Below are 144,179 nucleotides of genomic sequence, written 5' to 3' on the forward strand. Positions count from 1 at the left end.
TGGTCTTGTCTTGACTCTGTTTAGCCCCCTGGTCTTGTCTTGACTCTGTTTAGCCCCCCTCCTCTGGTCTTGTCTTGACTCTGTTTAGCCCCCCTGGTCTTGTCTTGACTCTGTTTAGCCCCCCTCTGGTCTCATCTTGACTCTGTTTAGCCCCCCACCTCTGGTCTTGTCTTGACTCTGTTTAGCCACCCCCTCTGTTCTCGTCTTGACCCTGTTTAGCCCCCTCTGGTCTTGTCTTGACTCTGTTTAGCCCCCCTGGTCTCGTCTTGACTCTGTTTAGCCCCCCTCCGGTCCCGGTCTTGACTCGGTTAACCCCCCTCCGGTCCCGGTCTTGACTCGGTTTAGACCCCCCTGGTCCCGGTCTTCACTCTGTTTAGCCCCCCTCCGGTCCCGGTCTTGACTCGGTTAACCCCCTCCGGTCCCGGTCTTGACTCGTTTAGACCCCCCTCCGGTCCCGGTCTTGACTCGGTTAACCCCCACCGGTCCCGGCCTTGACTCGGTTTAGACCCCCCTGGTCCCGGTCTTGACTCTGTTTAGCCCCCTCTGGTCCCGGTCTTGACTCGGTTAACCCCCCACCGGTCCCGGTCTTGACTCTGTTTAGCCCCCCTCCGGTCCCGGTCTTGACTCTCTTTAGCCCCCTGGTCTCGGTCTTGACTCTGTTTAGCCCCCTGGTCTCGGTCTTGACTCTGTTTACCCCCCCCGGTCCCGGTCTTGACTCTGTTTAGCCCCCTGGTCTCGGTCTTGACTCTGTTTAGCCCCCCTGGTCTCGGTCTTGACTCTGTTTACCCCCCTCCGGTCCCGGTCTTGACTCTCTTTAGCCCCCCTGGTCTCGGTCTTGACTCTCTTTAGCCCCCTGGTCTCGGTCTTGACTCTGTTTAGCCCCCTGGTCTCGCTCTTGACTCTGACTCAGTTTGTTCCGGTCTTGGTCTTAAATCGGTGTCGCTTTAAGTTGTCACTGAAATGTTGTGCATACCCATCAGTGCCACCATCGTGTGTGTGTGTGTGTGTGTGTGTGTGTGTGTGTGTGTGTGTGTGTGTGTGTGTGTGTGTGTGTGTGTGTGTGTGTGTGTGTGTGTGTGTGTGTGTGTGTGTGTGTGTGTGTGTGTGTGTGTGTGTGTGTGTGTGTGTCTTTGTTAGTGTGTGTCGAGCATTAATTATATTTTCAGAAAATCACTCAGATTTTCTCTCGTAGGTGTTTGTATAATTCATTTCTCTTCTCTAAAAATGTTTATTTGGCCGTGTTCCATTGGACTGATGTTGACACTATTCTCCATTGCAGCTTTTTTGGAAAAACAATCTATTGGTGTAGTGGAGCAAGAATGAAACGGAGACTCTTACACCAGAGAGAGAGCAGAACAGCCATTTTGGAAAGAGTAGAAGTGCTTGTGAGTTATCGTTTTGCTACCATGTTGTGCGTGATAACTACACACAGGTCTGGGATCCTAGGCCATTCTGTTTGGTCCTGTTTTCCGGGTCCTTCTGACCTCTCTTGCACTGCACTATGCTATGGTTCCAGTCAAAACTGGGAAAATCAGTATTGATTCACATTAAGTAGTGTCCTCATGAGACACAGCCATGCGGATGTTCAATGTTTTCAGATGTGAAGGATTTACCGTGTGTGAAGGGAAGAGAAAAGAAAAGCTGTGAAAACTACACAACAAATATTGCTGTGAGTTCCACATCCAAATTGAGACGTCTCCACAGGGAGTTGGTCCCGGTAGAGTTTCTACTCACATCTCAGCGCGTATTCATGCTTTTAAAGACATCAGCATCCCACTGTCTATAATGTTGCCTTGACTGACAGGTGTCGGTGTCTGATATAGCTTTGTCTAGATACTGGAGCCTAGCTACTGGAGACAAAATACTGGAGACTAGATAATGGTCGCTAGATTCTGGTGGCTAGACACTGGTGGCTCGCTACTGGAAACTAAATACTGGCGGCTAGGTATCAGTGGATAGATACTTGTGGCTAGATACTGATGTATAAGGTATTGGTGGCTAGATACTGGAGGATAGATACTTGTGGCTAGATACTGATGTATAAGGTATTGGTGGCTAGATACTGGAAACTAAATACTGGCGGCTAGGTATCAGTGGATAGATACTTGTGGCTAGATACTGATGTATAAGGTATTGGTGGCTAGATACTGGAAACTAAATACTGGCGGCTAGGTATCAGTGGATAGATACTGGTGGCTATATACAGGAGGCAAGATACTGGTGGCTAGTTACTGGTGGCAAGGTCTTGGTGGCTAGAAACTGGAGGCTAGATTCTGGTGACTTGATACTGGATACAAGAAAATGGAGACTAAAAACTGGAGACTAGATACTGGAGGATAGGTACTGGTGGCTAGATACTGGTGGCTACGTATCGGTGGCTAGATACTGTTGGGTAAATACTGGAGACTAGACACTGGTGGAAGGATACCAGAGACTAGATACTGGAGAGGAGATACTGCAGACTAGATACTGTTGGCTAGGTATCGGTGGCTAGACACTGGAGACTAGAAACTGGTGGCTACATATTGGTGGCTGGATACTGGTGACTAGTTACTGGAGGCCAGATACTGGTGGCCAGATACTGGTGGCTAGATGCTGGAGGACAGGTGCTTGAGACTAGATACTTGAGGCTAGATACTGGTGGCGAGATACTGGAGACTAGAAACTGGTGGCTACATATTGGTGGCTGGATACTGGTGACTAGTTACTGGAGGCCAGATACTGGTGGCTAGATACTGGAGACTAGACACTGGCATCTAGATGCTGGAAACTAGAAAGTAGTGTCTAGATACTGGTGGCTAGGTATCGGTGGATACATATTGGTGTCTAGATACTGGTGGCTACATAATGGAGGATAGATAGTGGTGGCTAGATATTGGAGACTAGAAGCTGTCTATACACTTGAGACGAGATCCTGGAGACTAGATACGGGCGGCTTGATACTGGTGGCGAGGTATCAGTGGCTAGATACTGGAGACTAAACACTGGAGGCTCGATGCTAGTAGCTAGATACTGGAGGCTGGATACTGGTGGCTAGATACTGGTGGCTAGATACTGGTGGCTAGCTATCGGTGGCTAAATATGGGAGACTAGAAACTGGTGGCAAAGTATCGGTGGCTAGCTACTGGAGTCTAGATACTGGAGACTAAACATTGGAGACTAGATACTGGTCGCTAGATTCTGGTGGCTAGACACTGGTGGCTAGATACTGGTGGCTAGATACTGGTGGCTAGATACTGGTGGCTAGATACCGGAGACTAGATACTGGTGGCTAGATACAGGAGACTAGATACTGGTGGCTAGATACTGGTGGCTAGATACCGGAGACTAGATACTGGTGGCTAGATACAGGAGACTAGATACTGGTGGCTAGATACTGGTGGCTAGATACTGGTGGCTAGATACTGGTGGCTAGATACCGGAGACTAGATACTGGTGGCTAGATACAGGAGACTAGATACTGGTGGCTAGATTCCGGAGACTAGATACTGGTGGCTAGATACAGGAGACTAGATACTGGTGGTGAGATACCGGAGACTAGATACTGGTGGCTAGATTCTGGTGGCTAGATACTGGTGGCTAGATTCCGGAGACTAGATACTGGTGGCTAGATACAGGAGACTAGATACTGGTGGCTAGATACAGGAGACTAGATACTGGTGGCTAGATTCTGGTGGCTAGATACAGGAGACTAGATACTGGTGGTGAGATACCGGAGACTAGATACTGGTGGCTAGATTCTGGTGGCTAGATACTGGTGGCTAGATACAGGAGACTAGATACTGGTGGCTAGACACTGGTGGCTAGATACTGGTGGCTAGATACTGGTGGCTAGATACTGGTGGCTAGATACTGGTGGCTAGATACTGGTGGTGAGATACCGGAGACTAGATACTGGTGGCTAGATTCTGGTGACTAGATACTGGTCGCTAGATTCTGGTGGCTAGACACTGGTGGCTAGATACTGGTGGCTAGATACTGGTGGCTAGATACTGGTGGCTAGATACTGGTGGTGAGATACCGGAGACTAGATACTGGTGGCTAGATTCTGGTGGCTAGATTCTGGTGACTAGATACTGGTCGCTAGATACTGGTGACTAGATACTGGTGGTGAGATACCGGAGACTAGATACTGGTGGCTAGATACTGGTGGTGAGATACCGGTGACTAGATACTGGTGGCTAGATACTGGTGGTGAGATACCGGTGACTAGATACCGGAGACTAGATACTGGTCGCTAGATTCTGGTGGCTAGACACTGGTGGCTAGATACCGGTGACTAGATACTGGTGGCTAGATACTGGTGGCTAGATACTGGTGGCTAGATACCGGAGACTAGATACTGGTGGCTAGATACCGGAGACTAGATACTGGTGGCTAGACACTGGTGGCTAGATACTGGTGGCTAGATACTGGTGGCTAGATACCGGAGACTAGATACTGGTGGCTAGATACCGGAGACTAGATACTGGTCGCTAGATTCTGGTGGCTAGACACTGGTGGCTAGATACTGGTGGCTAGATACTGGTGGTGAGATACCGGAGACTAGATACTGGTGGCTAGATACCGGAGACTAGATACTGGTGGCTAGATACAGGAGACTAGATACTGGTGGCTAGATACTGGTGGCTAGATACAGGAGACTAGATACTGGTGGCTAGATACTGGTGGCTAGATACTGGTGGCTAGATACTGGTGGCTAGATACTGGTGGCTAGATACTGGTGGCTAGATACTGGTGGCTAGATACTGGTGGCTAGATACAGGAGACTAGATACTGGTGGTGAGATACCGGAGACTAGATACTGGTGGCTAGATTCTGGTGGCTAGATACTGGTGGCTAGATACAGGAGACTAGATACTGGTGGCTAGATACCGGAGACTAGATACTGGTGGCTAGACACTGGTGGCTAGATACTGGTGGCTAGATACTGGTGGTGAGATACCGGAGACTAGATACTGGTGGCTAGATTCTGGTGGCTAGATACTGGTGGCTAGATACAGGAGACTAGATACTGGTGGCTACGTTTCGGTGGCTAGACACTGGTGGCTAGATACTGGTGTATAGATACTGGTGACTAGATACTGGTGACTAGATACTGGTGGCTAGATACTGGTGACTAGATACTGGTGGCTAGATACTGGTGGCTAGATGCTGGTGGCTAGATACTGATGGCTAGATACTGGTGGTGAGATACCGGAGACTAGATACTGGTGGCTAGATTCTGGTGGCTAGATACTGGTGGCTAGATACTGGTGGCTAGATACTGGTGGTGAGATACCGGAGACTAGATACTGGTGGCTAGATACTGGTGGCTAGATACTGGTCGCTAGATTCTGGTGGCTAGATACTGGTGGTGAGATACCGGAGACTAGATACTGGTGGCTAGATTCTGGTGGCTAGATACCGGAGACTAGATACTGGTGGCTACGTTTCGGTGGCTAGACACTGGTGGCTAGATACTGGTGGATAGATACTGGTGACTAGATACTGGTGGCTAGATACTGGTGGCTAGATACTGGTGACTAGATACTGGTGGCTAGATACTGGTGACTAGATACTGGTGGCTAGATACTGGTGGCTAGATACCGGTGACTAGATACTGGTGACTAGATACTGGTGACTAGATACTGGTGGTGAGATACTGGTGACTAGATACTGGTGGCTAGATACTGGTGACTAGATACTGGTGGCTAGATACTGGTGGCTAGATACCGGTGACTAGATACTGGTGACTAGATACTGGTGACTAGATACTGGTGACTAGACACTGGTGGTCTAGATACTGGTGGCTAGATACTGGTGGTGAGATACCGGAGACTAGATACTGGTGGCTAGATACTGGTGACTAGATACTGGTGGCTAGATACTGGTGACTAGATACTGGTGGTGAGATACCGGTGACTAGATACTGGTGACTAGATACTGGTGACTAGATACTGGTGGCTAGATACTGGTGACTAGATACTGGTGACTAGATACTGGTGGCTAGATACTGGTGGTGAGATACCGGAGACTAGATACTGGTGGCTAGATTCTGGTGGCTAGATACTGGTGGCTAGATACTGGTGGTGAGATACCGGAGACTAGATACTGGTGGCTAGATACTGGTGGCTAGATACTGGTCGCTAGATTCTGGTGGCTAGATACTGGTGGTGAGATACCGGAGACTAGATACTGGTGGCTAGACACTGGTGGCTAGATACTGGTGGCTAGATACTGGTGACTAGATACTGGTGGCTAGATACTGGTGGCTAGATACTGGTGACTAGATACTGGTGGCTACGTTTCGGTGGCTAGATACCGGAGACTAGATACTGGTGGCTAGATACTGGTGGCTAGATTCTGGTGGCTAGATACCGGAGACTAGATACTGGTGGCTACGTTTCGGTGGCTAGACACTGGTGGCTAGATACTGGTGGATAGATACTGGTGACTAGATACTGGTGGCTAGATACTGGTGGCTAGATACTGGTGACTAGATACTGGTGGCTAGATACTGGTGACTAGATACCGGAGACTAGATACTGGTGGCTACGTTTCGGTGGCTAGACACTGGTGGCTAGATACTGGTGGATAGATACTGGTGACTAGATACTGGTGGCTAGATACTGGTGGCTAGATACTGGTGACTAGATACTGGTGGCTAGATACTGGTGACTAGATACTGGTGGCTAGATACTGGTGGCTAGATACCGGTGACTAGATACTGGTGACTAGATACTGGTGACTAGATACTGGTGGTGAGATACTGGTGACTAGATACTGGTGGCTAGATACTGGTGACTAGATACTGGTGGCTAGATACTGGTGGCTAGATACCGGTGACTAGATACTGGTGACTAGATACTGGTGGCTAGATACTGGTGGCTAGATACTGGTGACTAGATACTGGTGGCTAGATACTGGTGACTAGATACTGGTGGCTAGATACTGGTGGCTAGATACTGGTGGCTAGATACTGGTGACTAGATACTGGTGACTAGATACTGGTGGCTAGATACTGGTGACTAGATACTGGTGGCTAGATACTGGTGGCTAGATACTGGTGGCTAGATACTGGTGACTAGATACTGGTGACTAGATACTGGTGACTAGATACTGGTGGTGAGATACCGGTGACTAGATACTGGTGACTAGATACTGGTGACTAGATACTGGTGGCTAGATACTGGTGACTAGATACTGGTGGCTAGATACTGGTGACTAGATACTGGTGACTAGATACTGGTGACTAGATACTGGTGACTAGATACTGGTGACTAGATACTGGTGGCTAGATACCGGTGACTAGATACTGGTGACTAGATACTGGTGACTAGATACTGGTGGCTAGATACTGGTGACTAGATACTGGTGACTAGATACTGGTGGCTAGATACTGGTGACTAGATACTGGTGGCTAGATACTGGTGACTAGATACTGGTGACTAGATACTGGTGACTAGATACTGGTGACTAGATACTGGTGACTAGATACTGGTGGTGAGATACCGGTGACTAGATACTGGTGACTAGATACTGGTGACTAGATACTGGTGACTAGATACTGGTGACTAGATACTGGTGACTAGATACTGGTGACTAGATACTGGTGGCTAGATACCGGTGACTAGATACTGGTGACTAGATACTGGTGGCTAGATACTGGTGGCTAGATACTGGTGACTAGATACTGGTGACTAGATACTGGTGACTAGATACTGGTGACTAGATACCGGTGACTAGATACTGGTGACTAGATACTGGTGGCTAGATACTGGTGGCTAGATACTGGTGACTAGATACTGGTGACTAGATACTGGTGACTAGATACTGGTGACTAGATACTGGTGACTAGATACTGGTGACTAGATACTGGTGACTAGATACTGGTGGCTAGATACCGGTGACTAGATACTGGTGACTAGATACTGGTGACTAGATACTGGTGGCTAGATACTGGTGACTAGATACTGGTGACTAGATACTGGTGGCTAGATACTGGTGACTAGATACTGGTGGCTAGATACTGGTGACTAGATACTGGTGACTAGATACTGGTGGCTAGATACTGGTGACTAGATACTGGTGGCTAGAAACTGTCTGTATACTGGTGGCTAGATACTGGTGGCTAGATACTGTCTGAGATTCTGGTGGCTAGAAACTGTCTGTATACTGGTGGCTAGATACTGTCTAGATACTGGTGTCAAGATACTGGTGGCAAGATACTGGTGGCTAGATACTGTCTAGATACTGGTGGCTAGATACTGTCTAGATTCTGGTGGCTAGATACTGTCTAGATACTGTTGGCTAGATACTGTCTGTTTACTGGTGGCTAGATACTGTCTAGATACTGGTGGCTAGATACTGGCTAGATACTGGTGGCAAGATACTGTCTGTTTACTGGTGGCTAGATACTGTCTGGATACTGGTGGCGAGATACTGTCTGTTTACTGGTGGCTAGATACTGTCTAGATACTGTTGGCTAGATACTGTCTAGATACTGGTGGCTAGAAACTGTCTGGATACTGGTGGCTAGATACTGTCTGGATACTGGTGGCGAGATACTGTCTGTATACTGGTGGCTAGATACTGTCTAGATACTGTTGGCTAGATACTGTCTAGATACTGGTGGCTAGAAACTGTCTGGATACTGGTGGCTAGATACTGTCTGGATACTGGTGGCGAGATACTGTCTAGACACTGATGGCTAGAAACTGTCTGTATACTGGTGGCTAGATACTGTCTAGATACTGGTGTCAAGATACTGGTGGCAAGATACTGGTGGCTAGATACTGTCTAGATACTGGTGGCTAGATACTGTCTAGATACTGGTGGCTAGATACTGTCTAGATACTGTTGGCTAGATACTGTCTGTTTACTGGTGGCTAGATACTGTCTAGATACTGGTGGCTAGATACTGGCTAGATACTGGTGGCAAGATACTGTCTGTTTACTGGTGGCTAGATACTGTCTGGATACTGGTGGCGAGATACTGTCTGTTTACTGGTTGGCTAGATACTGTCTAGATACTGTTGGCTAGATACTGTCTAGATACTGGTGGCTAGAAACTGTCTGGATACTGGTGGCTAGATACTGTCTGGATACTGGTGGCGAGATACTGTCTGTATACTGGTGGCTAGATACTGTCTAGATACTGTTGGCTAGATACTGTCTAGATACTGGTGGCTAGAAACTGTCTGGATACTGGTGGCTAGATACTGTCTGGATACTGGTGGCGAGATACTGTCTGTATACTGGTGGCTAGATACTGTCTGGATACTGGTGGCTAGATACTGTCTAGATACTGGTGGCTAGAAACTGTCTGGATACTGGTGGCTAGATACTGTCTGGATACTGGTGGCGAGATACTGTCTGTATACTGGTGGCTAGATACTGTCTGGATACTGGTGGCTAGATACTGTCTAGATACTGTCTAGATACTGGTGGCTAGATACTATCTAGATACTGGAGGATAGACACTGTCTAGATACTGGAGGATAGATACTGTCTAGATACTGGTGGCGAGATACTGTCTGTATACTGGTGGCTAGATACTGTCTGGATACTGAGCTGTGGTATATCGCAGTGTAGAGCTGTGGTGTAACACAGTGTAGAGCTGTGGTGTAACACATTGTAGAGCTGTGGTATAAAGTAGTGTAGAGCTGTGGTATAACGTAGTGTAGAGCTGTGGTATAATGTAGTGTAGAGCTGTGGTATAACGTAGTGTAGAGCTGTGGTATAATGTAGTGTAGAGCTGTGGTATAACGTAGTGTAGAGCTGTGGTATAATGTAGTGTAGAGCTGTGGTATATCACAGTGTAGAGCTGTGGTGTAACACATTGTAGAGCTGTGGTATAAAGTAGTGTAGAGCTGTGGTATAACGTAGTGTAGAGCTGTGGTATAACGTAGTGTAGAGCTGTGGTATAACGCAGTGTAGAGCTGTGGTATAACGTAGTGTAGAGCTGTGGTATATCACAGTGTACAGCTGTGGTATAACGTAGTGTAGAGCTGTGGTATAACGTAGTGTAGAGCTGTGGTATAACGTAGTGTAGAACTGTGGTATAATGTAGTGTAGAGCTGTGGTATATCGTAGTGTAGAGCTGTGGTATATCGCAGTGTAGAGCTGTGGTATAACGCAGTGTAGAACTGTGGTATAATGTAGTGTAGAGCTGTGGTATATCGTAGTGTAGAGCTGTGGTATAACGTAGCGTAGAGCTGTGGTATATCGCAGTGTAGAGCTGTGGTATAACATAGTGTAGAGCTGTGGTATATCGCAGTGTAGAGCTGTGGTATAATGCAGTGTAGAGCTGTGGTGTAAAACACAGTAGAGCTGTGGTATAACGTAGTGTAGAGCTGTGGTATAACACAGTGTAGAGCTGTGGTATAACGTAGTGTAGAGCTGTGGTATAACGTAGTGTAGAGCTGTGGTATAAAACAGTGTAGAGCTGTGGTATATCGCAGTGTAGAGCTGTGGTATAATGTAGTGTAGAGCTGTGGTATATCGTAGTGTAGAGCTGTGGTATATCGCAGTGTAGAGCTGTGGTGTAACACAGTGTAGACCTGTGGTGTAACACATTGTAGAGCTGTGGTGTAACACAGTGTAGAGCTGTGGTATAACGCAGTGTAGAGCTGTGGTATAACCTAGTGTAGAGCTGTGGTATAACGTAGTATAGAGCTGTGGTATAACGTAGTGTAGAGCTGTGGTATAACGTAGTGTAGAGCTGTGGTATAACATAGTGTAGAGCTGTGGTATAATGTAGTGTAGAGCTGTAGTATAACGTAGTGTAGAGCTGTGGTATTATCCAGTGTAGAGCTGTGGTATAATGCAGTGTAGAGCTGTGGTATAACGCAGTGTAGAGCTGTGGTGTAACGCAGTGTAGAGCTGTGGTATAACGCAGTGTAGCGCTGTGGAATAATGAAGTGTAGATCTGTGGTATAATGTATTGTAGCGCTGTGGAATAATGTATTGTAGAGCTGTGGTATAATGTATTGTAGCGCTGTGGAATAATGTATTGTAGAGCTGTGGTATAAGGTATTGTAGCGCTGTGGAATAATGTATTGTAGAGCTGTGGTATAAGGTATTGTAGCGCTGTGGAATAATGAAGTGTAGATCTGTGGTATAATGTATTGTAGAGCCGTGATATAACGCAGTGTAGAGCTGTGATTTAACGCAGTGTAGAGATGTGTTTTAATGTAGTGTAGACATGAGAAACACAACACGACAAGACACTCCAGACAGAAATAGTCTCTCTCTCTTTTTCCTCTGTTTCTCCGCTCCCCAGAAGCCTCTTTGATGGACCATTTTGAGTCCTTAATAGCAACCACAAATCCCTGGCTGCTTCAGCTTCCACAAGAGACTAGAACAATTTAGCAGAATCCATCTGAAAGATTAGCTTAGCACTGAGACAAACACAGAATCCATCTAAAAGATTAGCTTAGTACTGAGACAAACACAGAATCCATCTGAAAGATTAGCTTAGCACAGAGAGAAACACAGAATGCAGCTGAAAGATTAGCTTAGCACAGAGAGAAACACAGAATCCATCTGAAAGATTAGTTTAGCACTGAGATAAACACAGAATCCATCTGAAAGATTAGCTTAGCACAGAGAGAAACACAGAATGCAGCTGAAAGATTAGCTTAGCACAGAGAGAAACACAGAATCCATCTGAAAGATTAGTTTAGCACTGAGACAAACACAGAATCCATCTGAAAGATTAGCTTAGCACTGAGACAAACACAGAATGCATCTGAAAGATTAGCTTAGTACTGAGACAAACACAGAATCCATCTGAAAGATTAGCTTAGCACAGAGAGAAACACAGAATGCAGCTGAAAGATTAGCTTAGCACAGAGAGAAACACAGAATGCAGCTGAAAGATTAGCTTAGCACTGAGACAAACACAGAATCCATCTGAAAGATTAGCTTAGTACTGAGACAAACACAGAATCCATCTGAAAGATTAGCTTAGCACAGAGAGAAACACAGAATGCAGCTGAAAGATTAGCTTAGCACAGAGAGAAACACAGAATCCATCTGAAAGATTAGTTTAGCACTGAGATAAACACAGAATCCATCTGAAAGATTAGCTTAGCACAGAGAGAAACACAGAATGCAGCTGAAAGATTAGTTTAGCACTGAGACAAACACAGAATCCATCTGAAAGATTAGCTTAGCACTGAGACAAACACAGAATGCATCTGAAAGATTAGCTTAGCACTGAGACAAACACAGAATGCATCTGAAAGATTAGCTTAGCACAGAGAGAAACACAGAATGCATCTGAAAGATTAGCTTAGCACTGAGATAAACACAGAATGCATCTGAAAGATTAGCTTAGCACAGAGAGAAACACAGAATGCATCTGAGAGATTAGCTTAGCACAGAGAGAAACACAGAATCCATCTGATAGATTAGCTTAGCACAGAGAGAAACACAGAATGCATCTGATAGATTAGCTTAGCACAGAGAGAAACACAGAATCCATCTGATAGATTAGCTTAGCACAGAGAGAAACACAGAATCCGTCTGAAAGATTAGCTTAGCACTGAGATAAACACAGAATGCATCTGAAAGATTAGCTTAGCACTGAGACAAACACAGAATCCGTCTGAAAGATTAGCTTAGCACTGAGACAAACACGGACCATAAGGAAAAGTCTTGAGCTGAATGTTAGTTATTAAAGGAGAGGATTGTTCTTCTATTCTTAATTTAGAACTGTTGTACTGTTTAAGTTGGTTTTAAATCAGTGCTTTGTCAACATCAACCATGTCAGGGTTTTTTCTGCATAGAAAGCGGTCCGCCTTAGTCTTTTTTCGGGCCGTCTATGGGATGAAAAACATTTTCAACTTAAACGAATCAAACTACTAAAACCAGATAAAGTATGTAGAACAGTTAATTGAGCTATACATTTTTCAGTACGATCATCTTTGAGCTCTAACAATCACCAAACATAAAAGCTAGAGAGTCAAGGAGAATCTACAATGTAAAAAATGATGCATTCAGTATTTTTGTCATGGCATGGAGCCCCCATTGATTTTGTTATGTTTGAGTCAGTCAGATAGGCACATTTTTCTGTTAGTCTCATGGCAAAATGTGTAGAATTACAAGAAAACAGCTACACTTAAATGTTCGGTCGGTGCCCGTGGCCACGCCCATGGCCACGCCCCCCCCCCCCAAACAATGCCTAAGTCCCATTTTGTTCCAGAAAAAAACCTTGTCATCTAGTGTTGAAGGAGCTGAATATAAATGATGCATTGCTTTCTTCCGCTCCGCAGCGACAGAGGGCCTTTCAATCATGCATGAGACAGAGAAGAGGAGAGGATGAATGGTGAGAGAGAGAGAGAGAGAGAGAGAGAGAGAGAGAGAGAGAGAGAGAGAGAGAGAGGAGAGGATGAATGATGAGAGAGAGAGAGAGAGAGAGAGAGAGAGAGAGAGAGAGAGGAGAGAGAGAGAGAGAGAGAGAGAGAGAGAGAGAGAGAGAGAGAGAGAGAATGAGAGAGGATGAATGATGAGAGAGAGAGAGAGAGAGAGAGGAGAGATGAGAGAGAGAGAGAGAGAGAGAGAGAGAGAGAGAATGAGAGAGAGAGAGAGAGAGAGATGAATGATGAGAGAGAGAGAGAGAGAGAGAGAGAGAGAGAGAGAGAGAGAGAGAGAGAGAGAGAGAGAGAGAGAGAGAGGGAGAGAGAGAGAGAGAGACAGAGAAGAGGAGAGGATGAATGATGAGAGAGAGAGAGAGAGAGAGAGAGAGAGAGAGAGAGAGAGAGAGAGAGATGAGAGAGAGAGGAGAGGATGAATGATGAGAGAGAGAGGATGAGAGAGAGAGAGAGAGAGAGAGAGAGAGAGAGAGAAGAGAGAGAGGATTAATGATGAGAGAGAGAGAGAGAGAGAGAGAGAGAGAGAGAGAGAGAGAGAGAGAGAGAGAGAGAGAGAGAGAGAGAGAGAGAGAGAGAGAGGAGAGGATGAATGAGAGAGAGAGAGAGAGAGAGAGAGAGAGAGAGAGAGACGCTGTGGCCCGTGACTTTGTGATCTTCGTCGTCTGTTTCCTCTTTTATCTCGTGGGAGATGAGAGAGATTCACTATCACACAACCCACTGCCTTATCACAAACATGAAGACTAGGAATAAATAGACAGTGTTATACTGCCAACCGCTACAGAGCGAAGTTTTATATTCCCCAGGACAGAACATGCTAAAGAAGTCCCTCGCGTCAATCTGAAATATGGAAGAGAATAATAGTATTCTCTGCCTTCAAGTCTCCTTTATATAGATAAGACTATAACATTTGTACAACACTCTCCTAATGGGCTATTTTCCTGAGATACAGAAATATAGAGCTCTTTACAGCCTGTCCAATCTAATCTAACCCATTCACTAAATGCCACACAATGTTGTAACGTTGTCATTCTTGTGCGAAATCGTAGTCCTAATTGGTTGACTACACACACACACACACGCACGCACGCACGCACACACACACACACACACACACACACACACTTTGGCCTCGTCCTAGTCTGCTTGCCCTTCAGCAGTATCCTCAGCGAACACTTCAAACAGCTACTTAGTGAGGTATCGGATTTCTCTCCAATTTACCAGTCAGATCCTCTCTGAATTGTTCAAGTGTCCCAGTCGGAGGAGAAAGTTCAAAATTTAAAAGGCTAATGGAAAAACAAGTGGACAACAACCCGAAAGAAGTTAGTAAACAAAATACTGATAATAATCAACAACATCAACACTTAAAATCAGATATATACAACCAAGAACGGAACTCTGTTTTGCATTGGGGGCTGGGGGGGTCAGGGTTAATGGGTTCCGTGGGAGTCTGGGGGCATGCCGCCTCGTGACATTTCTTTTTTACGAAATCGATGTGAAATTGTTGTTTCTGGTGAATTTTGAAGCGAAAATACATCCAAATATTTCCTGATGATTTGGTCAAAATTCGACAACTGAAATTCTATTAATTTCTGTATTACTTTAAAATGTTGTTCTTAACAGTTCAGAAAGTTCACACTGGAAAACGACTGCGAGAAAGTCAGTTCTGGGATGCGTTCAGTTTGATTGAACGTTTGCTATGTTGCGTAACGGTTTGTACTGAATGACACGTTTCTCTCCAAAAAGTTCATCAACAGACTGTGGCCTATTTTGTTTCATTTGGTGGCCTGGTGGGTTTGGGTTTCATTTGGTGGGTGTGGTGGGTGTGGGTTTGGTGGGTGTGGTGGGTTTGGTGGGTGTGGTGGGTTTGGGTTTGATGGGTGTGGTGGGTGTGGTGCGTGTGGTGGGTGGTGGGTGGGGGTGTGGTGGGTGGGGGTTTGGTGGGTGTGGTGGGTGTGGTGGGTTTGGTGGGTTTGGGTGTGGTGGGTTTGGTGGTGGGGGTGTGGTGGGTTTGGTGGGTGTGGTGGGTTTGGTGGGTGTGGTGGGTGTGGTGGGTTTGATGGGTGGGTGGGTGTGGTGGGTGTGGTGGGTGTGGTGGGTGTGGTGGGTGTGGTGGGTGTGGTGCGTGTGGTGGGTTTGGTGGGTGTGGTGGGTGTGGTGGGTGTGGTGGGTGTGGCTTAATTAAAGCAACGATTATTTAAAGGGCAGCGGTGCATTTTCAACCCACAACTCCTGACCAAATTCACATAGAAATTTAATTTATAGATCTGTTATTCTCATTGAAAGCAATTTTAAGAAGCGGTGAAACTGTTCTATGTGCACTATTTCTAGGCTTCCCTTTCATGAGTTTAGCTTTTGCTTCTTTTGCATTTGGTTTTGTACACCCGCTTCAAACTGCTGAAAATAATATATGGCTACGGAAAATATTATTCACAGTGGTGCAGTGATTCTCTACACTTGCTTGTTTTGTCACATAAACTGAAAATAAGTGAACTATTAAAACTATCAACCAGGAAATCTTTATTTGAACATTTTTTCGTACTGAACGCAGCCCTGGTGACTATTCTTCTCCAAAACCTATTAACATTTAATTATGGTGACACCATTCAAATATAATTGACCCCTCCAAAAAATGTACGAAACGACATATTTGTCCATATTATCAGGTATGCTATTAGCAATTGAGCACTATCACCTGTAGCCCAACTGATGCATATAGTGGCTATAAATAAATAGGCTGAAGCATGGGGTTGTTGTGTTTGCGCTTATCATTAACTAGATCACTGCTTCTGATCATGGGGGAACATCCTAGTGGTGACTGTTTAACAGTCTGATAGTCTGGACATAGAAGCTGTTTCTCAGTCTCTCAGTCCCAGCTTTGATACACCTGTATTGTGAGGTATTACAGATCGGGAACAACAAAAGGATGAGTTCCTGTATGTTTCAACAATCACACCATGAATTGTTAATCATGAAACAAACTCCTTTCTTTTTCCAGTAGATGCAATGACAGGAAGAATGGACTGAATGGACAGGGACAATATATTTGGAGAGAGACATGATTCTGCGAAACATAGTATCTCTGTAAGGAGATCCTCGCCCTGAGCTCGTCTACTTTATTGTCCAGAGACTGAACATTACCGAGTAATGTACTCGGAAGCGGTGGAATATCTGACCCCACTTCTTTATCGTCTCCAGCTCCAACGTTTCGGTTCAACCCCCGGGATGAATACGTATCGTATTAAAAACGTATCGGGAAGAAAAATAAATAAATAAAGTTCAGAGAAGTCTAATTTCTGCTTTAATTTTTGATGAGTTTCTACCGATCTAATATCCAAATGTTATTTACAGCTGCGGGTAATAATATAAGCAACGTTTTACAAGAAAGTTGTAGAAGAAATAACGACAATGTTGTCTTGGAGCTAGAAACAGGGTGACCGTGATCTGTTTGCGTCATCTCTTCTTTCGGGAAGATGGTTCTAGAAGTATTCTTAGGATCATTACTAGGTTGCTTAAAACATCCTCCCACAATTTTGGCCTTCAAATTTATTATTTTTTTCAATACATAATTTAGGAGGATAGTTCGCTGCTTCTAGTCAGCGTCTATGAGACAGGCAGGCTGCTTCTGACTGGGGAGAGAAACAGGCATGAGTGTTCAGAAACAACCCTTCTCTATTTCTGTAGCCTACTAGAAACCAGCTGTTTCAACGTTTATAATACGACCAAAGTTTGTCTGTTAACTCTCAAAATATTGCCCATGATACCCGTTACCAATTATCACTCGTTCTGTGAACACGTGAGGTGTCTCATTCCTTCGCATTAGAAACTCTCGATTTAAAGAATATCCCTTTCTATATAAATCTGAATTGTGCTCATGAATTTGCCATGTTAAATGTGACTGTTTGTTCTTTATTTGTTACAAGTTAGCTCACAGAGGGAAATGGGTTTGTTAAGAAGAGCGAGGAGAGAGAGAGAGAAGCCAGTGCTCTGTTCTCCTTACAAGCTCAACTTTTTTTTCCTTTTCACAAACCACAGCCTCTAAGGACGAGGCCAAACCAAAAACATAATTTGTGGTGGGTGGGATCCAATCATAAAATGTGGGAATTGAATAGTGCTGTTTAGTGTAAACCAGTAGCTACGATAGGAAAATCATGTCCATTAAAATCATCATGGTTTATAATTGAGGGGGTCAAATTGGCATGTTTCTAGTACTGCGTCTGAATACAACACTTCAACACTGAAATTAATTCAGGAGTTTAGTCACTCGTTGCCCCAGAAATGAATAGATTTCCATATTTCTCCTCCCACAATGTAACGATTCTCGTCCTCGTCTGATGAGGAATATGATTGGATCAAAATGAAGCGTGGTACGTGTAATCTGAACACAAAATAACAAAGGTGAAACAACTACCACAAACACAGGTGGGAAAAGAGGCTGCCTAAGTATGGTTCTCATATCAGAGACAACGATCGACAGCTGCCTCTGATTGGGAACCATACCAGGCCAAACACAGAAATACAACACACAGAACAAAACATAGAATGCCCACCCCAACTCACGCCCTGACCAAGCTAAATCAGAGACATGAAACAGGAACTAAGGTCAGGACGTGACACACAACCGTTTATTAGTAGAAACTCTCATTACAGGGATGCATTAGAGAGATGATGTTACCAACATATTATCTCCCAAACGTGTCAAATCAAATGTTATTTGTCGAATACACATGGTTAGCAGATGTTAATGCGAGTGTAGCGAAATGCTTGTGCTTCTAGTTCCGACCGTGCAGTAATATCGAACAAGTAATCTAGCTAACAATGTCAGGTGTTGAAGATGCTGTAAATGGAATTCTTGAAACTTTTTAACAATCACTTTGGCACTAATTTCAGAACCTTGTGGTCATTTCTCAAAACTCTAGACACAATCAATCACTTGTAACACAGGCTGTCCAATGTTCAAAACATTGCATTGTGCATTCATATCTTTAAAGAAACCTTGCACTTGCAGAATCATTGGTTCAAATAACTCATTTATCATGAAATACCATAGGAACATTCACTGCAGTGTTCCCCACCTGGTTTACTGTAAAACATCACTGCAGTGTTCCTCACCTGGCTTACTGTAAAACATCACTGCAGTGTTCCTCACCTGGCTTACTGTAAAACATCACTGCAGTGTTCCTCATCTGGCTTACTGTAAAACATCACTGCAGTGTTCCTCACCTGGCTTACTGTAAAACATCACTGCAGTGTTCCTCATCTGGCTTACTGTAAAACATCAGCTGCAGTGTTCCTCACCTGGCTTACTGTAAAACATCACTGCAGTGTTCCTCACCTGGCTTACTGTAAAACATCACTGCAGTGTTCCTCACCTGGCTTACTGTAAAACATCACTGCAGTGTTCCTCAGCTGGCTTACTGTAAAACATCACTGCAGTGTTCCTCACCTGGCTTACTGTAAAACATCACTGCAGTGCTCCTCACTTGGCTTACTGTAAAACATCACTGCAGTGCTCCTCACTTGGCTTACTGTAAAACATCACTGCAGTGTTCCTCACCTGGCTTACTGTAAAACATCACTGCAGTGTTCCTCACCTGGCTTACTGTAAAACATCACTGCAGTGTTCCTCACCTGGCTTACTGTAAAACATCACTGCAGTGTTCCTCACCTGGCTTACTGTATAACATCACTGCAGTGTTCCTCACCTGGATTACTGTAAACCATCACTGCAGTGTTCCTCACCTGGATTACTGTAAAACATCACTGCAGTGTTCCTCACCTGGCTTACTGTAAAACATCACTGCAGTGTTCCTCACCTGGCTTACTGTAAAACATCACTGCAGTGTTCCTCACCTGGCCTACTGTAAAACATCACTGCAGTGTTCCTCACCTGGCTTACTGTAAAACATCACTGCAGTGTTCCTCACCTGGCTTACTGTAAAACATCACTGCAGTGTTCCTCACCTGGCTTACTGTAAAACATCACTGCAGTGTTCCTCACCTGGCTTACTGTAAAACATCACTGCAGTGTTCCTCACCTGGCTTACTGTAAAACATCACTATGTTCCCTCACCTGGCTTACTGTAAAACTTCACTGCAGTGTTCTCATGGCTTACAAAACATCACTGCAGTGTTTTCACCTGGCTTACTGTAAACATCACTGCAGTGTTCCTCACCTGGCTTACTGTAAAACATCACTGCAGTGTTCCTCACCTGGTCTGTAAAACATCACTGCAGTGTTCCTCACCTGGCTTACTGTAAAACATCACTGCAGTGTTCCTCACCTGGCTTACTGTAAAACATCACTGCATTGTTCCTCACCTGGCTTACTGTAAAACATCACTGCAGTGTTCCTCACCTGGCTTACTGGAAAACATCACTGCAGTGTTCCTCACCTGGCTTACTGTAAAACATCACTGCAGTGTTCCTCACCTGGCTTACTGTAAAACATCACTGCATTGTTCCTCACCTGGCTTACTGTAAAACATCACTGCAGTGTTCCTCACCTGGCTTACTGTAAACATCACTGCAGTGTTCCTCACCTGGCTTACTGTAAAACATCACTGCAGTGTTCCTCACCTGGCTTACTGTAAAACATCACTGCAGTGTTCCTCACCTGGCCTACTGTAAAACATCACTGCAGTGTTCCTCACCTGGCTTACTGTAAAACATCACTGCAGTGTTCCTCACCTGGCTTACTGTAAAACATCACTGCAGTGTTCCTCACCTGGCTTACTGTAAAACATCACTGCAGTGTTCCTCACCTGGCTTACTGTAAAACATCACTGCAGTGTTCCTCACCTGGCTTACTGTAAAACATCACTGCAGTGTTCCACACCTGGCTTACTGTAAAACTTCACTGCAGTGTTCCTCACCTGGCTTACTGTAAAACATCACTGCAGTGTTCCTCACCTGGCTTACTGTAAAACATCACTGCAGTGTTCCTCACCTGGCTTACTGTAAAACATCACTGCAGTGTTCCTCACCTGGCTTACTGTAAAACATCACTGCAGTGTTCCTCACCTGGCTTACTGTAAAACATCACTGCAGTGTTCCTCACCTGGCTTACTGTAAAACATCACTGCATTGTTCCTCACCTGGCTTACTGTAAAACATCACTGCAGTGTTCCTCACCTGGCTTACTGTAAAACATCACTGCAGTGTTCCTCACCTGGCTTACTGTAAAACATCACTGCAGTGTTCCTCACCTGGCTTACTGTAAAACATCACTGCAGTGTTCCTCACCTGGCTTACTGTAAAACATCACTGCATTGTTCCTCACCTGGCTTACTGTAAAACATCACTGCAGTGTTCCTCACCTGGCTTACTGTAAAACATCATCCTTGTCTTGTGGATTTGGCCACAGGTTCTCATCCACATCACAATGGATGTTTTCATTGGCCAAACATCTTGGGAAGAATCTTCGGCAGGGGGAATCCAGGCCTGACACTGGTCTGCCGTGATGTCATTGCAAGCGTCATCCATGGCCTGGAGAAGGGTGGCTTGTTCGTGAGGGCGTCTACCTTCCACCTCCATGTGGAGAAAAATTCCTCCATCGGGTTTCAGGAAAGGAGAGTATGGGGGTAAGTACATGGTGGTAAATTGTGGATGGGCCTGAAACCATGCTTGCATGCGTAATCTATGCAACTTTGACCGTGGTATGATTGTTGATGACACACATGGTGATTCCAGCATCTCAGAAACAGCTGCCCTCCTGGGATTTGTACGCATTACAGTCTCTAGTGTTGACAGAGAATGGTGGGATAAACAAAAACACATTCAGTGAGCGGCAGTTCTGTGGGCAGAAACACCTTGTTAATGAGAGAGGTCAGAGGAGATTGTCCAGACTCATTCAAGCTAACAGAAAGGCAACAAATGCTCAACTAACAGCTGTTTAAAACAGTGGTGTGCAGAAGGGCATCTCTTAACGTACAACACCGTGAATAATTCAGGCTGTTGTGGAGGCAGAAGGGCATCTCTTAACGTACAACACCGTGAATAATTCAGGCTGTTGTGGAGGCAGAAGGGCATCTCTTAACGTACAACACCGTGAATAACTCAGGCTGTTGTGGAGGCAGAAGGGCATCTCTTAACGTACAACACCGTGAATAATTCAGGCTGTTGTGGAGGCAGAAGGGCATCTCTTAACGTACAACACCGTGAATAACCCAGGCTGTTGTGGAGGCAGAAGGGCATCTCTTAACGTACAACACCGTGAATAACTCAGGCTGTTGTGGAGGCAAAAGGGCTTCTCTTAACGTACAACACCGTGAATAACCCAGGCTGTTGTGGAGGCAGAAGGGCATCTCTTAACGTACAACACCGTGAATAACTCAGGCTGTTGTGGAGGCAGAAGGGCTTCTCTTAACGTACAACACCGTGAATAACTCAGGCTGTTGTGGAGGCAGAAGGGCATCTCTTAACTGTTGTGGTCCACACACACACACACTAACACACACACACACACACTAACACACTAACACACTAACACACACTAACACACTAACACACACTAACACACTAACACACACTAACACACACTAACACACTAACACACACTAACACACTAACACACTAACACACTAACACACACTAACACACACTAACACACACTAACACACTAACACACACTAACACACACTAACACACACTAACACACACTAACACACACACTAACACACACTAACACACACTAACACACACACACACACACACACTAACACACACTAACACACACTAACACACACTAACACACACTAACACACACACACACACACACACACACACACACACACACACACACACACACACACACACACACACACACACACACACACACACACACACACACACACACACACACACACAAAACAGGTCTCAGTGTCTTCCCAGCAAACCTTGAACATTCCCAGAACATAAGCTACGATTCCCATTAGGTTGGTTTTATCTAACAGTAGGATGATAACACACCATTTTATTTAATAAGTATTATTATTTTCTTTAAATTGTTATGAAAGAAAAACAGTCCTTGGAATGTTCTCCTAATATTCAATAAAATATTGTTGACAAGTCACCACAGAACGTTCCCCAAACGTTTCTCATTATGTTTCCAGGTAATCTAATAACACAATGTGCCAGTAATGTTTTCCTAGCAAACTAAAATTGGTTCTTTGAAAGTTCCCAGAACATTTGTTAGGTTGAGGCAAAGGTTCTCTCAACACCAAAACTACACAGTCGTGCTGATGATTATACAATGTTTGTTAAAAAAACAAACATTTCCCTGACCTTTCCCAGAATGTTCCCAGAACACATTGCGTCTGTCCTTTACAGGTTCCCAGAATGTTCCCAGAACACATTGCTTCTGTCCTTTACAGGTTCCCAGAATGTTCCCAGAACACATTGCGTCTGTCCTTTACAGGTCCCCAGAATGTTCCCAGAACACATTGCTTCTGTCCTTTACAGGTTCAATGTTCCCATAACACATTGCTTCTGTCCTTTACAGGTTCCCAGAATGTTCCCAGAACACATTGCTTCTGTCCTTTACAGGTTCAATGTTCCCAGAACACATTGCTTCTTTCCTTTACAGGTTCAATGTTCCCAGAACACATTGCTTCTGTCCTTTACAGGTTCAATGTTCCCAGAACACATTGCTTCTGTCCTTTACAGGTTCCCAGAATGTTCCCAGAACACATTGCTTCTGTCCTTTACAGGTCCCCAGAATGTTCCCAGAACACATTGCTTCTGTCCTTTACAGGTTCCCAGAACACATTGCTTCTGTCCTTTACAGGTCCCCAGAATGTTCCCAGAACACATTGCTTCTGTCCTTTACAGGTCCCCAGAATGTTCCCAGAACACATTGCGTCTGTCCTTTACAGGTCCCCAGAATGTTCCCAGAACACATTGCGTCTGTCCTTTACAGGTTCAATGTTCCCAGAACACATTGCGTCTGTCCTTTACAGGTCCCCAGAATGTTCCCAGAACACATTGCGTCTGTCCTTTACAGGTCCCCAGAATGTTCCCAGAACACATTGCGTCTGTCCTTTACAGGTCCCCAGAATGTTCCCAGAACACATTGCTTCTGTCCTTTACAGGTCCCCAGAATGTTCCCAGAACACATTGCGTCTGTCCTTTACAGGTTCCCAGAATGTTCCCAGAACACATTGCGTCTGTCCTTTACAGGTCCCCAGAATGTTCCCAGAACACATTGCGTCTGTCCTTTACAGGTCCACAGAATGTTCCCAGAACACATTGCGTCTGTCCTTTACAGGTCCACAGAATGTTCCCAGAACACAATGTTTCATTTAAGGTGTAAAAATATATTCACCTGATGTTGCAAAAGTACAATTTTGTTGTTCTTAAAAGGTTCCTCAAACATTCATGTAAGTTGTCGGAATATTCTGGGGATATGACGAGAGATATGTCCCCAGAACACTAAACCTGTCCAGTTGTGCTGACATTCAGATCATGTTTGTAATCAGGGTACACAAACAATTCATTTGACGATGAAAGGAAGCTCTATCCAACTAAAAGCACATTTCAAAAAGATTTTCAACATTTCATGAAGAAAGAAAATCATTGAAGTACACAGCATGTGAAGAGGAACATTTGAATAACTCCTGATTGACCATATTACCCTGGATTAAACAACGCAGCTTCCCAAGGTGTCAGCTTCCCCCAAGGTGTCAGCTTCCCAAGGTGTCAGCTTCCCAAGGTGTCAGCTTCCCAAGGTGTCAGCTTCCCCCAAGATGTCAGCTTCCCAAGGTGTCAGCTTCCCAAGGTGTCAGCTTCCCAAGATGTCAGCTTCCCAAGATGTCAGCTTCCCAAGATGTCAGCTTCCCAAGATGTCAGCTTCCCCCAAGATGTCAGCTTCCCAAGATGTCAGCTTCCCAAGATGTCAGCTTCCCCCAAGGTGTCAGCTTCCCAAGATGTCAGCTTCCCAAGATGTCAGCTTCCCAAGGTGTCAGCTTCCCAAGATGTCAGCTTCCCAAGATGTCAGCTTCCCCCAAGATGTCAGCTTCCCAAGATGTCAGCTTCCCAAGATGTCAGCTTCCCAAGATGTCAGCTTCCCAAGATGTCAGCTTCCCAAGATGTCAGCTTCCCAAGATGTCAGCTTCCCAAGATATCAGCTTCCCCCAAGATGTCAGCTTCCCAAGATGTCAGCTTCCCAAGATGTCAGCTTCCCAAGGTGTCAGCTTCCCAAGATGTCAGCTTCCCAAGATGTCAGCTTCCCAAGGTGTCAGCTTCCCAAGATGTCAGCTTCCCAAGATGTCAGCTTCCCAAGATGTCAGCTTCCCAAGATGTCAGCTTCCAAAAGATGTCAGCTTCCCAAGGTGTCAGCTTCCCAAGATGTCAGCTTCCCCCAAGATGTCAGCTTCCCAAGGTGTCAGCTTCCCAAGATGTCAGCTTCCCCCAAGATGTCAGCTTCCCAAGGTGTCAGCTTCCCAAGATGTCAGCTTCCCCCAAGATGTCAGCTTCCCAAGGTGTCAGCTTCCCAAGGTGTCAGCTTCCCCCAAGATGTCAGCTTCCCCCAAGATGTCAGCTTCCCAAGGTGTCAGCTTCCCCAAGATGTCAGCTTCCCAAGGTGTCACCTTCCCAAGATGTCAGCTTCCCAAGATGTCAGCTTCCCCAAGATGTCAGCATCCCAAGGTGTCAGCTTCCCAAGGTGTCAGCTTCCCCCAAGGTGTCAGCTTCCCAAGGTGTCAGCTTCCCAAGGTGTCAGCTTCCCCCAAGATGTCAGCTTCCCAAGGTGTCAGCTTCCCAAGATGTCAGCTTCCCAAGGTGTCAGCTTCCCAAGGTGTCAGCTTCCCAAGATGTCAGCTTCCCAAGATGTCAGCTTCCCCCAAGATGTCAGCTTCCCAAGATGTCAGCTTCCCAAGGTGTCAGCTTCCCAAGGTGTCAGCTTCCCAAGGTGTCAGCTTCCCAAGATGTCAGCTTCCCAAGGTGTCAGCTTCCCAAGGTGTCAGCTTCCCAAGGTGTCAGCTTCCCAAGATGTCAGCTTCCCAAGGTGTCAGCTTCCCAAGGTGTCAGCTTCCCAAGGTGTCAGCTTCCCCAAGGTGTCAGCTTCCCAAGGTGTCAGCTTCCCAAGATGTCAGCTTCCCAAGATGTCAGCTTCCCAAGATGTCAGCTTCCCAAGATGTCAGCTTCCCAAGATGTCAGCTTCCCAAGATGTCAGCTTCCCCCAAGGTGTCAGCTTCCCAAGGTGTCAGCTTCCCAAGATGTCAGCTTCCCAAGGTGTCAGCTTCCCAAGATGTCAGCTTCCCAAGATGTCAGCTTCCCAAGATGTCAGCTTCCCAAGGTGTCAGCTTCCCAAGATGTCAGCTTCCCAAGATGTCAGCTTCCCAAGGTGTCAGCTTCCCAAGATGTCAGCTTCCCAAGATGTCAGCTTCCCAAGATGTCAGCTTCCCAAGATGTCAGCTTCCCAAGATGTCAGCTTCCCAAGATGTCAGCTTCCCATACATACTCTTTGTTTCTGTGAAATTGAGCCTCAGTATCATTTTCTAAAAGAGAGAATGTCTTTGTTTTGTCCAGATTTATTAATCCAATGCAGAATGTAAACACACTAATTAGTCCGACTTTGAGACGCCAGAAATGGCCTCTCCGTTGTCTTATTTTTTCATCACCTAAAAACCAAATGTGGTCCTAGATCAGATGGAGAGGGAGAGGTCGTGGGAGAGGGAGAGGGAGATGTCGTGGGAGAGGGAGAGGGAGAGGGAAAGGGAGAGGGAGAGGGAGATGGAGAGGGAGAGGGAGAGGGAGAGGGAGAGGGAGAGGGAGAGGGAGAGGTCGTGGGAGAGGTAGAGGGAGAGGTCGTGGGAGAGGTAGAGGTCGTGGGAGAGGGAGAGGTCGTGGGAGAGGTAGAGGGAGAGGGAGAGGGAGAGGGAGAGGGAGAGGTCGTGGGAGAGGTAGAGGTAGTGGGAGAGGGAGAGGGAGAGGGAGAGGGAGAGGTAGAGGTCGTGGGAGAGGTAGAGGGAGAGGTCGTGGGAGAGGTAGAGGGAGAGGGAGAGGTAGAGGGAGAGGGAGAGGTAGAGGGAGAGGGAGAGGGAGAGGTCGTGGGAGAGGGAGAGGGAGAGGTCGTGGGAGAGGTAGAGGGAGAGGTCGTGGGAGAGGGAGAGGGAAAGGGAGAGGGAGAGGGAGAGGTCGTGGGAGAGGGAGAGGGAGAGGTCGTGGGAGAGGTAGAGGTCGTGGGAGAGGTAGAGGGAGAGGTCGTGGGAGAGGGAGAGGTCGTGGGAGAGGGAGAGGGAGAGGTCGTGGGAGAGGGAGAGGGAGAGGTCGTGGGAGAGGGAGATGGAGAGGGAGAGGTTGTGGGAGAGGGAGAGGGAGAGGAGGGGGAGATGGCGAGGGGAGAGGGAGATGGAGAGGGAGAGGAGAGGGAGAGGTCGTGGGAGAGGGAGAGGGAGAGGTCGTGGGAGAGGGAGAGGGAGATGGAGAGGGAGCTGTCGTGGGAGAGGGAGGAGGGAGTGGGAGAGGGAGAGGAGAGGAAGAGGCAGAGGGAGAGGAAGAGGGAGAGAGAGGGGGGGGAGAGGGGAGGGGAGGGAGGAGAGGGAGAGGGAGAGGGAGAGGGAGAGGGAGAGGGAGGGGTCGGTGGGAGAGGGAGAGGGAGTGGGAGAGGGAGAGGGAGATGGAGATGGAGATGGAGAGGTCGTGGGAGAGGGAGAGGGAGAGGGAGAGGGAGAGGAGAGGAGAGAGGTCGTGGGAGAGGGAGAGGAGGGGGAGATGGAGAGGTCGTGGGAGAGGGAGATGGAGAGGGAGAGGGAGAGGGAGAGGGAGGGAGAGGGAGAGGTCGTGGGAGAGGGAGAGGGAGAGGAGAGGAGAGGAGAGGAGAGGAGAGGAGAGGAGAGGAGAGGAGAGGAGAGGAGAGGAGAGGAGAGGGAGAGGTCGTGGGAGAGGGGGAAGGGAGAGGGAGGAGAGAGGAGAGGAGAGGAGAGGAGAGGAGAGGAGAGGAGAGGAGAGGAGAGGAGAGGGAGAGGAGAGGAGAGGAGAGGAGAGGAGAGGAGAGGAAAGGAGAGGAGAGGAGAGGAGAGGTCGTGGGAGAGGAGGGGAGATGGAGAGGGAGAGGTCGTGGGAGATGGAGAGGGAGAGGTCGTGGGAGAGGGAGAGTTAAAGTTCGTGGAGAGGGAGAGGGAGAGGAGTATGTATGCGTTGTGGAAGAAGACTGAGAGGAAGATCAAGAGCTGTAGTCTCACATGAGATGAGGGCTACTATAATTGTTAATTCATGATCTATCAATGAGAGAGTCTGAGCAACGTTCAACAGTGGCATCTATTTCCGGGCAAAAACACCAGGTAAGATGTGCAAGAGGCATCTGACTGAACTGCACATTACAGAAGTCAATTGAGCCTCCAAACCTACTTGTGTGTAATTGTTCTTGTATTTCTGCTTAGGACCCAACGGTTACCTCCTACATGTGGGAGAGGTAGGATTTTCACTGCTGTACAGAAAACTGCAATCACTATTATGGTCATCAGAAATAATGGCATAAAACTCACAGAGATTCAGGACAGAGTGTCGGCAACATTACATTTGGAAATATTCACAATGTAACCAGAACAACTATCCTCTTCTCTTCTCTCTCTCTCCTCTTCTCTTCTCTCTCTCTCCTCTTCTCTCTCTCTCTCTCCTCTTCTCTCTCTCTCTCTCTCCTCTTCTCTCTCTCTCTCTCTCCTCTTCTCTTTCTTCTCGCTCTCTCTCATCTTCTCTCTCTCTCTCCTCTTCTCTCTCTCTCCTCTTCTCTCTCCTCTTCTCTCTCTGCTCCTCTTCTCTCTCTTTCTCTCCTCTTCTCTCTCTCCTCTTCTCTCTCTTCTCGCTCTCTCTCTCTTCTCTCTCTCTCCTCTTCCCTCTCTCTCTCTCCTCTTCTCTCTCTCTCCTATTCTCTCTCTCTCTATCTCCTCTTCTCTCTCTCTCTCTCCTCTTCTCTCTCTCCTCTTCTCTCTCTCTCTCTCCTCTTCTCTCTCTCTCTCTCTCTCTCTCTCCTCTTCTCTCTCTCTCTCTATCTCCTCTTCTCTCTCTCTCTCTCCTCTTCTCTCTCTCCTCTTCTCTCTCTCTCTATCTCCTCTTCTCTCTCTCTCTCTCCTCTTCTCTCTCTCTCTCTCTTCTCTCTCTCTCTCCTCTTCTCTCTCTCTCCTCTTCTCTGTCTTCTCGCTCTCTCTTCTCTTCTCTCTCTTCTCTTCTCTCTCTCTCTCCTCTTCTCTCTCTCTCTCTCCTCTTCTCTCTCTCTCTATTCTCTCTCTCTCCTCTTTTTCTCTCTCTCCTCTTCTTCTCTCTCTCTCCTCTTCTCTCTCTCTCCTCTTCTCTCTCCTCTTCTCAATGCAATTCAATTCAATTCAATTCAAGGGCTTTATTGGCATGGGAAACATGTGTTAACATTGCCAAAGCAAGTGAGGTAGACAACATACAAAGTGAAAATATAAAGTGAAAAACAACAAAAATTAACAGTAAACATTACACATACAGAAGTTTCAAAACAGTAAAGACATTACAAATGTCATATTATATATATATATACAGTGCAATGTACAAATAGTTAAAGGACACAAGATAAAATAAATAAGCATAAGCTTCTCTCTCTCTCCTCCTCTCTCTCCTCTTCTCTGTCTTCTCGCTCTCTCTCCTCTTCTCTTTCTTCTCTCTCTCTCCTCTTCTCTCTCTCTCTCTCCTCTTCTCTGTCTTCTCGCTCTCTCTCCTCTTCTCTTTCTTCTCTCTCTCTCCTCTTCTCTCTCTCTCCTCTTCTCTCTCTCTCTCTCCTCTTCTCTGTCTTCTCGCTCTCTCTCCTCTTCTCTTTCTTCTCTCTCTCTCTCCTCTTCTCTGTCTTCTCGCTCTCTCTCCTCTTCTCTGTCTTCTCGCTCTCTCTCCTCTTTCTTCTTCTCTCTCTCTCTCTCTCTCTCTCTATCTCCTCTTCTCTCTCTCTCTCTCCTCTTCTCTCTCCTCTTCTATGTCTTCTCGCTCTCTCTCCTCTTTCTTCTCTCTCTCTCTCTCTCTATCTCCTCTTCTCTCTCTCTCTCTCCTCTTCTCTCTCTCTCTCTCCTCTTCTCTCTCTCCTCTTCTCTCTCTCTCTCTCTCCTCTTCTCTGTCTTCTCTCTCTCTCTCTCTTCTCTTTCTTCTCGCTCTCTCTCATCTTCTCTTCTCTCTCTCTCCGCTTCTCTCTCTCTCTCTCTCTATGTCCTCTTCTCTCTCTCTCTCTCCTCTTCTCTCTCTTCTCGCTCTCTCTCCTCTTCTCTTTCTTCTCTCTCTCTCTATGTCCTCTTCTCTCTCTCTCTCTCCTCTTCTCTCTCTCTCTCTCCTCTTCTCTCTCTCTCCTCTTCTCTCTCTCTCTCTCCTCTTCTCTGTCTTCTCGCTCTCTCTCCTCTTCTCTCTCTTCTCTTCTCTCTCCTCTTCTCTCTCTCTCCTCTTCTCTCTCTCCTCTTCTCTCTCTTCTCTTCTCTCTCTCTCCTCTTCTCTCTCTTCTCTTCTCTTCTCTCTCCTCTTCTCTCTCTCTCCTCTTCTCTCTCTCCTCTTCTCTCTCTTCTCTTCTCTCTCTCTCCTCTTCTCTCTCTCTCTCCTCTTCTCTCTCTCTCTCCTCTTCTCTCTCTCTCTCTCATTTTGCAGCAGATGGGAACAATGGCATTATGATTTAAAGACTGGGTTTTATCACCAACCTTGTTGTCTAACTCTCACACACACACACACACACACACACACACACACACACACACACACACACACACACACACACACACACACACACACACACACACACACACACACACACACACACACACACACACACACACACACACACACACACACACACACACACACACACACACACACACACACACACACACATTAGACCAGTTGTCAAATGCTGTAACACAAGGCTATGCCCAGACACGGTCCCGGGGCAAAGACACACACATTAGAGCTTGACTAAAACTAGTCAGTCTGTCATTATCCTTTTGTTGTTACATGTTGTTACATGGAGATCTGTATAGATGTGTCTACTGTCCTATGGGGGGGGGGGGGGGGATGGGTGGCCTGGGACAAAGACATGAAGATGTATTTGAAAAGGCCTGAAGGACCCCTTCTCCGCGTATATTAATTAGCCACCTCCTCATAAATAAACCATCCATGTTATTCAAATGACCCGAGAAGAGGGTTACAGACCGCTCTGCCAGGTCGCTCTGCCAAGTCATTGGTTGTGGCAGCAGGGTCCACCAGGAGTCCTCCTCTATACACCTCCAGGCCTCTTTATGCAGCACGAGACGGGGCGGGGAGGATGGGGCCAGGTGGAGGTGGAGGTTAGAAAGGTGACCGATGGCCCAGATCCCCAGTGCACCAGACAGAACTGGAGGAGATGAGAGTAGAGAGGGTTGGGCACTGCTGCTGTTATGACAGGAATAATGTTGAAGGTTTCAGTGGTACTGCCTGACTACAATGTTTAACACAAGGCACAAAAACATACAGGACAGTAGATTGACCTCTGCATCTCTCTCTCTCTCTGTCCCTCTGCATCTCTCTCTCTCTCTGTCCCTCTGCATCTCTCTCTCTCTCTGTCTCTCTCTCTCTCTGTCCCTCTGCATCTCTCTCTCTCTCTGTCCCTCTGCATCTCTCTCTCTCTCTGTCTCTCTGCATCTATCTCTCTCTCTGTCCCTCTGCATCTCTCTCTCTCTCTGTCTCTCTGCATCTCTCTCTCTCTCTCTCTGTCTCTCTCTCTCTCTGTCCCTCTGCATCTATCTCTCTCTCTCTCTGTCCCTCTGCATCTCTCTCTCTCTCTGTCTCTCTGCATCTATCTCTCTCTCTGTCCCTCTGCATCTCTCTCTCTCTCTGTCCCTCTGCATCTCTCTCTCTCTCTGTCCCTCTGCATCTCTCTCTCTCTGTCCCTCTGCATCTCTCTCTCTCTCTGTCTCTCTGCATCTATCTCTCTCTCTGTCCCTCTGCATCTCTCTCTGTCCCTCTGCATCAGTCTCTCTCTCTGTCAGTCAAACAGACAACATCAGTCTCTCTCTCTGTCAGTCAAACAGACAAACAGACGACATCAGTCTCTCTCTGTCAGTCAAACAGACGACATCAGTCTCTCTCTGTCAGTCAAACAGACAAACAGACGACATCAGTCTCTCTCTCTATCAGTCAAACAGTCAAACAGACGACATCAGTCTCTCTCTGTCAGTCAAACAGACGACATCAGTCTCTCTCTCTGTCAGTCAAACAGACGACATCAGTCTCTCTCTGTCAGACAAACAGACGACATCAGTCTCTCTCTCTGTCAGTCAAACAGACAAACAGACGGCATCAGTCTCTCTCTGTCAGTCAAACAGACGACATCAGTCTCTCTCTCTGTGTCAGTCAAACAGACGACATCAGTCTCTCTCTCTGTCAGTCAAACAGACGACATCAGTCTCTCTCTCTGTCAGTCAAACAGACGACATCAGTCTCTCTCTGTCAGTCAAACAGACGACATCAGTCTCTCTCTCTGTCAGTCAAACAGACGACATCAGTCTCTCTCTGTCAGTCAAACAGACAAACAGACGACATCAGTCTCTCTCTGTCAGTCAAACAGACAAACAGACGACATCAGTCTCTCTCTCTGTCAGTCAAACAGTCAAACAGACGACATCAGTCTCTCTCTCTGTCAGTCAAACAGACGACATCAGTCTCTCTCTGTCAGTCAAACAGACGACATCAGTCTCTCTCTGTCAGTCAAACAGACGGCATCAGTCTCTCTCTGTCAGTCAAACAGACGACATCAGTCTCTCTCTGTCAGTCAAACAGACGACATCAGTCTCTCTCTGTCAGTCAAACAGACGGCATCAGTCTCTCTCTGTCAGTCAAACAGACGACATCAGTCTCTCTCTCTGTCAGTCAAACAGACGGCATCAGTCTCTCTCTGTCAGTCAAACAGACGACATCAGTCTCTCTCTCTGTCAGTCAAACAGACGACATCAGTCTCTCTCTCTGTCAGTCAAACAGACGGCATCAGTCTCTCTCTGTCAGTCAAACAGACGACATCAGTCTCTCTCTGTCAGTCAAACAGACGACATCAGTCTCTCTCTGTCAGTCAAACAGACGACATCAGTCTCTCTCTGTCAGTCAAACAGACGACATCAGTCTCTCTCTGTCAGTCAAACAGACGACATCAGTCTCTCTCTGTCAGTCAAACAGACGACATCAGTCTCTCTCTCTGTCAGTCAAACAGACGACATCAGTCTCTCTCTCTGTCAGTCAAACAGACGACATCAGTCTCTCTCTCTGTCAGTCAAACAGACAGCATCAGTCTCTCTCTGTCAGTCAAACAGACAAACAGACGACATCAGTCTCTCTCTCTGTCAGTCAAACAGACGACATCAGTCTCTCTCTGTCAGTCAAACAGACAAACAGACGACATCAGTCTCTCTCTCTGTCAGTCAAACAGACGACATCAGTCTCTCTCTGTCAGTCAAACAGACGACATCAGTCTCTCTATCAGTCAGTCAAACAGACGACATCAGTCTCTTTCTGTCAGTCAAACAGACGACATCAGTCTCTCTCTGTCAGTCAAACAGACGACATCAGTCTCTCTCTCTGTCAGTCAAACAGACGACATCAGTCTCTCTCTCTGTCAGTCAAACAGACGACATCAGTCTCTCTCTCTGTCAGTCAAACAGACGACATCAGTCTCTCTCTCTGTCAGTCAAACAGACGACATCAGTCTCTCTCTGTCAGTCAAACAGACGGCATCAGTCTCTCTCTGTCAGTCAAACAGACGACATCAGTCTCTCTCTCTGTCAGTCAAACAGACGACATCAGTCTCTCTCTCTGTCAGTCAAACAGACGGCATCAGTCTCTCTCTGTCAGTCAAACAGACGACATCAGTCTCTCTCTGTCAGTCAAACAGACGGCATCAGTCTCTCTCTGTCAGTCAAACAGACGGCATCAGTCTCTCTCTGTCAGTCAAACAGTCAAACAGTCAAACAGACGACATCAGTCTCTCTCTGTCAGTCAAACAGACGACATCAGTCTCTCTCTGTCAGTCAAACAGACGGCATCAGTCTCTCTCTGTCAGTCAAACAGACGGCATCAGTCTCTCTCTCTGTCAGTCAAACAGACGACATCAGTCTCTCTCTGTCAGTCAAACAGACGACATCAGTCTCTCTCTGTCAGTCAAACAGACGGCATCAGTCTCTCTCTCTGTCAGTCAAACAGACGACATCAGTCTCTCTCTGTCAGTCAAACAGACGGCATCAGTCTCTCTCTCTGTCAGTCAAACAGACGACATCAGTCTCTCTCTGTCAGTCAAACAGACGACATCAGTCTCTCTCTGTCAGTCAAACAGACGGCATCAGTCTCTCTCTCTGTCAGTCAAACAGACGACATCAGTCTCTCTCTCTGTCAGTCAAACAGACGGCATCAGTCTCTCTCTCTGTCAGACAAACAGACGACATCAGTCTCTCTCTGTCAGTCAAACAGACGACATCAGTCTCTCTCTCTGTCAGTCAAACAGACGACATCAGTCTCTCTCTCTGTCAGTCAAACAGACGACATCAGTCTCTCTCTCTGTCAGTCAAACAGACGGCATCAGTCTCTCTCTGTCAGTCAAACAGATGGCATCAGTCTCTCTCTCTGTCAGTCAAACAGACGACATCAGTCTCTCTCCCTGTAAGTCAAACAGACGACATCAGTCTCTCTCTGTCAGTCAAACAGACGGCATCAGTCTCTCTCTGTCAGTCAAACAGACGACATCAGTCTCTCTCTCTGTCAGTCAAACAGACGACATCAGTCTCTCTCTGTCAGTCAAACAGACGACATCAGTCTCTCTCTCTGTCAGTCAAACAGACGGCATCAGTCTCTCTCTCTGTCAGTCAAACAGACGACATCAGTCTCTCTCTGTCAGTCAAACAGACGACATCAGTCTCTCTCTGTCAGTCAAACAGACGGCATCAGTCTCTCTCTGTCAGTCAAACAGACGACATCAGTCTCTCTCTGTCAGTCAAACAGACGACATCAGTCTCTCTCTGTATCAGTCAAACAGTCAAACAGACGGCATCAGTCTCTCTCTGTCAGTCAAACAGACGACATCAGTCTCTCTCTGTCAGTCAAACAGACGGCATCAGTCTCTCTCTGTCAGTCAAACAGACGACATCAGTCTCTCTCTGTCAGTCAAACAGACGACATCAGTCTCTCTCTCTGTCAGACAAACAGACGACATCAGTCTCTCTCTGTCAGTCAAACAGACGGCATCAGTCTCTCTCTGTCAGTCAAACAGACGACATCAGTCTCTCTCTGTCAGTCAAACAGACGACATCAGTCTCTCTCTCTGTCAGTCAAACAGACGACATCAGTCTCTCTCTGTCAGTCAAACAGACGGCATCAGTCTCTCTCTCTGTCAGTCAAACAGACAAACAGACGACATCAGTCTCTCTCTCTGTCAAACAGACAAACAGACGACATCAGTCTCTCTCTCTGTCAGTCAAACAGTCAAACAGACGACATCAGTCTCTCTCTCTGTCAGTCAAACAGACGACATCAGTCTCTCTCTCTGTCAGTCAAACAGACGACATCAGTCTCTCTCTCTGTCAGTCAAACAGACGACATCAGTCTCTCTCTGTCAGTCAAACAGACGGCATCAGTCTCTCTCTGTCAGTCAAACAGACGACATCAGTCTCTCTCTGTCAGTCAAACAGACGACATCAGTCTCTCTCTGTCAGTCAAACAGACGACATCAGTCTCTCTCTCTGTCAGTCAAACAGACGACATCAGTCTCTCTCTCTGTCAGTCAAACAGACGACATCAGTCTCTCTCTCTGTCAGTCAAACAGACGACATCAGTCTCTCTCTGTCAGTCAAACAGACGACATCAGTCTCTCTCTCTGTCAGTCAAACAGACGACATCAGTCTCTCTCTGTCAGTCAAACAGACGACATCAGTCTCTCTCTGTCAGTCAAACAGACGACATCAGTCTCTCTCTGTCAGTCAAACAGACGACATCAGTCTCTCTCTGTCAGTCAAACAGACGACATCAGTCTCTCTCTGTCAGTCAAACAGACGACATCAGTCTCTCTCTGTCAGTCAAACAGACGACATCAGTCTCTCTCTCTGTCAGTCAAACAGACGACATCAGTCTCTCTCTGTCAGTCAAACAGACGGCATCAGTCTCTCTCTGTCAGTCAAACAGACGACATCAGTCTCTCTCTGTCAGTCAAACAGACGGCATCAGTCTCTCTCTGTCAGTCAAACAGACGACATCAGTCTCTCTCTCTGTCAGTCAAACAGACGACATCAGTCTCTCTCTGTCAGACAAACAGACGACATCAGTCTCTCTCTCTGTCAGTCAAACAGACGACATCAGTCTCTCTCTGTCAGTCAAACAGACGACATCAGTCTCTCTCTGTCAGTCAAACAGACGGCATCAGTCTCTCTCTGTCAGTCAAACAGACGGCATCAGTCTCTCTCTCTGTCAGTCAAACAGACAACATCAGTCTCTCTCTGTGTCAGTCAAACAGACGACATCAGTCTCTCTCTGTCAGTCAAACAGATGGCATCAGTCTCTCTCTGTCAGTCAAACAGACGACATCAGTCTCTCTCTCTGTCAGTCAAACAGACGACATCAGTCTCTCTCTGTCAGTCAAACAGACGACATCAGTCTCTCTCTGTCAGTCAAACAGACGACATCAGTCTCTCTCTGTCAGTCAAACAGACGACATCAGTCTCTCTCTGTCAGTCAAACAGACGACATCAGTCTCTCTCTGTCAGTCAAACAGACGACATCAGTCTCTCTCTGTCAGTCAAACAGACGACATCAGTCTCTCTCTCTGTCAGTCAAACAGACGGCATCAGTCTCTCTCTGTCAGTCAAACAGAACAGACGACATCAGTCTCTCTCTCTGTCAGTCAAACAGACGACATCAGTCTCTCTCTCTGTCAGTCAAACAGACGACATCAGTCTCTCTCTCTGTCAGTCAAACAGACAAACAGACGACATCAGTCTCTCTCTCTGTCAGTCAAACAGACGACATCAGTCTCTCTCTCTGTCAGTCAAACAGACGACATCAGTCTCTCTCTGTCAGTCAAACAGACGACATCAGTCTCTCTCTGTCAGTCAAACAGACGACATCAGTCTCTCTCTGTCAGTCAAACAGACGACATCAGTCTCTCTCTCTGTCAGTCAAACAGACGACATCAGTCTCTCTCTGTCAGTCAAACAGACGACATCAGTCTCTCTCTGTCAGTCAAACAGACGACATCAGTCTCTCTCTCTGTCAGTCAAACAGACGACATCAGTCTCTCTCTGTCAGTCAAACAGTCAAACAGACGACATCAGTCTCTCTCTGTCAGTCAAACAGACGGCATCAGTCTCTCTCTCTGTCAGACAAACAGACGACATCAGTCTCTCTCTGTCAGTCACACAGTCAAACAGACGACATCAGTCTCTCTCTGTCAGTCAAACAGACGGCATCAGTCTCTCTCTCTGTCAGTCAAACAGACGACATCAGTCTCTCTCTCTGTCAGTCAAACAGACGACACATCAGTCTCTCTCTCTGTCAGTCAAACAGACGACATCAGTCTCTCTCTGTCAGTCAAACAGACGGCATCAGTCTCTCTCTGTCAGACAAACAGACGACATCAGTCTCTCTCTGTCAGTCAAACAGACGGCATCAGTCTCTCTCTGTCAGTCAAACAGACGACATCAGTCTCTCTCTGTCAGTCAAACAGACGACATCAGTCTCTCTCTGTCAGTCAAAACAGACGGCATCAGTCTCTCTCCGTCAGTCAAACAGACGACATCAGTCTCTCTCTGTCAGTCAAACAGATGGCATCAGTCTCTCTCTCTGTCAGTCAAACAGACGGCATCAGTCTCTCTCTCTGTCAGTCAAACAGACGACATCAGTCTCTCTCTCTGTCAGTCAAACAGACGGCATCAGTCTCTCTCTCTGTCAGTCAAACAGACGACATCAGTCTCTCTCTGTCAGTCAAACAGACGACATCAGTCTCTCTCTGTCAGTCAAACAGACGACATCAGTCTCTCTCTGTCAGTCAAACAGACGGCATCAGTCTCTCTCTGTCAGTCAAACAGACGGCATCAGTCTCTCTCTCTGTCAGTCAAACAGACGACATCAGTCTCTCTCTCTGTCAGTCAAACAGTCAAACAGACGGCATCAGTCTCTCTCTGTCAGTCAAACAGACGGCATCAGTCTCTCTCTCTGTCAGTCAAACAGACGACATCAGTCTCTCTCTCTCTGTCAGTCAAACAGACAAACAGACGACATCAGTCTCTCTCTGTCAGTCAAACAGACGACATCAGTCTCTCTCTCTGTCAGTCAAACAGACAAACAGACGACATCAGTCTCTCTCTGTCAGTCAAACAGACGGCATCAGTCTCTCTCTGTCAGTCAAACAGACGGCATCAGTCTCTCTCTGTCAGTCAAACAGACGGCATCAGTCTCTCTCTGTCAGTCAAACAGACGGCATCAGTCTCTCTCTGTCAGTCAAACAGACGACATCAGTCTCTCTCTGTCAGTCAAACAGACGACATCAGTCTCTCTCTGTCAGTCAAACAGACGGCATCAGTCTCTCTCTGTCAGTCAAACAGACGGCATCAGTCTCTCTCTGTCAGTCAAACAGACGGCATCAGTCTCTCTCTGTCAGTCAAACAGACGGCATCAGTCTCTCTCTGTCAGTCAAACAGACGGCATCAGTCTCTCTCTGTCAGTCAAACAGACGGCATCAGTCTCTCTCTGTCAGTCAAACAGACGACATCAGTCTCTCTCTGTCAGTCAAACAGACGACATCAGTCTCTCTCTATCAGTCAAACAGACAAACAGACGACATCAGTCTCTCTCTGTCAGTCAAACAGACGACATCAGTCTCTCTCTGTCAGTCAAACAGACGACATCAGTCTCTCTCTGTCAGTCAAACAGACGACATCAGTCTCTCTCTGTCAGTCAAACAGACGACATCAGTCTCTCTCTGTCAGTCAAACAGACAACATCAGTCTCTCTCTCTGCTCAGCTGTGTGAGGCAGAGTGGACTGAGAGCAGCTGTGCTGTGTGAGGGAGAGGGAGAGAGAGGTCAATAGCAGGTGTTTAATTGATCCGGTGAATTTAAACTAATAGAAACAGCTCCAACATACTCTAACATATTTTTTTTATTTTTTATTTATTTAACTAGTCAGTTAAGAACATATTCTTAATTTCAATGACGGCCTGGGAACAGTGGGTAAACTGCCTGTTCAGGCAGAACGACAGATTTGTACCTTGTCAGCTCAGGGGTTTGAACTCGCAAACCTTCCGGTTACTAGTCCAACGCTCTAACCACTAGGCTACGCTGCCGCACACATATGACATACTCTGACGACAAGGTCTCTGACGATAAGGTCTCTGATGATAAGGTCTCTGATGATAAGGTCTCTGATGATAAGGTCTCTGATGATAAGGTCTCTGATGATAAGGTCTTTGATGATAAGGTCTCTGATGATAAGGTCTTTGATGATAAGGTCTCTGATGATAAGGTCTCTGATGATAAGGTCTCTGATGATAAGGTCTCTGATGATAAGGTCTCTGATGATAAGGTCTCTGATGATAAGGTCTTTGATGATAGATGATAAGGTCTCTGATGATTGACAAGGTCTCTGATGATAAGGTCTCTGATGATAAGGTCTCTGATGATAAGGTCTCTGATGACAAGGTCTCTGACGATAAGGTCTCTGATGATAAGGTCTCTGATGATAAGGTCTCTGATGATAAGGTCTCTGATGATAAGGTCTTTGATGATAAGGTCTCTGATGATAAGGTCTTTGATGATAAGGTCTCTGATGATAAGGTCTCTGATGATAAGGTCTCTGACGACAAGGTCTCTGACGATAAGGTCTTTGATGATAAGGTCTCTGACAACAAGGTCTCGGATGATAAGGTCATTGATGATAAGGTCTCTGACGATAAGGCCTCTGACGACAAGGTCTCTGATGATAAGGTCTCTGATGATAAGGTCTCTGACGACAAGGTCTCTGATGATAAGGTCTCTGATGATAAGGTCTCTGATGACAAGGTCTCTGATGATAAGGTCTCTGATGATAAGGTCTCTGATGATAAGGTCTCTGACGATAAGGTCTCTGATGATAAGGTCTCTGACGATAAGGTCTCTGATGATAAGGTCTCTGATGATAAGGTCTCTGATGATAAGGTCTCTGATGATAAGGTCTCTGACGACAAGGTCTCTGATGATAAGGTCACTGATGATAAGGTCTCTGACGATAAGGTCTTTGATGACAAGGTCTCTGACGACAAGGTCTCTGATGATAAGGTCTCTGACGATAAGGTCTCTGATGACAAGGTCTCTGACGACAAGGTCTCTGATGGCAAGGTCTCTGACGATAAGGTCTCTGATGATAAGGTCTCTGATGATAAGGTCTCTGATGACAAGGTCTTGGATGACAAGGTCTCTGACGACAAGGTCTCTGATGATAAGGTCTCTGACGACAAGGTCTCTGATGATAAGGTCTCTGATGATAAGGTCTCTGACGATAAGGTCTTTGACGATAGATGATAAGGTCTCTGATGATAAGGTCTCGGATGACAAGGTCTCTGATGATAAGGTCTCTGATGATAAGGTCTCGGATGACAAGGTCTCTGATGATAAGGTCTCTGACGACAAGGTCTCTGATGATAAGGTCTCTGACGATAAGGTCTCTGACGACAAGGTCTCTGATGATAAGGTCTCTGACGACAAGGTCTCTGATGATACGGTCTCTGATGATAAGGTCTCTGATGATAAGGTCTCTGATGATACGGTCTCTGATGATAAGGTCTCTGATGATAAGGTCTCTGATGATAAGGTCTCTGATGACAAGGTCTCTGATGACAAGGTCTCTGACGATAAGGTCTCTGACGACAAGGTCTCTGATGATAAGGTCTCTGATGATAAGGTCTCTGATGATAAGGTCTCTGACGACAAGGTCTCTGATGATAAGTTCTCTGATGATAAGGTCTCTGACGATAAGGTCTCTGATGATAAGGTCTCTGACGATAAGGTCTCTGATGATAAGGTCTCTGATGATAAGGTCTCTGATGACAAGGTCTCTGATGATAAGGTCTCTGATGATAAGGTCTCTGACGATAAGGTCTCTGATGATAAGGTCTCTGATGACAAGGTCTCTGACGACAAGGTCTCTGATGACAAGGTCTCTGACGACAAGGTCTCTGATGACAAGGTCTCTGATGATAAGGTCTCTGATGATAAGGTCTTGGATGACAAGGTCTCTGATGATAAGGTCTCTGATGATAAGGTCTCTGACGATAAGGTCTCTGACGACAAGGTCACTGACGACAAGGTCTCTGACGACAAGGTCTCTGATGATAAGGTCTCTGACGATAAGGTCTCTGACGACAAGGTCACTGACGACAAGGTCTCTGACGACAAGGTCTCTGATGATAAGGTCTCGATGACAAGGTCTCTGATGATAAGGTCTCTGATGACAAGGTCTCTGATTATAAGGTCTCTGATGATAAGGTCTCTGACGACAAGGTCTCTGATGACAAGGTCTCTGATGATAAGGTCTCTGATGATACGGTCTCTGATGACAAGGTCTCTGATGATAAGGTCTCTGATGACAAGGTCTCTGGATGACAAGGTCTCTGATGATAAGGTCTCTGACGACAAGGTCTCTGACGACAAGGTCTCTGATGATAAGGTCTCTGATGATAAGGTCTCTGACGACAAGGTCTCTGATGATAAGGTCTCTGACGATAAGGTCTCTGATGATAAGGTCTCTGACGACAAGGTCTCTGACGACAAGGTCTCTGATGATAAGGTCTCTGATGATAAGGTCTCTGATGACAAGGTCTCTGACGACAAGGTCTCTGACGACAAGGTCTCTGATGATAAGGTCTCTGACGATAAGGTCTCTGATGATAAGGTCTCTGACGACAAGGTCTCTGACGATAAGGTCTTTGATGATAAGGTCTCTGACAACAAGGTCTCGGATGATAAGGTCATTGATGATAAGGTCTCTGACGATAAGGCCTCTGACGATAAGGTCTCCGATGATAAGGTCTCTGACGATAATGTCTCTGACGATAAGGTCTCTGACGACAAGGTCTCTGATGATAAAGTAGGTTAATGATTCACACTGACGATTCACTGAAGGACGTTATGCAATGGGACAACATTTCCAAACTCCTCATACTGTAAAAGTTCCAGCAATTACGGCGTTGCTATAAAAGGACTTGTTCATGAATCATGGGATGGTCGACACCAAATGGCACCCTATGCCCTACGTAGTGCACAACAATCTTGCCGAAAGCAGTGAACTATGTAGTGAATAGGGTACCATTTGAGATACAGTCTGTATCTCAGTCTGACTGATGGCAGAGCCTCACTTCAAGGTCTGTTAGAGAAAGATCTCCGGTCTTCTGAGAGGTGGGTTCTGCTCTGGTATAAATTGAATACTGGATCCAGGAATAAGCTTCACGGCTGAGTGTCTGTCTCTGTGCGATAGTGTAGCAGCTCTCTGACTGTGTTCAATGAATGGGAAACTGTAAACCAGGAGACTTGGTGATGAATGGAAGGGTCGGTGTCGTCCAGACGTGGTCATCTGGGAAAAGCATTTCAATAAAAAAGACGAATTGAAAAGGAAAGGTGAACGCTGACACAAACAGGCTACACACACACACACACACACACACACACACACACACACACACACACACACACACACACACACACACACACACACACACACACACACACACACACACACACACAGGCTGCACACACACACACACAACACACACACACACACACACAAACACACACAGGCTGCACACACACACACACACACACACACACACACACACACACACACACACACACACACACACACACACACACACACACACACACACACAGGCTGCACACAGGTCTACTAAACCTGTTGTATTCAGCATTTCACTGTGAGGTCTACTACACCTGTTGTATTCATCATTTCACTGTAAGGTCTACTACACCTGTTGTATTCAGCATTTCACTGTGAGGTCTACTACACCTGTTGTATTCATCATTTCACTGTAAGGTCTACTACACCTGTTGTATTCAGCATTTCACTGTGAGGTCTACTAAACCTGTTGTATTCAGCATTTCACTGTGAGGTCTACTAAACCTGTTGTATTCAGCATTTCACTGTGAGGTCTACTACACCTGTTGCATTCAGCGCACGTGACAAATATACTTTGATTTTAATTTGATAGTTGAAAGGTTAATGCCTGAATGCATAAGAGGCGGGACTAGGTCCACGGCAGTGCTGTGCTCATTTGACAAAGCTCCTGTCAATCTTCTGACCACCATAAGCGTTTAGGCTGCTTTGAATGTCACCCTGGTTCTAGTGTTATAGTCATTAATATATTATATATAATATATTAGCAACATTACGTTATTATCATAAACGTCATGCAACACACTAGAACAATTTACAATGAACAGGAAGAGGAAGGAACAGTGGGTTAACTGGCCTATGAACAGGAAGAGGAAGGAACAGTGGGTTAACTGGCCTATGAACAGGAAGAGGAAGGAACAGTGGGTTAACTGGCCTATGAACAGTGGGTTAACTGGCCTATGAACAGGAAGAGGAAGGAACAGTGGGTTAACTGGCCTATGAACAGTGGGTTAACTGGCATATGAACAGGAAGAGGAAGGAACAGTGGGTTAACTGGCCTATGAACAGTGGGTTAACTGGCATATGAACAGGAAGAGGAAGGAACAGTGGGTTAACTGGCCTATGAACAGGAAGAGGAAGGAACAGTGGGTTAACTGGCCTATGAACAGGAAGAGGAAGGAACAGTGGGTTAACTGGCCTATGAACAGGAAGAGGAAGGAACAGTGGGTTAACTGGCCTATGAACAGGAAGAGGAAGGAACAGTGGGTTAACTGGCCTATGAACAGGAAGAGGAAGGAACAGTGGGTTAACTGGCCTATGAACAGGAAGAGGAAGGAACAGTGGGTTAACTGGCCTATGAACAGTGGGTTAACTGGCCTATGAACAGTGGGTTAACTGGCCTATGAACAGTGGGTTAACTGGCCTATGAACAGGAAGAGGAAGGAACAGTGGGTTAACTGCCTTGTTCAGGTGCAGAACGACAGATTTTTACGTTGTCAGCTCAGGGAATCAATCTAGCAACCTTTCGGTTACTGGCCCAACGCTCTAACCACTAGGCTACCTGCCACCCCTGAACCAGTTAACCTAATGGTATTATTATTGATTATATAACCAGTTAACCCAATGGTATTATTATTGATTAGCACCAGTTAACCTAATGGTATTATTATTGATTATAGAACCAGTTAACCGAATGGTATTATCATTGATTATAGAACCAGTTAACCGAATGGTATTATCATTGATTATAGAACCAGTTAACCTAATGGTATTATTATTGATTGTAGAACCAGTTAACCTAATGGTATTATTATTGATTATAGAACCAGTTAACCTAATGGTATTATTATTGATTATGGAACCAGTTAACCTTATGGTATTATTATTGATTGTAGAACCAGTTAACCTTATGGTATTATCATTGATTATAGAACCAGTTAACCTTATGGTATTATTATTGGTTATAGAAGCAGTTAACCTTATGGTATTATTATTAGTTAGCACCAGGTAACCATGCAGCAACAGAGACAGTCTTCATTAGAATGAATAAACCCAATGAGTTCACACTGTGAAATAAGCTCCCCACTGATTGGCTGTTTTGGAGAAAATATCTCACAATTAAATCCCAATTTGTTTGCTTTAACTCCCACAGTGTTGGTCTTTAAGGCCGAAATCAGGTATCACTGTAATCCCTAACATAATTTATCAGGTATCACTGTAATCCCTAACATCATTTATCATGTATCACTGTAATCCCTAACATCATTTATCAGGTATCACTGTAATCCCTAACATCATTTATCAGGTATCACTGTAATCCCTAACATCATTTATCAGGTATCACTGTAATCCCTAACATCATTTATCAGGTATCACTGTAATCCCTAACATCATTTATCAGGTATCACTGTAATCCCTAACATCATTTATCAGGTATCACTGTAATCCCTAACATCATTTATCGGGTATCACTGTAATCCCTAACATCATTTATCAGGTATCACTGTAATCCCTAACATCATTTATCAGGTATCACTGTAATCCCTAACATCATTTATCAGGTATCACTGTAATCCCTAACATCATTTATCAGGTATCACTGTAATCCCTAACATCATTTATCAGGTATCACTGTAATCCCTAACATCATTTATCGGGTATCACTGTAATCCCTAACATAATTTATCAGGTATCACTGTAATCCCTAACATCATTTATCGGGTATCACTGTAATCCCTAACATCATTTATCAGGTATCACTGTAATCCCTAACATCATTTATCAGGTATCACTGTAATCCCTAACATCATTTATCAGGTATCACTGTAATCCCTAACATCATTTATCAGGTATCACTGTAATCCCTAACATCATTTATCAATTCCAGCAACTCACCATGAAACGGATGTCTGTGTAAACTTCAATGTCGTTAGCTGTAGGAGTTCTCACGTTCTTTTACATCGGCAACTGTAGATCCATAGGTCTTTAAATAAATGAAAAAGTCATATGTCCAGTGAGGCTAAGCTGATAGAAGTTTCTCCTTGAAGAATAGGAATATACACTAGTTATTTTAATCACTGGCGCACTTCCATGTCCTCTGCAGGCAACGAATCCTAATTAAGGATGTTATTTATTTATTTATTTTCATTTCACCTTTATTTAACCAGGTAGGCTAGTTGAGAACACCTTTATTTAACCAGGTAGGCCAGTTGAGAACACCTTTATTTAACCAGGTAGGCTAGTTGAGAACATGTTCTCATTTATAACTTCCAGACGTTCTAGACGACCAATTCTTATTGCTTTTAGCCGCACCCTTATTCTACTCCTCCTATGTTCCTCTGGCGATGTAGAGGTGAATCCAGGCCCTGCAGTGCCTAGCTCCACTCCTATTCCCCAGGCGCTCTCTTTTGACGACTTCTGTAACCGTAATTGCCTTGGTTTCATGCATGTTAACATTAGAAGCCTCCTCCCTAAGTTTGTTCTATTCACTGCTTTAGCACACTCTGCCAACCCGGATGTTCTAGCTGTGTCTGAATCCTGGCTTAGGAAGACCACCAAAAATTCTGACATTTTAATTCCAAACTACAACATTTTCAGACAAGATAGAACTGCCAAAGGGGGCGGTGTTGCAATCTACTGCAAATATAGCCTGCAGAGTTCTGTCCTACTATCCAGGTCTGTACCCAAACAATTTGAACTTCTGCTTTTAAAAATCCACCTCTCTAAAAACATGTCTCTCATCGTTGCCGCCTGCTATAGACCACCCTCTGCCCCCAGAGGGGCCAGATGTATACAGAATGGTGTCGTCTGCATAGAGGTGGATCAGAGAATCACCTGCAGCGAGAGCGACATCATTGATATATACAGAGAAAATAGTCGGCCCGAGAATTGAACCCTGTGGCACCCCCATAGAGACTGCCAGAGGTCCGGACAACAGGCCCTCCGATTTGACACACTGAACTCTGTCTGAGAGGTAGTTGCTGAACCAGGCGAGGCAATCATTTGAGAAACCAAGGCTGTTAAGTCTGCCGATGAGGATGTGGTGATTGACAGAGTTATAACTGAAATGTGTTTGTGTTAAGACAATTCATAGCAGATTTTATATTTCTCTTCTTCATTTCCCTCGGCATTGTTGGAAAGGTCCCGTAAGTAAGCATGTCACTGTTAGGTCTACACCTGTTGTTTACAAACCAGGAGACAAATACAATTTGATTTGATCATGTCCTATGCGCACTTAAAGGCATTACATGTGTGTGCCTCGTACGGTCTTATCGCATGTCTTAATGCCTGTAGTCAGAGTAGGAACAGTGAACAGAGTGAGAGGTTGGTGCAGGCTATGAATTGTCATGGCAGTTTCTAGCAGGTGTTATACTTGAGCAATAAGGCACAAAGGGGGTGTGATATATGGCCAATATACCACCACCCATGAGGAGTCTTATTGCTGTTATTAACGGGTTACCAACGTAATTAGAGCAGTAAAAATACATGTTTTTTCATAGCCGTGGTTATACGGTCTGATATACCACGGCTGTCAACCAATCAGCATTCAGGGCTCGAACCACCCAGTTTATAATGCACTATAAATGTATCACAAGGTATCACACAAATTGTGTGAAAAGTGATGGGATAAACAGGAAAAGAGGACAGGTTCAGACAATGTGTTGGTACAGGAGACTGACAATGTGTTGGTACAGGAGACTGACAATGTGTTGGTACAGGAGACTGACAATGTGTTGGTACAGGAGACTGGGCCACAGGTTCAGACAATGTGTTGGTACAGGAGACTGACAATGTGTTGGTACAGGAGACTGACAATGTGTTGGTACAGGAGACTGACAATGTGTTGGTACAGGAGACTGACAATGTGTTGGTACAGGAGACTGACAATGTGTTGGTGCAGGAGACTGACAATGTGTTGGTACAATGTGACAATTGGTACAGGAGACTGACAATGTGTTGGTACAGGAGACTGACAATGTGTTGGTACAAGACTGACAATGTGTTGGTACAGGAGACTGACAATGTGTTGGTACAGGAGACTGACAATGTGTTGGTACAGGAGACTGACAATGTGTTGGTACAGGAGACTGACAATGTGTTGGTACAGGAGACTGGGCAACAGGTTGAGACAATGTGTTGGTACAGGAGACTGACAATGTGTTGGTGCAGGAGACTGACAATGTGTTGGTACAGGAGACTGACAATGTGTTGGTACAGGAGACTGACAATGTGTTGGTACAGGAGACTGACAATGTGTTGGTACAGGAGACTGACAATGTGTTGGTGCAGGAGACTGACAATGTGTTGGTACAGGAGACTGACAATGTGTTGGTACAGGAGACTTGGTACAGGAGACTGACAATGTGTTGGTACAGGAGACTGACAATGTGTTGGTACAGGAGACTGACAATGTGTTGGTACAGGAGACTGACAATGTGTTGGTACAGGAGACTGGGCCACAGGTTCAGACAATGTGTTGGTACAGGAGACTGACAATGTGTTGGTACAGGAGACTGACAATGTGTTGGTACAGGAGACTGACAATGTGTTGGTACAGGAGACTGACAATGTGTTGGTACAGGAGACTGACAATGTGTTGGTACAGGAGACTGGGCCACAGGTTCAGACAATGTGTTGGTACAGGAGACTGACAATGTGTTGGTACAGGAGACTGACAATGTGTTGGTACAGGAGACTGACAATGTGTTGGTACAGGAGACTGGGCCACAGGTTTAGACAATGTGTTGGTACAGGAGACTGACAATGTGTTGGTACAGGAGACTGACAATGTGTTGGTACAGGAGACTGACAATGTGTTGGTGCAGCGAGGTCCTTCTTTCTAAATGATTCTGTTCTGCTCGGCTGAGCTCTTTGATGAAAGTCTAAATGGTTTTTGGATTGGTTAGAATCAACAGGGTCGCCGGGCGGATTAGCACTTCCTCTTTCCTCTGCCTTGATGTTTAATTAGTGAGTCTTATTGAACTGTCAGACAGTGAATGTTAGCCAAGGCCCCGAGGGAGAAGACAGGAGTAGGAGTGGAAGGTAGGAGAATATAATAGAGATGCATGCTCTTGCCTTCTGCTAACTAGCCAGGTTGTTACCACAGCCCTTAAAACACATTCCAGACGAAGCAGAAAGTCTGGGTCCGTCGTTGGAATGACTCTGCTTAAAACCGTAGTCAAGGTGAATCAGTGTTATTTCTCCTTTCAGGGGAAATAAGTGACATATTCAATTCAAACTTTATTTGTCACATGCACCGAATACAATAAGTATAGACCTTACTGTGAAATGTTTACTGACAAGCCCTTAACCAACAGTGCAGTTCAAGAAAAGTTAAGAAAATATTTACCAAATAGACTAAAGTAACACAATAAGAATATGAATAACGCTATATACAGGGTGTTACGATACAGAGTCAATGTGGAGGCTATATACAGGGGGTACCAGTACAGAGTAAATTTGGAGGCTATATACAGGGTATTACGGTACTGAGTCAGTGTGGAGGCTATATACAGGGTATTACAGTACTGAGTCAATGTGGAGGCTATATACAGGGTGTTACGGTACTGAGTCAGTGTGGAGGCTATATACAGGGTATTACGGTACTGAGTCAGTGTGGAGGCTATATACAGGGTATTACGGTACTGAGTCAATTGTGGAGGCTTTATACAGTGTATTACGGTACAGAGTCAATGTGGAGGCTTTATAGTGTATTACGGTACAGAGTCAGTGTGGAGGCTTTATACAGGGTATTAAGGTACTGAGTCAATATGGAGGCTTTATACAGTGTATTACGGTACATAGTCAGTGTGGAGGCTATATACAGGGTATTACGGTGCAGAGTCAGTGTGGAGGCTATATACAGTGGGAACCGGTACTGAGTCAGTGTGGAGGCTTTATACAGTGGGAACCGGTACTGAGTCTGTGTGGAGGCTTTATACAGTGTATTACGGTACTAAGTCAATGTGGAGGCTATATACAGGGTATTACGGTACTGAGTCAGTGTAGAGGCTTTATACAGGGTATTACGGCACCGAGTCAGTGAAGAGGCTTTATACAGTGTATTACGGTACTGAGTCAAAGTGGAGGCTATATACAGGGTATTACAGTACTGAGTCAGTGTGGAGGCTTTATACAGTGGGAACCGGTACTGAGTCAGTGTGGAGGCTTTATACGGTGTATTACGGTACTGAGTCAGTGTGGAGGCTATATACAGGGTATTACGGTACTGAGTCAGTGTGGAGGCTTTATACAGGGTATTACGGTACTGAGTCAGTGTGGAGGCTTTATACAGTGGGAACCGGTACCGAGTCAGTGTGGAGGCTGTATACAGTGGGAACCGGTACTGAGTCAGTGTGGAGGCTTTATACAGTGGGAACCGGTACCGAGTCAGTGTGGAGGCTATATACAGTGGGAACCGGTACCGAGTCAGTGTGGAGGCTATATACAGTGGGAACCGGTACTGAGTCAGTGTGGAGGCTATATACAGTGGGAACCGGTACTGAGTCAGTGTGGAGGCTTTATACAGTGGGAACCGGTACCGAGTCAGTGTGTGGGGGACAGGCTTGTAGAGCTAATCTGTACATGTAGGTAGGGGCGAAGGGACTATGCAGAGGTAACAAACAATCCGCTAGTAGCAGCAGTGTACAAGAGGGTGGGGGGGTGTCAATGTAAATTGTCCGGTGGTGATTTTTATGAATTGTTCAGCATTCAAATGGCTTGGGGATTTAAGCTGTTGAGGGGCCTTTTGGTCCATGACTTGGTACTCCGGTACCGCTTGCCGTGCGGTAGCAGAGAAAACAGTCTGTAACTTGGGGTGTAGAAGCTGTTGAGGGTCCTGTTGGTTTCAGACTCCGGTACCTCTTGCCGTGCGGTAGCAGAGAAAACAGTCTGTAACTTGGGTGACTGGAGACTTTGACAATTTGTCTCCAGAGTGCCTCTGCTAAGGATTTCAGAGATTAAAGAACAAATTCATCTTAAACTAACAAGGGGAACGTTTCTTGCCCTTTACTGTACCCCAGATTACCCCTTAATTCGAGCACTGGGTGAACTAGTACAGGTTCTATTAGAAACACTGGAAAGGTGTCACAAGATCCTCTAGCTAGCCGCTAAGTCCATTAGCTAGCCGCTAAGTCCATTAGCAAGCCGCTAAGTCCATTAGCAAGCCGCTAAGTCCATTAGCAAGCCGCTAAGTACATTAGCAAGCCGCTAAGTCCATTAGCAAGCCGCTAAGTCCATTAGCTAGCCGCTAAGTCCATTGGCAAGCCGCTAAGTCCATTAGCAAGCCGCTAAGTCCATTAGCAAGCCGCTAAGTCCATTACCTAGCCGCTAAGTCCATTAGCAAGCCGCTAAGTCCATTAGCAGGCCGCTAAGTCCATTAGCAAGCCGCTAAGTCCATTAGCTAGCTGCTAAGTCCATTATTGGTTTTCCCTTCATGGAGAACCCCCCCCCCCCCCTACCTCCTTCAAACAATACTTTAAGTCCATTAGCAAGCCGCTAAGTCCCTTAGCAAGCCGCTAAGTCCATTAGCAAGCCGCTAAGGCCATTAGCAGGCCGCTAAGTCCATTAGGAAGCCGCTAAGTCCATTAGCTAGCTGCTAAGTCCATTATTGGTTTTCCCTTCATGGAGAACCCCCCCCTCCTTCAAACAACAATTTAAGTCCAGGAGATTTTCTTCACCTCGATTTTGGCGCTCCGGTACCGCTTGCCATGCAGTAGCAGAGAAAACAGTCTATAACTTGGGTGACTCGAGTCTCTGACAATTTTATGTGCTTTCCTCTGGCACCGCCTAGTATATAGTTCATGGATGACAGGAAGCTTGGCCCCAGTGATGTACTGGGCCATTTGCCGGTCTGTAGCGCCTTCCAGTCAGATGTCTAGCAGTTGCCGTACCAGGCAGTGATGCAACCGGTCAGGATGCTCTCGAAGGTGCAGATGTAGACCCTTTTGAGGATCTGAGGACCCATGCCAAATCTTTTCAGTCTTCTGAGGGGGAAAAGGTGTTGTCGTGCCCTCTTCACGACTGTCTTGGTATGTTTGGACCATGATAGTTCGTTGGTGATGTGGACACCAAGGAACTTGAAACTCTCGACCCACTGCACTACAGCCCCGTCGATGTTAATGGAGGCCTGTTCGGCCCACCTTTTCCTGTAGTCCACAATCAGCTCCTTGGTCTTGCTCACATTGAGGGAGAGGTTGTTGTCCTGGCACCACACTGCCAGTTCTCTGACCTTCTCCCTATAGGCCGTCTCACCTTTGTCGGTGACCCCTGCTGCTGTGTAGGAAAACATCAAGCTCATATTAAACTGACTACTGTCCTACTCCATTGAGAAGAGGCTATTAGCATGCACCTCAACAAGCAACGTTTTTAACGGACACAAAATGTGTGTTACAATTACTAAGAAGTCTGACCCAGACCTGCCATTCCCCTCCGCCCCTCCTCCCTCTTCCCTCCCACTGTCTCTCCTTCCCACTGACCCCCCCTCTACTTCCCCTATCCCCTGTGTCTGAAGCTCAACAACTCACGCTGACCCTTTGTATTTTAGAATTTAAATGATGCCAGGCCTAGGCTGGGATCTCATTCCAGGAACATCTGGCTGGGATCTCATTCCAGAACACCTGGCTGGGATCTCATTCCAGGAACACCTGGCTGGGATCGCATTCCAGGAACACCTGGCTGGGATCTCATTCCAGAGACACCTGGCTGGGATCTCATTCCAGAACACCTGGCTGGGATCTCATTCCAGGAACACCTGGCTGGGATCTCATTCCAGAACACCTGGCTGGGATCTCATTCCAGAACACCTGGCTGGGATCTCATTCCAGGAACACCTGGCTGGGATATCATTCCAGGAACACCTGGCTGGGATATCATTCCAGGAACACCTGGCTGGGATATCATTCCAGGAACACCTGGCTGGGATATCATTCCAGGAACACCTGGCTGGGACCTCATTCCAGAACACCTGGCTGGGATCTCATTCCAGGAACACCTGGCTGGGATCTCATTCCAGAACACCTGGCTGGGATCTCATTCCAGAACACCTGGCTGGGATCTCATTCCAGGAACACCTGGCTGGGATATCATTCCAGGAACACCTGGCTGGGATATCATTCCAGGAACACCTGGCTGGGATATCATTCCAGGAACACCTGGCTGGGATATCATTCCAGGAACACCTGGCTGGGATATCATTCCAGGAACACCTGGCTGGGATCTCATTCCAGAACACCTGGCTGGGACCTCATTCCAGAACACCTGGCTGGGATCTCATTCCAGGAACACCTGGCTGGGATCTCATTCCAGGAACACCTGGCTGGGATCTCATTCCAGAACACCTGGCTGGGATATCATTCCAGGAACACCTGGCTGGGTATCATTCCAGGAACACCTGGCTGGGATCTCATTCCAGGAACATCTGGCTGGGATCTCATTCCAGGAACACCTGGCTGGGATCTCATTCCAGGAACACCTGGCTGGGATATCATTCCAGGAACACCTGGCTGGGATATCATTCCAGGAACACCTGGCTGGGATATCATTCCAGGAACACCTGGCTGGGATCTCATTCCAGAGACATCTGGCTGGGATCTCATTCCAGGAACACCTGGCTGGGATCTCGTTCCTGGAACAATAGGCTGGGAACTCATTCCAGAGACATCTGGCTGGGACCTCATTCCAGAGACACCTGGCTGGGTTTGATGTAAAGCATGGGCATTATTAAATACCCCTGGGTATAAAGGAGGATGAGGTAATTTACTGCAGAGAAGAGAGGCTGTGTTATTATAGACTTGATGGGCTGGTTAGCAGCCTAGTCCGTAATTGATCTGTGTGTGTGTGTGTGTGTGTGTGTGTGTGTGTGTGTGTGTGTGTGTGTGTGTGTGTGTGTGTGTGTGTGTGTGTGTGTGTGTGTGTGTGTGTGTGTGTGCGTGTGTGTGTGTGTGTGTGTGTGTGTGTGTGTGTGTGTGTGTGTGTTTGGAATGTCACGTGCCGTGCCAGCATGCATGGCTGTCTGTCTGGAGTTGTGTGTGTGAATTGAATGCAAACATCACCTCGCTCACGCCGAGACATATATATGGCGTTTTGCTCTTTCCTGCCTGGCCACTGAGCAACTCAGAGGGGAAGAACAATTTGATTTACAAACCCAGGAATAAAGAATACAAGGTGATACATGGAGGGATTGGTGGGTCTGCTCCTTTAGGTCATCGGGTCTTGAGGGGATTTAAAGTAGAGATCACCGGACCTGTGGACAACAACCATCTACAGCATTAAAACGATTATATTCCCTCCAATGATGAAGAGAATGTGCACTTACGTCATACCCAGTCTAGTCTCCTGATATGGTGTGTTTCCTACTGTACCTACATCATACCCAGTCTTGTCTCCTGATATGGTGTGTTCCTACTGTACCTACATCATACCCAGTCTTGTCTCCTGATATGGTGTGTTCCTACTGTACCTACATCATACCCAGTCTAGTCTCCTGATATGGTGTGTTTCCTACTGTACCTACATCATACCCAGTCTTGTCTCCTGATATGGTGTGTTCCTACTGTACCTACATCATACCCAGTCTTGTCTCCTGATATGGTCTGTTCCTACTGTACCTACATCATACCCAATCTAGTCTCCTGATATGGTGTGTTCCTTCATTCCTTTATGTACTGCACCTGCATAACGTGTGTGTGTGTGGTGAGTGTGAGTGTGTGTCTGTGTCTGTGTCTGTGTGTGGTGAGTGTGTGTGTGTGTGTGTGTGTGTGTGTGTGTGTGTGTGTGTGTGTGTGTGTGTGTGTGTGTGTGTGTTTCCTACTGTGTAGCAGTCATAGCAGTGTAATTTCCATTGTGTATTCAGCAGCTAGCACTGTGCAGCAGTCGTTTCCATTGTGTTGCGGTAGCTGCACCTTGCAGCCCAGTCGTTTCCATTGTGTTGCGGTAGCTGTAGCACCTTGCAGCAGTCTTTTCCATTGTGTTGCGGTAGCTAGCACCTTGCATCATCGTTTCCATTGTAGTCTCCTGCACCTTGCAGTGTCGTTTCCATTGTGTTATGGTAGCTGCACCTGCAGCACGTCGTTTCCATTGTGTTGAGTGTAGCTGTTGCAGCAGTCATTTCCATTGTGTTGCGGTAGCTGTGTGCAGCAGTCATTTCCATTGTGTTGTGGTAGCTAGCACCTTGCAGCAGTCATTTCCATTGTGTTGTGGTAGCTGCACCTTGCAGTGTCATTTCCATTGTGTTGCGGTAGCTAGCACCTTGCAGCAGTCATTTCCATTGTGTTGCAGCAGCTAGCACCTTGCAGCAGTCGTTTCCATTGTGTTGCTGTAGCTAGCACCTTGCAGCAGTCGTTTCCATTGTGTTGCAGTAGCTAGCACCTTGCAGCAGTCGTTTCCATTGTGTTGCTGTAGCTAGCACCTTGCAGCAGTCGTTTCCATTGTGTTGCAGTAGCTAGCACCTTGCAGCAGTCATTTCCATTGTGTTGCTGTAGCTAGCACCTTGCAGCAGTCGTTTCCATTGTGTTGCTGTAGCTAGCACCTTGGAGCAGTCGTGTCCATTGTGTTGCGGTAGCTAGCACCTTGCAGCAGTCATTTCCATTGTGTTGCGGTAGCTAGCACCTTGCAGCAGTCATTTCCATTGTGTTGCTGTAGCTAGCACCTTGCAGCAGTCGTTTCCATTGTGTTGCGGTAGCTAGCACCTTGCAGCAGTCATTTCCATTGTGTTGCGGTAGCTAGCACCTTGCAGCAGTCGTTTCCATTGTGTTGCGGTAGCTAGCACCTTGCAGCAGTCATTTCCATTGTGTTGCGGTAGCTATGGCCCCCAATAACACATACCAATAACTAGGGGGAGGCTGTCTGCAAGCCAGCCAGTCAGACTAGTAAAGCAAGACAAGCTAATTCCTATGCATGCTCTCCACCACTCAGGCAATACACATACAGGAGTGTAGATGAATACAAAATCAAAAAATGACTTATTTTGGTCAGGTGGAACAGGGTAGGTTAAAGATATCACTAGTGCCTGGTAAAGCACATGACCACAACTGAATAAAATACAGGCTTAATGCTCATCCAATCAGCTGATAAAATCTCATTTTATTTCTCACATACAGTACAATTGTTTAGCAGATGTTATTGCGAAATGCTCGTGCTTCTAGTTCCAACATTGAAGCAATATCTAACAAGTAAAATCTAACAATTTCGCAACAAATACCTAATATACACAAATCTAAGTAAAGGAATGGAATACGAATATATACATATATGGATAAGCAATTTAGAGTGGCATAGGCTAAGATGCAATAGAAAATGTAGAGTACAGTATATCCAGTGGCATGTTCAAGTCAGCATTTTTCATATTTTGTTGCCTTACAATCTGGAATTAAAATAGATTTTTGGAGGGTTTGTATTGTATGATTTACACAACACACCTACCACTTTGAAGATGCAAAATATATTCTATTGTGTAACAAACAAGAAGTAAGACAAGAAAACGGAAAACTTGAGCGTGCATAACTATTCACCCCCCCAAAGTCAATACTTTGCAGAGCCACCTTTTGCAGCAATTACAGCTACAAGTATCTTGGGGTATGTCTCTATAAGCTTGGCACATCTAGCCACTGGGACTTTTGTCCATTCTTCAAAGCAAAACTCCTCCAGCTCTTTCGAGTTGGATGGGTTCTGCTGGTGTACGGCAATTTTTAAGTCATACCCCAGATTCTCAATTGGATGAAGGTCTGGGATTTTACTAGGCCATTCCAAGACATTTAAATGTTTCCCCTTAAACCACTATAGTGTTGCTTTAGCAGTATACTTAGGGTCATTGTCCTGCTGGAAGGTGAACCTCTGTCCCAGTATCAAATCTCTGTAAGACAAATAGTTTCCCTCAAGTTTCCGTCAAGAATTTCCCTGTATTTAGATCCATCCATCATTCCTTCAATTCTGACCAGTTTCCCAGTCCCTGCCGATGAAAACCCTCCCCACAGCATGATGCTGCCACCACCATGCTTCACTGGATGGTTTCTCGGGGTGATGGGAGGTATTGGGTTTGCTACAGACAAAGTGTTTTCCTTGATGGCCAAAAAGTTCAATTTAAGTCTCATCTGACCAGAGTAACTTCTTCCACCAGTGAGTTTTGGTGGGTGGCCCTCTCTTAGCAGGTTTGTTGTGGTGCCATATTCTTTACATTTTTAATATTCAATTTATTGGATGTTCAAAGTTTCAGACATTTCTGTATAACCCAACCCTGTTCTGTACTTCTCCACCACTCTGTCCCTGACCTGTTTGGAGTGTGCATTGGTCTTCGTGGTGCTGCTTGCTTAGTGGTGTTGCAGACTCTGGGGCCTTTTAGAACAGGTGTATATATACTGAGATCATGTGACAGATTATGGGACACTTAGATTGCACACAGGCAGACTTTATTTATCTAATTATGTGACTTCTGAAGGTACATCATTATTTGTCCCAGATCTTATTTAGGGGCTTCAGAGCAAAGGGGGTGAATACATATACACACACCACTTTTCCATTAATTTTTACTTCACCAATTTGGACTATTTGTGAATGTCCATTACATGAAATCCAATTAAAAATTCATTCAAATTACAGGTAATGCAACTAAATATAAAAAATGCCTAGGGGGATAAATACTTTCACAAGGCGCTGTACATATGAGATGAGTAATGTAAGCTAAATATTATTAACGTGGCATTATTATTTAAAGTGACTGGTTCCATTTCTCAAAATGGCCAATGATATAAAGGCTGTATATAGGCAGCTGCCTCTCTGCGCTCTGGTGCTCATTCCTAGTTATCTAAAACTTAAATCATGTGCTGGATTTTTCTTTACTCTAACTAAAGGCAAGGGAAAGGGGGCTACCCAGTCACTGAATACCTTCAGCTGAAATGTCTTCCGCATTTAACCGAACCCCTCTGCATCAGAGAGGCATTGGGGGCTGCCTAAATCGACATCCACGTCTACGGCACCCGGGAACAGTGGGTTAACTGCCTTGCTCAGTGGCAGAACAACAGATTTTTACCTTGTCAGTTTAGAAAATGCAATCTAGCTTTAACAACCAGGCTACCTGCTGCCCACCCGCTCTACTCTAGCTGAAAATTGGCTGTCCCCAGTTGCAACAGTCACTTCTGAGTTCCAAACTGCCTCTGGAAGCAACGTCAGCACAAGGACTTTTCATTTGTATATGTATTTATTATGGATCTGTAACATGAGTGTGGAAGAGGTGAAATAATTAATGTTGTCTATCAACAATGACAAGCCACCAGGGTCTGACAACTTGGATGGAAAATCACTGAGGATAATAGAGGACGATATTGCATCTCCTATTTGCATTATCTTCAATCCAAACCTACTAGAAAATGTGCCCCCTCAGGCCTGGAGGGAAGCTAAAGTCATTCTGCTACCCAAGAATAGTAAAGACCCCTTTACTGGCTCAAATAGCCGACCAATCAGCCTGTTACCAACCCTTAGTAAACCTCTGGAACAAATAGTGTTTGATCAGATATAATATTATTTTATAGTAAACAAACAGACGTTCAGCACACTTATAGGGAATGATATTCAACAAGCATAGCACTTACACAAATAACTGATGACTGGCTGAGAGAAAATTATAAAAAAATATATATATTTGTTGGGGCTGTTTTGATAGACTTCGGTGCGGATTTTGACATTACCAAGTCTGCTGCTGGAAAAAACGTATGTATGGCTTTACACCCGCTGCTATATTGTGGATTGAGAGTTACCTGTCTAACAGAACACATAGTGTTCTTTAATGGAAGCCTCTCCAACATAATCAGGTAGGATCAGGAATTCCCCAGGGCAGCTGTATAGGCCCCTTAATAAATAAAAAAATCTTTACTCATGACATGCCACTGGCATTTATTGTAATAAATAATGTGGAAATTGAGCAAGTTGAGTAAAAACTTGAAGTTTTATATATATAACTCTAAGTTATACACAAAAAACTGTGTGGAGTAAACCTGGATTGTAAACTGTCCAAACAGTAGCTAAGATTGGGAGAAGTCTGTTCATAATAAAGCTTTGCTTTATCTTCTGAACAACACTATCAACAAGGCAGGTCCTACAGACCCTAGTTTCTACCTTCTTAACAACACTATCAACAAGGCAGGTCCTACAAGCCCTAGTTTCTACCTTCTTAATTAACAACACTATCAACAAGGCAGGTCCTACAGGTCCTAGTTTCTACCTTCTTAACAACACTATCAACAAGGCAGGTCCTACAGGCCCTAGTTTCTACCTTCTTAACAACACTATCAACAAGGCAGGTCCTACAGGCCCTAGTTTTGTTCTTAACACCTGGACTACTGTTCAGCTGTGTTGCCAGGTGCCACAAAGAGGGACTTTGGATTCTGGTTTGAATCCAGGCACCCTGGTTTGAATCCAGGCAGTGGTCTAAGGCACCCTGGTTTGAATCCAGGCTGTATCACAGTGGTCTAAGGCACCCTGGTTTGAATCCAGGCTGAATCACAGTGATCTAAGGCACCCTGGTTTGAATCCAGGCTGTATCACAGTGGTCTAAGGCACCCTGGTTTGAATCCAGGCTGAATCACAGTGGTCTAAGGCACCCTGGTTTGAATCCAGGCTGAATCACAGTGGTCTAAGGCACCCTGGTTTGAATCCAGGCTGAATCACAGTGGTCTAAGGCACGCTGGTTTGAATCCAGGATGAATCACAGTGGTCTAAGGCACCCTGGTTTGAATCCAGGCTGTATCACAGTGGTCTAAGGCACCCTGGTTTGAATCCAGGCTGAATCACAGTGGTCTAAGGCACCCTGGTTTGAATCCAGGCTGAATCACAGTGGTCTAAGGCACCCTGGTTTGAATCCAGGCTGAATCACAGTGGTCTAAGGCACCCTGGTTTGAATCCAGGATGAATCACACTGGTCTAAGGCACCCTGGTGTGAATCCAGGATGAATCACAGTGGTCTAAGGCACCCTGGTTTGAATCCAGGCTGTATCACAGTGGTCTAACGCACCCTGGTTTGAATCCAGGATGAATCACAGTGGTCTAAGGCACCTTGGTTTGAATCCAGGCTGAATCACAGTGGTCTAAGGCACCCTGGTTTGAATCCAGGATGAATCACAGTGGTCTAAGGCACCCTGGTTTGAATCCAGGATGAATCACAGTGGTCTAAGGCACCCTGGTTTGAATCCAGGCTGAATCACAGTGGTCTAAGGCACCCTGGTTTGAATCCAGGATGAATCACAGTGGTCTAAGGCACCCTGGTTTGAATCCAGGATGAATCACAGTGGTCTAAGGCACCCTGGTTTGAATCCAGGCTGAATCACAGTGGTCTAAGGCACCCTGGTTTGAATCCAGGATGAATCACAGTGGTCTAAGGCACCCTGGTGTGAATCCAGGATGAATCACAGTGGTCTAAGGCACCCTGGTTTGAATCCAGGCTGAATCACAGTGGTCTAAGCCACCCTGGTTTGAATCCAAGCTGAATCACAGTGGTCTAATGCACCCTGGTTTGAATCCAGGCTGAATCACAGTGGTCTAAGGCACCCTGGTTTGAATCCAGGATGAATCACAGTGGTCTAAGGCACCCTGGTGTGAATCCAGGATGAATCACAGTGGTCTAAGGCACCCTGGTTTGAATCCAAGATGAATCACAGTGGTCTAAGGCACCCTGGTTTGAATCCAGGATGAATCACAGTGGTCTAAGGCACCCTGGTTTGAATCCAGGATGAATCACAGTGGTCTAAGGCACCCTGGTTTGAATCCAGGCTGAATCACAGTGGTCTAAGGCACCCTGGTTTGAATCCAGGCTGAATCACAGTGGTCTAAGGCACCCTGGTTTGAATCCAGGCTGAATCACAGTGGTCTAAGGCACCCTGGTTTGAATCCAGGCTGAATCACAGTGGTCTAAGGCACCCTGGTTTGAATCCAGGCTGTATCACAGTGGTCTAAGGCACCCTGGTTTGAATCCAGGCTGAATCACAGTGGTCTAAGGCACCCTGGTTTGAATCCAGGCTGAATCACAGTGGTCTAAGGCACCCTGGTTTGAATCCAGGCTGAATCACAGTGGTCTAAGGCACCCTGGTTTGAATCCAGGATGAATCACAGTGGTCTAAGGCACCCTGGTTTGAATCCAGGCTGAATCACAGTGGTCTAAGGCACCCTGGTTTGAATCCAGGCTGAATCACAGTGGTCTAAGGCACCCTGGTTTGAATCCAGGATGAATCACAGTGGTCTAAGGCACCCTGGTTTGAATCCAGGCTGAATCACAGTGGTCTAAGGCACCCTGGTTTGAATCCAGGCTGAATCACAGTGGTCTAAGGCACCCTGGTTTGAATCCAGGATGAATCACAGTGGTCTAAGGCACCCTGGTTTGAATCCAGGCTGAATCACAGTGGTCTAAGGCACCCTGGTTTGAATCCAGGATGAATCACAGTGGTCTAAGGCACCCTGGTGTGAATCCAGGCTGAATCACAGTGGTCTAAGGCACCCTGGTTTGAATCCAGGATGAATCACAGTGGTCTAAGGCACCCTGGTTTGAATCCAGGATGAATCACAGTGGTCTAAGGCACCCTGGTTTGAATCCAGGCTGAATCACAGTGGTCTAAGGCACCCTGGTTTGAATCCAGGATGAATCACAGTGGTCTAAGGCACCCTGGTTTGAATCCAGGATGAATCACAGTGGTCTAAGGCACCCTGGTTTGAATCCAGGCTGAATCACAGTGGTCTAAGGCACCCTGGTTTGAATCCAGGATGAATCACAGTGGTCTAAGGCACCCTGGTTTGAATCCAGGCTGAATCACAGTGGTCTAAGGCACCCTGGTTTGAATCCAGGCTGAATCACAGTGGTCTAAGGCACCCTGGTTTGAATCCAGGCTGTATCACAGTGGTCTAAGGCACCCTGGTTTGAATCCAGGCTGAATCACAGTGGTCTAAGGCACCCTGGTTTGAATCCAGGATGAATCACAGTGGTCTAAGGCACCCTGGTTTGAATCCAGGCTGTATCACAGTGGTCTAAGGCACCCTAGTGTGAATCCAGGCTGAATCACAGTGGTCTAAGGCACCCTGGTTTGAATCCAGGCTGAATCACAGTGGTCTAAGGCACCCTGGTTTGAATCCAGGATGAATCACAGTGGTCTAAGGCACCCTGGTGTGAATCCAGGATGAATCACAGTGGTCTAAGGCACCCTGGTTTGAATCCAGGCTGAATCACAGTGGTCTAAGGCACCCTGGTTTGAATCCAGGATGAATCACAGTGGTCTAAGGCACCCTGGTTTGAATCCAGGCTGAATCACAGTGGTCTAAGGCACCCTGGTTTGAATCCAGGCTGAATCACAGTGGTCTAAGGCACCCTGGTTTGAATCCAGGCTGTATCACAGTGGTCTAAGGCACCCTGGTTTGAATCCAGGCTGAATCACAGTGGTCTAAGGCACCCTGGTTTGAATCCAGGCTGAATCACAGTGGTCTAAGGCACCCTGGTTTGAATCCAGGCTGAATCACAGTGGTCTAAGGCACCCTGGTTTGAATCCAGGCTGAATCACAGTGGTCTAAGGCACCCTGGTTTGAATCCAGGCTGAATCACAGTGGTCTAAGGCACCCTGGTTTGAATCCAGGCTGAATCACAGTGGTCTAAGGCACCCTGGTTTGAATCCAGGCTGAATCACAGTGGTCTAAGGCACCCTGGTTTGAATCCAGGCTGAATCACAGTGGTCTAAGGCACCCTGGTTTGAATCCAGGATGAATCACAGTGGTCTAAGGCACCCTGGTTTGAATCCAGGCTGAATCACAGTGGTCTAAGGCACCCTGGTTTGAATCCAGGCTGAATCACAGTGGTCTAAGGCACCCTGGTTTGAATCCAGGCTGAATCACAGTGGTCTAAGGCACCCTGGTTTGAATCCAGGCTGAATCACAGTGGTCTAAGGCACCCTGGTTTGAATCCAGGCTGAATCACAGTGGTCTAAGGCACCCTGGTTTGAATCCAGGCTGAATCACAGTGAATCTAAGGCACCCTGGTTTGAATCCAGGCTGAATCACAGTGGTCTAAGGCACCCTGGTTTGAATCCAGGCTGAATCACAGTGGTCTAAGGCACCCTGGTTTGAATCCAGGCTGAATCACAGTGGTCTAAGGCACCCTGGTTTGAATCCAGGCTGAATCACAGTGGTCTAAGGCACCCTGGTTTGAATCCAGGCTGAATCACAGTGGTCTAAGGCACCCTGGTTTGAATCCAGGATGAATCACAGTGGTCTAAGGCACCCTGGTTTGAATCCAGGATGAATCACAGTGGTCTAAGGCACCCTGGTTTGAATCCAGGCTGAATCACAGTGGTCTAAGGCACCCTGGTTTGAATCCAGGATGAATCACAGTGGTCTAAGGCACCCTGGTTTGAATCCAGGCTGAATCACAGTGGTCTGAATCACAGTGGTCTAAGGCACCCTGGTTTGAATCCAGGCTGAATCACAGTGGTCTAAGGCACCCTGGTTTGAATCCAGGCTGAATCACAGTGGTCTAAGGCACCCTGGTTTGAATCCAGGCTGAATCACAGTGGTCTAAGGCACCCTGGTTTGAATCCAGGCTGAATCACAGTGGTCTAAGGCACCCTGGTTTGAATCCAGGCTGAATCACAGTGGTCTAAGGCACCCTGGTTTGAATCCAGGATGAATCACAGTGGTCTAAGGCACCCTGGTTTGAATCCAGGCTGAATCACAGTGGTCTAAGGCACCCTGGTTTGAATCCAGGCTGAATCACAGTGGTCTAAGGCACCCTGGTTTGAATCCAGGCTGAATCACAGTGGTCTAAGGCACCCTGGTTTGAATCCAGGCTGAATCACAGTGGTCTAAGGCACCCTGGTTTGAATCCAGGCTGTATCACAGTGGTCTAAGGCACCCTGGTTTGAATCCAGGCTGAATCACAGTGGTCTAAGGCACCCTGGTTTGAATCCAGGCTGAATCACAGTGGTCTAAGGCACCCTGGTTTGAATCCAGGCTGAATCACAGTGGTCTAAGGCACCCTGGTTTGAATCCAGGCTGAATCACAGTGGTCTAAGGCACCCTGGTTTGAATCCAGGCTGAATCACAGTGGTCTAAGGCACCCTGGTTTGAATCCAGGATGAATCACAGTGGTCTAAGGCACCCTGGTTTGAATCCAGGCTGAATCACAGTGGTCTAAGGCACCCTGGTTTGAATCCAGGCTGAATCACAGTGGTCTAAGGCACCCTGGTTTGAATCCAGGCTGAATCACAGTGGTCTAAGGCACCCTGGTTTGAATCCAGGCTGAATCACAGTGGTCTAAGGCACCCTGGTTTGAATCCAGTGATGAATCACAGTGGTCTAAGGCACCCTGGTTTGAATCCAGGCTGAATCACAGTGGTCTAAGGCACCCTGGTTTGAATCCAGGCTGAATCACAGTGGTCTAAGGAACCCTGGTTTGAATCCAGGATGAATCACAGTGGTCTAAGGCACCCTGGTTTGAATCCAGGCTGAATCACAGTGGTCTAAGGCACCCTGGTTTGAATCCAGGATGAATCACAGTGGTCTAAGGCACCCTGGTTTGAATCCAGGCTGAATCACAGTGGTCTAAGGCACCCTGGTTTGAATCCAGGCTGAATCACAGTGGTCTAAGGCACCCTGGTTTGAATCCAGGATGAATCACAGTGGTCTAAGGCACCCTGGTTTGAATCCAGGCTGAATCACAGTGGTCTAAGGCACCCTGGTTTGAATCCAGGCTGAATCACAGTGGTCTAAGGCACCCTGGTTTGAATCCAGGCTGAATCACAGTGGTCTAAGGCACCCTGGTTTGAATCCAGGCTGAATCACAGTGGTCTAAGGCACCCTGGTTTGAATCCAGGCTGAATCACAGTGGTCTAAGGCACCCTGGTTTGAATCCAGGCTGAATCACAGTGGTCTAAGGCACCCTGGTTTGAATCCAGGATGAATCACAGTGGTCTAAGGCACCCTGGTTTGAATCCAGGCTGAATCACAGTGGTCTAAGGCACCCTGGTTTGAATCCAGGCTGAATCACAGTGGTCTAAGGCACCCTGGTTTGAATCCAGGCTGAATCACAGTGGTCTAAGGCACCCTGGTTTGAATCCAGGCTGAATCACAGTGGTCTAAGGCACCCTGGTTTGAATCCAGGCTGGTTTGAATCACAGTGGTCTAAGGCACCCTGGTTTGAATCCAGGCTGAATCACAGTGGTCTAAGGCACCCTGGTTTGAATCCAGGCTGTATCACAGTGGTCTAAGGCACCCTGGTTTGAATCCAGGCTGAATCACAGTGGTCTAAGGCACCCTGGTTTGAATCCAGGCTGAATCACAGTGGTCTAAGGCACCCTGGTTTGAATCCAGGCTGAATCACAGTGGTCTAAGGCACCCTGGTTTGAATCCAGGATGAATCACAGTGGTCTAAGGCACCCTGGTTTGAATCCAGGATGAATCCAGGCTGAATCACAGTGGTCTAAGGCACCCTGGTTTGAATCCAGGCTGAATCACAGTGGTCTAAGGCACCCTGGTTTGAATCCAGGCTGAATCACAGTGGTCTAAGGCACCCTGGTTTGAATCCAGGATGAATCACAGTGGTCTAAGGCACCCTGGTTTGAATCCAGGCTGAATCACAGTGGTCTAAGGCACCCTGGTTTGAATCCAGGCTGAATCACAGTGGTCTAAGGCACCCTGGTTTGAATCCAGGCTGAATCACAGTGGTCTAAGGCACCCTGGTTTGAATCCAGGCTGAATCACAGTGGTCTAAGGCACCCTGGTTTGAATCCAGGCTGAATCACAGTGGTCTAAGGCACCCTGGTTTGAATCCAGGCTGAATCACAGTGGTCTAAGGCACCCTGGTTTGAATCCAGGCTGAATCACAGTGGTCTAAGGCACCCTGGTTTGAATCCAGGATGAATCACAGTGGTCTAAGGCACCCTGGTTTGAATCCAGGCTGAATCACAGTGGTCTAAGGCACCCTGGTTTGAATCCAGGCTGAATCACAGTGGTCTAAGGCACCCTGGTTTGAATCCAGGCTGAATCACAGTGGTCTAAGGCACCCTGGTTTGAATCCAGGCTGAATCACAGTGGTCTAAGGCACCCTGGTTTGAATCCAGGCTGAATCACAGTGGTCTAAGGCACCCTGGTTTGAATCCAGGCTGAATCACAGTGGTCTAAGGCACCCTGGTTTGAATCCAGGCTGAATCACAGTGGTCTAAGGCACCCTGGTTTGAATCCAGGCTGAATCACAGTGGTCTAAGGCACCCTGGTTTGAATCCAGGCTGAATCACAGTGGTCTAAGGCACCCTGGTTTGAATCCAGGCTGAATCACAGTGGTCTAAGGCACCCTGGTTTGAATCCAGGATGAATCACAGTGGTCTAAGGCACCCTGGTTTGAATCCAGGCTGAATCACAGTGGTCTAAGGCACCCTGGTTTGAATCCAGGCTGAATCACAGTGGTCTAAGGCACCCTGGTTTGAATCCAGGCTGAATCACAGTGGTCTAAGGCACCCTGGTTTGAATCCAGGATGAATCACAGTGGTCTAAGGCACCCTGGTTTGAATCCAGGCTGAATCACAGTGGTCTAAGGCACCCTGGTTTGAATCCAGGCTGAATCACAGTGGTCTAAGGCACCCTGGTTTGAATCCAGGCTGAATCACAGTGGTCTAAGGCACCCTGGTTTGAATCCAGGCTGAATCACAGTGGTCTAAGGCACCCTGGTTTGAATCCAGGCTGAATCACAGTGGTCTAAGGCACCCTGGTTTGAATCCAGGCTGAATCACAGTGGTCTAAGGCACCCTGGTTTGAATCCAGGCTGAATCACAGTGGTCTAAGGCACCCTGGTTTGAATCCAGGCTGAATCACAGTGGTCTAAGGCACCCTGGTTTGAATCCAGGATGAATCACAGTGGTCTAAGGCACCCTGGTTTGAATCCAGGCTGTATCACAGTGGTCTAAGGCACCCTGGTTTGAATCCAGGCTGAATCACAGTGGTCTAAGGCACCCTGGTTTGAATCCAGGCTGAATCACAGTGGTCTAAGGCACCCTGGTTTGAATCCAGGCTGAATCACAGTGGTCTAAGGCACCCTGGTTTGAATCCAGGCTGAATCACAGTGGTCTAAGGCACCCTGGTTTGAATCCAGGCTGAATCACAGTGGTCTAAGGCACCCTGGTTTGAATCCAGGCTGAATCACAGTGGTCTAAGGCACCCTGGTTTGAATCCAGGCTGAATCACAGTGGTCTAAGGCACCCTGGTTTGAATCCAGGCTGAATCACAGTGGTCTAAGGCACCCTGGTTTGAATCCAGGATGAATCACAGTGGTCTAAGGCACCCTGGTTTGAATCCAGGCTGAATCACAGTGGTCTAAGGCACCCTGGTTTGAATCCAGGATGAATCACAGTGGTCTAAGGCACCCTGGTTTGAATCCAGGATGAATCACAGTGGTCTAAGGCACCCTGGTTTGAATCCAGGCTGAATCACAGTGGTCTAAGGCACCCTGGTTTGAATCCAGGATGAATCACAGTGGTCTAAGGCACCCTGGTTTGAATCCAGGCTGAATCACAGTGGTCTAAGGCACCCTGGTTTGAATCCAGGCTGAATCACAGTGGTCTAAGGCACCCTGGTTTGAATCCAGGCTGAATCACAGTGGTCTAAGGCACCCTGGTTTGAATCCAGGCTGAATCACAGTGGTCTAAGGCACCCTGGTTTGAATCCAGGCTGAATCACAGTGGTGGTCTAAGGCACCCTGGTTTGAATCCAGGCTGAATCACAGTGGTCTAAGGCACCCTGGTTTGAATCCAGGCTGAATCACAGTGGTCTAAGGCACCCTGGTTTGAATCCAGGCTGAATCACAGTGGTCTAAGGCACCCTGGTTTGAATCCAGGCTGAATCACAGTGGTCTAAGGCACCCTGGTTTGAATCCAGGATGAATCACAGTGGTCTAAGGCACCCTGGTGGTCTAAGGCACCCTGGTTTGAATCCAGGCTGAATCACAGTGGTCTAAGGCACCCTGGTTTGAATCCAGGCTGAATCACAGTGGTCTAAGGCACCCTGGTTTGAATCCAGGCTGAATCACAGTGGTCTAAGGCACCCTGGTTTGAATCCAGGCTGAATCACAGTGGTCTAAGGCACCCTGGTTTGAATCCAGGCTGAATCACAGTGGTCTAAGGCACCCTGGTTTGAATCCAGGCTGAATCACAGTGGTCTAAGGCACCCTGGTTTGAATCCAGGCTGAATCACAGTGGTCTAAGGCACCCTGGTTTGAATCCAGGCTGAATCACAGTGGTCTAAGGCACCCTGGTTTGAATCCAGGCTGAATCACAGTGGTCTAAGGCACCCTGGTTTGAATCCAGGCTGAATCACAGTGGTCTAAGGCACCCTGGTTTGAATCCAGGCTGAATCACAGTGGTCTAAGGCACCCTGGTTTGAATCCAGGCTGAATCACAGTGGTCTACCCTGGTTTGAGGCACCCTGGTTTGAATCCAGGATGAATCACAGTGGTCTAAGGCACCCTGGTTTGAATCCAGGCTGAATCACAGTGGTCTAAGGCACCCTGGTTTGAATCCAGGCTGAATCACAGTGGTCTAAGGCACCCTGGTTTGAATCCAGGCTGAATCACAGTGGTCTAAGGCACCCTGGTTTGAATCCAGGATGAATCACAGTGGTCTAAGGCACCCTGGTTTGAATCCAGGCTGAATCACAGTGGTCTAAGGCACCCTGGTTTGAATCCAGGCTGAATCACAGTGGTCTAAGGCACCCTGGTTTGAATCCAGGATGAATCACAGTGGTCTAAGGCACCCTGGTTTGAATCCAGGCTGAATCACAGTGGTCTAAGGCACCCTGGTTTGAATCCAGGATGAATCACAGTGGTCTAAGGCACCCTGGTTTGAATCCAGGATGAATCACAGTGGTCTAAGGCACCCTGGTTTGAATCCAGGCTGAATCACAGTGGTCTAAGGCACCCTGGTTTGAATCCAGGCTGAATCACAGTGGTCTAAGGCACCCTGGTTTGAATCCAGGCTGAATCACAGTGGTCTAAGGCACCCTGGTTTGAATCCAGGCTGAATCACAGTGGTCTAAGGCACCCTGGTTTGAATCCAGGATGAATCACAGTGGTCTAAGGCACCCTGGTTTGAATCCAGGCTGAATCACAGTGGTCTAAGGCACCCTGGTTTGAATCCAGGCTGAATCACAGTGGTCTAAGGCACCCTGGTTTGAATCCAGGCTGAATCACAGTGGTCTAAGGCACCCTGGTTTGAATCCAGGATGAATCACAGTGGTCTAAGGCACCCTGGTTTGAATCCAGGATGAATCACAGTGGTCTAAGGCACCCTGGTTTGAATCCAGGCTGAATCACAGTGGTCTAAGGCACCCTGGTTTGAATCCAGGCTGAATCACAGTGGTCTAAGGCACCCTGGTTTGAATCCAGGCTGAATCACAGTGGTCTAAGGCAGCCTGGTTTGAATCCAGGCTGAATCACAGTGGTCTAAGGCACCCTGGTTTGAATCCAGGCTGAATCACAGTGGTCTAAGGCACCCTGGTTTGAATCCAGGCTGAATCACAGTGGTCTAAGGCACCCTGGTTTGAATCCAGGCTGAATCACAGTGGTCTAAGGCACCCTGGTTTGAATCCAGGCTGAATCACAGTGGTCTAAGGCACCCTGGTTTGAATCCAGGCTGAATCACAGTGGTCTAAGGCACCCTGGTTTGAATCCAGGCTGAATCACAGTGGTCTAAGGCACCCTGGTTTGAATCCAGGCTGAATCACAGTGGTCTAAGGCACCCTGGTTTGAATCCAGGCTGAATCACAGTGGTCTAAGGCACCCTGGTTTGAATCCAGGCTGAATCACAGTGGTCTAAGGCACCCTGGTTTGAATCCAGGCTGAATCACAGTGGTCTAAGGCACCCTGGTTTGAATCCAGGCTGAATCACAGTGGTCTAAGGCACCCTGGTTTGAATCCAGGCTGAATCACAGTGGTCTAAGGCACCCTGGTTTGAATCCAGGCTGAATCACAGTGGTCTAAGGCACCCTGGTTTGAATCCAGGATGAATCACAGTGGTCTAAGGCACCCTGGTTTGAATCCAGGCTGAATCACAGTGGTCTAAGGCACCCTGGTTTGAATCCAGGCTGAATCACAGTGGTCTAAGGCACCCTGGTTTGAATCCAGGCTGAATCACAGTGGTCTAAGGCACCCTGGTTTGAATCCAGGATGAATCACAGTGGTCTAAGGCACCCTGGTTTGAATCCAGGCTGAATCACAGTGGTCTAAGGCACCCTGGTTTGAATCCAGGCTGAATCACAGTGGTCTAAGGCACCCTGGTTTGAATCCAGGATGAATCACAGTGGTCTAAGGCACCCTGGTTTGAATCCAGGCTGAATCACAGTGGTCTAAGGCACCCTGGTTTGAATCCAGGCTGAATCACAGTGGTCTAATGGCACCCTGGTTTGAATCCAGGCTGAATCACAGTGGTCTAAGGCACCCTGGTTTGAATCCAGGCTGAATCACAGTGGTCTAAGGCACCCTGGTTTGAATCCAGGCTGAATCACAGTGGTCTAAGGCACCCTGGTTTGAATCCAGGCTGAATCACAGTGGTCTAAGGCACCCTGGTTTGAATCCAGGCTGAATCACAGTGGTCTAAGGCACCCTGGTTTGAATCCAGGATGAATCACAGTGATCTAAGGCACCCTGGTTTGAATCCAGGCTGAATCACAGTGGTCTAAGGCACCCTGGTTTGAATCCAGGCTGAATCACAGTGGTCTAAGGCACCCTGGTTTGAATCCAGGCTGAATCACAGTGGTCTAAGGCACCCTGGTTTGAATCCAGGCTGAATCACATCCGGCAGTGATTGGAAGTCGAATAGGGCGACGAACAATTGGCCCAGCTCAGTCCGTGTTTGGCCGGGGTAGGCTGTCATTATACATAATAATTTGTTCATAACTGACTTGCATAGTTAAATAAAGGTAAAAAAATATATATATTTTTTGTGAAACGCAAACATGATTATTAAAATTAAACTGTTCCAGATTTTCCTCTATGGAAATCAACCGCTAGTCCAACTGATTCGTTGTGGCGCCGTGAGTAAGATCTAAAATCTCCTGCAGTTCATGGTGGATATCAAAGGCAGTTAAAGTTGAGCAGAGCTGTTCCGACAAATACAGGCATTTTTCGCCTTTCCTCTCTCTTTTGTGATCTTTGTTTCTCTCAGCCTCTGCAACAAGACTCTACCAATCCTCAGGGGACTCCAACCTGCAACGAACAGAATGTCTTCTGGAGGCTCATCTCAGCTACTCTAAATAATTTCACTGTCTTCGTCATGGATTCTTACGGGGGGCTGGGCCTGGGGAATCACTGCAGCTCTGTGGAGGTCTTCTCATTATCTGTCAACAACAGGCCTAACAGGTATTATAGTTGGCTGGTCTCCTGCAGCGACATCAGGCCTAACAGGTATTATAGTTGGCTGGTCTCCTGCAGCGACATCAGGCCTAACAGGTATTATAGTTGGCTGGTCTCCTGCAGCGACATCAGGCCTAACAGGTATTATAGTTGGCTGGTCTCCTGCAGCGACATCAGGCCTAACAGGTATTATAGTTGGCTGGTCTCCTGCAGCGACATCAGGCCTAACAGGTATTATAGTTGGCTGGTCTCCTGCAGCGACATCAGGCCTAACAGGTATTATAGTTGGCTGGTCTCCTGCAGCGACATCAGGCCTAACAGGTATTATAGTAGACTGGTCTCCTGCAGCGACATCAGGCCTAACAGGTATTATAGTTGGCTGGTCTCCTGCAGCGACATCAGGCCTAACAGGTATTATAGTTGGCTGGTCTCCTGCAGCGACATCAGGCCTAACAGGTATTATAGTTGGCTGGTCTCCTGCAGCGACATCAGGCCTAACAGGTATTATAGTTGGCTGGTCTCCTGCAGCGACATCAGGCCTAACAGGTATTATAGTTGGCTGGTCTCCTGCAGCGACATCAGGCCTAACAGGTATTATAGTTGGCTGGTCTCCTGCAGCGACATCAGGCCTAACAGGTATTATAGTTGGCTGGTCTCCTGCAGCGACATCAGGCCTAACAGGTATTATAGTAGACTGGTCTCCTGCAGCGACATCAGGCCTGGTCTCCTGCAACATCAGGTATATATAGTTGGCTGGTCTCCTGGTATTATAGTTGACAGCGACATCAGGCCTAACAGGTATTATAGTTGGCTGGTCTCCTGCAGCGACATCAGGCCTAACAGGTATTATAGTTGGCTGGTCTCCTGCAGCGACAGCAGGCCTAACAGGTATTATAGTAGACTGGTCTCCTGCAGCGACATCAGGCCTAACAGGTATTATAGTTGGCTGGTCTCCTGCAGCGACATCAGGCCTAACAGGTATTATAGTTGGCTGGTCTCCTGCAGCGACATCAGGCCTAACAGGTATTATAGTTGGCTGGTCTCCTGCAGCGACATCAGGCCTAACAGGTATTATAGTTGGCTGGTCTCCTGCAGCGACATCAGGCCTAACATACCTTAAGGGAAGAATTCGGCAGTACCTGTATGGTTAGTGAGAAAGTCCATATTGCAAATGTACGGTCCCTTACTAGACGTCCGAAATCGTTTGTAAAATTCGCGGACGGCGTCGGGCCGAGCGGCAGGGCCGGACCTACCAGGAAGTCATCAAATGAACGTTGTCGGACATTCGGTTTCCGTTTTACAAAAATAATAAGATTTATGTCATTTTTCCCATGTCCCGGAAATTCCCACAAGAGGGCATAAGCAATCATATGGCTATTGCTACAAAACATCACGATTCACGACGGGGCCTTATCTCGAAAACTGAAAATATTTAGAAGCCGAAACTCGGTGAGCGTAGGGGCGGCATAATGGGCAGTTGGCCCCGAACAAGATGGCGTCTAGGCCTCAACGGTTTTTGAGTTATGGCCATTTATCTGGGATTAAAGGTCCAAAATGAAAATAGAGAAATTATTTTTCCACTTCACGTCAAAGTCAAGGAGCCTCCGGTGTCAATAAAAAAGAACCAGCCATTTATCTATCGTCATTTAAGAGAAATCGTACAACGACACCTTGGTGATGTTCACGGATAGGTGTTTTTTTTTTTCAACGGTTACAGATCCAGTTGCAGGTTGTTCTTACGAATCTTTTTAAAGTGTGCTGCGGAGCTCTGCGAGATTTCTGTGATTTTCTATGATTTTCTGAAATAACACACACTCACTAAACCCTCCGTAAATAACTCAGTTCTTAACGTAAAGACTTAAAACTCGGGATTCTGTAAAGGCATACCCCAATCATGATATGAGTTTATTTATAGCTTCCTGTGCCAACCGGAAGTGCCTTTAATGGTGTCACAGTGGCAGTTTCCATGGGTTAAAAAGGTCAGATCTTTTCAAAACTTCATATGTGTGACTAGGTAACCCTCGTGAACTGTAAATCAGTCATTTCTCCCAGCAGATGTCAAAGAAAAGCTCTCACACGCACACACAGCAAGGATGGAGTGAAAAAGTGTGGTTCTTAAAGACACAGAGAGCAGGCAATGGCATAAACATAATGTCTAGGCCGTGCCGAGTTCAACGAGATATCCCGCTTGACCGTAGCTCGCTCGGTCTGAGCGCAGCGACCATTAGAAAAGTAGGCCCAAATGAAGCCTGCCCCACAACGTCATTTGCTTTTGGGTGACAGTGAGAGAACCGTTAGGGTGAGAAGCACAATTCGACCTCAGGTATGTTCCTAAGGTCCTTCCGATCCGTGCAAGCCTAACGTTGACAGTGTGGCATTAACCCTTAATAGTTAAAAGATGGTGTTTACTTCAAAAAGTTTGCATTGATTTCTCTCCCCATAGGAATACATTGCCTTTACCCCTAAATTCAACCTGAAGTCTATATGGGTTATGAATGCCGTATGAACCTGTCTTTGGTAACAGTCCATCAGGCCAGTATGAGGTCTACCTGTGTTGATTCTAAGCTTCCTGGACCAACCGGAAGTGGTTAAAATCACCCTAAAAGTGTTTTTCCATTACCTGCCTGCAGTTTGATAGACATAGTGCATTCAACCCTGTGTAAATCAGTCAATTCTTAACGTAAGGACTTAAAACTCAGGATTCTGTAAAAGCATAGCCCAGTGAGGATATGTGTTGACTTATAGCTTCCTGTGACAACCGGAAGTGCCTTAATTGGTGTCTCAGGGGCTGTTTCGAGGGGTTAAAAAAGTCAGATCTGTCCAAAACTTCATATGTGTGATTAGGCAACCCCCATGAACTGTAAATCAGTCATTTTTCCCATAAAATTTCAAAGGAAAACTAAATCACACAGACACACAACTTGGAAGGAGGGACGTATTGGGGGTTGTAGAGACAGACAGTGCCTCCAATAGTTAGCTTTGTTCGAGCTAAAAAGAACCGTCAGACCTAGAGTTCAAACTTTAGAAACCTGTTCTAGACCTCGGGTCGATAGTGCGTGGTGAGTTAGGTGGCTCTAGAAGGTTCTCGGACCGAGAAATAGCCTCGTACATTTGCAATGATTTCAATTCATTTTGACCATTACGAAAATGGCGACATTTAGAAAAGTCTCAGAGACACAAGACTAGGTGCATTGGAACCGGCTCGGCCCATAGAGACGGACCCCAACGTTTCGGTCCGATAGCTCATTCAAGGACCCCATAGCAAGGCATGGAAAAAGTGGATTTTCAGCACCAATTAGGGTTTTACTCGGGCACCGAAGGACCTATCGAGCCGAAACTCGGGATTCGGGGTCGCCTCACATAGGCCTTCACATAATGTCTGACCTGGACCCGCAGCTAGAACGTAACTATGTGTTTTACGTTTTATTATGTTTTAAACTAATGGCGCTGTGAATTATGGGCCTGCTCTGACATATGTGATAGTTGGCTTCTAAATGAGTTGGAAAAAGTGGGTTTGGTGTCAATTGGTATCAGTTTGGTGTCAGAATGACATCTAATTGACTGGTGGACACTGACTTGCTAGTTGACTTTTGTACATTAGCAATATGTTTAAACGGAGAGGGACCATCACCAAAATGGCATTCTGAAATCAACACAAAAAATGGCATCACCATAGTCTCCAGGCTGTGCAGAGTTCAACGAGACGCCCGCTTGACCGTAGCTCGCTCTGAGTGCAGCGACCTTGAAAAAAGAAGGCGCAAAAGGAAGCCTGGCCCTCAATGTCATTTGCTTTTGGGTGACAGTGAGAGAACCGTTAGGGTGAGAAGCACAATTCGACCTCAGGTACGTTCCTGAGGTCCTCCCGATCCGTGCAAGCCTAACCTTGACCATGTGGCATTAACCCTTAATAGTTAAAATAAGGTGTTTACTTCAAAGAGTTTGCATTGACTTCTCTCCCCATAGGAATACATTGCCTGCACCCCTAAATTCAACCTGAAGCCTATGTGGGTTATGAATGACTTATGAACCTGTCTTCTATGACAGTCCATCAGACCACTATGAGGTCTACCTGTGCCAATTATAAGCTTCCTGAAGCAACCGGAAGTGGTTGAAATCACCTTATCAGTGTTGATCCATACACTGCATGCAGTTTGATAGACATAGTGCATTCAACCCTGTGTAGATCAGTCAATTCTTAACTTAAAGACTTAAAACTCAGGATTCTGTAAGTGGCTATGTCAATCAAGACATGTGTTTACTTATAGCTTCCTGTGCCAACCGGAAGTGCCTTTAATTGGGTCACACTGTCTGTTTTGAAGGGTTAGAAAAGTCACATCTCTCCAAAACTTCATATGTGTGACCAGGTAACCCTCCTAAACTGTAAATCAGTCATTTCTCCCAGCAGATGTCAAAGAAAAGCTCTCACACGCACACACAGCAAGGATGGAGTGAAAAGTGTGGTTCTTAAAGACACAGAGAGCAGGCAATGGCATAAACATAATGTCTAGGCCGTGCCGAGTTCAACGAGATATCCCGCTTGACCGTAGCTCGCTCGGTCTGAGCGCAGCGACCATTAGAAAAGTAGGCCCAAAATGAAGCCTGCCCCACAACGTCATTTGCTTTTGGGTGACAGTGAGAGAACCGTTAGGGTGAGAAGCACAATTCGACCTCAGGTACGTTCCTAAGGTCCTTCCGATCCGTGCAAGCCTAACGTTGACCGTGTGGCATTAACCCTTAATAGTTAAAAGAAGGTGTTTACTTCAAATAGTTTGCATTGATTTCTCTCCCCATAGGAATACATTGCCTTTACCCCTAAATTCAACCTGAAGTCTATATGGGTTATGAATGCCGTATGAACCTGTCTTTGGTAACAGTCCATCAGGCCAGTATGAGGTCTACCTGTGTTGATTCTAGGCTTCCTGGACCAACCGGAAGTGGTTAAAATCACCCTAAAAGTGTTTTTCCATTACCTGCCTGCAGTTTGATAGACATAGTGCATTCAACCCTGTGTAAATCAGTCAATTCTTAACGTAAGGACTTAAAACTCAGGATTCTGTAAGTTTCTATGTCAATCAAGACATGGGTTTACTTATAGCTTCCTGTGCCAACCGGAAGTGCCTTTAATGATGTCACAGTGGCAGTTTCCAAGGGTTAAAAAGGTCAGATCTTTTCAAAACTTCATATGTGTGACTAGGTAACCCTCATGAACTGTAAATCAGTCATTTCTCCCAACAGATGTCAAAGAAAAGCTCTCACACGCACACACAGCAAGGATGGAGTGAAAAAGTGCGGTTCTCAAAGACACAGAGAGCAGGCAATGGCATAAACATAATCTCTAGGCCGTGCCGAGTTCAACGAGATATCCCGCTTGACCGTAGCTCGCTCGGTCTGAGCGCAGCGACCATTAGAAAAGTAGGCCCAAAATGAAGCCTGCCCCACAACGTCATTTGCTTTTGGGTGACAGTGAGAGAACCGTTAGGGTGAGAAGCACAATTCGACCTCAGGTACGTTCCTAAGGTCCTTCCGATCCGTGCAAGCCTAACGTTGACCGTGTGGCATTAACCCTTAATAGTTAAAAGAAGGTGTTTACTTCAAATAGTTTGCATTGACTTCTCTCCCCATAGGAATACATTGCCTGCACCCCTAAATTCAACCTGAAGTCTATATGGGTTATGAATGCCGTATGAACCTGTCTTTGATAACAGTCCATCAGGCCAGTATGAGGTCTACCTGTGTTGATTCTAGGCTTCCTGGACCAACCGGAAGTGGTTAAAATCACCCTAAAAGTGTTTTTCCATTACCTGCCTGCAGTTTGATAGACATAGTGCATTCAACCCTGTGTAAATCAGTCAATTCTTAACGTAAGGACTTAAAACACAGGATTCTGTAAAAGCATAGCCCAGTGAGGATATGTGTTGACTTATAGCTTCCTGTGCCAACCGGAAGTGCCTTAATTGGTGTCTCAGGGGCTGTTTCGAGGGGTTAAAAAGTCAGATCTGTCCAAAACTTCATATGTGTGATTAGGCAACCCCCATGAACTGTAAATCAGTCATTTTTCCCATAAAATTTCAAAGGAAAACTAAATCACACAGACACACAACTTGGAAGGAGGGACGTATTGGGGGTTGTAGAGACAGACAGTGCCTCCAATAGTTAGCTTTGTTCGAGCTAAAAAAGAACCGTCAGACCTAGAGTTCCGAAACTTTAGAAACCTGTTCTAGACCTCGGGTCGATAGTGCGTGGTGAGTTAGGTGGCTCTAGAAGGTTCTCGGACCGAGAAATAGCCTCGTACATTTGCAATGATTTCAATTCATTTTGACCATTACGAAAATGGCGACATTTAGAAAAGTCTCAGAGACACAAGACTAGGTGCATTGGAACCGGCTCGGCCCATAGAGACGGACCCCAACGTTTCGGTCCGATAGCTCATTCAAGGACCCCATAGCAAGGCATGGAAAAAGTGGATTTTCAGCACCAATTAGGGTTTTACTCGGGCACCGAAGGACCTATCGAGCCGAAACTCGGGATTCGGGGTCGCCTCACATAGGCCTTCACATAATGTCTGACCTGGACCCGCAGCTAGAACGTAACTATGTGTTTTACGTTTTTATTATGTTTTAAACTAAAGGCGCTGTGAATTATGGGCCTGCTCTGACATATATGATAGTTGGCTTCTAAATGAGTTGGAAAAAGTGGGTTTGGTGTCAATTGGTATCAGTTTGGTGTCAAAATGACATCTAATTGACTGATGGACACTGACTTGCTAGTTGACTTTTGTACATTAGCAATATGTTTAAACGGAGAGGGACCATCACCAAAAGTGACATTCTGAAATCAACCCTAACGAGCCATGGAGATGAACCAGAATCACTGCCCAGCTATCCCGAGTTCATCGGGCCAGTCAATTTCACATTCCTGCAGGATTTTTATAGCATGACAAATTCGTGATGGTACCTGCCCATTGAACCATATTGCAAATGCACAGTGACTTTGCAAAAGTGAGAAAACATAAACAAATGGACATGATGAAATCAACACAACGAGTGATGGAAATGTACAACTATCACTGCTCAGCCATCCTGTGTTCATCAGACCAGTCAATTTTGCATTTTTGAGCATGTCAAATTTCATATGGTAAATGCACATTGAAACATATTGCAAATGCGCGCGCACTTGCAATATGATTCTATAGTGTAAAAACATCACCTAATGGACATGATGAAATCAACACAACGAGTGATGGAAATGTACAACTATCACTGCTCGGCCATCCTGTGTCCATCAGACCAGTCAATTTTGCATTTTTGAGCATGTCAAATTTCATATGGTAAATGCACATTGAAACATATTGCAAATGCGCGCGCACTTGCAATATGATTCTATAGTGAAAAACATCACCTAATGGACATGATGAAATCAACACAACGAGTGATGGAAATGTACAACTATCACTGCTCGGCCATCCTGTGTCCATCAGACCAGTCAATTTTGCATTTTTGAGCATGTCAAATTTCATATGGTAAATGCACATTGAAACATATTGCAAATGCGCGCGCACTTGCAATATGATTCTATAGTGAAAAACATCACCTAATGGACATGATGAAATCAACACAACGAGTGATGGAAATGTACAACTATCACTGCTCGGCCATCCTGTGTTCCATCAGACCAGTCAATTTTGCATTTTTGAGCATGTCAAATTTCATATGGTAACCAGTTGCACATATTGCAAATGCACGTGCACTTGCAATATGATTCTATAGTGAAAAACATCACCTAATGGACATGATGAAATCAACACAACGAGTGATGGAAATGTACAACTATCACTGCTCGGCCATCCTGTGTCCATCAGACCAGTCAATTTTGCATTTTTGAGCATTTCAAATTTCATATGGTAAATGCACATTGAAACATATTGCAAATGCGCGCGCACTTGCAATATGATTCTATAGTGTAAAAACATCACCTAATGGACATGATGAAATCAACACAACGAGTGATGGAAATGTACAACTATCACTGCTCGGCCATCCTGTGTTCCCATAGCGGGCATTAATATCAGAATGACCGGTAAATGCATTCACAACCATATTTTCATTTTTGGGTTACCAGGTGCCTATTTTCAATCACCAGTTGCACAACATGCGTATCCATCAGAATATTTTAAACAGTCCATAAAGCACTGGACTGCCCCCATAGATAGAGGGCAGTAGGGTACTCCCATAGCGGGCATGGATAATAGGAGTCCCGGTAAATGCATTTACAACCATATTTTAATTTTTGGGTTACCAGTTGCACAACAATGCACGTGCATTTGCAATATGATTCTATAGTGAAAAAACATCACCTAATGGACATGATGAAATCAACACAACAAGTGATGGAAATGTACAACTATCACTGCTCGGCCATCCTGTGTTCATCAGACCAGTCAATTTCACATTCCTGCAGGATTTTTATAGCATGACAAATTCGTGATGGTACCTGCCCATTGAACCATATTGCAAATGCACAGTGACTTTGCAAAAGTGAGAAAACATAAACAAATGGACATGATGAAATCAACACAACAGGTGATGGAAATGTACAACTATCACTGCTCAGCCATCCTGTGTTCATCAGACCAGTCAATTTTGCATTTTTGAGCATGTCAAATTTCATATGGTAAATGCACATTGAAACATATTGCAAATGCGCGTGCACTTGCAATATGATTCTATAGTGAAAAACATCACCTAATGGACATGATGAAATCAACACAACGAGTGATGGAAATGTACAACTATCACTGCTCGGCCATCCTGTGTCCATCAGACCAGTCAATTTTGCATTTTTGAGCATGTCAAATTTCATATGGTAAATGCACATTGAAACATATTGCAAATGCGCGCACACTTGCAATATGATTCTATAGTGTAAAAACATCACCTAATGGACATGATGAAATCAACACAACGAGTGATGGAAATGTACAACTATCACTGCCCGGCCATCCTGTGTTCCCATAGCGAGCATTAATATCAGAATGACCGGTAAATGCATTTACAACCATATTTTTATTTTTGGGTTACCAGTTGCACAACAATGCACGTGCATTTGCAATATGATTCTATAGTGTAAAAACATCACCTAACGGAGATGATGAAATCAACACAACGAGTGATGGAAATGTACAACTATCACTGCTCGGCCATCCTGTGTTCATCAGACCAGTCAATTTTGCATTTTTGAGCAAGGTCAAATTTCATATGGTAAATGCACATTGAAACATATTGCAAATGCACGTGCACTTGCAATATGATTATATAGTGAAAAACATCACAAAATGGACATGATGAAGTCAACACAACGAGTGATGGAAAGGAACAACTATCACTGCCCGGCCATCCCGAGTTCATCAGGCCAGTCAATTTTGCATTTCTGCAGGATTTTTGAGCATGTCAAATTTCTTACGTCATTTGGCCCACAAAAAAATCCTTATGCACAATTTAAAAAAATATATAAAAAAATATGATAATAAAATTGGACAAAAGTATATTCATACAGTTCTTACACATGTGTAATTGACAAAAAAATTGAAAGAATTTCAAAAACGGTCCAGAAAGCACTTTTTTAAGGGTGTGTGAAGTTTTTACAAAATTTTGACATTTTTGACTTTTGACTTTGACTTCCTATGAAATCATATTGGAATTGGACAAAACATATTCCTTATGCGCATGTAAAAAAAAAAAAAATTATGATAATAAAATTGGACAAAAGTATATTCATACAGTTCTTACACATGTGTAATTGACAAAAAATCGAAAGAATTTCGAAAAACGGTCCAGAAAGCACTTTTTATGGGTGTGTGAAGTTTTTTACAAAATTTTGACATTTTTGACTTTTGACTTTTGACTTCCTATGAAATCATATTGGAATTGGACAAAACATATTCCTTATGCGCATATAAAAAAAAAAAAAAAAAAATTATGATAATAAAATTGGACAAAAGTATATTCATACAGTTCTTACACATGTGTAATTGACAAAAAATCGAAAGAATTTCGAAAAACGGTCCAGAAAGCACTTTTTTATGGGTGTGTGAAGTTTTTTACAAAATTTTGACATTTTTGACTTTTGACTTTTGACTTCCTATGAAATCATATTGGAATTGGACAAAACATATTCCTTATGCGCATATAAAAAATTTAAAAAAAATTATGATAATAAAATTGGACAAAAGTATATTCATACAGTTCTTACACATGTGTAATTGACAAAAAAATCGAAAGAATTTCGAAAAACGGTCCAGAAAGCACTTTTTTAAGGGGTGATAAGTTTTTGAAAAAAAGTTCATTTTTTCAAAATTTTACTTTTGGACATTAATTTGGGTTACATATCCAATATGAAAAACCCCGGTGGAGCGCATTTGCCCCTGTTGAATTTTTAAAGTGTTACAACTGGCAATTACCATATGGCATTTGCAATACACTTTGGATGAATCAACGCCGAATTGGGTGGTATTGGCCAATGTGTATATGGTTTGTCCGATGCCAATGACATGCCATTCATTTTTGTCCAAACAGTGCCTTGCGAACCAATTGGTTGATGTTTAAAAATGAAATTGAATATCCCTTTGAGCTTGGTGAAATTATTAATACAATTTAAATTGTATTTGTCACATACACATGGTTAGCAGTTGTTAATGCGAGTGTAGCGAAATGCTTGTGCTTCTAGTTCCGACAGTGCAGTAATATATAACAAGTAATCTAACAATTCCACAACAACTACCTCATACACACAAATGTAAAGGAATGAATACGAATATGTACATATAAATATATGGATGAGTGATGGTACAGAACGGCAGAGGCAGGATGCTGTAGATGGTATAGAGTACAGTATATACATATGAGATGAGTAATGTAGGGTATGTAAACAAGATGCAGTAGATGGTATAGAGTATATACAGTATAATGTACATAGTTTATGATGACAGTATATACATATGAGATAAATGTAGGGTATGTAAACAAGATGCAGTAGATGGTATAGAGTACAGTATATACATATGAGATGAGTAATGTAGGGTATGTAAACAAGATGCAGTAGATGGTATAGAGTACAGTATATACATATGAGATGAGTAATGTAGGGTATGTAAACAAGATGCAGTAGATGGTATAGAGTACAGTATATACATATGAGATGAGTAATGTAGGGTATGTAAACAAGATGCAGTAGATGGTATAGATGGTACAGTATATACATATGAGATGAGTAATGTAGGGTATGTAAACAAGATGCAGTAGATGGTATAGACTACAGTATATACATATGAGATGAGTAATGTAGGGTATGTAAACAAGATGCTGTAGATGGTAAATATACATAGAGATGAGTAATGTAGATGTAAACAAGATGCAGTAGATGGTATGGAGTACAGTATATACATATGAGATGAGTAATGTAGGGTATGTAAACAAGATGCAGTAGATGGTATAGAGTACAGTATATACATATGAGATGAGTAATGTAGGGTATGTAAACAAGATGCAGTAGATGGTATAGAGTACAGTATATACATATGAGATGAGTAATGTAGGGTATGTAAACAAGATGCAGTAGATGGTATAGACTACAGTATATACATATGAGATGAGTAATGTAGGGTATGTAAACAAGATGCAGTAGATGGTATGGAGTACAGTATATACATATGAGATGAGTAATGTAGGGTATGTAAACAAGATGCAGTAGATGGTATAGAGTACAGTATATACATATGAGATGAGTAATGTAGGGTATGTAAACATTATGTAAAGTGGCTGATACATTTATTACATCGAATGTTGTATTATTATTAACGTGTTCCATGGAGACTGTTCCATATTTCTGTAAAGTATCCTACATTCAACACTAGATTGAAGCTTGGGCTTCCTGCAGCTTGGGACTTATTCATTCAGCATCTCACTGCAGATACCGTCTTCCCCGCAGGCTTTCATTTTGTCTTTCAGCTCTGTTATCGTGATGTGTATATCTCATGCTTTTTAAAAGGCCCTGTTAGTGAACAGCGTGCTGAACCATGTGTAGCAAACAGAGACAAAACGTTATAAAAACAAAAGATGCGTTGTTTTAAACCTCCTAATGTCACTTTCATTACTTTAAAACCAGTAGGCGATCTCATCCATAGGTGCACTACAGGTATGAAGGAAGATAACCTGATGGAGATTCGCTTTGGCAAAAACCACAGTCGGTATAATGAAAGAACTGAAGTTGTTCAATGAAGATGGACACAATTCAAACGAGCCTCTAAAAGCAAATCAACAGGAAGGTGGACCGTCTCCATGACAACCTGGAGAAGCTGCTCATAGAACATCTAAATCAAATAAACAGGAAGGTGAACCGTCTCCATGACAACCTGGAGAAGCTGCTCATAGAACATCTAAATCAAATAAACAGGAAGGTGGACTGTCTCCATGACAACCTGGAGAAGCTGCTCATAGAACATCTAAATCAAATAAACAGGAAGGCGGACCGTCTCCATGACAACCTGGAGAAGCTGCTCATAGAACATCTAAATCAAATCAACAGGAAGGTGAACCGTCTCCATGACAACCTGGAGAAGCTGATCATAGAACATCTAAATCAAATAAACAGGAAGGTGAACCGTCTCCATGACAACCTGGAGAAGCTGATCATAGAACATCTAAATCAAATAAACAGGAAGGCGGACCGGGAGAAAGGGCTCTCCATGACAACCTGGAGAAGCTGCTCATAGAACATCTAAATCAAATAAACAGGAAGGTGGACTGTCTCCATGACAACCTGGAGAAGCTGCTCATAGAACATCTAAATCAAATAAACAGGAAGGTTAACAGTCTCCATGACAACCTGGAGAAGCTGAGCATAGAACATCTAAATCAAATAAACAGGAAGGTAGACTGTCTCCATGACAACCTGGAGAAGCTGCTCATAGAACATCTAAATCAAATAAACAGGAAGGTTAACAGTCTCCATGACAACCTGGAGAAGCTGAGCATAGAACATCTAAATCAAATAAACAGGAAGGGAGGTGGGAGAAAGGGCTTCCTAAATATGATCCCCAATTAGAGGCAACAATTACCTCTAATTTGGATCCATACAACCCACCAACATATAAATACAATGACGAGAAACAGGTTCAGGGATCTGAAACCAGGTTCAGTTATACTCTGGGATCTGAAACAACAGGTTCAGTTATACTCTGGGATCTGTAACAACAGGTTCAGTTATACTCTGGGATCTGAAACAACAGGTTCAGTTATACTCTGGGATCTGTAACAACAGGTTCAGTTATACTCTGGGATCTGAAACAACAGGTTCAGTTATACTCTGGGATCTGTAACAACAGGTTCAGTTATACTCTGGGATCTGAAACAACAGGTTCAGTTATACTCTGGGATCTGAAACAACAGGTTCAGTTATACTCTGGGATCTGAAACAACAGGTTCAGTTATACTCTGGGATCTGTAACAACAGGTTCAGTTATACTCTGGTATGTTAAACAACAGGTTCAGTTATACTCTGGGATCTGAAACAACAGGTTCAGTTATACTCTGGGATCTGTAACAACAGGTTCAGTTATACTCTGGGATCTGTAACAACAGGTTCAGTTATACTCTGGGATCTGAAACAACAGGTTCAGTTATACTCTGGGATCTGTAACAACAGGTTCAGTTATACTCTGGGATCTGAAACAACAGGTTCAGTTATACTCTGGGATCTGTAACAACAGATTCAGTTATACTCTGGGATCTGAAACAACAGGTTCAGTTATACTCTGGGATCTGTAACAACAGGTTCAGTTATACTCTGGGATCTGTAACAACAGGTTCAGTTATACTCTGGGATCTGAAACAACAGGTTCAGTTATACTCTGGGATCTGTAACAACAGGTTCAGTTATACTCTGGGATCTGAAACAACAGGTTCAGTTATACTCTGGGATCTGTAACAACAGGTTCAGTTATACTCTGGGATCTGTAACAACAGGTTCAGTTATACTCTGGGATCTGAAACAACAGGTTCAGTTATACTCTGGGATCTGAAACAACAGGTTCAGTTATACTCTGGGATCTGTAACAACAGGTTCAGTTATACTCTGGGATCTGTAACAACAGGTTCAGTTATACTCTGGGATCTGAAACAACAGGTTCAGTTATACTCTGGGATCTGTAACAACAGGTTCAGTTATACTCTGGGATCTGAAAGAACAGGTTCAGTTATACTCTGGTATGTTAAACAACAGGTTCAGTTATACTCTGGGATCTGAAACAACAGGTTCAGTTATACTCTGGGATCTGTAACAACAGGTTCAGTTATACTCTGGGATCTGTAACAACAGATTCAGTTATACTCTGGTATGTTAAACAACAGGTTCAGTTATACTCTGGGATCTGTAACAACAGGTTCAGTTATACTCTGGGATCTGAAACAACAGGTTCAGTTATACTCTGGGATCTGTAACAACAGGTTCAGTTATACTCTGGGATCTGTAACAACAGGTTCAGTTATACTCTGGGATCTGAAACAACAGGTTCAGTTATACTCTGGGATCTGTAACAACAGGTTCAGTTATACTCTGGGATCTGAAACAACAGCTTCAGTTATACTCTGGGATCTGTAACAACAGGTTCAGTTATACTCTGGGATCTGAAACAACAGGTTCACAGGTTCAGTTATACTCTGGGATCTGTAACAACAGGTTCAGTTATACTCTGGGATCTGTAACAACAGGTTCAGTTATACTCTGGGATCTGTAACAACAGGTTCAGTTATACTCTGGGATCTGAAACAACAGGTTCAGTTATACTCTGGGATCTGAAACAACAGGTTCAGTTATACTCTGGGATCTGAAACAACAGGTTCAGTTATACTCTGGGATCTGTAACAACAGATTCAGTTATACTCTGGTATGTTAAACAACAGGTTCAGTTATACTCTGGGATCTGTAACAACAGGTTCAGTTATACTCTGGGATCTGTAACAACAGGTTCAGTTATACTCTGGGATCTGAAACAACAGGTTCAGTTATACTCTGGGATCTGAAACAACAGGTTCAGTTATACTCTGGGATCTGTAACAACAGGTTCAGTTATACTCTGGTATGTTAAACAACAGGTTCAGTTATAACTGTAACAGGTTCAGTTATACTCTGGGATCTGTAACAACAGGTTCAGTTATACTCTGGGATCTGAAACAACAGGTTCAGTTATACTCTGGGATCTGAAACAACAGGTTCAGTTATACTCTGGGATCTGTAACAACAGATTCAGTTATACTCTGGTATGTTAAACAACAGGTTCAGTTATACTCTGGGATCTGTAACAACAGGTTCAGTTATACTCTGGGATCTGTAACAACAGGTTCAGTTATACTCTGGGATCTGTAACAACAGGTTCAGTTATACTCTGGGATCTGAAACAACAGGTTCAGTAATACTCTGGGATCTGTAACAACAGGTTCAGTTATACTCTGGGATCTGAAACAACAGGTTCAGTTATACTCTGGGATCTGAAACAACAGGTTCAGTTATACTCTGGGATCTGAAACAACAGGTTCAGTTATACTCTGGGATCTGTAACAACAGGTTCAGTTATACTCTGGGATCTGAAACAACAGGTTCAGTTATACTCTGGGATCTGAAACAACAGGTTCAGTTATACTCTGGGATCTGAAACAACAGGTTCAGTTATACTCTGGGATCTGTAACAACAGGTTCAGTTATACTCTGGGATCTGAAACAACAGGTTCAGTTATACTCTGGGATCTGTAACAACAGGTTCAGTTATACTCTGGGATCTGAAACAACAGGTTCAGTTATACTCTGGGATCTGAAACAACAGGTTCAGTTATACTCTGGGATCTGAAACAACAGGTTCAGTTATACTCTGGGATCTGTAACAACAGGTTCAGTTATACTCTGGGATCTGTAACGACAGGTTCAGTTATACTCTGGGATCTGAAACAACAGGTTCAGTTATACTCTGGGATCTGTAACAACAGGTTCAGTTATACTCTGGGATCTGTAACAACAGGTTCAGTTATACTCTGGGATCTGTAACAACAGGTTCAGTTATACTCTGGGATCTGAAACAACAGGTTCAGTTATACTCTGGGATCTGTAACAACAGGTTCAGTTATACTCTGGGATCTGAAACAACAGGTTCAGTAATACTCTGGGATCTGTAACAACAGGTTCAGTTATACTCTGGGATCTGTAACAACAGGTTCAGTTATACTCTGGGATCTGAAACAACAGGTTCAGTTATACTCTGGGATCTGTAACAACAGGTTCAGTTATACTCTGGGATCTGAAAGAACAGGTTCAGTTATACTCTGGTATGTTAAACAACAGGTTCAGTTATACTCTGGGATCTGAAACAACAGGTTCAGTTATACTCTGGGATCTGTAACAACAGGTTCAGTTATACTCTGGGATCTGTAACAACAGATTCAGTTATACTCTGGTATGTTAAACAACAGGTTCAGTTATACTCTGGGATCTGTAACAACAGGTTCAGTTATACTCTGGGATCTGAAACAACAGGTTCAGTTATACTCTGGGATCTGTAACAACAGGTTCAGTTATACTCTGGGATCTGAAACAACAGGTTCAGTTATACTCTGGGATCTGAAACAACAGGTTCAGTTATACTCTGGGATCTGTAACAACAGGTTCAGTTATACTCTGGGATCTTAAACAACAGGTTCAGTTATACTCTGGGATCTGTAACAACAGGTTCAGTTATACTCTGGGATCTGAAACAACAGGTTCAGTTATACTCTGGGATCTGTAACAACAGGTTCAGTTATACTCTGGGATCTGTAACAACAGGTTCAGTTATACTCTGGGATCTGTAACAACAGGTTCAGTTATACTCTGGGATCTGAAACAACAGGTTCAGTTATACTCTGGGATCTGTAACAACAGGTTCAGTTATACTCTGGGATCTGAAACAACAGGTTCAGTTATACTCTGGGATCTGTAACAACAGATTCAGTTATACTCTGGTATGTTAAACAACAGGTTCAGTTATACTCTGGGATCTGTAACAACAGGTTCAGTTATACTCTGGGATCTGTAACAACAGGTTCAGTTATACTCTGGGATCTGAAACAACAGGTTCAGTTATACTCTGGGATCTGAAACAACAGGTTCAGTTATACTCTGGGATCTGTAACAACAGGTTCAGTTATACTCTGGTATGTTAAACAACAGGTTCAGTTATACTCTGGGATCTGTAACAACAGGTTCAGTTATACTCTGGGATCTGAAACAACAGGTTCAGTTATACTCTGGGATCTGAAACAACAGGTTCAGTTATACTCTGGGATCTGTAACAACAGGTTCAGTTATACTCTGGTATGTTAAACAACAGGTTCAGTTATACTCTGGGATCTGTAACAACAGGTTCAGTTATACTCTGGGATCTGAAACAACAGGTTCAGTTATACTCTGGGATCTGTAACAACAGGTTCAGTTATACTCTGGGATCTGAAACAACAGGTTCAGTTATACTCTGGGATCTGTAACAACAGATTCAGTTATACTCTGGGATCTGTAACAACAGGTTCAGTTATACTCTGGGATCTGAAACAACAGGTTCAGTTATACTCTGGGATCTGTAACAACAGATTCAGTTATACTCTGGGATCTGTAACAACAGGTTCAGTTATACTCTGGGATCTGAAACAACAGGTTCAGTTATACTCTTAATGATTAAGGTTAATCATTTGGAAAAGTCCGGTTTACTTGTAGCCGAGCAGAATGGGTTCTGTAAAAACAGGGCTTGTACAGATCAGATCTATAGTACACTGCTCGTGTGGACTCGCGTCACATGACTTGGACTCGAGTCAGACTCGTGTCACAAATATGTTGACCTGCATCTCAACTCTGACTTTAACACCAATGACTCGTGACTTAACTTGGACTTGAGCCTTTTGACTCGACCTGACTTGATACCCTCCCCAACCCCAAATATTAAAAACGATGCTATTAAAAATGTGTGTAGCGCATCAACTCTTCATTTAACGGATTACAGTTTGAATCGGACAGCAGCCAATCAAATTGTGCCAGCTGAGAAAAAGTTGTGCGTGGCAGTGCAGAGGAATGTCGGTGGGTGAATTCAGATGGAGCCCTTGGAAAGATGATACCCCCAAATTATTATTTTCAGATATAAAGACGACGCTGTATCAACAAAAAGCGGATTGCAACTTGGAAAACATGCAGGAAGAGAATTACAGACGGAGGCGCAACAACTTCCAACTTTATTCGACATTTGAAGCTGCACAAAGAACGGTAAGTTGTGGCTAATATAGCCGACAGCTATATCATTTATAACTTTGCTAGTGTAGCACGTAGGCTAACGTAAAGTTAAATCAATGATGTCAATGCTGTTCCTAAAACCATTGACATACGTTAGCCTGCTGTAACCACACAAAGAGGGTGTGTGTGTGTGTTAAGGTTGAGCGATTGTGTACAAGCCTACATCACCCGATTGCGCCGCGTAGCGATCCTCGATAGTCGATCACTATCGATATTTCTTGATTTGGGACTTGACTTGGAACTGTGATTAGAGCCAGACTAAGAATGGAATCCTACCAGTGGCGACCCATCATTCAGGGCAGAGCCCCGCCTGTTTTGAGCCTTTGTCACATCTGCTCCTGCTCATCCCCTCCGGCGTACGACGTTGCCAGAGTACTATCCACCGGTCCTGGGGTTCATCATTACGCACAGCTGGCACTCATCATTACGCACACCTGGCACTCATCATTACGCACACCTGGCACTCATCATTACGCACAGCTGGCACTCATCATTACGCACACCTGGCACTCATCATTACGCACACCTGGCACTCATCATTACGCACACCTGGCACTCATCATTACATACACCTGGCACTCATCATTACGTACACCTGGCACTCATCATTACGCAAACCTGGCACTCATCATTACGCACAGCTGGCACTCATCATTACGCACACCTGGCACTCATCATTACGCACACCTGGCACTCATCATTATGCACACCTGGCACTCATCATTACGCACACCTGGCACTCATCATTACGCACACCTGGCACTCATTATGCACACCTGTGAACCTGGACTCCCTTACCTTCATCATCTCCTCCCCTTTACATGTCACTCTCCCAGGCTCACTCCCAGGTTCACACCCAGGTTTTGGTATTGTTCTTGTGTATCGGCGTTTCACCTGCACCTGCTTCTGACTCATCGCCCCATCATTACAGCCTCACACATTTAAGAAAAAAAAGCTATATATTTATTTCTTTTGGGGGGTTCTTGCCTGTTTTGCTTGTTATTTTGGCATTAATATGTGTCACATATCAGTTTGCAAACAATGTCAAAAAAATAAATTGAGTTAAATAACAAACCCACATACAAACAAGGTCTCTTTTTTGCTTTTTGTAAGACAGCTCCAAAATGCAGGTGATTCTGCCTCGCTCAGTGCATTCTGTGGTGGTGAACCCAGCCAGCAGAAAATACAGACTGTTGCGCCTGATTGGCTCAGTTTTATGTCACTCATGGGGCAGCAGTCATCCCCAATTCTAAGGTTAGAGCTCGAAAATGTTAATTCCTTGGGTTCTGCATAGAGTTATATTAGAAGTGCCCATCCAAGAAGGTTCAAGTGTATGTTGTGTCGTAAACTGTTAGTAGCCCATGTGCCTCACCCTAATAAGTTGGTCTATTATCAACAACGATGGTACTGTAAACACATCGTTCCTGGCTGTTTGCCTATGACCTGTTTTAGAGAAATGTAATCATTTAATATTGTAAGAGCTTTCATTGTCTGTTAATATGTAAGAACGGCCCATGTTCTGAAAACTGTCGCTGTACATTTCAAAAGTGCTAAACAAATTGTTATATTGACTATGTCGGTCGTCTCTAGCTCATTAATGTCTTAATCAAAACGATGGATTACACCCACCATACTTAAGCCACAGTTTGTACATCTCAATTGTCAGTAGAAACCACATTTGTTTAAGCAAGTCAGCCATATCAGCTATGCTTTTTTAAAGCCAGGAAATGAGGCTGAATGAACTGAAGCACTGGAAAGCTGTTGGGACTTTGCTGATAGCCAGGTGTAGCAGTGGTAAGGTGTTGGGACTCTGCTGATAACCAGGTGTAACAGTGGTAAGGTGTTGGGACTCTGCTGATAACCAGGTGTAACAGTGGTAAGGTATTGGGACTCTGCTGTTGGGACAGCTTTATTTAGGCCCTAACAGTTGTGGACACTGTTTGTCACAGTAACAGTGCAATGAATGTTTCGCTCATTGTTGAATTGTTGCTTTGCTGGGATGCACACCATCACACCTCCTCCTCCATGCTTCACGGTGGAACCAAACATGCAGAGACCATCCGTTCACCTACTCTGCATCTCATGAAGAGATGGCGGTTGGAACCAAAAATCTCAAATTTGGACTTCAGACCACTGGTCTAATGTCCATTGCTCGTGTTTCTTGGCCCAAGCAAGTCTCTTCTTATTATTGGTGTCCTTTAGTAGTGGTTTATTTGCAGTAAAATCGACCATGAAGACTTCATTCACAGAGTCCCCCCTGAACAGTTGATGTGGAGATGTGTCTGTTACTTGAACTCTGTGAATTTTTTATGTGGGCTGCAATTTCTGAGGCTAATGAACATACCCTCTGCAGAAGAGGTCTTCCTTTCCTGTGGTGGTCCTCAAGAGAGCCAGTTTCATCATAGCGCTTGATGGTTTTTGCGACTGCACAGGATAAAACTTTCAAAGTTCTTGAAATGTTTCCTCATTGACTGACCTTCATGTCTTAAACTATTGATGGACTGGCGTTATTTTTTGCCTATTTAATCTGCTCTTGCCATAATATGGACTTGGTCTTTTACCAAATAGTGCCATCTTCTGTATACATGAAGCTGGTTGAGACAATGCCAAGAGTGTGCAAAGCTGTCATCAAAGCAATGGGTGGCTATTTGAAGAATCTCAAATCTCAAATATATTTTGATTTGTTTAACACCTTTCTGGTTAATGCATATGTGTTCTTTCATAGTTTTGATGTCTTCTATTATTCTACAATGTAGAAAATTGTCTAAATAAAGAAAAACTCTTGAATGAGTAGCTGTTCTAAAACTTTTGACCGGTAGTGTATGTCCTAGCACATCCCCCGTATCATAACGCTTCCGTTAATGAATCTTATTCATATCATGACACAGGTGAGATTGTGACATCTGAATAAGAGTTATTGATGGAAGAGAGTCATTAGGAGACAAGCGACTGTAAGTTGTCTTCACTTTCCAGACCCCATTCCGACATCATTAGTGCAGTTCACTCCCTTTACCCATACTCCTCTGATTGATTGTTTCATAACTCTCCTCATTAAGCCTCCATTAAATGTAAATTAGAGGTGCGATGCTATTTTAATCACCAAGTGTAAAGTTTTGGCTGAAATGCCACCAGCAGAAAACAGCACGTGGATACAAGAACGTCTTGACGGTTACAGAATGGTTCATTATCAGGCAGCTATTGTCTGTGAGACTTTGAAATATGCCATTGAATGAAAAGGCCACGTGACTTGTTCTCCCGTTGAACGACTTTTACATGACAGAAAACATTCTTCTCTCTCTTTTAGCTCTCATTATCTCCCTCGTTCTCTCGTTCTCTCTCTCGTTCTCTGCCCATCAAGGTTTCCAATCAACACAGTCACAGAGACAGAACCAAAGACAGAGTGCTGATGACAACGGACGTAATTAAGCTACAAATATCAATCGTACACATCCACTGAGTTATAAACTGGTATGATGATGTGAAGCTGTTTGAAAGAGTTTATTTATTCTTGTTCACAGATAAAACTGAAGAAATGCAGAATTTACATTACTGATAATTGCAAAACACTCATTTAAAATACATAACACAATACCTGACAAAGAGAATATTGAACAATTAAAAACATTACATGATATTTGTCATGAGGGAAATGTAAATATTAAAATGTAATTAAAAAAAAAAATACATTTTTATTTTTGGAAAAGCCTTTTAAAGCTAGAGATATTACACAGTCCGACAGCAGTGGGAAGAGACAGACATGTGTGGATGTCTTCCGTCCACTACACGCGGATTACCTAGAGGCGGTGATCAATGGGAGAAGCAGCAGCAACGTTCAGATCAGAACAACTTTGTCAATGGACTGGACTGATAACTTCATGATGGCTCTATCCATATGTTAGCATGGTGTAAGGTTCATGATGGCTATATCCACATGTTAGCATGGTGTAAGGTTCATGATGGCTCTATCCACATGTTAGCATGTTAGCATGGTGTAAGGTTCATGATGGCTATAACCACATGTTAGCATGGTGTAAGGTTCATGATGGCTCTATCCATATGTTAGCATGGTGTAAGGTTCATGATGGCTCTATCCACATGTTAGCATGTTAGCATGATGTGTAGCATGGTGTCATGATGGCTCTATCCACATGTTAGCATGTTAGCATGGTGTAAGGTTCATGATGGCTCTATCCATATGTTAGCATGGTGTAAGGTTCATGATGGCTCTATCCACATGTTAGCATGGTGTAAGGTTCATGATGGCTCTATCCATATGTTAGCATGGTGTAAGGTTCATGATGGCTCTATCCACATGTTAGCATGGTGTAAGGTTCATGATGGCTCTATCCATATGTTAGCATGGTGTAAGGTTCATGATGGCTCTATCCATATGTTAGCATGGTGTAAGGTTCATGATGGCTCTATCCACATGTTAGCATGGTGTAAGGTTCATGATGGCTCTATCCATATGTTAGCATGGTGTAAGGTTCATGATGGCTCTATCCACATGTTAGCATGTTAGCATGTGTAAGGTTCATGATGGCTCTATCCACATGTTAGCATGGTGTAAGGTTCATGATGGCTCTATCCACATGTTAGCATGGTGTAAGGTTCATGATGGCTCTATCCATATGTTAGCATGGTGTAAGGTTCATGATGGCTCTATCCACATGTTAGCATGATGGCTCTATCCACATGTTAGCATGGTGTAAGGTTCATGATGGCTCTATCCACATGTTAGCATGGTGTAAGGTTCATGATGGCTCTATCCACATGTTAGCATGGTGTAAGGTTCATGATGGCTCTATCCATATGTTAGCATGGTGTAAGGTTCATGATGGCTCTATCCACATGTTAGCATGTTAGCATGGTGTAAGGTTCATGATGGCTCTATCCACATGTTAGCATGGTGTAAGGTTCATGATGGCTCTATCCACATGTTAGCATGGTGTAAGGTTCATGATGGCTCTATCCATATGTTAGCATGGTGTAAGGTTCATGATGGCTCTATCCACATGTTAGCATGTTAGCATTGTGTAAGGTTCATGATGGCTCTATCCACATGTTAGCATGGTGTGTAAGGTTCATGATGGCTCTATCCATGTTATGTTAGCATGGTGTAAGGTTCATGATGGCTCTATCCATATGTTAGCATGGTGTAAGGTTCATGATGGCTCTATCCATATGTTAGCATGGTGTAAGGTTCATGATGGCTCTATCCATATGTTAGCATGGTGTAAGGTTCATGATGGCTCTATCCATGTTAGCATGGTGTAAGGTTCATGATGGCTCTATCCACATGTTAGCATGGTGTAAGGTTCATGATGGCTCTATCCACATGTTAGCATGTTAGCATTAGTGTGTAAGGTTCATGATGGCTCTATCCACATGTTAGCATTAGCATGTTAGCATGGTGTAAGGTTCATGATGGCTCTATCCACATGTTAGCATGTTAGCATGGTGTAAGGTTCATGATGGCTCTATCCATATGTTAGCATGGTGTAAGGTTCATGATGGCTCTATCCATATGTTAGCATGGTGTAAGGTTCATGATGGCTCTATCCATATGTTAGCATGGTGTAAGGTTCATGATGGCTCTATCCATATGTTAGCATGGTGTAAGGTTCATGATGGCTCTATCCACATGTTAGCATGGTGTAAGGTTCATGATGGCTCTATCCATATGTTAGCATGGTGTAAGGTTCATGATGGCTCTATCCACATGTTAGCATGTTAGCATGGTGTAAGGTTCATGATGGCTCTATCCACATGTTAGCATGGTGTAAGGTTCATGATGGCTCTATCCACATGTTAGCATGTTAGCATGGTGTAAGGTTCATGATGGCTCTATCCATATGTTAGCATGGTGTAAGGTTCATGATGGCTCTATCCATATGTTAGCATGGTGTAAGGTTCATGATGGCTCTATCCATATGTTAGCATGGTGTAAGGTTCATGATGGCTCTATCCATATGTTAGCATGGTGTAAGGTTCATGATGGCTCTATCCATATGTTAGCATGGTGTAAGGTTCATGATGGCTCTATCCATATGTTAGCATGGTGTAAGGTTCATGATGGCTCTATCCATATGTTAGCATGGTGTAAGGTTCATGATGGCTCTATCCACATGTTAGCATGTTAGCATGGTGTAAGGTTCATGATGGCTCTATCCACATGTTAGCATGGTGTAAGGTTCATGATGGCTCTATCCATATGTTAGCATGGTGTAAGGTTCATGGTGGTGTAAGGTTCATGATGGCTCTATCCACATGTTAGCATGTTAGCATGGTGTAAGGTTCATGATGGCTCTATCCACATGTTAGCATGGTGTAAGGTTCATGATGGCTCTATCCACATGTTAGCATGGTGTAAGGTTCATGATGGCTCTATCCACATGTTAGTTAGCATGGTGTAAGGTTCATGATGGCTCTATCCACATGTTAGCATGTTAGCATGGTGTAAGGTTCATGATGGCTCTATCCACATGTTAGCATGGTGTAAGGTTCATGATGGCTCTATCCATATGTTAGCATGGTGTAAGGTTCATGATGGCTCTATCCATGTTATGTTAGCATGGTGTAAGGTTCATGATGGCTCTATCCATATGTTAGCATGGTGTGTAGGTTCATGATGGCTCTATCCACATGTTAGCATGGTGTAAGGTTCATGATGGCTCTATCCACATGTTAGCATGGTGTAAGGTTCATGATGGCTCTATCCATATGTTAGCATGGTGTAAGGTTCATGATGGCTCTATCCACATGTTAGCATGGTGTAAGGTTCATGATGGCTCTATCCACATGTTAGCATGGTGTTTCATGATGGCTCTATCCACATGTTAGCATGGTGTAAGGTTCATGATGGCTCTATCCATATGTTAGCATGGTGTAAGGTTCATGATGGCTCTATCCACATGTTAGCATGATGGCTCTATCCAGCATGTTAGCATGGTGTAAGGTTCATGATGGCTCTATCCACATGTTAGCATGTTAGCATGGTGTAAGGTTCATGATGGCTCTATCCATATGTTAGCATGGTGTAAGGTTCATGATGGCTCTATCCATATGTTAGCATGGTGTAAGGTTCATGATGGCTCTATCCATATGTTAGCATGGTGTAAGGTTCATGATGGCTCTATCCATATGTTAGCATGGTGTAAGGTTCATGATGGCTCTATCCATATGTTAGCATGGTGTAAGGTTCATGATGGCTCTATCCACATGTTAGCATGGTGTAAGGTTCATGATGGCTCTATCCACATGTTAGCATGGTGTAAGGTTCATGATGGCTCTATCCACATGTTAGCATGTTAGCATGGTGTAGGTTCATGATGGCTCTATCCACATGTTAGCATGGTGTAAGGTTCATGATGGCTCTATCCACATGTTAGCATGGTGTAAGGTTCATGATGGCTCTATCCACATGTTAGCATGGTGTAAGGTTCATGATGGCTCTATCCATATGTTAGCATGGTGTAAGGTTCATGATGGCTCTATCCATATGTTAGCATGGTGTAAGGTTCATGATGGCTCTATCCATATGTTAGCATGGTGTAAGGTTCATGATGGCTCTATCCATATGTTAGCATGGTGTAAGGTTCATGATGGCTCTATCCACATGTTAGCATGTTAGCATGGTGTAAGGTTCATGATGGCTCTATCCACATGTTAGCATGTTAGCATGGTGTAAGGTTCATGATGGCTCTATCCACATGTTAGCATGGTGTAAGGTTCATGATGGCTCTATCCATATGTTAGCATGGTGTAAGGTTCATGATGGCTCTATCCATATGTTAGCATGGTGTAAGGTTCATGATGGCTCTATCCATATGTTAGCATGGTGTAAGGTTCATGATGGCTCTATCCACATGTTAGCATGGTGTAAGGTTCATGATGGCTCTATCCATATGTTAGCATGGTGTAAGGTTCATGATGGCTCTATCCATATGTTAGCATGGTGTAAGGTTCATGATGGCTCTATCCACATGTTAGCATGTGTAGCATGATGGCTGTAGCATGGTGTCATGATGGCTCTATCCACATGTTAGCATGGTGTAAGGTTCATGATGGCTCTATCCACATGTTAGCATGGTGTAAGGTTCATGATGGCTCTATCCACATGTTAGCATGTTAGCATGGTGTAAGGTTCATGATGGCTCTATCCATGATGTTAGCATGGTGTAAGGTTCATGATGGCTCTATCCACATGTTAGCATGGTGTGTAAGGTTCATGATGGCTCTATCCACATGTTAGCATGGTGTGTAAGGTTCATGATGGCTCTATCCACATGTTAGCATGTTAGCATGGTGTAAGGTTAGATGGCATGGTGTAAGGTTCATGATGGCTCTATCCACATGTTAGCATGGTGTAAGGTTCATGATGGCTCTATCCACATGTTAGCATGGTGTAAGGTTCATGATGGCTCTATCCACATGTTAGCATGGTGTAAGGTTCATGATGGCTCTATCCACATGTTTCATGATGGCTCTATCCACATGTTAGCATGTTAGCATGGTGTAAGGTTCATGATGGCTCTATCCATATGTTAGCATGGTGTAAGGTTCATGATGGCTCTATCCATATGTTAGCATGGTGTAAGGTTCATGATGGCTCTATCATGGGTGTAAGGTTCATGATGGCTCTATCCACATGTTAGCATGTTAGCATGGTGTAAGGTTCATGATGGCTCTATCCATATGTTAGCATGGTGTAAGGTTCATGATGGCTCTATCCATGTGTTAGCATGGTGTAATGGTTCTATGATGGCTCTATCCACATGTTAGCATGTTAGTGGTGTAAGGTTCATGATGGCTCTATCCACATGTTAGCATGTTAGTGGTGTAAGGTTCATGATGGCTCTATCCACATGTTAGCATGGTGTGTAAGGTTCATGATGGCTCTATCCACATGTTAGCATGGTGTAAGGTTCATGATGGCTCTATCCACATGTTAGCATGGTGTAAGGTTCATGATGGCTCTATCCAGTTAGCATGGTGTAAGGTTCATGATGGCTCTATGTTAGCAGTGTAAGGTTCATGATGGCTCTATCCACATGTTAGCATGGTGTAAGTTATGATGGCTCTATGTTAGCATGGTGTAAGGTTCATGATGGCTCTATCCACATGTTAGCATGTGTAAGGTTCATGATGGCTCTATCCACATGCATGGTGTAAGGTTCATGATGGCTCTATCCACATGTTAGCATGGTGTAAGGTTCATGATGGCTCTATCCACATGTTAGCATGGTGTAAGGTTCATGATGGCTCTATCCACATGTTAGCATGTTAGCATGGTGTAAGGTTCATGATGGCTCTATCCACATGTTAGCATGTTAGCATGGTGTAAGGTTCATGATGGCTCTATCCATATGTTAGCATGGTGTAAGGTTCATGATGGCTCTATCCATGTTAGCATGGTGTAAGGTTCATGATGGCTCTATCCATATGTTAGCATGGTGTAAGGTTCATGATGGCTCTATCCACATGTTAGCATGTTAGCATGGTGTAAGGTTCATGATGGCTCTATCCATATGTTAGCATGTTAGCATGGTGTAAGGTTCATGATGGCTCTATCCACATGTTAGCATGTTAGCATGGTGTAAGGTTCATGATGGCTCTATCCATATGTTAGCATGGTGTAAGGTTCATGATGGCTCTATCCACATGTTAGCATGGTGTAAGGTTCATGATGGCTCTATCCATATGTTAGCATGGTGTAAGGTTCATGATGGCTCTATCCATATGTTAGCATGGTGTAAGGTTCATGATGGCTCTATCCACATGTTAGCATGGTGTAAGGTTCATGATGGCTCTATCCACATGTTAGCATGTTAGCATGGTGTAAGGTTCATGATGGCTCTATCCACATGTTAGCATGTGTAGCATGATGGCTCTATCCACATGTTAGCATGTTAGCATGGTGTAAGGTTCATGATGGCTCTATCCACATGTTAGCATGTTAGCATGGTGTAAGGTTCATGATGGCTCTATCCACATGTTAGCATGGTGTAAGGTTCATGATGGCTCTATCCATATGTTAGCATGGTGTAAGGTTCATGATGGCTCTATCCACATGTTAGCATGTTAGCATGGTGTAAGGTTCATGATGGCTCTATCCACATGTTAGCATGGTGTAAGGTTCATGATGGCTCTATCCACATGTTAGCATGGTGTAAGGTTCATGATGGCTCTATCCACATGTTAGCATGGTGTAAGGTTCATGATGGCTCTATCCACATGTTAGCATGGTGTAAGGTTCATGATGGCTCTATCCACATGTTAGCATGTTAGCATGGTGTAAGGTTCATGATGGCTCTATCCACATGTTAGCATGGTGTAAGGTTCATGATGGCTCTATCCACATGTTAGCATGGTGTAAGGTTCATGATGGCTCTATCCACATGTTAGCATGGTGTAAGGTTCATGATGGCTCTATCCACATGTTAGCATGTTAGCATGGTGTAAGGTTCATGATGGCTCTATCCACATGTTAGCATGGTGTAAGGTTCATGATGGCTCTATCCACATGTTAGCATGGTGTAAGGTTCATGATGGCTCTATCCACATGTTAGCATGGTGTAAGGTTCATGATGGCTCTATCCACATGTTAGCATGTTAGCATGGTGTAAGGTTCATGATGGCTCTATCCATATGTTAGCATGGTGTAAGGTTCATGATGGCTGTTAGGTGTCATGATGGCTCTATCCATATGTTAGCATGGTGTAAGGTTCATGATGGCTCTATCCACATGTTAGCATGGTGTAAGGTTCATGATGGCTCTATCCACATGTTAGCATGTTAGCATGGTGTAAGGTTCATGATGGCTCTATCCACATGTTAGCATGGTGTAAGGTTCATGATGGCTCTATCCACATATGTTAGCATGGTGTAAGGTTCATGATGGCTCTATCCATATGTTAGCATGTTAGCATGGTGTAAGGTTCATGGCTCTATCCATATGTTAGCATGGTGTAAGGTTCATGATGGCTCTATCCACATGTTAGCATGTTAGCATGTGTAAGGTTCATGATGGCTCTATCCACATGTTAGCATGTTAGCATGGTGTAAGGTTCATGATGGCTCTATCCACATGTTAGCATGGTGTAAGGTTCATGATGGCTCTATCCACATGTTAGCATGGTGTAAGGTTCATGATGGCTCTATCCATGATGTTAGCATGTTAGCATAAGGGTTCATGATGGCTCTATCCACATGTTAGCATGTTAGCATGGTGTAAGGTTCATGATGGCTCTATCCATATGTTAGCATGTTAGCATGGTGTAAGGTTCATGATGGCTCTATCCACATGTTAGCATGTTAGCATGGTGTAAGGTTCATGATGGCTCTATCCAGCATGTTAGCATGTTAGCATAAGGTTCATGATGGCTCTATCCACATGTTAGCATGTTAGCATGGTGTAAGGTTCATGATGGCTCTATCCACATGTTAGCATGGTGTAAGGTTCATGATGGCTCTATCCACATGTTAGCATGTTAGCATGGTGTAAGGTTCATGATGGCTCTATCCACATGTTATCCATGTTAGCATGGTGTAAGGTTCATGATGGCTCTATCCACATGTTAGCATGGTGTAAGGTTCATGATGGCTCTATCCATATGTTAGCATGGTGTAAGGTTCATGATGGCTCTATCCACATGTTAGCATGTTAGCATGGTGTAAGGTTCATGATGGCTCTATCCATATGTTAGCATGGTGTAAGGTTCATGATGGCTCTATCCACATGTTAGCATGTTAGCATGGTGTAAGGTTCATGATGGCTCTATCCACATGTTAGCATGGTGTAAGGTTCATGATGGCTCTATCCATGATGTTAGCATGTTAGCATGATGTAAGGTTCATGATGGCTCTATCCACATGTTAGCATGGTGTAAGGTTCATGATGGCTCTATCCACATGTTAGCATGGTGTAAGGTTCATGATGGCTCTATCCACATGTTAGCATGTTAGCATGGTGTAAGGTTCATGATGGCTCTATCCACATGTTAGCATGTTAGCATGGTGTAAGGTTCATGATGGCTCTATCCACATGTTAGCATGGTGTAAGGTTCATGATGGCTCTATCCATGTTAGCATGGTGTAAGGTTCATGATGGCTCTATCCACATGTTAGCATGTTAGCATGGTGTAAGGTTCATGATGGCTCTATCCACATGTTAGCATGTTAGCATGTGTAAGGTTCATGATGGCTCTATCCACATGTTATGGTGTAAGGTTCATGATGGCTCTATCCATGTTAGCATGGTGTAAGGTTCATGATGGCTCTATCCATATGTTAGCATGGTGTAAGGTTCATGATGGCTCTATCCATATGTTAGCATGGTGTAAGGTTCATGATGGCTCTATCCACATGTTAGCATGATGGCTCTATCCACATGTTAGCATGGTGTAAGGTTCATGATGGCTCTATCCACATGTTAGCATGGTGTAAGGTTCATGATGGCTCATGTTATGGCTGTTAGCATGGTGTAAGGTTCATGATGGCTCTATCCACATGTTAGCATGTTAGCATGGTGTAAGGTTCATGATGGCTCTATCCACATGTTAGCATGTGTAAGGTTCATGATGGCTCTATCCACATGTTAGCATGTGTAAGGTTCATGATGGCTCTATCCACATGTTAGCATGTTAGGTTCATCCATATGTTAGCATGGTGTAAGGTTCATGATGGCTCTATCCACATGTTAGCATGGTGTAAGGTTCATGATGGCTCTATCCATATGTTAGCATGGTGTAAGGTTCATGATGGCTCTATCCACATGTTAGCATGGTGTAAGGTTCATGATGGCTCGATCCACATGTTAGCATGTTAGCATTGTGTAAGGTTCATGATGGCTCTATCCACATGTTAGCATGTTAGCATGGTGTAAGGTTCATGATGGCTCTATCCACATGTTAGCATGTTAGCATGGTGTAAGGTTCATGATGGCTCTATCCACATGTTAGCATGATGGCTCTATCCATATGTTAGCATGGTGTAAGGTTCATGATGGCTCTATCCATGTTAGCATGTTAGCATGGTGTAAGGTTCATGATGGCTCTATCCACATGTTAGCATGTTAGCATGTGTAAGGTTTTGATGGCTCTATCCACATGTTAGCATGGTGTAAGGTTCATGATGGCTCTATCCATATGTTAGCATGGTGTAAGGTTCATGATGGCTCTATCCACATGTTAGCATGGTGTAAGGTTCATGATGGCTCTATCCACATGTTAGCATGGTGTAAGGTTCATGATGGCTCTATCCACATGTTAGCATGTTAGCATTGTGTAAGGTTCATGATGGCTCTATCCACATGTTAGCATGGTGTAAGGTTCATGATGGCTCTATCCATATGTTAGCATGGTGTAAGGTTCATGATGGCTCTATCCACATGTTAGCATGTTAGCATGGTGTAAGGTTCATGATGGCTCTATCCACATGTTAGCATGTTAGCATGGTGTAAGGTTCATGATGGCTCTATCCACATGTTAGCATGGTGTAAGGTTCATGATGGCTCTATCCACATGTTAGCATGGTGTAAGGTTCATGATGGCTCTATCCACATGTTAGCATGGTGTAAGGTTCATGATGGCTCTATCCATATGTTAGCATGGTGTAAGGTTCATGATGGCTCTATCCACATGTTAGCATGGTGTAAGGTTCATGATGGCTCGATCCACATGTTAGCATGTTAGCATTGTGTAAGGTTCATGATGGCTCTATCCACATGTTAGCATGTTAGCATGGTGTAAGGTTCATGATGGCTCTATCCACATGTTAGCATGGTGTAAGGTTCATGATGGCTCTATCCACATGTTAGCATGGTGTAAGGTGATGGCTAAGGTTCATGATGGCTCTATCCATATGTTAGCATGGTGTAAGGTTCATGATGGCTCTATCCACATGTTAGCATGGTGTATGATGGCTAGCATGGTGTAAGGTTCATGATGGCTCTATCCATATGTTAGCATGGTGTAAGGTTCATGATGGCTCTATCCACATGTTAGCATGGTTAGGTTCATGATGGCTCTATCCACATGTGTTAGCATGGTGTAAGGTTCATGATGGCTCTATCCACATGTTAGCATGGTGTAAGGTTCATGATGGCTCTATCCACATGTTAGCATGGTGTAAGGTTCATGATGGCTCTATCCATATGTTAGCATGGTGTAAGGTTCATGATGGCTCTATCCACATGTTAGCATGTTAGCATGGTGTAAGGTTCATGATGGCTCTATCCACATGTTAGCATGTTAGCATGGTGTAAGGTTCATGATGGCTCTATCCACATGTTAGCATGGTGTAAGGTTCATGATGGCTCTATCCACATGTTAGCATGTTAGCATGGTGTAAGGTTCATGATGGCTCTATCCATATGTTAGCATGGTGTAAGGTTCATGATGGCTCTATCCACATGTTAGCATGGTGTAAGGTTCATGATGGCTCTATCCACATGTTAGCATGGTGTAAGGTTCATGATGGCTCTATCCACATGTTAGCATGTTAGCATGGTGTAAGGTTCATGATGGCTCTATCCACATGTTAGCATGTTAGCATGGTGTAAGGTTCATGATGGCTCTATCCATATGTTAGCATGGTGTAAGGTTCATGATGGCTCTATCCACATGTTAGCATGTTAGCATGGTGTAAGGTTCATGATGGCTCTATCCATATGTTAGCATGGTGTAAGGTTCATGATGGCTCTATCCATATGTTAGCATGGTGTAAGGTTCATGATGGCTCTATCCACATGTTAGCATGTTAGCATGGTGTAAGGTTCATGATGGCTCTATCCACATGTTAGCATGTTAGCATGGTGTAAGGTTCATGATGGCTCTATCCACATGTTAGCATGTTAGCATGTGTAAGGTTCATGATGGCTCTATCCACATGTTAGCATGGTGTAAGGTTCATGATGGCTCTATCCACATGTTAGCATGTTAGCATGGTTCATGATGGCTCTATCCATGTTATGTTAGCATGGTGTAAGGTTCATGATGGCTCTATCCACATGTTAGCATGGTGTAAGGTTCATGATGGCTCTATCCACATGTTAGCATGGTGTAAGGTTCATGATGGCTCTATCCATATGTTAGCATGGTGTAAGGTTCATGATGGCTCTATCCACATGTTAGCATGTTAGCATGGTGTAAGGTTCATGATGGCTCTATCCACATGTTAGCATGTTAGCATGGTGTAAGGTTCATGATGGCTCTATCCACATGTTAGCATGTTAGCATGGTGTAAGGTTCATGATGGCTCTATCCACATGTTAGCATGGTGTAAGGTTCATGATGGCTCTATCCATATGTTAGCATGGTGTAAGGTTCATGATGGCTCTATCCACATGTTAGCATGGTGTAAGGTTCATGATGGCTCTATCCATATGTTAGCATGGTGTAAGGTTCATGATGGCTCTATCCACATGTTAGCATGTTAGCATGATGTGTAGCATGGTGTAAGGTTCATGATGGCTCTATCCACATGTTAGCATGGTGTAAGGTTCATGATGGCTCTATCCATATGTTAGCATGGTGTAAGGTTCATGATGGCTCTATCCACATGTTAGCATGTTAGCATGGTGTAAGGTTCATGATGGCTCTATCCACATGTTAGTTAGCATGGTGTAAGGTTCATGATGGCTCTATCCATGTTATGTTAGCATGGTGTAAGGTTCATGATGGCTCTATCCATAGCATGTTAGCATGTTAGCATGTGGCTCTATCCATCCATGTTAGCATGGTGTAAGGTTCATGATGGCTCTATCCACATGTTAGCATGGTGTAAGGTTCATGATGGCTCTATCCACATGTTATGATGGCTAGCATTCATGATGGCTCTATCCATATGTTAGCATGGTGTAAGGTTCATGATGGCTCTATCCACATATGTTAGCATGGTGTAAGGTTCATGATGGCTCTATCCACATGTTAGCATGTTAGCATGGTGTAAGGTTCATGATGGCTCTATCCACATGTTAGCATGGTGTAAGGTTCATGATGGCTCTATCCACATGTTAGCATGGTGTAAGGTTCATGATGGCTCTATCCACATGTTAGCATGTTAGCATGGTGTAAGGTTCATGATGGCTCTATCCATATGTTAGCATGGTGTAAGGTTCATGATGGCTCTATCCATATGTTAGCATGGTGTAAGGTTCATGATGGCTCTATCCATATGTTAGCATGGTGTAAGGTTCATGATGGCTCTATCCACATGTTAGCATGTTAGCATGGTGTAAGGTTCATGATGGCTCTATCCACATGTTAGCATGTTAGCATGGTGTAAGGTTCATGATGGCTCTATCCATATGTTAGCATGGTGTAAGGTTCATGATGGCTCTATCCACATGTTAGCATGGTGTAAGGTTCATGATGGCTCTATCCACATGTTAGCATGTTAGCATGGTGTAAGGTTCATGATGGCTCTATCCATATGTTAGCATGGTGTAAGGTTCATGATGGCTCTATCCACATGTTAGCATGGTGTAAGGTTCATGATGGCTCTATCCACATGTTAGCATGGTGTAAGGTTCATGATGGCTCTATCCATATGTTAGCATGGTGTAAGGTTCATGATGGCTCTATCCACATGTTAGCATGTTAGCATGGTGTAAGGTTCATGATGGCTCTATCCACATGTTAGCATGTTAGCATGGTGTAAGGTTCATGATGGCTCTATCCACATGTTAGCATGGTGTAAGGTTCATGATGGCTCTATCCACATGTTAGCATGGTGTAAGGTTCATGATGGCTCTATCCATATGTTAGCATGGTGTAAGGTTCATGATGGCTCTATCCATATGTTAGCATGGTGTAAGGTTCATGATGGCTCTATCCATATGTTAGCATGGTGTAAGGTTCATGATGGCTCTATCCATATGTTAGCATGGTGTAAGGTTCATGATGGCTCTATCCACATGTTAGCATGTTAGCATGGTGTAAGGTTCATGATGGCTCTATCCACATGTTAGCATGTTAGCATGGTGTAAGGTTCATGATGGCTCTATCCACATGTTAGCATGTTAGCATGGTGTAAGGTTCATGATGGCTCTATCCACATGTTAGCATGGTGTAAGGTTCATGATGGCTCTATCCACATGTTAGCATGGTGTAAGGTTCATGATGGCTCTATCCATATGTTAGCATGGTGTAAGGTTCATGATGGCTCTATCCATATGTTAGCATGGTGTAAGGTTCATGATGGCTCTATCCACATGTTAGCATGGTGTAAGGTTCATGATGGCTCTATCCATATGTTAGCATGGTGTAAGGTTCATGATGGCTCTATCCACATGTTAGCATGTTAGCATGGTGTAAGGTTCATGATGGCTCTATCCACATGTTAGCATGGTGTAAGGTTCATGATGGCTCTATCCACATGTTAGCATGGTGTAAGGTTCATGATGGCTCTATCCACATGTTAGCATGTTAGCATGGTGTAAGGTTCATGATGGCTCTATCCACATGTTAGCATGGTGTAAGGTTCATGATGGCTCTATCCACATGTTAGCATGGCATGGTGTAAGGTTCATGATGGCTCTATCCACATGTTAGCATGGTGTAAGGTTCATGATGGCTCTATCCACATGTTAGCATGTTAGCATGGTGTAAGGTTCATGATGGCTCTATCCACATGTTAGCATGTTAGCATGGTGTAAGGTTCATGATGGCTCTATCCACATGTTAGCATGTTAGCATGGTGTAAGGTTCATGATGGCTCTATCCACATGTTAGCATGTTAGCATGGTGTAAGGTTCATGATGGCTCTATCCACATGTTAGCATGGTGTAAGGTTCATGATGGCTCTATCCACATGTTAGCATGTTAGCATGGTGTAAGGTTCATGATGGCTCTATCCACATGTTAGCATGGTGTAAGGTTCATGATGGCTCTATCCATATGTTAGCATGGTGTAAGGTTCATGATGGCTCTATCCACATGTTAGCATGGTGTAAGGTTCATGATGGCTCTATCCACATGTTAGCATGTTAGCATGGTGTAAGGTTCATGATGGCTCTATCCACATGTTAGCATGGTGTAAGGGTCATGATGGCTCTATCCATATGTTAGCATGGTGTAAGGTTCTTGATGGCTCTATCCATATGTTAGCATGGTGTAAGGTTCATGATGGCTCTATCCACATGTTAGCATGGTGTAAGGTTCATGATGGCTCTATCCACATGTTAGCATGTTAGCATGATGGCTGTTAGCATGGTTCATGATGGCTCTATCCACATGGCTCTCCACATGTTATCCACATGTTAGCATGTTAGCATGGTGTAAGGTTCATGATGGCTCTATCCACATGTTAGCATGGTGTAAGGTTCATGATGGCTCTATCCATATGTTAGCATGGTGTAAGGTTCATGATGGCTCTATCCACATGTTAGCATGGTGTAAGGTTCATGATGGCTCTATCCATATGTTAGCATGGTGTAAGGTTCATGATGGCTCTATCCATATGTTAGCATGGTGTAAGGTTCATGATGGCTCTATCCACATGTTAGCATGGTGTAAGGTTCATGATGGCTCTATCCACATGTTAGCATGGTGTAAGGTTCATGATGGCTCTATCCACATGTTAGCATGTTAGCATGGTGTAAGGTTCATGATGGCTCTATCCATATGTTAGCATGTTAGCATTGTGTAAGGTTCATGATGGCTCTATCCATATGTAAGGTTCATGATGGCTCTATCCAGCATGTTAGCATGGTGTAAGGTTCATGATGGCTCTATCCATATGTTAGCATGGTGTAAGGTTCATGATGGCTCTATCCATATGTTAGCATGGTGTAAGGTTCATGATGGCTCTATCCACATGTTAGCATGGTGTAAGGTTCATGATGGCTCTATCCATATGTTAGCATGGTGTAAGGTTCATGATGGCTCTATCCATGTTATGTTAGCATGGTGTAAGGTTCATGATGGCTCTATCCATGTTATGTTAGCATGGTGTAAGGTTCATGATGGCTCTATCCACATGTTAGCATGTTAGCATGGTGTAAGGTTCATGATGGCTCTATCCATATGTTAGCATGGTGTAAGGTTCATGATGGCTCTATCCATGTTAGCATGTTAGCATGGTGTAATGGTTCATGATGGCTCTATGTTAGCATGGTGTAAGGTTCATGATGGCTCTATCCACATGTTAGCATGTTAGCATGGTGTAAGGTTCATGATGGCTCTATCCACATGTTAGCATGGTGTAAGGTTCATGATGGCTCTATCCACATGTTAGCATGTTAGCATGGTGTAAGGTTCATGATGGCTCTATCCACATGTTAGCATGGTGTAAGGTTCATGATGGCTCTATCCACATGTTAGCATGTTAGCATGGTGTAAGGTTCATGATGGCTCTATCCACATGTTAGCATGTTAGCATGGTGTAAGGTTCATGATGGCTCTATCCACATGTTAGCATGGTGTAAGGTTCATGATGGCTCTATCCACATGTTAGCATGTTAGCATGGTGTAAGGTTCATGATGGCTCTATCCATATGTTAGCATGGTGTAAGGTTCATGATGGCTCTATCCATATGTTAGCATGGTGTAAGGTTCATGATGGCTCTATCCACATGTTAGCATGTTAGCATGGTGTAAGGTTCATGATGGCTCTATCCACATGTTAGCATGGTGTAAGGTTCATGATGGCTCTATCCACATGTTAGCATGGTGTAAGGTTCATGATGGCTCTATCCACATGTTAGCATGTTAGCATGGTGTAAGGTTCATGATGGCTCTATCCATATGTTAGCATGGTGTAAGGTTCATGATGGCTCTATCCACATGTTAGCATGGTGTAAGGTTCATGATGGCTCTATCCATATGTTAGCATGTTAGCATGGTGTAAGGTTCATGATGGCTCTATCCACATGTTAGCATGGTGTAAGGTTCATGATGGCTCTATCCACATGTTAGCATGTTAGCATGGTGTAAGGTTCATGATGGCTCTATCCACATGTTAGCATGGTGTAAGGTTCATGATGGCTCTATCCACATGTTAGCATGTTAGCATGGTGTAAGGTTCATGATGGCTCTATCCATGTTAGCATGTTAGCATGGTGTAAGGTTCATGATGGCTCTATCCACATGTTAGCATGTTAGCATGGTGTAAGGTTCATGATGGCTCTATCCACATGTTAGCATGTTAGCATGGTGTAAGGTTCATGATGGCTCTATCCATATGTTAGCATGGTGTAAGGTTCATGATGGCTCTATCCATATGTTAGCATGGTGTAAGGTTCATGATGGCTCTATCCACATGTTAGCATGTTAGCATGGTGTAAGGTTCATGATGGCTCTATCCACATGTTAGCATGGTGTAAGGTTCATGATGGCTCTATCCATATGTTAGCATGGTGTAAGGTTCATGATGGCTCTATCCACATGTTAGCATGGTGTAAGGTTCATGATGGCTCTATCCATATGTTAGCATGGTGTAAGGTTCATGATGGCTCTATCCACATGTTAGCATGTTAGCATGGTGTAAGGTTCATGATGGCTCTATCCACATGTTAGCATGTTAGCATGGTGTAAGGTTCATGATGGCTCTATCCACATGTTAGCATGGTGTAAGGTTCATGATGGCTCTATCCATATGTTAGCATGGTGTAAGGTTCATGATGGCTCTATCCATATGTTAGCATGGTGTAAGGTTCATGATGGCTCTATCCACATGTTAGCATGTTAGCATGGTGTAAGGTTCATGATGGCTCTATCCATATGTTAGCATGGTGTAAGGTTCATGATGGCTCTATCCACATGTTAGCATGGTGTAAGGTTCATGATGGCTCTATCCACATGTTAGCATGTTAGCATGGTGTAAGGTTCATGATGGCTCTATCCACATGTTAGCATGTTAGCATGGTGTAAGGTTCATGATGGCTCTATCCACATGTTAGCATGTTAGCATGGTGTAAGGTTCATGATGGCTCTATCCATATGTTAGCATGGTGTAAGGTTCATGATGGCTCTATCCACATGTTAGCATGGTGTAAGGTTCATGATGGCTCTATCCACATGTTAGCATGTTAGCATGGTGTAAGGTTCATGATGGCTCTATCCACATGTTAGCATGGTGTAAGGTTCATGATGGCTCTATCCACATGTTAGCATGTTAGCATGGTGTAAGGTTCATGATGGCTCTATCCACATGTTAGCATGTTAGCATGGTGTAAGGTTCATGATGGCTCTATCCATATGTTAGCATGGTGTAAGGTTCATGATGGCTCTATCCACATGTTAGCATGGTGTAAGGTTCATGATGGCTCTATCCATATGTTAGCATGGTGTAAGGTTCATGATGGCTCTATCCACATGTTAGCATGATGGCTCTAGCATGGTGTAAGGTTCATGATGGCTCTATCCACATGTTAGCATGTGTAGCATGATGGCTAATGGTTCATGATGGCTCTATCCACATGTGTAGGTTCATGTTAGCATGGTGTAAGGTTCATGATGGCTCTATCCACATGTTAGCATGTTAGCATGGTGTAAGGTTCATGATGGCTCTATCCATGTTAGCATGTTAGCATGGTGTAGCATGGTTCATGATGGCTCTATCCACATGTTAGCATGTTAGTGGTGTAAGGTTCATGATGGCTCTATCCACATGTTAGCATGGTGTAAGGTTCATGATGGCTCTATCCATATGTTAGCATGGTGTAAGGTTCATGATGGCTCTATCCACATGTTAGCATGTTAGCATGATGTGTAATGGTGTCATGATGGCTCTATCCATATGTTAGCATGGTGTAAGGTTCATGATGGCTCTATCCATATGTTAGCATGGTGTAAGGTTCATGATGGCTCTATCCACATGTTAGCATGGTGTAAGGTTCATGATGGCTCTATCCATATGTTAGCATGGTGTAGCATGATGGCTCTATCCACATGTTAGCATGGTGTAAGGTTCATGATGGCTCTATCCACATGTTAGCATGTTAGTGTAAGGTTCATGATGGCTCTATCCACATGTTAGCATGGTGTAAGGTTCATGATGGCTCTATCCACATGTTTAGCATGGTGTAAGGTTCATGATGGCTCTATCCACATGTTAGCATGTTAGCATGTGTAAGGTTCATGATGGCTCTATCCACATGTTAGCATGATGGCTCTATCCACATGTTAGCATGTTAGCATGGTGTAAGGTTCATGATGGCTCTATCCATATGTTAGCATGGTGTAAGGTTCATGATGGCTCTATCCACATGTTAGCATGTTAGCATGGTGTAAGGTTCATGATGGCTCTATCCACATGTTAGCATGTTAGCATGGTGTAAGGTTCATGATGGCTCTATCCACATGTTATGTTAGCATGGTGTAAGGTTCATGATGGCTCTATCCATATGTTAGCATGGTGTAAGGTTCATGATGGTAGCATGTTAGCATGGTGTAAGGTTCATGATGGCTCTATCCATATGTTAGCATGGTGTAAGGTTCATGATGGCTCTATCCATATGTTAGCATGGTGTAAGGTTCATGATGGCTCTATCCACATGTTAGCATGGTGTAAGGTTCATGATGGCTCTATCCACATGTTAGCATGTTAGCATGGTGTAAGGTTCATGATGGCTCTATCCATATGTTAGCATGTTAGCATGTGTAAGGTTCATGATGGCTCTATCCATATGTTAGCATGGTGTAAGGTTCATGATGGCTCTATCCATATGTTAGCATGGTGTAACATTCATGATGGCTCTATCCATATGTTAGCATGGTGTAAGGTTCATGATGGCTCTATCCATATGTTAGCATGGTGTAACATTCATGATGGCTCTATCCATATGTTAGCATGGTGTAAGGTTCATGATGGCTCTATTCACATGTTAGCATGTTAGCATGGTGTAGGGTTCATGATGGCTCTATCCACATGTTAGCATGTTAGCATGGTGTAAGGTTCATGATGGCATATCTCACTAGGTCAGGGTATAAAACCTCCATGTATATCTCACTAGGTCAGGATATTAAACCTCCTCCATGTATGTCTCACAAGGTCAGGATATTAAACCTCCTCCATGTATATCTATCTCACTAGGTCAGGATATTAAACCTCCATGTATATCTCACTAGGTCAGGATATTAAACCTCCATGTATATATCACTAGGTCAGGATATTAAACCTCCTCCATGTATGTCTCACAAGGTCAGGATATTAAACCTCCTCCATGTATATCTCACTAGGTCAGGATATTAAACCTCCTCCATGTATATCTCACTAGGTCAGGGTATTAAACCTCCATGTATATCTCACTAGGTCAGGGTATTAAACCTCCTCCATGTATATCTCACTAGGTCAGGATATTAAACCTCCATGTATATCTCACTAGGTCAGGGTATTAAACCTCCTCCATGTATATCTCACTAGGTCAGGGTATTAAACCTCCATGTTTTATCTCACTAGGTCAGGGTATTAAACCTCCTCCATGTATATCTCACTAGGTCAGGATATTAAACCTCCATGTATATCTCACTAGGTCAGGGTATTAAACCTCCTCCATGTATATCTCACTAGGTCAGGGTTTTAAACCTCCATGTATATCTCACTAGGTCAGGGTATTAAACCTCCTCCATGTATATCTCACTAGGTCAGGGTACTAAACCTCCATGTATATATCACTAGGTCAGGATATTAAACCTCCATGTATATCTCACTAGGTCAGGATATTAAACCTCCTCCATGTATATCTCACTAGGTCAGGTTATTAAACCTCCTCCATGTATATCTCACTAGGTCAGGATATTAAACCTCCTCCATGTATATCTCACTAGGTCAGGATATTAAACCTCCTCCATGTATATCTCACTAGGTCAGGATATTAAACCTCCTCCATGTATATCTCACTAGGTCAGGGTATTAAACCTCCATGTATATATCACTAGGTCAGGATATTAAACCTCCATGTATATCTCACTAGGTCAGGATATTAAACCTCCTCCATGTATATCTCACTAGGTCAGGTTATTAAACCTCCTCCATGTATATCTCACTAGGTCAGGATATTAAACCTCCTCCATGTATATCTCACTAGGTCAGGATATTAAACCTCCTCCATGTATATCTCACTAGGTCAGGATATTAAACCTCCTCCATGTATATCTCACTAGGTCAGGATATTAAACCTCCTCCATGTATATCTCACTAGGTCAGGTTATTAAACCTCCTCCATGTATATCTTCACTAGGTCAGGATATTAAACCTCCATGTATATCTCACTAGGTCAGGTTATTAAACCTCCATGTATATCTCACTAGGTCAGGTTATTAAACCTCCATGTATATCTCACTAGGTCAGGGTATTAAACCTCCTCCATGTATATCTCACTAGGTCAGGTATTAAACCTCCATGTATATCTCACTAGGTCAGGATATTAAACCTCCATGTATATCTCACTAGGTCAGGATATTAAACCTCCTCAATGTATATCTCACTAGGTCAGGATATTAAACCTCCTCCATGTATATCTCACTAGGTCAGGGTATTAAACCTCCATGTATATCTCACTAGGTCAGGATATTAAACCTCATCCATGTATATCTCACTAGGTCAGGATATTAAACCTCCTCCATGTATATCTCACTAGGTCAGGATATTAAACCTCCTCCATGTATATCTCACTAGGTCAGGTTATTAAACCTCCATGTATATCTCACTAGGTCAGGGTATTAAACCTCCTCCATGTATATCTCACTAGGTCAGGATATTAAACCTCCATGTATATCTCACTAGGTCAGGTTATTAAACCTCCTCCATGTATATCTCACTAGGTCAGGTATTAAATCTCCATGTATATCTCACTAGGTCAGGATATTAAACCTCCTCCATGTATATCTCACTAGGTCAGGTTATTAAACCTCCTCCATGTATATCTCACTAGGTCAGGATATTAAACCTCCATGTATATCTCACTAGGTCAGGATATTAAACCTCCTCCATGTATATCTCACTAGGTCAGGGTATTAAACATCCTCCATGTATATCTCACTAGGTCAGGGTATTAAACCTCCATGTATATCTCACTAGGTCAGGATATTAAAACTCCTCCATGTATATCTCACTAGGTCAGGGTATTAAACCTCCATGTATATATCACTAGGTCAGGATATTAAACCTCCATGTATATCTCACTAGGTCATGATATTAAACCTCCTCCATGTATATCTCACTAGGTCAGGTTATTAAACCTCCTCCATGTATATCTCACTAGGTCAGGATATTAAACCTCCTCCATGTATATCTCACTAGGTCAGGGTATTAAACCTCCTCCATGTATATCTCACTAGGTCAGGGTATTAAACCTCCATGTATATCTCACTAGGTCAGGTTATTAAACCTCCATGTATATCTCACTAGGTCAGGGTATTAAACCTCCATGTATATCTCACTAGGTCAGGGTATTAAACCTCCTCCATGTATATCTCACTAGGTCAGGGTATTAAACCTCCATGTATATCTCACTAGGTCAGGATATTAAACCTCCATGTATATCTCACTAGGTCAGGGTATTAAACCTCCTCCATGTATATCTCACTAGGTCAGGATATTAAACCTTCTCCATGTATATCTCACTAGGTCAGGGTATTAAACCTCCATGTATAACTCAATAGGTCAGGATATTAAACCTCCATGTATATCTCACTAGGTCAGGATATTAAGTCTCCTCCATGTATAACTCACTAGGTCAGGATATTAAACCTCCTCCATGTATATCTCACTAGGTCAGGATATTTAACCTCCATGTATATCTCACTAGGTCAGGGTATTAAACCTCCATGTATATCTCACTAGGTCAGGATATTAAACCTCCATGTATATCTCACTAGGTCAGGTTATTAAACCTCCTCCATGTATATCTCACTAGGTCAGGGTATTAAATCTCCATGTATATCTCACTAGGTCAGGATATTAAACCTCCTCCATGTATATCTCACTAGGTCAGGTTATTAAACCTCCTCCATGTATATCTCACTAGGTCAGGATATTAAACCTCCATGTATATCTCACTAGGTCAGGATATTAAACCTCCTCCATGTATATCTCACTAGGTCAGGGTATTAAACATCCTCCATGTATATCTCACTAGGTCAGGGTATTAAACCTCCATGTATATCTCACTAGGTCAGGATATTAAACCTCCTCCATGTATATCTCACTAGGTCAGGGTATTAAACCTCCATGTATATCTCACTAGGTCAGGATATTAAACCTCCATGTATATCTCACTAGGTCAGGATATTAAACCTCCTCCATGTATATCTCACTAGGTCAGGGTATTAAACCTCCTCCATGTATATCTCACTAGGTCAGGATATTAAACCTCCTCCATGTATATCTCACTAGGTCAGGGTATTAAACCTCCTCCATGTATATCTCACTAGGTCAGGGTATTAAACCTCCTCCATGTATATCTCACTAGGTCAGGGTATTAAACCTCCTCCATGTATATCTCACTAGGTCAGGATATTAAACCTCCTCCATGTATATCTCACTAGGTCAGGATATTAAACCTCCTCCATGTATATCTCACTAGGTCAGGATATTAAACCTCCATGTATATTTCACTAGGTCAGGGTATTAAACCTCCATTCATATCTCACTAGGTCAGGATATTAAACCTCCTCCATGTATATCTCACTAGGTCAGGATATTAAACCTCCATTCATATCTCACTAGGTCAGGGTATTAAACCTCCTCCATGTATATCTCACTAGGTCAGGGTATTAAATCTCCATGTATATCTCACTAGGTCAGGATATTAAACCTCTCCATGTATATCTCACTAGGTCAGGATATTAAACCTCCTCCATGTATATCTCACTAGGTCAGGATATTAAACCTCCATGTATATCTCACTAGGTCAGGATATTAAACCTCCTCCATGTATATCTCACTAGGTCAGGATATTAAACCTCCTCCATGTATATCTCACTAGGTCAGGATATTAAACCTCCTCCATGTATATCTCACTAGGTCAGGTTATTAAACCTCCTCCATGTATATCTCACTAGGTCAGGATATTAAACCTCCTCCATGTATATCTCACTAGGTCAGGGTATTAAACCTCCATGTATATCTCACTAGGTCAGGATATTAAACCTCCTCCATGTATATCTCACTAGGTCAGGATATTAAACCTCCTCCATGTATATCTCACGAGGTCAGGGTATTAAACCTCCATGTATATCTCACTAGGTCAGGATATTAAACCTCCTCCATGTATATCTCACTAGGTCAGGGTATTAAACCTCCATGTATATCTCACTAGGTCAGGATATTAAACCTCCATGTATATCTCACTAGGTCAGGATATTAAACCTCCTCCATGTATATCTCACTAGGTCAGGTTATTAAACCTCCTCCATGTATATCTCACTAGGTCAGGATATTAAACCTCCTCCATGTATATCTCACTAGGTCAGGATATTAAACCTCCATGTATATCTCACTAGGTCAGGATATTAAACCTCCATGTATATCTCACTAGGTCAGGGTATTAAACCTCCATGTATATCTCACTAGGTCAGGGTATTAAACCTCCTCCATGTATATCTAACTAGGTCAGGATATTAAACCTCCATGTATATCTCACTAGGTCAGGATATTAAACCTCCTCCATGTATATCTCACTAGGTCAGGGTATTAAACCTCCATGTATCTCTCACTAGGTCAGGGTATTAAACCTCCATGTATATCTCACTAGGTCAGGATATTAAACCTCCTCCATGTATATCTCACTAGGTCAGGATATTAAACCTCCTCCATGTATATCTCACTAGGTCAGGTTATTAAACCTCCATGTATATCTCACTAGGTCAGGATATTAAACCTCCTCCATGTATATCTCACTAGGTCAGGTTATTAAACCTCCATGTATATCTGACTAGGTCAGGATATTAAACCTCCTCCATGTATATCTCACTAGGTCAGGATATTAAACCTCCTCCATGTATATCTCACTAGGTCAGGATATTAAACCTCCTCCATGTATATCTCACTAGGTCAGGGTATTAAACCTCCATGTATATCTCACTAGGTCAGGATATTAAAACTCCTCCATGTATATCTCACTAGGTCAGGGTATTAAACCTCCATGTATATCTCACTAGGTCAGGATATTAAACCTCCTCCATGTATATCTCACTAGGTCAGGATATTAAACCTCCTCCATGTATATCTCACTAGGTCAGGGTATTAAACCTCCATGTATATCTCACTAGGTCAGGGTATTAAACCTCCATGTATATCTCACTAGGTCAGGATATTAAACCTCCTCCATGTATATCTCACTAGGTCAGGGTATTAAACCTCCATGTATATCTCACTAGGTCAGGATATTAAACCTCCTCCATGTATATCTCACTAGGTCAGGATATTAAACCTCCTCCATGTATATCTCACTAGGTCAGGATATTAAACCTCCTCCATGTATATCTCACTAGGTCAGGATATTAAACCTCCTCCATGTATATCTCACTAGGTCAGGGTATTAAACCTCCATGTATATCTCACTAGGTCAGGATATTAAACCTCCATGTATATCTCACTAGGTCAGGATATTAAACCTCCTCCATGTATATCTCACTAGGTCAGGGTATTAAACCTCCATGTATATCTCACTAGGTCAGGATATTAAACCTCCTCCATGTATATCTCACTAGGTCAGGATATTAAACCTCCTCCATGTATATCTCACTAGGTCAGGGTATTAAACCTCCATGTATATCTCACTAGGTCAGGGTATTAAACCTCCTCCATGTATATCTCACTAGGTCAGGATATTAAACCTCCATGTATATCTCACTAGGTCAGGATATTAAACCTCCTCCATGTATATCTCACTAGGTCAGGGTATTAAACCTCCATGTATATCTCACTAGGTCAGGATATTAAACCTCCTCCATGTATATCTCACTAGGTCAGGATATTAAACCTCCTCCATGTATATCTCACTAGGTCAGGGTATTAAACCTCCATGTATATCTCACTAGGTCAGGATATTAAACCTCCTCCATGTATATCTCACTAGGTCAGGATATTAAACCTCCTCCATGTATATCTCACTAGGTCAGGGTATTAAACCTCCATGTATATCTCACTAGGTCAGGATATTAAACCTCCTCCATGTATATCTCACTAGGTCAGGATATTAAACCTCCTCCATGTATATCTCACTAGGTCAGGGTATTAAACCTCCATGTATATCTCACTAGGTCAGGATATTAAACCTCCATGTATATCTCACTAGGTCAGGGTATTAAACCTCCATGTATATCTCACTAGGTCAGGGTATTAAACCTCCTCCATGTATATCTCACTAGGTCAGGGTATTAAACCTCCATGTATATCTCACTAGGTCAGGGTATTAAACCTCCTCCATGTATATCTCACTAGGTCAGGATATTAAACCTCCTCCATGTATATCTCACTAGGTCAGGATATTAAACCTCCTCCATGTATATCTCACTAGGTCAGGATATTAAACCTCCTCCATGTATATCTCACTAGGTCAGGGTATTAAACCTCCTCCATGTATATCTCACTAGGTCAGGTTATTAAACCTCCATGTATATCTCACTAGGTCAGGATATTAAACCTCCTCCATGTATATCTCACTAGGTCAGGATATTAAACCTCCTCCATGTATATCTCACTAGGTCAGGATATTAAACCTCCTCCATGTATATCTCACTAGGTCAGGTTATTAAACCTCCATGTATATCTCACTAGGTCAGGATATTAAACCTCCTCCATGTATATCTCACTAGGTCAGGGTATTAAACCTCCTCCATGTATATCTCACTAGGTCAGGGTATTAAACCTCCTCCATGTATATCTCACTAGGTCAGGATATTAAACCTCCTCCATGTATATCTCACTAGGTCAGGATATTAAACCTCCTCCATGTATATCTCACTAGGTCAGGATATTAAACCTCCATGTATATCTCACTAGGTCAGGGTATTAAACCTCCTCCATGTATATCTCACTAGGTCAGGGTATTAAACCTCCATGTATATCTCACTAGGTCAGGATATTAAACCTCCTCCATGTATATCTCACTAGGTCAGGATATTAAACCTCCATGTATATCTCACTAGGTCAGGTTATTAAACCTCCATGTATATCTCACTAGGTCAGGGTATTAAACCTCCTCCATGTATATCTCACTAGGTCAGGATATTAAACCTCCATGTATATCTCACTAGGTCAGGATATTAAACCTCCTCCATGTATATCTCACTAGGTCAGGGTATTAAATCTCCATGTATATCTCACTAGGTCAGGATATTAAACCTCCTCCATGTATATCTCACTAGGTCAGGATATTAAACCTCCTCCATGTATATCTCACTAGGTCAGGATATTAAACCTCCTCCATGTATATCTCACTAGGTCAGGGTATTAAACCTCCATGTATATCTCACTAGGTCAGGATATTAAACCTCCTCCATGTATATCTCACTAGGTCAGGTTATTAAACCTCCATGTATATCTCACTAGGTCAGGATATTAAACCTCCTCCATGTATATCTCACTAGGTCAGGATATTAAACCTCCTCCATGTATATCTCACTAGGTCAGGGTATTAAACCTCCTCCATGTATATCTCACTAGGTCAGGATATTAAACCTCCATGTATATCTCACTAGGTCAGGATATTAAACCTCCTCCATGTATATCTCACTAGGTCAGGGTATTAAACCTCCATGTATATCTCACTAGGTCAGGATATTAAACCTCCTCCATGTATATCTCACTAGGTCAGGATATTAAACCTCCTCCATGTATATCTCACTAGGTCAGGATATTAAACCTCCATGTATATCTCACTAGGTCAGGGTATTAAACCTCCATGTATATCTCACTAGGTCAGGATATTAAACCTCCTCCATGTATATCTCACTAGGTCAGGATATTAAACCTCCATGTATATCTCACTAGGTCAGGGTATTAAACCTCCTCCATGTATATCTCACTAGGTCAGGATATTAAACCTCCTCCATGTATATCTCACTAGGTCAGGATATTAAACCTCCATGTATATCTCACTAGGTCAGGATATTAAACCTCCTCCATGTATATCTCACTAGGTCAGGATATTAAACCTCCTCCATGTATATCTCACTAGGTCAGGATATTAAACCTCCATGTATATCTCACTAGGTCAGGATATTAAACCTCCTCCATGTATATCTCACTAGGTCAGGGTATTAAACCTCCTCCATGTATATCTCACTAGGTCAGGATATTAAACCTCCTCCATGTATATCTCACTAGGTCAGGATATTAAACCTCCTCCATGTATATCTCACTAGGTCAGGATATTAAACCTCCATGTATATCTCACTAGGTCAGGATATTAAACCTCCTCCATGTATATCTCACTAGGTCAGGATATTAAACCTCTACCATGTATATCTCACTAGGTCGGGATATTAAACCTCCTCCATGTATATCTCACTAGGTCAGGATATTAAACCTCCTCCATGTATATCTCACTAGGTCAGTGTATTAAACCTCCATGTATATCTCACTAGGTCAGGATATTAAACCTCCTCCATGTATATCTCACTAGGTCAGGATATTAAACCTCCTCCATGTATATCTCACTAGGTCAGGATATTAAACCTACTCCATGTATATCTTACTAGGTCAGGGTATTAAACCTCCTCCATGTGTATCTCACTAGGTCAGGATATTAAACCTCCTCCATGTATATCTCACTAGGTCAGGGTATTAAACCTCCTCCATGTATATCTCACTAGGTCAGGGTATTAAACCTCCATGTATATCTCACTAGGTCAGGGTATTAAACCTCCATGTATATCTCACTAGGTCAGGATATTAAACCTCCTCCATGTATATCTCACTAGGTCAGGGTATTAAACCTCCATGTATATCTCACTAGGTCAGGATATTAAACCTCCTCCATGTATATCTCACTAGGTCAGGATATTAAACCTCCTCCATGTATATCTCACTAGGTCAGGATATTAAACCTCCTCCATGTATATCTCACTAGGTCAGGATATTAAACCTCCTCCATGTATATCTCACTAGGTCAGGATATTAAACCTCCTCCATGTATATCTCACTAGGTCAGGGTATTAAACCTCCTCCATGTATATCTCACTAGGTCAGGATATTAAACCTCCATGTATATCTCACTAGGTCAGGATATTAAACCTCCATGTATATCTCACTAGGTCAGGATATTAAACCTCCTCCATGTATATCTCACTAGGTCAGGATATTAAACCTCCATGTATATCTCACTAGGTCAGGATATTAAACCTCCTCCATGTATATCTCACTAGGTCAGGGTATTAAATCTCCATGTATATCTCACTAGGTCAGGATATTAAACCTCCTCCATGTATATCTCACTAGGTCAGGATATTAAACCTCCTCCATGTATATCTCACTAGGTCAGGATATTAAACCTCCTCCATGTATATCTCACTAGGTCAGGTTATTAAACCTCCATGTATATCTGACTAGGTCAGGATATTAAACCTCCTCCATGTATATCTCACTAGGTCAGGTTATTAAACCTCCATGTATATCTCACTAGGTCAGGATATTAAACCTCCATGTATATCTCACTAGGTCAGGATATTAAACCTCCTCCATGTATATCTCACTAGGTCAGGGTATTAAAACTCCTCCATGTATATCTCACTAGGTCAGGGTATTAAACCTCCATGTATATCTCACTAGGTCAGGGTATTAAACCTCCTCCATGTATATCTCACTAGGTCAGGGTATTAAACCTCCATGTATATCTCACTAGGTCAGGATATTAAACCTCCTCCATGTATATCTCACTAGGTCAGGATATTAAACCTCCTCCATGTATATCTCACTAGGTCAGGATATTAAACCTCCATGTATATCTCACTAGGTCAGGGTATTAAACCTCCATGTATATCTCACTAGGTCAGGATATTAAACCTCCTCCATGTATATCTCACTAGGTCAGGATATTAAACCTCCTCCATGTATATCTCACTAGGTCAGGATATTAAACCTCCTCCATGTATATCTCACTAGGTCAGGATATTAAACCTCCTCCATGTATATCTCACTAGGTCAGGATATTAAACCTCCATGTATATCTCACTAGGTCAGGGTATTAAACCTCTCCATGTATATCTCACTAGGTCAGGATATTAAACCTCCTCCATGTATATCTCACTAGGTCAGGGTATTAAATCTCCATGTATATCTCACTAGGTCAGGATATTAAACCTCCTCCATGTATATCTCACTAGGTCAGGATATTAAACCTCCTCCATGTATATCTCACTAGGTCAGGGTATTAAACCTCCATGTATATCTCACTAGGTCAGGATATTAAACCTCCTCCATGTATATCTCACGAGGTCAGGATATTAAACCTCCTCCATGTATATCTCACTAGGTCAGGATATTAAACCTCCTCCATGTATATCTCACTAGGTCAGGATATTAAATCTCCATGTATATCTCACTAGGTCAGGATATTAAACCTCCTCCATGTATATCTCACTAGGTCAGGATATTAAACCTCCTCCATGTATATCTCACTAGGTCAGGATATTAAACCTCCATGTATATCTCACTAGGTCAGGATATTAAACCTCCTCCATGTATATCTCACTAGGTCAGGATATTAAACCTCCTCCATGTATATCTCACTAGGTCAGGGTATTAAACCTCCATGTATATCTGACTAGGTCAGGATATTAAACCTCCTCCATTTATATCTCACTAGGTCAGGATATTAAACCTCCTCCATGTATATCTCACTAGGTCAGGGTATTAAACCTCCTCCATGTATATCTCACTAGGTCAGGATATTAAACCTCCATGTATATCTCACTAGGTCAGGGTATTAAACCTCCATGTATATCTCACTAGGTCAGGATATTAAACCTCCTCCATGTATATCTCACTAGGTCAGGGTATTAAACCTCCATGTATATCTCACTAGGTCAGGATATTAAACCTCCTCCATGTATATCTCACTAGGTCAGGATATTAAACCTCCACCATGTATATCTCACTAGGTCAGGATATTAAACCTCCTCCATGTATATCTCACTAGGTCAGGATATTAAACCTCCTCCATGTATATCTCACTAGGTCAGGATATTAAACCTCCTCCATGTATATCTCACTAGGTCAGGGTATTAAACCTCCTCCATGTATATCTCACTAGGTCAGGATATTAAACCTCCATGTATATCTCACTAGGTCAGGATATTAAACCTCCATGTTTATCTCACTAGGTCAGGATATTAAACCTCCTCCATGTATATCTCACTAGGTCAGGATATTAAACCTCCATGTATATCTCACTAGGTCAGGGTATTAAACCTCCTCCATGTATATCTCACTAGGTCAGGATATTAAACCTCCTCCATGTATATCTCACTAGGTCAGGTTATTAAACCTCCTCCATGTATATCTCACTAGGTCAGGATATTAAACCTCCTCCATGTATATCTCACTAGGTCAGGATATTAAACCTCCTCCATGTATATCTCACTAGGTCAGGATATTAAACCTCCATGTATATATCACTAGGTCAGGATATTAAACCTCCTCCATGTATATCTCACTAGGTCAGGGTATTAAACCTCATCCATGTATATATCACTAGGTCAGGGTATTAAACCTCCTCCATGTATATCTCACTAGGTCAGGATATTAAACCTCCTCCATGTATATCTCACTAGGTCAGGATATTAAACCTCCTCCATGTATATCTCACTAGGTCAGGATATTAAACCTCCTCCATGTATATCTCACTAGGTCAGGTTATTAAACCTCCTCCATGTATATATCACTAGGTCAGGATATTAAACCTCCTCCATGTATATCTCACTAGGTCAGGGTATTAAACCTCCATGTATATCTCACTAGGTCAGGATATTAAACCTCCTCCATGTATATCTCACTAGGTCAGGATATTAAACCTCCTCCATGTATATCTCACTAGGTCAGGATATTAAACCTCCTCCATGTATATCTCACTAGGTCAGGATATTAAACCTCCTCCATGTATATCTCACTAGGTCAGGTTATTAAACCTCCTCCATGTATATATCACTAGGTCAGGATATTAAACCTCCTCCATGTATATCTCACTAGGTCAGGATATTAAACCTCCTCCATGTATATCTCACTAGGTCAGGATATTAAACCTCCATGTATATCTCACTAGGTCAGGTTATTAAACCTCCATGTATATCTCACTAGGTCAGGTGTATTAAACCTCCTCCATGTATATCTCACTAGGTCAGGATATTAAACCTCCATGTATATCTCACTAGGTCAGGATATTAAACCTCCTCCATGTATATCTCACTAGGTCAGGGTATTAAACCTCCATGTATATCTCACTAGGTCAGGATATTAAACCTCCTCCATGTATATCTCACTAGGTCAGGATATTAAACCTCCTCCATGTATATCTCACTAGGTCAGGATATTAAACCTCCTCCATGTATATCTCACTAGGTCAGGTTATTAAACCTCCATGTATATCTCACTAGGTCAGGATATTAAACCTCCTCCATGTATATCTCACTAGGTCAGGATATTAAACCTCCTCCATGTATATCTCACTAGGTCAGGGTATTAAACCTCCTCCATGTATATCTCACTAGGTCAGGATATTAAACCTCCATGTATATCTCACTAGGTCAGGGTATTAAACCTCCTCCATGTATATCTCACTAGGTCAGGGTATTAAACCTCCATGTATATCTCACTAGGTCAGGATATTAAACCTCCTCCATGTATATCTCACTAGGTCAGGATATTAAACCTCCTCCATGTATATCTCACTAGGTCAGGATATTAAACCTCCATGTATATCTCACTAGGTCAGGGTATTAAACCTCCATGTATATCTCACTAGGTCAGGATATTAAACCTCCTCCATGTATATCTCACTAGGTCAGGGTATTAAACCTCCATGTATATCTCACTAGGTCAGGATATTAAACCTCCTCCATGTATATCTCACTAGGTCAGGATATTAAACCTCCTCCATGTATATCTCACTAGGTCAGGATATTAAACCTCCTCCATGTATATCTCACTAGGTCAGGATATTAAACCTCCTCCATGTATATCTCACTAGGTCAGGGTATTAAATCTCCATGTATATCTCACTAGGTCAGGGTATTAAATCTCCATGTATATCTCACTAGGTCAGGATATTAAACCTCCTCCATGTATATCTCACTAGGTCAGGTTATTAAACCTCCATGTATATCTCACTAGGTCAGGGTATTAAACCTCCTCCATGTATATCTCACTAGGTCAGGATATTAAACCTCCATGTATATCTCACTAGGTCAGGATATTAAACCTCCTCCATGTATATCTCACTAGGTCAGGGTATTAAATCTCCATGTATATCTCACTAGGTCAGGATATTAAACCTCCTCCATGTATATCTCACTAGGTCAGGATATTAAACCTCCTCCATGTATATCTCACTAGGTCAGGGTATTAAACCTCCATGTATATCTCACTAGGTCAGGATATTAAACCTCCTCCATGTATATCTCACTAGGTCAGGATATTAAACCTCCTCCATGTATATCTCACTAGGTCAGGATATTAAACCTCCTCCATGTATATCTCACTAGGTCAGGATATTAAACCTCCTCCATGTATATCTCACTAGGTCAGGATATTAAACCTCCTCCATGTATATCTCACTAGGTCAGGATATTAAACCTCCTCCATGTATATCTCACTAGGTCAGGATATTAAACCTCCATGTATATCTCACTAGGTCAGGATATTAAACCTCCTCCATGTATATCTCACTAGGTCAGGATATTAAACCTCCTCCATGTATATCTCACTAGGTCAGGATATTAAACCTCCTCCATGTATATCTCACTAGGTCAGGATATTAAACCTCCTCCATGTATATCTCACTAGGTCAGGGTATTAAACCTCCTCCATGTATATCTCACTAGGTCAGGATATTAAACCTCCATGTATATCTCACTAGGTCAGGGTATTAAACCTCCATGTATATCTCACTAGGTCAGGATATTAAACCTCCTCCATGTATATCTCACTAGGTCAGGGTATAAAACCTCCATGTATATCTCACTAGGTCAGGATATTAAACCTCCTCCATGTATATCTCACTAGGTCAGGGTATAAAACCTCCATGTATATCTCACTAGGTCAGGGTATTAAACCTCCTCCATGTATATCTCACTAGGTCAGGATATTAAACCTCCTCCATGTATATCTCACTAGGTCAGGATATTAAACCTCCATGTATATCTCACTAGGTCAGGGTATTAAACCTCCTCCATGTATATCTCACTAGGTCAGGATATTAAACCTCCTCCATGTATATCTCACTAGGTCAGGGTATTAAACCTCCTCCATGTATATCTCACTAGGTCAGGATATTAAACCTCCTCCATGTATATCTCACTAGGTCAGGGTATTAAACCTCCTCCATGTATATCTTACTAGGTCAGGGTATTAAACCTCCTCCATGTATATCTCACTAGGTCAGGATATTAAACCTCCTCCATGTATATCTCACTAGGTCAGGGTATTAAACCTCCTCCATGTATATCTCACTAGGTCAGGATATTAAACCTCCTCCATGTATATCTCACTAGGTCAGGGTATTAAACCTCCATGTATATCTCACTAGGTCAGGGTATTAAACCTCCTCCATGTATATCTCACTAGGTCAGGATATTAAACCTCCTCCATGTATATCTCACTAGGTCAGGGTATTAAACCTCCTCCATGTATATCTCACTAGGTCAGGATATTAAACCTTCTCCATGTATATCTCACTAGCTCGGGGTATGAAACCTCCTCCATGTATATCTCACTAGGTCAGGATATTAAACCTCCATGTATATCTCACTAGGTCAGGTTATTAAACCTCCATGTATATCTCACTAGGTCAGGTTATTAAACCTCCATGTATATCTCACTAGGTCAGGGTATTAAACCTCCTCCATGTATATCTCACTAGGTCAGGATATTAAACCTCCATGTATATCTCACTAGGTCAGGATATTAAACCTCCATGTATATCTCACTAGGTCAGACATCCATGATCTTCATGATCTCCTTCAGTGCTTGGGGGTGATAGTTTGTAGTGTGATTTCCTTAACAATCCATTGAGGTGCTTAAAAGCGTATTATAATCTCCCATCATAATAAGAGATTAATTTGTTGCTTTTGAGCTCAATAGACAATCATATCTATTTTTGAAGAATTGTGGATCATCATTATTTGGCCCATATAGATTAATTATCCCGATCTGTTTGTGATCCAATAGCATGTTTAAATGGATCCATCTTCCTTGAGGAGCTGTTTGCAGTTTGAACAATGGGATAAAAATAATTATTAATTAATATAATCACTCCTTTTGAGTTCATGTGCTCACGACAAAAAAATATATTTCTCCCTCACAGTCTTTTTTCCACCCTCATCTAGAGCTGTAGAGTGAGTTTCCCGAAAATAATAGATTTTGTATTCTTTCTTTGTTATTCAGGTAAAAAATATATCTTATTTTTTTAATGATCTTCGAAGCCAATACAATTGTGTCTGGCTATACTTATTTCCCTGCATACCATAAAAAAGTTTCAATTATATTTACCACAACAAATGTCTGTAAACGTACCATTAAAAAGCACCATGATGATTAAGTGTCCATATAGCTGTACTATAATGTTTGCACTGTTAAAGATGACTCTAGATATGGACATGATAATGGTCAGGACCATCGGCAGTTAAAGATAACGCTAGATGTTCACTTTTTACACTTCTACAAACTTGTGGAAGCCCTGCTTTCCATCAGTACGACACATCACTGCATTCCATCAGTACGACACAAAACTGGTTTCCATCGATAAGACACATCACTGCATTCCATCAGTACGACACATCACTGCATTCCATCAGTACGACACATCACTGCATTCAATCAGTACAACACATCACTACGACACATCACTGCATTCCATCAGTACGACACATCACTGCATTCCATCAGTACAACACATCACTGCATTCCATCAATACAACACATCACTGCATTCCATCAGTACTACACATCACTGCATTCCATCAGTACTACACATCACTGCATTCCATCAGTACTACACATCACTGCATTCCATCAATACGACACATCACTGCATTCCATCAGTACTACACATCACTGCATTCCATCAATACGACACATCACTGCATTCCATCAGTACGCCACATCACTGCATTCCATCACTACGACACATCACTGCATTCCATCAGTACGACACATCACTGCATTCCATCAGTACGACACATCACTACGACGCATCACTGCATTCCATCGATACGACACATCACTGCATTCCATCAGTACGACACATCACTACGACGCATCACTGCATTCCATCGATACGACACATCACTGCATTCCATCACTACGACGCATCACTGCATTCCATCAGTACGACACATCACTGCATTCCATCGATACAACACATCACTGCATTCCATCAGTATGACACATCACTGCATTCCATCAGTACGACACATCACTGCATTCCATCAGTACGACACATCACTGCATTCCATCAGTACGAAACATCACTGCATTCCATCAGTACGAAACATCACTGCATTCCATCAGTACGACACATCACTGCATTCCATCAATACGACACAACTGCATTCCATCAGTACGACACATCACTGCATTCCATCAGTACGACACATCACTGCATTCCATCAGTACGACACATCACTGCATTCCATCAGTACGACACATCACTGCATTCCATCAATACGACACATCACTGCATTCCATCAGTACGACACATCACTGCATTCCATCAGTACGACACATCACTGCATTCCATCAGTACGCCACATCACTGCATTCCATCAGTACGACACATCACTGCATTCCATCAGTACGACACATCACTACGACACATCACTGCATTCCATCAATACGACACATCACTGCATTCCATCAATACGACACATCACTGCATTCCATCAGTACGACACATCACTACGACGCATCACTGCATTCCATCAGTACGACACATCACTGCATTCCATCGATAATGACACATCACTGCATTCCATCAGTACGACACATCACTACGACGCATCACTGCATTCCATCAGTACGACACATCACTGCATTCCATCGATACGACACATCACTGCATTCCATCAGTACGACACATCACTGCATTCCATCAGTACGCCACATCACTGCATTCCATCAGTACGACACATCACTGCATTCCATCAGTACGACACATCACTACGACACATCACTGCATTCCATCAGTACGACACATCACTGCATTCCATCGATACGACACATCACTGCATTCCATCACATCACTGCATTCCACTGTAACCAATGATTGAGAGGAATGAGACATCAAATCCGTTCACAGACCACATAGTTTACACAGTAGCCCGTTATCATCACCTAATTCCCCAAATGTTTAATCAGGACCTAAAAGCCAGTTCCACTTCTTTAAAAAAAAATGATTCCCCTGTTGTTATGGAATGATTTAGACAGGTGGATGCAATTAATGATCAGGTAGAACAGAAACCCAGCAGTAGTCTGGACCTCCCTGCCTGTGCCATTAAACCCCTACAACTCATCCAGAACGCCGCAGCCCGTCTGGTGTTCAACCTTCCCAAGTTCTCTCACGTCACCCCGCTCCTCCGCTCTCTCCACTGGCTTCCAGTTGAAGCTCGCATCCGCTACAAGACCATGGTGCTTGCCTACGGAGCTGTGAGGGGAACGGCACCTCAGTACCTCCAGGCTCTGATCAGGCCCTACACCCAAACAAGGGCACTGCGTTCATCCACCTCTGGCCTGCTCGCCTCCCTACCACTGAGGAAGTACAGTTCCCGCTCAGCCCAGTCAAAACTGTTCGCTGCTCTGGCCCCCAATGGTGGAACAAACTCCCTCACGACGCCAGGACAGCGGAGTCAATCACCACCTTCCGGAGACACCTGAAACCCCACCTCTTCAAGGAATACCTAGGATAGGGTAAGTAATCCTTCTCACCCCCCCCCCCCCTAAAAAGATTTAGATGCACTATTGTAAAGTGGCTGTTCCACTGGATGTCATAAGGTGTATGCACCAATTTGTAAGTCGCTCTGGATAAGAGCGTCTGCTAAATGACTTAAATGTAAATGTAAATGTCGTAGGGTAGGGTTTGAATACCTGTCAGCGCCGTGTGTATAGGTGGTAGGGAAGTCAGGCGCGGGAGAGTCAAAATGGAGTGTAAATGGAGTCTTTAAATAAATGTCCACGGAACATGCTCCATAACACTAAAAGTACAGACATGATCAAACATGGGTACGAGGACCTATACAACAACTAAACAACACTGACAATAAAACAATCTCTGACAAAGACATGAGGGGAAACTGAGAGTTAAATACACAACAGGTAATGAATGGGATTGAAACCAGGTGTGTGGGAAGACAAGACAAAACCAATGGAAAATGAGATCAATGATGGCTAGAAGACCAGTGACGTCGAACGCCGAGCACTGCCCGAACAAGGAGAGGCAACGACTTCGGCAGAAGTCGTGACAATACCCCTGACCTAAAGCATCTGATGTCAGTTTTTGGGAGACTATCATCTATCTGCCTGTCTCCATTATGCACATTTAATTTAGTATTTCCCCTAGAAAACATTGCAATTGATGACGGACATAAAAGCTTTACGTTGCCTCATCTCCACGGTGATGATGGAGATTTCGCTCATGTAAGCACAGTTCCTGATGCTCCGTCATAATGAAACGCAGCTGCAGCAAAGACAGTCCAGTATTATGATAGGCAGAAACTGTTTTTCCCAGTAGAAATCCCAGATCACACTTGTAGGTTATGTCATGGCGACGTTGGCGACAGGATTTCATATGAACTTTTAGCCACTTCTCCTCTGGACATTTAGGACAAAACAAATGGTCTGTAACACCATGGGCCAGTAACACCATGGGCCCGTAACACCATGGGCCAGTAACACCATGGGCCCGTAACACCATGGGCCCGTAACACCATGGGCCCGTAACACCATGGGCCAGTAACACCATGGGCCAGTAACACCATGGGCCCGTAACACCATGGGCCAGTAACACCATGGGCCAGTAACACCATGGGCCAGTAACACCATGGGCCCGTAACACCATGGGCCCGTAACACCATGGGCCAGTAACACCATGGGCCAGTAACACCATGGGCCAGTAACACCATGGGCCCGTAACACCATGGGCCCGTAACACCATGGGCCCGTAACACCATGGGCCAGTAACACCATGGGCCAGTAACACCATGGGCCAGTAACACCATGGGCCAGTAACACCATGGGCCCGTAACACCATGGGCCAGTAACACCATGGGCCAAAAAGGTAACTGAAAATTGTGTTGTATGATGCAAGGAACCACTTCACAAAAAAATAATTATCACTGGTATTGACAACGGAAAGCTACTGATCCATTGTCGTATTTCTCCTGCCGTTGTGGCCTTAAGGCACGTAAGTCACATACTGCAATATTAGGCTACTGTTTAAAACACATGTCTGTCAACCCCCAAGAGAGCTACTGGTTGTGCAGGCTTTTGACCAAACCCTGCAGATTTATTTTCAATGTGATGTGTTCTAGCAGGGCTAAAGTAAAAGCACCCAGTATCTCTCCTGGACTCTCCTGGAGGATGATCCCCCCTGCAACATTACAATTACAGTCAAATTGTCACCATGACTTTTCCAGGATTTTCATTGATGACCAAAACATTTGCTATAATTGGTCAAATAACACATTAATCAGCAAAGAATATCAACAAATGTGCAGCACACGAGGCTCGCTTTGATCTCCAAAAAACACATCTCGTGATTCCATGATTGAAAAGCCGCTTGTGCCTGTCAATGCAGGCCTACAATAATTAAACTCCCGATGTGCTCTGCAGAGATTTGTAGGTTGGAGGACAGTGATCAACACATCTCATCCGAATGACATTTTGATCCAATACTGATCGGATTGGCCTGATTGTTTGATATTGTGATTTATTTATTTTATTTTGCGTGATTTTGTTTACTTATCCATTCGGACAACATAAAGGTATAATCAGCTTGTCCTACAAGTGTGTTTATTGTTTTCTCCAGGCAAGCGGACAAGACTTAATGTCGAGCCCTGGGAATAGCTAAGCTCATGCTCAGAAAACACTTCATTGGGTGTAAAACGGTCATCTTGTGCCAAACTTTCACGAGGTCGGAGTAATAAAAAAACCTGTTGAAGACATTGGCTCAAATTTGGGTTGTGCCTTTAGATTTAACAAAAAAGGAAGAATGTATCTCTTCTCTAACACCAAAACCCAAAACCTGGTCTAATTGGTCTGTTTTTCAAGCATTCCTGGAAGATTCACGATGTTGCACCTCACTCCAAATGGTTTAGGTAATGGTTAAAATGGTTAAGGTAAGGGTTAAGGTAAGGGTTAAGGTAAGGGTTAAGGTAAGGGTAAGGGTTAAGGTACCCACCAAGGTAAGACTTTAAGGTACTTAAGGTTTGGGTTAAGGTAAGGGTTAAGGTTAGGGTTAAGGTAAAAAAGGTAAAAAAGGTAAAAAGGTAAGGGTTAAGGTAAGGGTTAGGGATAGGGTTAAGGTTCGGGTTAAGGTAAGGGTTAAGGTAACCTTAAGGTAATGGTTAAGGTTAGGGTTAAGGTTTGGGTTAAGGTTTGGGTTAAGGTAAGGGTTAAGGTTTGGGTTAAGGTGAGGGTTAAGGTAAGGGTTAAGGTTTGGGTTAAGGTAAGGGTTAAGGTAAGGGTTAAGGTAAGGGTTAAGGTAAGGGTTAAGGTTAGGGTTAAGGTAAGGGTTAGGGATAGGGTTAAGGTACGGGTTAAGGTAAGGGTTAAGGTAAGGGTTAAGGTAAGGGTTAAGGTAAGGGTTAAGGTAAGGGTTAAGGTAAGGGTTAAGGTAAGGGTTAAGGTAAGGGTTAAGGTAAGGGTTAAGGTAAGGGTTAAGGTAAGGGTTAAGGTAAGGGTTAAGGTAAGGGTTAAGGTTTGGGTTAAGGTAAGGGTTAAGGTAAGGGTTAAGGTTTGGGTTAAGGTAAGGGTTAAGGTAAGGGTTAAGGTAAGGGTTAAGGTTAGGGTTAAGGCAAGGGTTAAGGTTAGGGTTAAGGTAAGGGTTAGGGATAGGGTTAAGGTAAGGGTTAAGGTTAGGGTTAAGGTGAGGGTTAAGGTGAGGGTTAAGGTAAGGGTTAAGGTAAGGGTTAAGGTAATGGTTAAGGTTAGGGTTAAGGTAAGGGTCAAGGTTTGGGTTAAGGTAAGGGTTAAGGTTATAGGGTTAGGGATAGGGTTAAGGTTAGGGTTAAGGTGAGGGTTAAGGTGAGGGTTAAGGTAAGGGTTAAGGTTAAGGTAAGGGTTAGGGTTAAGGTAAGGCTTAAAGGTGCATATTTTAAACAAACACTGGGATTTAATCTGTGATCCTCGGAGCTGGAGCTCGCTGCTTACGCCCACCTGCCATCCTCGTCCACAACTCCCAAGCAAGCCGCGAGCCTACTTGATGGTAATAGTGCTAACCGCTGCCCCTAGTGGCCAGTATTGAAGGCATTTCCGACATCCTTGGGACCTGGACAAACGTTGAAGACTGCATTGGATCTGGTGGTGACCTGGCTGGGGGTTGTGTGTGTGTGTGTGTGTGTGTGTGTGTGTGTGTGTGTGTGTGTGTGTGTGTGTGTGTGTGTGTGTGTGTGTGTGTGTGTGTGTGTGTATCTTTCTGTCAAAGGGTCAGAATGAGGCTCCATCATCTCTGATCCTAACTGACATGTGTATGTCTCAATGTTTAATATGTAGTGAACACATATTCTACCAGGAGATTTAACGAGAATAGCAATGATCTACTTACATCAGGGTCACACTATCCCAGCATCTGGCATTTCAATCACCTCATATTTAATAACATTATGTCTGCCTTGTGTTGTTTACCTCCCTCAATAGATTGGGAGAATTGTAATCTGCATTGTGTTCCAGAACCCGGTCCTGGGAAACAATGGATCAGCATTCCTCTCGTCGCTGTTAGCCAATTACATAAAGGACAGGGAGGAAATGTCACATCCTGACCTTAGTTCATTTTTTATGTCTCTATTTTACTTTGGTCAGGGCGTGAGTTGGGGTGGGCATTCTATGTTGTTCATTCTATGTTTTGTTCTGTGTGTTATATTTCTAGTTGTTTGGCCTTGTGTGGTTCCCAATCAGAGGCAGCTGTCGATCGTTGTCTCTGAGAACCATACGTAGGCAGCCTGTTTTCCCACTGTGGGTTGTGGGTTGTTGTCTCTGAGAACAATACTTAGGCTGCCTGTTTTCCCACTGTGGGTTGTGGGTTGTTGTTGTCTCTGAGAACCATACTTAGGCAGTCTGTTTTCCCACTATGGGTTGTGGGTTGTTGTCTCTGAGAACCATACTTAGGCAGCCTGTTTTCCCACTATGGGTTGTGGGTTGTTGTCTCTGAGAACCATACTTAGGCAGCCTGTTTTCCCACTAGGGTTGTGGGTTGTGTCTCTGAGAACCATCTTAGGCAGCCTGTTTTCCCACTATGGGTTGTGGGTAGTTGTTGTCTCTGAGAACCATACTTAGGCAGCCTGTTTTCCCACTATGGGTTGTGGGTTTTTGTCTCTGAGAACCATACTTAGGCAGCCTGTTTTCCCACTATGGGTTGTGGGTTGTTGTCTCTGAGAACCATACTTAGGCAGCCTGTTTTCCCACTATGGGTTGTGGGTTGTTGTTGTCTCTGAGAACCATACTTAGGCAGCCTGTTTTCCCACTGTGGGTTGTGGGTTGTTGTCTCTGAGAACCATACTTAGGCAGCCTGTTTTCCCACTATGGGTTGTGGGTTGTTGTTGTCTCTGAGAACCATACTTAGGCAGCCTGTTTTCCCACTGTGGGTTGTGGGTTGTTGTCTCTGAGAACCATGTGTTTCCCACTGTGGGTTGTGGGTTGTTGTCTCTGAGAACCATACTTAGGCAGCCTGTTTTCCCACTCTGAGAACCATACTTAGGCAGCCTGTTTTCCCACTATGGGTTGTGGGTCTCTGAGAACCATAGTTAGGCAGCCTGTTTTCCCACTGTGGGTTGTGGGTTGTTGTTGTCTCTGAGAACCATACTTAGGCAGCCTGTTTTCCCACTGTGGGTTGTGGGTTGTTGTCTCTGAGAACCATACTCAGGCAGCCTGTTTTCCCACTGTGGGTTGTGGGTTGTTGTTGTCTCTGAGAACCATACTTAGGCAGCCTGTTTTCCCACTATGGGTTGTGGGTTGTTGTCTCTGAGAACCATAGTTAGGCAGCCTGTTTTCCCACTATGGGTTGTGGGTAGTTGTTGTCTCTGAGAACCATACTTAGGCAGCCTGTTTTCCCACTATGGGTTGTGGGTAGTTGTTGTCCCTGATGGAGAACCATACTTAGGCAGCCTGTTTTCCCACTATGGGTTGTGGGTAGTTGTTGTCCCTGAGGAGACCATAGTTAGGCAGCCTGTTTTCCCACTGGGTTGTGGTTGTTGTTGTCTCTGAGAACCATACTTAGGCAGCCTGTTTTCCCACTATGAGTTGTGGGTAGTTGTTGTCTCTGAGAACCATACTTAGGCAGCCTGTTTTCCCACTGTGGGTTGTGGGTAGTTGTTGTCTCTGAGAACCATCTTAGGCAGCCTGTTTTCCCACTGTGGGTTGTGGGTTGTTGTCTCTGAAACCATACTTAGGCAGTGGGTTGTGGGTTGTTGTCCTGTTTTTTTCCCACTGTGGGTTGTGGGTTGTTGTCTCTGAGAACCATAGTTAGGCAGCCTGTTTTCCCACTGTGGGTTGTGGGTTGTTGTTGTCTCTGAGAACCATACTTAGGCAGCCTGTTTTCCCACTGTGGGTTGTGGGTTGTTGTCTCTGAGAACCATACTTAGGCAGCCTGTTTTCCCACTGTGGGTTGTGGGTTGTTGTTGTTGTCTCTGAGAACCATAATTAGGCAGCCTGTTTTCCCACTGTGGGTTGTGGGTTGTTGTTGTTGTCTCTGAGAACCATACTTAGGCAGCCTGTTTTCCCACTGTGGGTTGTGGGTTGTTGTCTCTGAGAACCATAGTTAGGCAGCCTGTTTTCCCACTGTGGGTTGTGGTTTGTTGTTGTCTCTGAGAACCATACTTAGGCAGCCTGTTTTCCCACTGTGGGTTGTGGGTTGTTGTTGTCTCTTTGCAGAACTGTTTGTTTGTCATGTTGTTGTTTTCTGTTCAAGTATTGGTATTTATTAAAAGTATTATGAATACTTACCACGCTGCACCTTGGTCCTCTTCTCCTTCTCCCGACGACAATCATCACAGGGAAAGGAAAAGCAGGATAGAAAAATGTAGGGCTATAATGTAAGGTTAAGACTCAGAGTCCCTCGTTTTGTTAAGGCTCAGAGTCCCTCGTTTTGTTAAGGCTCAGAGTCCCTCGTTTTGTTAAGACTCAGAGTCCCTCGTTTTGTTAAGACTCAGAGTCCCTCGTTTTGTTAAGACTCAGAGTCCCTCGTTTTGTTTGTGACTGAGAGTCCCTCGTTTTGTTTGTGACTGAGAGTCCCTTGTTTTGTTTGTGACTGAGAGTCCCTCGTTTTGTTTGTGACTCAGAGTCCCTTGTTTTGTTTGTGACTGAGAGTCCCTTGTTTTGTTTGTGACTGAGAGTCCCTCGTTTTGTTTGTGACTCAGAGTCCCTCGTTTTGTTAAGACTCAGAGTCCCTCGTTTTGTTTGTGACTGAGAGTCCCTCGTTTTGTTTGTGACTGAGAGTCCCTTGTTTTGTTTGTGACTGAGAGTCCCTCGTTTTGTTTGTGACTGAGAGTCCCTTGTTTTGTTTGTGACTGAGAGTCCCTTGTTTTGTTTGTGACTGAGAGTCCCTTGTTTTGTTTGTGACTGAGAGTCCCTTGTTTTGTTTGTGACAGAGTCCCTCGTTTTGTTTGTGACTGAGAGTCCCTTGTTTTGTTTGTGACTGAGAGTCCCTCGTTTTGTTTGTGACTGAGAGTCCCTCGTTTTGTTTGTGACTGAGAGTCCCTTGTTTTGTTTGTGACTGAGAGTCCCTTGTTTTGTTTGTGACTGAGTCCCTCGTTTTGTTTGTGACAGAGTCCCTCGTTTTGTTTGTGACTGAGAGTCCCTTGTTTTGTTTGTGACTGAGAGTCCCTTGTTTTGTTTGTGACTGAGAGTCCCTTGTTTTGTTTGTGACAGAGTCCCTCGTTTTGTTTGTGACTGAGAGGCCCTTGTTTTGTTTGTGACAGAGTCCTCGTTTTGTTTGTGACTGAGAGTCCCTTGTTTTGTTTTGTTTTGTTTGACTGAGAGTCCCTCGTTTTGTTTGTGACTCAGAGTCCCTCGTTTTGTTTGTGACTGAGAGTCCCTTGTTTTGTTTGTGACTGAGAGTCCCTCGTTTTGTTTGTGACAGAGTCCCTCGTTTTGTTTGTGACTGAGAGTCCCTCGTTTTGTTTGTGACTGAGAGTCCCTTGTTTTGTTTGTGACTGAGAGTCCCTTGTTTTGTTTGTGACTGAGAGTCCCTCGTTTTGTTTGTGACTGAGAGTCCCTTGTTTTGTTTGTGACTGAGAGTCCCTTGTTTTGTTTGTGACTGAGAGTCCCTTGTTTTGTTTGTGACTGAGAGTCCCTCGTTTTGTTTGTGACTGAGAGTCCCTCGTTTTGTTTGTGACTGAGAGTCCCTCGTTTTGTTTGACTGAGAGTCCCTTGTTTTGTTTGTGACTGAGAGTCCCTCGTTTTGTTTGTGACTGAGAGTCCCTTGTTTTGTTTGTGACTGAGAGTCCCTTGTTTTGTTTGTGACAGAGTCCCTCGTTTTGTTTGTGACAGAGTCCCTTTTTGTTTGTGACTGAGAGGCCCTCGTTTTGTTTGTGACTCAGAGTCCCTCGTTTTGTTTGTGACTGAGAGTCCCTCGTTTTGTTTGTGACTGAGAGTCCCTTGTTTTGTTTGTTTTGTTTGACTGAGAGTCCCTTGTTGTGTTTGTGACTGAGAGTCCCTTGTTTTGTGACTGAGAGTCCCTCGTTTTGTTTGTGACTGAGAGTCCCTTGTTTTGTTTGTGACTGAGAGTCCCTTGTTTTGTTTGTGACTGAGAGTCCCTCGTTTTGTTTGTGACTGAGAGTCCCTTGTTTTGTTTGTGACTGAGAGTCCCTCGTTTTGTTTGTGACTGAGAGTCCCTTGTTTTGTTTGTGACTGAGAGGCCCTCGTTTTGTTTGTGACAGAGTCCCTCGTTTTGTTTGTGACTGAGAGGCCCTTTTTGTTTGACTCAGAGTCCCTCGTTTTGTTTGTGACTGAGAGTCCCTCGTTTTGTTTGTGACTTCCCTCGTTTTGTTTGTGACTGAGAGTCCTCGTTTTGTTTGTGACTGAGAGTCCCTTGTTTTGTTTGTGACAGAGTCCCTTTTTGTTTGTGACTGAGAGTCCCTCGTTTTGTTTGTGACTGAGAGTCCCTTGTTTTGTTTGTGACTGAGAGTCCCTTGTTTTGTTTGTGACAGAGTCCCTCGTTTTGTTTGACTCAGAGTCCCTCGTTTTGTTTGTGACTGAGAGTCCCTCGTTTTGTTTGTGACTGAGAGTCCCTTGTTTTGTTTGTGACAGAGTCCCTCGTTTTGTTTGACTGAGAGTCCCTTGTTGTGTTTGTGACTGAGAGTCCCTTGTTTTGTTTGTGACTGAGAGTCCCTCGTTTTGTTTGTGACTGAGAGGCCCTCGTTTTGTTTGTGACAGAGTCCCTCGTTTTGTTTGTGACTGAGAGTCCCTCGTTTTGTTTGTGACTGAGAGTCCCTCGTTTTGTTTGTGACAGAGTCCCTCGTTTTGTTTGACTGAGAGTCCCTCGTTTTGTTTGTGACAGAGAGTCCCTCGTTTTGTTTGTGACAGAGTCCCTCGTTTTGTTTGACTGAGAGTCCCTTGTTTTGTTTGTGACTCAGAGTCCCTCGTTTTGTTTGTGTGACCAAACACGTAGTGATTTATATGTTCCATTCTGTTTCTTTTTTAAATCTCAAAAATCATAATTTTTTACATTTATCTTGACATAACATTACTTCACCAATCATGAGGTGTTGATAGAACATCTTGCTATGAAGTGGGCTAGCTATAGCTCAGTGAATTGTTTACATTCATGATGGACAGACCAGTGTATGGCACAAGATGTTTGGATTGAAGCTCTGAGCATCTTGTTGTGACCTGCATTACCTGAATTAGGTCCACAGAATTATACCTACATAGGAGCGGCTTCTATGGAGGAACTTTGAATGTTTTTCAACTTGTTGGCTAAACATTGGACCAGACAAGCTACAGTGGCTTGCGAAAGTATTCACACCCCTTGGCATTTTTTGTTGCCTTACAACCAGGAATTAAAATAGATTTTTTGGGGGGGGGGTTGTGTCACTTGATTTACACAACATGCCTACTACTTTGAAGATGCAAAATATTTTTTATTGTGAAACAAACAAGAAATAAGACAAAAAAAACTGAAAACTTGAGCGTGCATAACTATTCACCTACCAAAGTCAATAGTTTGTAGAACCACCTTTTGCAGCAATTACAGCTGCAAGTCTCTTGGGGTATTTAGCGCCATCCATCATTCCTTCAATTCAGTCCCAGTTCCTGTCGATGAAAAACATCCCCACAGCATGATGCTGCCACCACCATGTTTCATTGTGGTGATGTTGATTTCTGGGTGATGAGAGGTGTTGGTTGTGCGCCAGACATAGTGTTTTCCTTGATGGCCAAAAAGCTACATTTTAGTCTCACCTGACCAGAGTACCTTCTTCCATATGTTTGGGGAGTCTCCCATGTGCCTTTTAGCGAAAATGTGTTTGCTTATTTTTTCTTTAAGCAATGTCTTTTTTCTGGCCACTCTTCCGTAGAGCCCAGCTCTGTAGAGTGTACAGATTAAAGTGGTGCTATGGACAGATACTTTAATCTCCGCTCTGGAGCTTTCCAGCTCCTTCAGGGTTATCTTTGGTCTCTTTGTTGCCTCTCTGATTAATGCCCTCCTTGCCTGGCCCGTGAGTTTTGGTGGGCGGCGCTCTCTTGGCAGGTTTGTTGTGGTGCCATATTCTTTCCATTTTTAATAATGGATGTATTGGTGCTCCATGGGATGTTGAAAGTTTTGGATATTTCTCTCCACAACTTTGTACCTGACCTGTTTGGAGAGCTCCTTGATCTTCACAGTGCTGCTTGCTTGGTGGTGCCCCTTGCTTGGTGGTGCCCCTTGCTTGGTGGTGCCCCTTGCTTGGTGGTGCCCCTTGCTTGGTGGTGCCCCTTGCTTGGTGGTGCCCCTTGCTTAGTGGTGTTGCAGACTCTTGGGCCTTTCAGAACAGGTGTATACAGTATATACTGAGATCATGTGACAGATCATGTGACACTTAGATTGTACACAGGTGGACTTTATTTAACTAATTATGTGACTCCTAAAGGTAATTGGTTTCACCAGATATTATTTAGGGCCTTCATAGCACACACCACTTTTCTGTTTTACATTTTCTGTTTTGAAGCAAGTTTTTTTATTTTCATTTCACTTCACCAATTTGGACTATTTTCTATATGTCCATTACATGAAATCCAAATATAAATCTATTTAAATTACAGGTTGTAATCGAACAAAATACCTGTAGTAACTAGCCAGCTTGTGTGTGCCGAGCGGCACCAGAATTAAAAACAGATCTTACCTTTTTTGTCGTTAATAAATCCAAGGTGAAATGTGATAACTATAGTATCCCTAACGAGCATGGAAGACAATTATCCAGTCTTCTCTGCAACATCAGAAGGCTACAAATAAGCTTCATAGGAGGAGGGGCTGGTCGCCTACACACTGGCAGAGATGGTCAGCCGGCAGGCACACACTGGAAGATTGTTTTGATTGGCTTTGAGTAGGCACTTTGTTGCATTTTTTTGTGGGGCTGGGAAAAAAAATGAAAGGAATGTAAAAATAATTTGATCATGTTTTTTCTCGATTGTTTTGATACACTGTTTGACTATGGCAGGTAGCCTAGTGGTTAGAGTGTTGGGCCAGTTAGTGAAAGGTTGTTGGATGGAAATCCCAGAGCTGACAAGGTAAACATCTGTCATATTGCCCCAGAATAAGGCAGTCAACCCACTGTTCCCTGGTAGGCCGTCATTGTAACTAAAAATGTATTCTTAACCGACTTGCCTGGTAAAAAAAAAGAAGGTATTAAACGCAGCTCCAAACTGGAAGATGTTAGCCAAACTGAAACATGTTAGCCAAACTGAAACATGTTAGCCAAACTGAAACATGTTAGCCAAACTGAAACATGTTAGCCAAACTGAAACATGTTAGCCAAACTGAAACATGTTAGCCAAACTGAAACATGTTAGCCAAACTGAAACATGTTAGCCAAACTGAAACATGTTAGCCAAACTGAAACATGTTAGTCAAACTGAAACATGTTAGCCAAACTGAAACATGTTAGCCAAACTGAAACATGTTAGCCAAACTGAAAAATGTTAGCCAAACTGAAACATGTTAGTCAAACTGAAACATGTTAGCCAAACTGAAACATGTTAGTCAAACTGAAACATGTTAGCCAAACTGAAACATGTTAGCCAAACTGAAACATGTTAGCCAAACTGAAACATGTTAGTCAAACTGAAACATGTTAGCCAAACTGAAACATGTTAGTCAAACTGAAACATGTTAGCCAAACTGAAACATGTTAGCCAAACTGGAAGATGTTAGCCAAACTGAAACATGTTAGCCAAACTGAAACATGTTAGCCAAACTGAAACATGCTACACAAACTGAAACATGTTAGCCAAACTGAAACATGTTAGTCAAACTGAAACATGTTAGCCAAACTGAAACATGTTAGCCAAACTGAAACATGTTAGCCAAACTGAAACATGCTTGAAACATGTTAGCCAAACTGAAACATGTTAGCCAAACTGAAACATGAACAAACTGATGTTAGCAAACTGAAACATGTTAAACTGAAACATGTTAGTCAAACTGAAACATGTTAGCCAAACTGAAACATGTTAGGCAAACAAACATGTTAAAACTGAAACATGTTAGCCAAACTGAAACATGCTACACAAACTGAAACATGTTAAGCAAACTGAAACATGTTAGACAAACTGAAACATTTTAGCCAAACTGAAACATGTTAGCCAAACTGAAACATGTTAGTCAAACTGAAACATGTTAGCCAAACTGAAACATGTTAGCCAAACTGAAACATGTTAGCCAAACTGAAACATGTTAGTCAAACTGAAACATGTTAGCCAAACTGAAACATGTTAGTCAAACTGAAACATGTTAGCAAACTGAAACATGTTAGCCAAACTGGAAGATGTTAGCCATGTGTTAGCCAAACTGAAACATGTTAGCCAAACTGAAACATGCTAAAACTGAAACATGTTAGGAAACATGTTAAAACTGAAACATGTTAGTGAAACATGTTAGCCAAACTGAAACATGTTAACTGAAACATGCTTGAAACATGTTAGCCAAACTGAAACATGTTAAAACTGAAACATGCTACACAAACTGAAACATGTTAGGCAAACTGAAACATGTTAGCCAAACTGAAACATGTTAGTCAAACTGAAACATGTTAGCCAAACTGAAACATGTTAGGCAAACTGAAACATGTTAGCCAAACTGAAACATGTTAGCCAAACTGAAACATGCTACACAAACTGAAACATGTTAAGCAAACTGAAACATGTTAGACAAACTGAAACATTTTAGCCGAACTGAAACATGTTAGCCAAACTGAAACATGTTAGTCAAACTGAAACATGTTAGCCAAACTGAAACATGTTAAACTGAAACATGTTAGCCAAACTGAAACATGTTAGTCAAACTGAAACATGTTAGCCAAACTGAAACATGTTAGTCAAACTGAAACATGTTAAAACATGTTAGCCAAACTGGAAGATGTTAGCATGTTAGAAACTGAAACTGAAAACTGAAACATGCTACACAAACTGAAACATGTTAGCCAAACTGAAACATGTTAGTCAAACTGAAACATGTTAGCCAAACTGAAACATGTTAGCCAAACTGAAACATGTTAGCCAAACTGAAACATGCTACACAAACTGAAACATGTTAGCCAAACTGAAACATGTTAGCCAAACTGAAACATGCTACACAAACTGAAACATGTTAGGCAAACTGAAACATGTTAGCCAAACTGAAACATGTTAGTCAAACTGAAACATGTTAGCCAAACTGAAACATGTTAGCCAAACTGAAACATGCTACACAAACTGAAACATGTTAAGCAAACTGAAACATGTTAGACAAACTGAAACATTTTAGCCGAACTGAAACATGTTAGCCAAACTGAAACATGTTAACCAAACTTGTTAAATTAACTTAATCAGTGTAGATAAAGGGGAGGAGACAGGTTAAAGATAGATTTTTAAACATTAAGACAATCGAGACATGTATTGTGTATGGGTGCCATTTACAGGTTGAATGGACAAGACAAAAATATTTAAGTACCTTTGAACGGAGTATGGTAGTAGGTGCCAGGCACACCGGTTTGTGTCAAGAACTGCAATGATGCTGGGTTTATCTGAGTGCAAATCAAATCAAATCAAATCAAATGTATTTATATAGCCCTCCGTACGTCAGCTGATATCTCAAAGTGCTGTACAGAAACCCAGCCTAAAACCCCAAACAGCAAACAATGCAGGTGTAAAAGCACGGTGGCTAAGAAAAACTCCCTAGAAAGGCCAAAACCTAGGAAGAAACCTAGAGAGGAACCAGGCTATGTGGGGTGGCCAGTCCTCTTCTGGCTGTGCCGGGTAGAGATTATAACAGAACATGACCAAGATGTTCAAATGTTCATAAATGACCAGCATGGTTGAATAATAGTAAGGCAGAACAGTTGAAACTGGAGCAGCAGCACGGCCAGGTGGACTGGGGACAGCAAGGAGTCATCATGTCAGGTAGTCCTGGGGCATGGTCCTAGGGCTCAGGTCAGTTGAAACTGGAGCAGCAGCACGGCCAGGTGGACTGGGGACAGCAAGCAGTCATCATGTCAGGTAGTCCTGGGGCATGGTCCTAGGGCTCAGGTCCTCCAAGAGAGAGAAAGAAAGAGAGAAGGAGAGAATTAGAGAATGCACACTTAGATTCACACAGGACACCGAATAGGACAGGAGAAGTACTCCAGATATAACAAACTGACCCTAGCCCCCCGACACATAAACTACTGCAGCATAAATACTGGAGGCTGAGACAGGAGGGGTCAGGAGACACTGTGAGGGGGGCGCAACTCAATATTAGGAAGTTATTCCTGATGGTTGTTATACTCAATGTATTATGTTTGTGCCGTTTGTTGATACTAGAATTATAGTATTATAATTAATAATTATAATAATAATAATAATAATAATTAATTATATTATAGTATAGCACCATGAAAGACAAGTAGTAAACACATCATTACAACAATGGCTCTATTCTTATTAAAATAAAATGATTTGACAAGAGATGACCAACGCAGAAAGAACTCAAGCCTCCTGAGT

Source organism: Oncorhynchus keta, chromosome 28 (genome assembly GCF_023373465.1).
Source record: "Oncorhynchus keta strain PuntledgeMale-10-30-2019 chromosome 28, Oket_V2, whole genome shotgun sequence".
Classification (NCBI taxonomy): domain Eukaryota; kingdom Metazoa; phylum Chordata; class Actinopteri; order Salmoniformes; family Salmonidae; genus Oncorhynchus; species Oncorhynchus keta.